Source organism: Epinephelus fuscoguttatus, linkage group LG18 (genome assembly GCF_011397635.1).
Source record: "Epinephelus fuscoguttatus linkage group LG18, E.fuscoguttatus.final_Chr_v1".
Classification (NCBI taxonomy): domain Eukaryota; kingdom Metazoa; phylum Chordata; class Actinopteri; order Perciformes; family Serranidae; genus Epinephelus; species Epinephelus fuscoguttatus.
Window position 1 is genome coordinate 12,830,675 of NC_064769.1, and position 122,718 is coordinate 12,953,392.

General features: G+C 41.7%; 4 protein-coding genes across 13 annotated transcripts; 2 read left to right on the forward strand and 2 right to left on the reverse strand.

Annotated features, from left to right (window-relative positions):
* The first annotated feature begins 305 nt into the window (after nucleotides 1-305).
* Nucleotides 306-7,128, forward strand: psmd5 (proteasome 26S subunit, non-ATPase 5). Its single transcript, XM_049603410.1, has 10 exons — nucleotides 306-507; nucleotides 3,628-3,772; nucleotides 3,859-3,972; nucleotides 4,059-4,187; nucleotides 4,439-4,548; nucleotides 4,711-4,853; nucleotides 4,985-5,176; nucleotides 5,294-5,403; nucleotides 5,490-5,630; nucleotides 5,773-7,128. Exons 1-10 carry the CDS (start codon nucleotides 335-337, stop codon nucleotides 6,028-6,030), a joined length of 1,515 nt encoding a protein of 504 aa, XP_049459367.1. The 5' UTR covers nucleotides 306-334; the 3' UTR covers nucleotides 6,031-7,128.
* A 6,319-nt stretch (nucleotides 7,129-13,447) lies between these two features.
* On the forward strand, nucleotides 13,448-55,543 carry kcnt1a (potassium sodium-activated channel subfamily T member 1a). Of its 4 annotated transcripts, none has more exons than XM_049603406.1 (31): nucleotides 13,448-13,966; nucleotides 16,782-16,949; nucleotides 24,851-24,930; nucleotides 25,196-25,349; nucleotides 25,560-25,607; nucleotides 26,562-26,610; nucleotides 26,817-26,876; nucleotides 27,210-27,284; nucleotides 28,940-29,023; nucleotides 29,498-29,592; nucleotides 31,106-31,286; nucleotides 31,384-31,548; nucleotides 31,754-31,890; nucleotides 34,561-34,624; nucleotides 34,787-34,895; nucleotides 39,555-39,663; nucleotides 40,779-40,928; nucleotides 42,329-42,558; nucleotides 42,682-42,898; nucleotides 44,333-44,438; nucleotides 44,574-44,746; nucleotides 47,426-47,497; nucleotides 47,689-47,823; nucleotides 48,055-48,166; nucleotides 48,356-48,457; nucleotides 48,692-48,775; nucleotides 48,880-49,008; nucleotides 51,402-51,696; nucleotides 51,798-51,860; nucleotides 51,968-52,052; nucleotides 54,019-55,542. In XM_049603406.1, exons 1-31 carry the CDS (start codon nucleotides 13,800-13,802, stop codon nucleotides 54,134-54,136), a joined length of 3,816 nt encoding a protein of 1,271 aa, XP_049459363.1. In that variant the 5' UTR covers nucleotides 13,448-13,799; the 3' UTR covers nucleotides 54,137-55,542. The 4 variants fall into 4 exon arrangements, with proteins under 4 accessions (XP_049459363.1, XP_049459364.1, XP_049459366.1 ...); XM_049603407.1 differs by having other exon boundaries at nucleotides 13,936-13,999; XM_049603409.1 differs by lacking the exon at nucleotides 13,448-13,966 and adding an exon at nucleotides 15,870-16,036.
* A 1,620-nt stretch (nucleotides 55,544-57,163) lies between these two features.
* LOC125905473 (calmodulin-regulated spectrin-associated protein 1-B-like) lies at nucleotides 57,164-80,720 on the reverse strand. Of its 7 annotated transcripts, none has more exons than XM_049603398.1 (20): nucleotides 80,364-80,720; nucleotides 79,628-79,809; nucleotides 71,798-72,060; nucleotides 69,576-69,737; nucleotides 69,412-69,492; nucleotides 67,654-67,713; nucleotides 67,089-67,230; nucleotides 66,461-66,600; nucleotides 66,267-66,363; nucleotides 66,021-66,147; nucleotides 64,676-64,761; nucleotides 64,209-64,290; nucleotides 61,744-64,066; nucleotides 61,513-61,649; nucleotides 61,210-61,418; nucleotides 60,971-61,033; nucleotides 60,596-60,683; nucleotides 60,374-60,495; nucleotides 58,861-58,979; nucleotides 57,164-58,706 (listed from the first exon to the last, which is right to left on the reverse strand). In XM_049603398.1, exons 2-20 carry the CDS (start codon nucleotides 79,806-79,808, stop codon nucleotides 58,416-58,418), a joined length of 4,773 nt encoding a protein of 1,590 aa, XP_049459355.1. In that variant the 5' UTR covers nucleotide 79,809; nucleotides 80,364-80,720; the 3' UTR covers nucleotides 57,164-58,415. The 7 variants fall into 7 exon arrangements, with proteins under 7 accessions (XP_049459355.1, XP_049459357.1, XP_049459356.1 ...); XM_049603400.1 differs by lacking the exon at nucleotides 67,654-67,713 and adding an exon at nucleotides 68,139-68,171; XM_049603399.1 differs by lacking the exon at nucleotides 67,654-67,713 and adding an exon at nucleotides 68,112-68,171.
* A 2,139-nt stretch (nucleotides 80,721-82,859) lies between these two features.
* Nucleotides 82,860-107,918, reverse strand: notch1a (notch receptor 1a). The gene is made up of 34 exons (XM_049604329.1): nucleotides 107,669-107,918; nucleotides 106,386-106,467; nucleotides 98,318-98,580; nucleotides 97,892-98,230; nucleotides 96,735-96,857; nucleotides 95,759-95,992; nucleotides 95,498-95,653; nucleotides 95,216-95,401; nucleotides 94,965-95,078; nucleotides 94,234-94,347; nucleotides 93,866-94,099; nucleotides 93,664-93,774; nucleotides 92,257-92,449; nucleotides 91,935-92,080; nucleotides 91,699-91,812; nucleotides 91,003-91,122; nucleotides 90,723-90,875; nucleotides 90,400-90,628; nucleotides 90,102-90,303; nucleotides 89,834-89,987; nucleotides 89,527-89,711; nucleotides 89,261-89,393; nucleotides 88,889-89,146; nucleotides 88,666-88,778; nucleotides 87,992-88,563; nucleotides 87,443-87,883; nucleotides 87,196-87,341; nucleotides 86,882-87,095; nucleotides 86,656-86,740; nucleotides 86,384-86,546; nucleotides 85,957-86,255; nucleotides 85,690-85,837; nucleotides 85,489-85,586; nucleotides 82,860-85,398 (listed from the first exon to the last, which is right to left on the reverse strand). The coding sequence occupies exons 1-34, from the start codon at nucleotides 107,724-107,726 to the stop codon at nucleotides 84,145-84,147; spliced, it is 7,434 nt and encodes a 2,477-aa protein (XP_049460286.1). The 5' UTR covers nucleotides 107,727-107,918; the 3' UTR covers nucleotides 82,860-84,144.
* Between the last annotated feature and the right edge of the window lie 14,800 nt (nucleotides 107,919-122,718).

A 122,718-nucleotide genomic window follows, 5' to 3' on the forward strand; every position in this document is an offset into this window, starting at 1 on the left:
ATTAGGCCACTCCAATGTAAACAGCACACTCAGCAAAACAGGAAAACACTCAACCGGTTTACGTGAACACTGTCACTCAGACGATGCACCCAGGAAAAACAGCTTATAAAGGAAGAGTTGAGACAGATTGGAGTACATGAAATCAATTATTAAAACTTAAATGAATCTGCTAAGTGGTCTGAGTGTTTTTTGTTTTATTTATTAGACGGACTGGATTATACAATAGAATTTAGTGATCCACACTCCGGAGCAGAAGGTGGCGGTAATGCACCTAACACGCTGGTTGCCACCCGCCATAAAACGTAAGCGAAGAAGAAGGAGGATAAGTTCAGTCATGGCGGCATCTATTGAGAGTTTGTTGGCAGGACTCTCTGGTATTGATGATCCAATTGAAGAGCTTCAGAGTTTGAAAACAGCTTTATTGGCGATACCCGTCAACGCTTTGAGAGACTCAGTGAGCGGACAGCGCTTCAATGTGATTTTCACCCTGCTGAACTCAAATGACAGGTTGGTTTGACATGATGCATCTTGCTCACAGTTTAGCAAGGTGGTGGGTGTGAACCTTATTTACACAGTTTGTGGTGTAAACTGCTGAGTCAGTCCGCTGTCCGTTGTTATTATCAGTATCGTCAGCAGTTATTTAAAAAAAATAAGTGGATTTTCAGGTAGTGTAAGTTAGATAGGTTAGCTAAAAGGCTGCATTTTACCTCTGCTAGTTGTGTTAGCAAGCTAACTGGCTAGCCTACAATGCTAACAACAATATGTAGCGCAGACGTGGACAGTGTCACATTTTTTGTCGTGTAGCCCTGTGGAAACTGGGTCTAAAATGAAAATTACAGTACTGACTTTCACGTTTAGGGGGTTTTGAAGATGTCCATGAGGCAAAGATTGTTGCTCTTTTTAGGCACAGTCCCCCAAACTCATTTTTGGATGGTACACCTGCAGTCAGTCAGCAGGCTCGTTAGAAATGAACTGCCTGGAAAGTGGACGAGATCAGGCTGCATTATCTGCATATTTGCATTGGTGCATTATCCTGCTGGGGGGCCACTGCCATTGGGGAGTACTGGAGCCATGAGGAGGGGTACTTGGTCTGCAACAGTGTTTGAATGGGTGGAACATGTCAGGTGGTATCCACATGATTGCCAGAATCAAAGGTTTCCCAGCTGATCAATGCATTGGAACAAAATAATCAAAGTTATCCACTTCACCTGTCAGTGGTTTTAATGTTTTGGCTGATTGGTGTATATATCCATTTGTTCTGTTACAGCCTGGGTCAAGGGAAGGACAGTGCAGTGGACTAAGCTTGTGATCAGCTTCACTGTCTTTTCATGAACATTCCTTCTTTCAATGCCAGACTTTTTACAATAATTACTAATACTGTCATTTTTCACAGTCTGTATCTTGCTGAAGAAAAGCTGAATCCAAACTGGAACGAGCCCTGTCAGCTATAGCTCCTGGACCACAGACACCCTGTTAATGACCACCAAAGATGCATTTTTGTGCCAATACATATTCATCTGCAGGGACAGCAGCATTATTTGGAGTTGTTGCCTTAGGATCATTGATGTATGAGGCAATATAGCTGGGTATGGAGTGCTTGAATTGTTCCAGAACAATCAGGTTGCACAGTTCTTCAAATGAACCAACACTGGATGCAGAACACCAGCGACTGGACTGCATAACCAAATCCCTAGCAAATTCCACGTGTTCTGGGTCTTTGTCATTGAATTTTGGTAGCAGCTTTAAATAACTGGCAATATCAAATCGAGCAGCAGATGTACTAGCAGCTGAAGACTGATCAGTCAACTCACTGACTGACATTTTACCTTTCTTTATCGAGTTTACGTTGCTCTATCTTCAATTTTTCTCAGTTTTTTTATTTCATCACTTCCTGCTCTGTTTGTTGTTTCACTCCTTCAGCTTCTAATTCACTCTGCTGTATACATTTTTCATGCTGCATCTGCATCATCAGTAGCTCTTTTTGCTGCTCAAATGTTAGGTTTGTTGTGGAAGACATAGACACACTGGGCAGTTGCTTAGGTTTTTCACTCACCAAACGATTAGTCGACTAATCAATGACTAATTGGCTATTACAATAATCGGTGAGTAGTCGACTAATCGGTTTGAGTCATTTTTCATAGTAAAGTACTATAAAAGTACCCCAAAATACTCTTACTGCAGCTTGTTACGTTCAAATATTGGCAGCTTTACACACTCTCCCATGACAGTGAACTAAAACCCTTCGGCGTGAGTACAAAACAAGACATTAGATGACATAATTTTGATGTATGGGAGAGACAGACCAACATTTTTCAACATTTCAACACATTTTTCGATAAAATGATTAGTCGACTAATCAAAGAACTAATCGACAGATTAGTCGACAATGAAAATAATCGTTAGTTGCAGCCCTAATTTCAATGTTATAATGGTCAGCAGTCTTTAACAATTGTTCTTATGTACACTGTTACAACAATGCTTGTGAAGGCTCCTGAATGAAACACTCCACAATAGACGTAATGATACCCTACCTTAGTTCAGAGTTCACCAACTTTAGATATACAACACACTGGAGTCTGTCCTCCCTAAAGTAACTAATATACTGTACCTATCTAACTGACGAAGGACACTCATCCCTCGTCTTCGTGCAGTTACAGGTGAGGGGTATTTATTCACTGTAAACCAGCGGGACTGGAAAGCACCTGCTATGCAGCCACTTCCAGAAACCCATGGATGTGATCCGAGCATATAGCTCTACTCACATTCACCGCCACATTAAACCCACAAAACTGCAGCAAGCTCTCTAGTAGAACTTATTGCTAAGCCTATCAGACTTAGCACCTACTGAAGAAACAATCCATCCAATAACCCCAGTGTGTCAACAAAAGGACTAGACCAAAGCTCTCTACAAGTTAACATGTGTGCCACTCTCCAACAATCTTTTATTTTGTACCAATTAACCGAGTAAGTAAACACCATACAGCCTATTAAAATGCTTTACAGGTGATTAGCAATGTATATTCATGGTTCAACCTAGATTTTGCACAAATTCTTTTTAGTACTTCAATAATTAAAACAGTCCAATGTTAATATACAGTAGACTATGTATAGTTTATGATGAATGTATTTAGTCTCTCTGTCTACCAAATGTCACCTCAGTCACACAACATGTTTTCTGTAAACAGAATAAACCTTCAAATCAGACAAATAACATCTAAATCTCTCTCTAAAAAAAAAAAATAGCCAGGCGTTTCCCATCATGCCCTGGGTCTTGCAGTCAGTGGAGAGCAACTGCAGTGCCTGGCTCCAAAAACTGCAGCCACCTCGATCTTGCAAGATTATCGCTGTCCACTTTTGTATTTCGTCAGAGTAAGTCAGGATGATGTTGGACACAAATCTAACTGGCATGCACTGTGCAGCGATCAGCGGTGATTCAGTCTGTGCAGGTCTGGCTCACCTCTAACAAGTCTAATGTTGGCTGCTACAGTGTTTAGTCCTATTGTGAAAGAGCTGAAAATAACTGTGGCATTTAAACAACACAGTCGTTGTATAACATTTTATATATTTTACAGACCAAAAGATTAATTAGATTTGCAGCCATGTTACTAATGTGAGCTGTGTTCACAGGGAGCAGGTTGAGCTGTGTGTGGACATCCTTGAACACATCTTAATGGCCCTCAGCCCTGTATCCCTGGCTCAGAACTACAGAGTGGAGCTGCAGGGGGGTCTGACTCATCCTAATGAAGCGGTTAAGATCCTGGCTTTGACACAGGTAGGCTGCTCGCACACAGCACGCCCACACACAGACGCACAAATGCCTTGAAACCACTGACCTTGTTTTATGTTTTTCTCTGTCAGATTGGCAGAATGGTGGAGCACCCCGACGCTACCACTGAAATCCTCAACAACCACGACATTCTTGAGACGGTGATCCGCTGCATTGGAGAAGAGAAGTTGGCTGTGGCCAAGCAGGTGATGACTGAAGCACTGGAATATCCTGCGTGAGAGATAATGAATCTACAGTTGGTGCAGCTGCAGTAATTGTTGTGTTTTTTTAGGCCATCCAGTCCTTGTCTAAACTGAGTCACTCCAAGCCTGGGTTAGACAAATTGTTCCACACCGACCTGCTGACTGTTATGAAGGATGTGATGGCCAAAAGTGACACTATCAGATACAGAATATATGAGGTACGTTCACTGTGTGCTACTTTGGGTTACTTTGTTGCTGATAATGCAAAAGTGGCAACTGTTTTTTTTGTATGTTCGACATAGGATTCTTTTTAATGCACATTTATTTTTGATGGAATCAGTGGAAAACATGACTCATCAGAACAAATCATGCCAGAGTGAGGGCAGATATATCAGTTTGTAATGCATTTTCATATACGCACATAAAACTCATTTTGATACCTAATAAAGTCTTTTCTTGCTTCTTGCAGCTGGTGGTGGAAATCTCGTCTGTGTCTCCCATTTCCCTCGGTTACTGTGCCAACAGCAGCTTAATTTCTCAGCTGCTCGGAGAACTGACAGGAGATGATGTACTGATCAGGTAAAAACATAAGTCATATAAATACAGAGTCAGCAAGTGAGAAATTATGTGAAAAATAAAATGTAAGAGTTGCTATATTGTAATGCAAGTTTGCCTGACTGCTTGTGTTTTTAGTTTTGTATAATGCTGTGAATTTGCATTTGTTGTTGTCTTTTTCTCCAGAGCCACAGCCATTGAGATGGTGACCACTCTAGCCCACAGTCAGCACGGCCGGCAGTATTTGGCCCAGCAGGGTATAATGGACAAGATCTCCAACATGATCAGGGGAGCGGAGACTGACCCTCTCTCCTCCCTCTACATTCCCGGTGAGCCTCTTTAGAAAACTGCTCTAAGAAAACACAGAAGTATTACATTTAGGTGGCGTATTTCTTTATTTAATACAACAGTTCAGTGCTGCATTATTCAGTCCTTTACAGTGTGATTATTACTCCTGTAGGTTTGGTGAAGTTCTTTGGAAACCTGGCCATTATGGACAGCCCACAGCAGGTTTGTGAAACCTATCCGATCTTCCAGAACAAGGTGTTTGAGATGGCTTTGGACCCGGACCCTGCGATGATCGGCGTGGCTCTGGACACCCTGGGGTTAGTCGGATCGACTGTGGAGGGAAAGCAGGTCTTTCAGAAAACAGGTTAGCTTGTTCTATGTTTTATTTGATAAAAGCCAAAGGTGCTAAGGGAGCCATGGCCCCTCTCAGAATGTTAATGTCTCTTGTAATTATTGCTGATGTTTTTGGATCTGTCTTCAGGAGAAAAGTTCAAGGCTGTGTTGACAAGAATGAGCCAGCTTGCCAGCTCTGGAGCTACAGAGCTCAGAGTGCGCAGTTTGGACGCCATATCCCAGCTTCTCACTCTACAGGTATGTGTGTGCACACATTAGGAATATGCATTGTCATTGTCTTTTTAATGAATGTCAGCTCATGAATCTGTTACGTTTTATTGCAGCCAGAGCAGCAGACAGAAGACCTCTTGGCCCTGACAGAGTCCTGGTTCCACCTTTTGTCTAAGCAGCCCATGGACATGATCAGCAACATCAGCACTCAGCCGTTCCCAGAGCTGCACTGTGGGGCTCTGCGGATATTCTCTGTGAGTGCTCAGCTGTGTCTAACTTCCATCAAACCCTCTCTGTGTTACTGACCTTGTGATAACCTGTAAAAGAGATCAGCATCGCCCCAGTAGTGTTTGTATCTTCATCACTGGATATCTGTGTGTGTGGTATTTTTTCCAGGCCATTGCCTCTCAGCCGTGGGGTCAGAAGTTAATGATCAACACACCCAGTTTCATGGAGTTCATTCTGGATCGTTCAACGGGTCAGACGAAGGAGGCCAAAGATGCAAAGTTTGAACTGGTGGGGACACTTGTGTGTTCATCCACAGCAGCAGAGATACTGGGCAGCCAGCATTACATCCGTCTGAAGACGTATCTCAGAGAGGGACCTTACTATGTGTCAGCTGTGTCCATAGTCAGCACAGAGGGAGCTGAGTGAATCAAATAAACTCCGATACACTTGATGAGTTTCTGGTTAATGCTTAAGTAATGGGTAAGTGCCTGAATAATCTAACTGTGGGTTAACATACTCTGCTATAATAAACTCATTCTCTGATGAACACACAAACGGATTTAACAAATCGGTACATGGTGCTCAGTTGATTTAAACTTCCTGAATCTTTCAACATAAATTGGCACAATGCTTATGGATGTTTCACACTTTGAAACCTCACATCTGCATCAGGAAACATCAACTGGTAAAGGATGGTTTAAGTATTTTGCTTCTGTCCGACTCCCTTTTGAGTAGCTTTATAAACATATGGCTTATTCATTTGGGCAGACTTTGTTTTTGGTCATATTAAGTCACTACAGCTATAAATATACATACAGTAGGGTGGCAAGTAAAGTATCGAAATATAAGAGTAAAGACACAAAATCCATGTACCTTAAAGGGGCACTCCATTGGTTTATACATCAAGTTCAGATTATTTATTTATTTATTTATTAGAGATAAGGATTACTACTCAGCCTGTGAAAAATTTTCTAATGTCATCTGGGTTATCTCAGTTTCAGCCAAAAGGCGATCTCTGGGACTAAAAAGATGAAACCATCAGGAAAGTGCCAAAAACTGCAGTTCCTCTAATGGCCACTTGAGGCTGGCTCCAAAAGGGAGTCAATCTTGATAGACCCTTATTATAACATGCCCAACTCAACAGCAAAAAAAAAAAAAAAACATCTTTACATCTTGGTACAATAAACAGTTTTGATCTCTATAGCTGATTTCCCCCTCCATGACAGCTGCACAGGGGGTGAATTCTTAAATAACGCACCCATTTACTTAATGTTAAAAGATTCAGGAAGTTTTAATCACCCCTCGCTCCTCCAAATATGGTCACTTCTGGCTCCAAAAAATGATCTGAAAGCCTGTGTTACAAACTGGTTGTTTGGAGTTTGACAGACTTGGTTCTAATGGAAGATGCTGTTGAGTTGCATTATGGGAAATGAAGGATCCAGTGTGTTTGAAGTTTGGTCCATGTTAGGGACTAGAAATCAGCTACTTTGATTTTCTCGTGGTTTTTTTTTTTTTTTTTTTTTTGCACTAAAGCATCATAATGCTATAACTGCACATGCAGAGCCACCATTATAAGATAATAGATCACATTATCTCCACATCATATGACAAGAAGTCAGGACGATCCCCATGATATGTTAACACATGTTTAGCCACTGAGTCTTTACCGGCTACTTAAGCAATAATTAGAGAGGCTTAAAAGATTTAAGAATATACAGTCAAATGTTGGCTTATGCACTATAATACACATCATTTACAAAATCTTTCAAATCTCATTAATCACAAACCCAAATCCCTCAGACATTGATTAAAGTTTTCCATTTCAAAAATGTTTATGTTTGCTAAATGGGTTTTGTTTTTTGTAATAAAGAAGATTCATTCTGACAACAGATTTTTGTTTGTTTCATACTGTGCACAAGAGGCACTAGATTAAATCAACTATGTTATGATGTGGGAGATTAAATACAGAAATCTATTTTTGAACACCACTAAAACTCTATTCTCACCAGTGTCGGATAACTTAAATATCTTGTGACAATATTTAATTAAACCTGAGTGGTTATTTTGAAGCTACAGTGTCCTGTGAGGACAAAAAATATCAAAGAACATTTTCATCAGCATGAATCTGTTCTGATCTTATCAATGCGAATAAATGTTTTCACAGAGGGTTTTTTTTTTTTACTCAAACCATGGGTAATAAACCCACATATTTAGTATGTTTTACTTTAATCATATAAGACATGAAAGGATTCTTCTTGTCAGTGACCTTTTGTTATCTTCAGATGTTACTCCAACATGTGAGGTGATTTTTAATTGATGCACTCATGGCATATAAACTGTGTGAAGTCAGTGATACAAAGAGTATATAATTAGCAGATACAGTTAGCCATCTTTGGGTCTGACTGAATTTCAGATTCAACTGGTGTTCTTTGTCATCTCCACTAGAGGGCAACAGTGCAGCTATCAGACAGACAGTCTATCACAGGGGTGTCGAACTCATTTAAGTTCAGGGGCCACATACAGCCCAAATTGATCTCAAGTGGGCCGGACCATATTTTTCACAGTGTTTTATATCTTTAAATATGACCACACTAAGTATTGTTATTTCAGAGAGCTGTATTCTGGTCAGGGTGAAAAGCCTCTGAGGCAGCATTTTACATGAAGTATCTACTCATTGTTTAAATTGCTCCTGAAACCTCTCAGCCTTCACAAGTGCATCAATATTAGGTGTGCTAAGTCATCTAGAGGGCCGGTCGGACCCTTTGGGGTATGTTTGATACCTCTGGTCTATCAGGTGTCAGACCATGTCTCACAATCCAGTTTCAGATTATTAATACTTATTTGAAGTACTCACATAATTTAAGTATAAGTAATAATAACACACTGACATCACTTTAAGTTAAATGATGCTCAAAATTCTATTTAAAAGGTACAGAAGTGCCATTATCACAGAGTGCCACACTGGGTTCAATTTGATTGGGCTTTAATGTGCTGTAATTACTTTGTTTTTAATGTTGTGTAGCATGCAGTGCATTTAGAATGTAGGTTTCCACCTCACCAATAGAAACTCAATACCCCATAATAACAAGGCAAAAGCAGACTTTTTTTTGTGCAAATTTATTAAAATAGAAAAAAGACTTATCACATTGACCTGTGTATTTAGATCTTTAACTCAAGCACCTTTGGCAGTGATTACAGCCTCAGATCTTGGGTATGAAGAGACCTGGATTTGGGGATTTGCTGCCGATCCTCCAGGCTCTGGTTGGGTTACCCAAGGACATTCTTAGAATTCTCCCTGAGCTACTCCTGCTTTGTTTGGGTTGTATGCTCAGGGTCATTGTCCAGTTTGAAGATGAACCTTTAGCCCAGTCTGAGGTCCTGAGCACTATGGACCACGTTTCCTGTAAGGACATCTCTAGACCTTGCTCCTTTCAGCTTTTCCTCAACCCTGACCAGACCTCCAGCCCCTGCTGCTGACAAACACCCCCAAAACATGACGCTCACCATACTTCACCATCGGCATGGTATTGGGCAGGTAATAAGGGGTGCCTGGTTTCTTCCAGACATGATGCTTAGAACTGAGGCCAGACAGTTCAATCTCTGTTTCATCAAACCACAATCTGAGAGTCCTGTAGGTGCTTTGTTTGTCTGCAAACTCCAGCAGGCTTTTATGTGTCTTTCTCTGAAGAGAGGCTTCTGTTTGGCCACTCTGCCATAAAGCCCATATAGGTAGACAATTGTCCTTCTGCAAGATTTTCCCATCTCCACACATGATCTCTGAGGCTCAGCCAGAGTGACCCTTTTCCTGCAATTGCTCAGTTTGCCCAGGGAGACAGCTCTTGGGAGAGTGCTGGGCTGGTTTTTCCAAACCTCTCCCATTTAAGAACTGTGCTCTCTGGAACCTTCAGATATTTTTTGTTGCCTTTCCCAGATCTGTGCCTCTCAGAAATCCTGTCTCTAAAGCTTTGCAGGCCAGTCCTTCAACCTCTTAGCTTGTTTTTTTGCTCTGATATGCACTGTCAGCTGTAGGACCTTACATTGACAGGTGTGTGCCTTTTTTAAATCATCCAATCAGTTGAATTTGCCACAGGTGGACTCCAAGCAAGGTGTAGAAACATCTTAAAGATGATGAAAAGAAATGGGATGCACCTGAGCTGAACTTCAAGTGTCATAACAAAGGGGGTGAATACATTTAATCTTTCATTTTTTTCCTTTTCAATGCATTTGCACAACTTTCTTAAACTCTGTTTTCATTTCACCATTAAGGGAAAGTGGATTGATGAGGGGTAAAATTATTTAAATAATTTTAGCACATGGCTGAAATATAACAAAATGTGAAAAAGTGAAGGGGTACGTTTTTATTGCACTACATTTCAACTATTTTTCTGTGAATTTTCCACAGGCATCATCTGTAATTAGCAATCACTGAAGGATCTTTTTTATTTATATAGTGATATTAATACATTAATTAAACATATTTTTAAGTGTATTTGGATGCTAATACATTTGTATTTACTTAGTTTTACATTACAGAGGCATGGCTTAAATGTGGCATTGATCTATATGAACATAGTCATATTTATTCCTTTAATCTGCTTACAAAAGCCAATGCCTTCACAGCACAACCACCCCGGTTGGGATAATCCCAAAGCTGTGGCTTCTCTCCTCTCCAGCAGTAGCAAAAAAGACTTCCCACTCCAGTCACAGCGACTGACTCAATCCCAAACATCCATCATAATCTGAAAACTCTTAAACAACCTCATGTCACCATCACCCCAGTGAATCATATCACCTCTCCCACGTCTCCTCCGTACTTGCTCCAGTTTGCGTCATCAAATAAACAAATAAATAAATAAACATCCAGTCAGTCAGTCAATCTTTTTTTCTTTACATCTTCATTTCTTCCTCTGGCACTTCTTGAAGTGTAGTGGCTTCTCCTCTTTCTCACATCTTTTATGATTGTCATCACTGATGTTCAGTGTTAGTGGCCGTCTCCTGGAGGATAAAATTACAACGCAGACACTGAAAGCCATCTCATGTTGCAAAACATTATTTAAACCCAGTTTGTCTGAAAATTCCAGCTGTTAAGAGATCCTTCTCAGTGCAGCTCTAATATTTACCAAACTCAGTCTGTGCTGTAGTCATCCTTTTTGGTATTATACTAACATATGCTCCCTAAGCATCACCTCTTATCCCAAGAGTGGCCTGTTCACCCTGGTGACGCTGCTGGCCTCTGCTGTCTGTCAGAGAGCACGAGACTCCTCCTGGGTTTCCTCTGGGTGAGAGGGGGGATTATCTGCTGCTTGAGTTCAGCTCCCCTGAGAGACACGACAGGAGGCTCACAGTGGAAGGACGTGGGATTTTCAGATATTACTTTAACTATGAATCATCATCAAGTCATTGTGTTTCTGATGCTGTCCTAATACACACATAACGGATTCCTGTGACATCTGGGATCAGTTTGTTTACCTGATTAAAGAATCCTGATGTATTTTGGCAGTCTGAGGGTAAAATATTATGAAGAGATTTTTGTTTTTAAAAGATTTATAAAAATGCAAAAGTACATTTACTGAAGTACTTACGACTTACAACAATTCAGAGGGGAATAATGTACTTTCATCACTACATTTCTTTGTGAGCTTTCTGGTTCATTATTTATTTAAATCTGGTTATTCAGATGTTATGTCAAATGCACAGATAAAGGTTAAACCAGAGGTTAGCAACCTTTTTTGTTTTGCTTGTGATCCCTCACAGAAAAGCAATGTGTAGTTGGGGACCCTGTCACCCATCAGATGTCCATGAATGTCTTAACTAGTCAGATGTTTTTATTTTTTAAGAGGTAAAATTACCCATTTTTTTCTGAAAAAACATTAGCAAAATGTCAAGAAAAATATAAACAAATGTGTGTTCCAAAACGCTTTTTCTTCATCTCTACTTCATGAATCATCTCACGACTCCTCAGATTTATGTAGCGATGCTTTGAAGGAGAACCAATCTGTAGGTTGAGAACCACTAGAATAAACTACTGAAGTGTTGCCTGTAAAATAGTTCAAACTAGCTCCAGCCCCACCGGCTACAACATTAGAATGCTACTTATGGTATCAGGTATATTTCTACATCAGAATTACCAACCTAATGATGTCATGTATGATGATATATCAGTCACAGGGGCCATTTTTCTGCAAAACTAGGCCAGTACTTTTGACACTTTAAGTATTATAAGGATTTGGAATGCAAGACTTTTACTTGGTAAATTGGAAAACAACACTACAGTATAACCTTGTGATAAATAATAACTCCTTGTAGCTCAAAGTGTTGACTCAGCTGTATGGTTATTTTTGTGTGTACACATTACGTGATTTGCATTTTTTTTTGCATGCCTCTGGTGAACGAAAAATCCAAAAATTGAGACAATTCTTCATGAATAGAAGTCTCATTTATCTAGATATATGCTCAGTACTTCCCAAACAGACAACCCTTTTCTGACAGCGAACTGAACTAAAAGCTAAATTTATATATGCTTGTCAATGCCAATCTACATTGAAAAAAAACAACAACGTAATTTTACCTTGCTGAACATGAGAGCTACTGTTCTACCTGCTTCAACCAAACTAACCCAATCACTCAGTAATACAAACTAACAACAGATCAAGGCAGCAGTAGCTCTGTCCTTAGCTGGGTAAAATTACTGTTTTGTCAAGACAGGGTGCGTTCCAAATTGCATACGTTTTACTTTTAGTAGGGTACAGCAGCTGCCCTTACAAAGTGCATACTGTTGCATGCAGTATGCGCACAATCAGGACATACTGCCTCTTTATAAAATTATGCCCTGAACTTTGACCCTTGGACCTCGGAGATGAAACAAAACACCATTCACTGAGCTCTGCTGTTGTTATCGTTCTAAGCTAGAGCTCCATACACGGTAGATTATAACATACTGTATTAAATTCACATTACATAGGCTATGTATTACTCTGTCATTGTTATTAATACCTATGCCCTTTTTGTTGGTTATATTGACAGCTATTTTGTTCAATTAAGCAATCAATATTCCTATTATTACTATTCGACTGGTCACTTTAATGCGCTGTCATCCATAATTGACAGTTCTTCTGAGAGATTTCAACGAGCTGCCAATCAGCTGTCAACGAGCTGTCATCTGTCTACAGTTCAGCCAATGTGACAAATCTTCCACTGCGCAGAGTATTGTGGGTCAGAGTAGCCAGAAAAGCATACTGGCTTGCATACAACGAAATCTGACCGGGTGTAGTAGAACATCCTGGTATTTTTGGCATACTACATTTGTCATACTATATATTGGGACATAGTAAATCTTTCTGGCATACTGTATAGTGTGGTAATATGGGTATCGGAATGCACAGAGTCTGGCTTTGAAGAGAGCATTATATGTATCACTTTAGTTGAGTTCCTCTCGGAAAGGGCTGTCCATTTGGGATATAGCGTATTGAGTGTATGGCTGGATAAATGAGGCTTCAAGTATGAGTTGTGTGATAATTTGTAAATGGATGTTTTGATATAGTTCTGCTGTTGTTTAATGTGGACCCCTATGACTTCAGTTCATCAAGAAATGTCTCTGTTTTTGGATTCTGCTTCACCAGCATGTAAGGAAAACTATTTTTTCTTCCTGAATTCAGTGTAACAAGGGGTGAGCAATTGATATACAAATGGTCATTTGGGGGCTGAAGCATTCCTTTAAACTTCATATTTTCAATCCAGAGAGCTGAAGGGACCCGGACCCTCCAACAGATGGTGCTGATCTCTCTCTTCTCATCAAGAGTTGGGTGATAATTCAACAGTTATGTCATTAGGTGTACCGCTACCTCAGGAAGGAAAGCTGTCATCACCGTTATGTCCACTGCTGCAGACCTGTCCTCTGCAGCTCTCACAGTATCTCCCCATCACACCCTGTTAGTCTGATTTTTTCTTTTCTTTTTGAGAAGTGCTTTCACCCACATCTTTCAGTTCATGTATTTCAATAGTTCACTGGCCAGTTGTCACTTTGCTCGCAGCCTCTTATCTGCGTAGGCTGACAAAAAAACACCCATCCATACCTCCAAGATGCACCTGAATAGGTGAGGGGGGGCAACCGACACACAGGGAGACATCACCCGAGCTTCCAAAAGAGCGCGTCTTTCTCTCCGGGTGTCCACTCCTTCTCGGCAGATCACCCTCCGATGCAATTAACCCAGAAAGACGACTTTGTCAAGGGGGACCCAACGCCGACCAACGCAGCTCTCCAATCCGACGGCAGCGCCGGATCTCCGGCCAAAATGTGCAGTGAATGTTACGTGAATCAGACATTTGTGCACGATGATGGGACCGTGAACGACCACAAGCCACGGTAAGAGAGACCAGCAGCAACACACAGGAACAAGTAAGGAGGCAAACTTTATGTAACATATAGTGATGGATAACTTAGTGCTTTTATTATCACTCCTCACATTTGTTGGTTAAAAACTGAAAAGTGCCAAATATTTTTGTATTTTATGGCATGTGTTTATTCAGTTAGTTGTGGTGTGGTGCGTAAAAATGCTGATTTTAGTTTGTGTTTTTCCAGAGCTCCATCCATACACTGTGTGCTCATGTACTCCTGTCACCACTGCTGTGTGTTCAGCTGTTCACTGGCTTGCTCCCTGTCTGTCATTCAGTGTTGCAGCCTGAATATTATCTCCTGCAAATATGGTTGCATGACTTAAACTAGTTGCAAACAGACATTGAATATTATTGTATTGTATTGGACTCTGCATCTTTGTGTCTTCCTTGGAACATTTGTGTTTCTTCTGGACAAAAAAAAAAACATGTTAAAATTGAAAGTCCCAAAGAAGACAAACAGATGGGTTGTTAAATGACACAGGAGCTCAAACCATAAAATCTCTCACTCAACATGTTTCTCTGTTCTGTTCACTCGGATGCCTGAGATGACCTGTAAGCTCCATAGTGTTATGAGTGTTTTATGAGACTGCTGCACTTTGCCTTTGGGCTTTGTTTGGTTTAGTTTGATGAATGGATTTTACCAAACCACATGGGAAATATATCCTTCATCTTTTATGCAGTAAGTTTGACAAGCCTAATGGATGATAGCAAACAGACAGACATGGTGAAGGAGAGATGGAAAAGACGGGGCTTTGCTACGCTCCCTCTATGTACATCGTGTAAGTTTATCTGCCTCTTTAGTGATCTGTTTAGGAGAGACTGAAAAACAGCACCTGTCGTCATCCAAGACGATTTCACACCAAAGCACTTACACTTTATTTGAATCATAAAATACATCTGCTACATCTCCATCTCCGACTGTGATGAGTAACCAAGGAGGTAATGTGCAAAAACTTCCAGCAACTGAAGCTTGAAATGTCTCAAAAATACCCATCCATGCAGCACACTCTGATATCAATAGAGTGGAAAATATTAAATTTATCCATTCACTCCACTCTTGGGTTTCTAATTCATCTCATTCCTTTGACTGACCAACATCAGTTCACCTTCACACACAAAGGTAACATCCCACTACACTGTCCTCCACCTGTGCATGTTACTGGGGCTCTCTGGCTGTGGTTGAATAAGAACTGGAGGAGATGACTCAACATCTGCAGTCATTAACGTAACTGTAGAAACTGTGTTCATCATCTGGCTAATCAGTTTCTGTTTCTTCACTTTTTATGATTTTGCATCAAAATTGATCTGAAAATACTATTTAAAGGGACAGTTCACCCCAAAATCAGAAATACATATTTGTCCTCTTACCTGTAGTGCTGTTTATCAGTCTAGATTGTTTTGGTGTGAGTTGCTGAGTGTTGGAAATAACAGCTGTAGAGATGTCTGCCTGTTCTCCAGTATTATGGAACTAGATGGCACTCAGCTTGTGGTGCTCAAAGCACCAAAAAATACGTTAGATAAACTCAACAGTCATGTCTCTTTCCAGATACCATGACCCAGTTACTCAGTATAATCTACAAACCTTGTTTTGAGCAGTTCCATGTAGGAACTATTTTCTTTCTACTGAACTACACCCACCAACCATATCACTGCGCAGGAAGAAGTGTACATCTAATCATAGACAAGATGTAAACATTAATGTTGTCCCTCTCGGCTGAGCTGTAAGGTCAGTGGTGCTAGGTGAGCTAGCAGAAGATGCATGCATCTTTCTCTGCAGTGATGCAGTTAGTTCCTGCATGAAACTGCTCACAACAAGGTCTGTGGATTATCTTGAGTAACCGGGTCATGATTTTCTGGAAAGGGACGTTGCTTTGAGTTTTTCAAATGTATTTATTTATCTTTTGGCGCTTTCTGCACCACAAGCCGAATGCCATCGGGTTCCATTATATTCAAGAGAACGCAGACATCTCTACGGCCCCTATCTCCAACACTCGACAACTCATACCAAAACAATCTATATTGATGAACAGGACTACAGGTAAGAGGAAAAATATGAATTTTTTTTTTTTTTTTTGGATGAACTGTCCCTTTAAATAGAGTGTCTCTTTCCATATCAGAGAAATACTGTATACATACAGAATTAGTCTAAACAAACAAAATGCATGTTTCTGTTAATAAAAGTCGTAGACTGTACGTAATTGTAAGACTCTGTTCACTCTACTTTCATCTAACTGTACCTGAGCATATCTTACCTTTACTAGAATTCATGTAATCATCTGTGCAAATGTATGCTTACAGCAGTACAGCGTAGCTGCATCTTATACCTGCGTCTGCAGGGTAGTAAAGCAGATAGCAGTTGCATGTTACTTTAGATGAACATATGACGGATCCTTCTGCTTTTTATTGTCTGTGTGACTTCAGGATGCTGTTTGAGCAGCTCATATTACAAAACAAGCTGCAAACAGATGGGTAAAGCCTAAAGCCTCAGGCTAATTATATGGGTAGTCACCAGAGCTCAGTGTGAAGGCTTTTATCAGTTTGTGACAGTATCTCTTTTCTTTCCTATTTTCTCTAACCCTTACTTTTCTGCATTCCCGAATCAGTCCACCACCTGATCTTTTCCATCCCATCCTTCCTCTCCGTGATTCCTCTCCTTCTCCCTGTGCTCCCTTTTCCTTTTCAGCATTGCCTGTCCCTCCAGCTCCTGTCGCTTTGGCACTTCTTCTCCTTTTCTCCCTTCATTTCCCTTCTGCTTCTTTACTTTTCTCCTCTCCCTCCTCCAGCTCCTCTCCAGCACCACTCAAGACTAACAGCAACAGCAGCGGGGTTATCTTAGACATCTCCACTCTTAAGATGGAGCAGCTGGAGAGTGAGGAGGTGCCTCCGCTGCCGCCCCGCTTCCGCTTCAGAGACCTGCTGCTCGGGGACCAGGGCTTCCAGAATGATGACAGGTAGGCAGCGGCGCAGATGGGAAGAAAAATGGTAACTCTCAGAAAGCAGGTTGAGAAGTGTTGTTTGACAGAATCAGAGGCAAAACCTCTGATTAATTCATTTCTTTTTTTTTTTGGTGATGGTGAAAAGTGGAAAAAGTGACTATTTCAGCTACTTAGTTATTACTTTTTGTTAAATGTTACTTAATGGCTGAAATATGATGGAGTGCAAAAAACAGCAGTCCATTGAATGACCATTTGAGGCAGGCTCCAGAAGCAAGTTAATCCCTATCAGTGCCTGGATATAAAGATGAAAAACACGTCTCCACTTCCTCCCACTGTATGAAGATGAAGCCAAAATATCCCCAATATGGCTGCTGCCATTTTGCATTGGTGACGTCATTTGGAGCCAGTAGCTGTGATCTTGAGTTCCCGCCCACACAACTGTCCAACCAATCACGCGCAGTGCCAGCACACCGATGGGCACACATAACTGTCAATAATTAAAACCCTTTTTATAGCATCAAATAACTAATTAATTAATTAGTCATCAGAAAAACAAACGGTTGAGAATACCTCACTGTGATAAGAGTATACCTGAAATGATGGACACCATCTTTTTTTAATGTATGCTTTGATTTTTTTTTAGTTTGGCCCATGTCCCATTCTCTAACATGGTGGAGGCAAAGTCTATGACCTATACTGCAGCCAGCCACCAGGGGGTGATTGAGATGTTTTGGCTTCACTTTTGGGGAGCTGTTATATCGTCCATCTCTATATACAGTCTGATCCCCATAGAATCCCATGTTAAAGGTCTAGTGTGTGGGATTTGGTGGCATCTAGTGGTGAGGTTGCAGATTGCAACCAACTGAAACTTCTCCCATATGTCAAGCGTGTATGAGAATATGGTAGTCTGTGCGAAAACGCAAATGACCCTATCTGGAGCTAATATTTGTTTTGTCCATTCTTGGCTACTGTAGAATTTTATAGCGCTCCTCCATTAAAATATGGTCAATTTTGGCTCCAAAAACCAAGATGCTGATAGCTAAAATGCCAAACTCAAGACTGCAAAATGGAAGTCCACAAACCAATGGGTGACGTCACGGTGGTTGCGTCCATTATTCTTTATACAACCTATGGTTTTCATGCACTCTCAACATGTGGTGTTCAGGTGTTAAAGCTTGCCCAGTCAGTGGATGTTATTTTTATTGAAATTTTAATTTAACTTCAAAATAGGAGAGCTACTTACAACCTTTCCACGTACCCTCAAGCAATTGCAGAACTACCCCCTGGGGTGCAGGTACCCCAAGTTGGTGATCACTGGTCAGTTGACAGTTAAAGAATTGGCAGCTACTTTAATAATCACTTCTTTGTTTAAGTAATTTCTAAAACAAAAAAAGCAGATAGACTACACTTCTAAACTGGTTTTCTTGACCTTTTATGATAGTGAATGGAATAATTTGGGAAGTTTGGACTGTTGGTTGATCGAAACAAGACATTTAAAGACATCACCTCAGTATGTAGGGAATTGTGATGATGATTGATGATTAATCAAGGCAAATAATTAATTTTTTACTAATAATAATGGTTGTTGGTTGCAGTTCTAAACCACATGATGAAAAAGGATTTGTAACTTTAAAATGACTGAATTGCAAATACGGCTGCGAAAAAGCAACATGTTAGGCTGTAAGCTGATTAGTCTTGAAGTATTTGTCAAACAAATCTCTCTATCGTCAATTTGTCCATCATATTCATCGCTCTTCACTTCAAGTAGCAGCTGCTGTTCCTCTTCTGTGTTACTTTTTGTCCTCATTACTTCTGGCATATTAAAAAAAAAACCAACCTTTTTTGACAGGTGGCAGAGACTATTTGACGTCATCACCGTTCTGTTAGTCATCTTGTGTTTCTCTAACCTATCAGAAGTTCTGACTGCCGACCTCCTTTCCTTTTTTTTTTACAGCTGACAAATACTTGAATTAGCATTCAACCCCACTTGACCCACCTTTGTGGCTGTGTTTGGACTCGTTACATCAGAGTCATTGTGCACGGAGTGTTTACCTTGTCTACCCCCTGCAGTCTTAGCATACACAACAACATACACAAGTGCAGTTTGGAGTGCTCTCTCACCCTGTAATATGGCATAAGTGGTGTTTGTGGTTTTGGTTGTGTCAGGTTTGACAAAGGAAGTGAAGCCAGAAACAGGGAAGAGTATGGGGTGCTGTCCGTGGTGCTGAAAAGGAAGACACTTCTGTGGTTTTTGAGATGGGAAGTAGGCTAGGTGTGTGCATGTGTTTGAGACATTCCCCCAAGAATTTATTTGAAACTTGAAGAGAAAAAAAGTTTGCCTGGAAACATGTTTTTGCGACCTAATTCACAATAAGAATTCAAAATGAGTTCTCACCACCAGTAGCTCTGTTATCTACCTGTCCTCATCCATACTCTCGCCTCTTTTACCCTCAGCTCTGTACTTTGCTGCGGCATCTGAGCTCGACGACAAGATCAGTAGCAGTCTTCTGTTTTTCTGAGTACCACCTCATTTGTTTTTGTCCTGAGACTCAAAACTGTGCTACGGCAAATATTTAGATCACTTCTTGTCTCTTTGTGTAAAACAAAGAAAGTCAAAAAATAGCTTCAAAAGGAAAAACATCTTCCTCTACTCTGTTATTACAGTGTTTTTAAAGAGTGCTGGATTTGTTTAACAATCTCAAGCAGTTAGTTATATGTTCATATTTGCGTTTCCTTAAGATATTTACCCAGCATGTAAGCTCAGGATCTGCCAGATGGACCTCAGGAGAGTGATGATCAAATGTAATTTTAGATGTGATTACAGCAGCAGCAAACCTTTGAGCCTGCAGTGCTGTTTGTAATATTTGACACGTCTATTTGATGAGGAAAAACAAGAAGCTCTGCCAAAGCTTTCAGTCAAGGGTGATCTTTCCCCAGCTGTCCTTGCAACAACCACTGTTTTCTCCTCGATACATTTTCAGATCCTATTTAGACAGTTATCATTTTTCCGCTCGTACCCCGCAAATGAACCCATCTCCTGTCCCGGGTGTTGCTGGAGGTGACCGATTTTCAGTGGTCAGCCTGCGGGCTTGTGTATCCGTGAACTCCCAAATGTCACTGGACACATCTTTCCAGGGGATCATCCATCGCTCAGAGGTTCCTTTCTAAAAAGCAGGCATGCATGAGAAGAAAGACACAAAAGCATGTGCACAATATTGTCAAGCTAACAGCCTTGTTTGAAGTGCTGTAGTCTTTCTCTCAGGCCCACTCCTTCATTTGTACATTCTCCTTTCATCTGTGCTTCTGCCTTCTGTCGCCTTCTGTCCAATTTACTTTGTTTATCACATTTCTTCCCATTTTAAATGTCCTCATTATTCACACCTAAGTGAGGTATTTCCGAGCTAAACTTAGCGATATATTAATGCATAAATGTAAATGTCACATATTTCACAGACAGGAGTTATGGCATGAGGGTCTCGACATGCAACTTGGAAAGCTGCACTGAGTGGCGCCACCAGCGTGGGCGAAAGGGTGGGGGGGTTCAAGTGGAGTGGCCTCTTCCGGTATTTTCAAAAAGCACTGACTCACGGTGGAGGTCATCTATAAATTATTACTTCAGACTCTTCAAATTAAGAGAAGACAGAAAAGGTGGGAGGGATGGAAGGGATGCAGAGGAGAGAGGGAGACAGAGAGAGAACATTGTTCTTCATTTTCTTTTTGTCTGAATTTCTGCTCCAATCCAAATAAACATCTATCTTTCTGTTGCTGCATGTCACTTATGATGCCAAAAAACCTCCTCATCAGTTGAGCATAGAGAGGGCTCTCCGCCTCCTGTTGCTTTCACTTGACAGATGAGCAAAACAGAAAAACAGAAAGACAGACAGTGCATGGCTTTGGGCTTTTTAAGTCATGAAGGCTTCAGATGACAAATCTGAAACTTTTCTATGTCGCTGTAAAACTGACATGCTGCAGCTGATGATGCCTGGTGCCATCTGTAAGAAGGAAAAAGAAAGGAAACAAATCAGTGTTTATCTGCAGCACATCAGAACATTCCTCCAGTATGTCACAGTGAATGTTTACAGCTTCATCAGGAGCTGCAGTGCTGCTGGGGAGGACCATGCTGCAACACATCATTTTAGGGTTATTCCTGTCATGGAAACGTTGCTGTGGCAACAGGCCCGCGCGCGAGAGAGAGAGAAAGGAGAGAGAGAGATTGTATACACTTCTAAAAATATTCCAATAAGCACTTCAGTCCTCAAAATAAATCAATAATCAAACAAAGCTTTGTCTTTGAATTCTTATTTTTTAAGCTCCCTGTTATCTGCGTGTTTGGATTTTTTTCCCTCTCTAAAAATAATTCATCCTCCGACAAACACAGTTAGTGCTGAGTTGTTTCAGAGCTGCGGGGAGGCGCGTTGGTCAAGGAGCTTACAGTGTAGGAATTAAGACTGACTGCACGACGCAGCCACAGGTGTCCTGCACGATGGATCCGAGGATCGTCATCCCCACCTGGGTCAATCCGTCCGTGGGCAGCTGGAGATCGGACCCTTTTGGTAGTGATGCGGGGCAGAGGTAGGGCCACATGGAGCCTCAGAGGTGTGCATGGTGTCCTGGTGTCAGTGGAGTCGTGCTGAATGCGGTGAGGGTGTGAGAAGTTTGTGTTGTTGCCAGTTCTTATTTTACAACTAAGAGAAATTGCAATCGTGCGATGCATTTGAAGATGGACGAAACAAACAACGTGCGCTCGCTCTGCCAATTTGATATGCGCGCCCAAAAACTGCTGAGATCCACAGAAATGCCTGCGTGTTTACTCATCCGTCCTTACCTGACAGAAAGTCATATTCAATCATGGTCACAACTGCTGTAATATAAAGTAACGATTGTTATAATCGGGTCATTAATGTTCTAATCTTTTGGTTATTTAAGTGTCAGAATATTGAAAAATGCTCATCACGATTTCCACGTAGGCTTATTGAACATATTTGTTTTGTGCACCAACATTTCAAAGCCTAAAGATCTGTAATGTATTATCATATAACACTCAGAAAGGCAGGAAATATTCACACCTGAGAAGACAACAAATGATTCTTTGGATTTTTTTTTTGCAGAAGAAATGACTTATTTTTTTTTTTGATAGTTGTGACATCTGTTCAATTAATCGACTAGCCTAATTGTTTCAACTCTAGCGTTTGAGATTTGGGCTGCAATTAACAAATTTTTTCATTGTCAGTTTGTCTGCATTTATTTAGTTAATTGATTAATAGTTTAGTCTATAAAATGTCTGATAGATGTTTATCACAGTTACTTAAATCCTAATGTGTCTCTTCCTATTGCTTATTTGACCAACCAGTAATCCATAACCTACAGGTGTAGAATTCAGGGGGGACCCAGGGGACATGTCCACCACAATAAAAACATAAAAATAGGAAAGGACTTTTATTTTGACACAATTAAAGACATTTACACCATACACTTTAATTCACCAGAGTGCAGGAAATTAAGTGTTTGATGCTTGAAGTTTTCTGGCGGAGGACCACCAAACCCCCTGTTTCATACGTGTCCTCAGTTAAGGCATAGAAAAACTGAAATTATTCCTATTTTAGAAGCTGCGCCCAGTGACTTTTCAGCATTTTTGCTTTAGAAATTTCATTACAAAGTGCTTTTGTGTCCATCATCAAATCAATTAAAACCATTTCAGCTCCAATGTAAGCATTTGATATTAGGGCTGCAACTAACAATTATTAGGCTAATTGCTTGTTTTGTCCGACCAGCAGTCCAAAGACAAATATTATCACCCTCGTGTTCGGCAAAGAAAAGCAGCAAATCCTCACAACTGAGAAGCTGAATTGAGGTAAAGAAGGACATTTATTTTAAATCAATTAACTTTCGGTTGCTCTACTTATTGATCTAATTGCTTCAGCTAAATTTGATAAAATGGAAAAACATATTTTCACTATCATAGTTAGACTCTGGTTTTTATTGAACTTTTCATATTCAGAGCAACAGGTCTCTCTGGTGTTGATGAACACCTTGAGGTGAGCTGATCTGATAAATGCAGGCCCGTTCCAGGGCTGCAAGATGATGGCACTTGCACAACTTTTGCAGAATTAGTCATTTTAAAAGAGCTAATCACTCCCAGAGCGCCTTATTGCCTGAAACTCTGATGTGACATTGCTGTATGACTAATGCCAGACCTCTTCTGTTAGTAATTGTGTGCTCAACAGGAGCTGATTGGGGGTCATTAATTGTACCATTATGTGCCTGTGTATGTGTGTGTGTGGGGGGTCAGACACAGACACAGACAGAGAGCAGTCTGTAGGGCCCTCGTATGTGACAGTCAGCTCCCAGTTGAAGTGCCGTTACCTCCAGAGCCCATCTCTGCCCTGCTGCTGGCCAGATGTGACAGCTGTTCTCAGATCTCATCACAGAGGACTTCTCTTTCTGTGTTATCAGTTTCATCTCTGCAGGGTTTTCTCCACTCTTTGGTGTAGTTTAGTCGTCGTGCAGACCTGAAATAGCTGTAGCGGGGTACACCGGAGGATGTCCAACAACCCACACTGCCTTTTTCTTCCTACTGTGAACCTTTCAGCCTCAAACTGAAACTTGGGATTACTGCGGTAGCAGGATCACAGCCTCGCAAGCTTTCAACCTTCCTCAAATTCTTATAATCTCTTATGCTTGCACTATGGCTTTTCATGTTCATCTGTCTGCACTCTCCTCTGCAGGCAGTACTGTGAAGATTATAATGGTGTAAAGATTTTCAGTGTGTTGCCAAGATACCTACTGAGTTAGGCTTATTCTCTCTGACTGGATCTCCTTCTGTGCTTTGCTCTGTTTTACAGATTAACATCCAACATGCTCTATTGTTTTGCAGTGGCACATTGCAAAAAGAAATTTTTCTTCACAAGAATGGCTCACGTAAAACCTGCCAAAAAGAATTTGAATGAAAACCTCATTTTACTTTTTTTTTATTTTATCCCAACAGGGACGTTTGTGTCCATCTGTTTCACAGTTTATTCTAAAGTTGTATGAAAGCAAAAAGGCTAAATTCTATTTTGCAATGTTTTTTTTGTCTGTAACTTCTCACAATTGCACAAATAGTGATGGAGCATTGACAGGCTGTGATGTCATAGTTGGCCCTTTCATGCGGAGGATAATGTTGAAAATTAAAATTCAAGGGAAACAGAAATTCAAAGAGAAAAGGGCAAAGAAAGTATTATAATATTTTAGTACTCCAACAATTTTTCAATGTTAAAAGAGAAAGGGACAGACACAAAAGGAATTAGACTGGAAACTGAAAAGTAGTTTGAAAGTTTGAAAGAAGAAATTATTAAAATATAAAATGATCACGTTGTTTTTGTCATTTTCATCCCTTCCTTTTTGCATTTGCCCTTTTTCGTTTTCCATTTATTACTTTTAGTTTATCTCTTCAGGCTGTATGTAAACATGGAGGTGTGGTCTGAAGTTGAACAGTTGTTATTTCACAATATCAACTTGTCATTTCAATATTAATGTTACTTTTTTCTGTTTTAATAATTAATTAATTATGGCCTGATTATTATTATTACTCTCATAATAATACATGTATACCCATTTCCTCATCTGATTTCCCATGTTTCCTTTTAATTATTATTTCTGGTGAAATTATCCTCCATGTACTGTAACAGCTGCTCTTTGGCTCCTTTGGTTAAACTGCATGACCTGGAGTAACCCACTCTAGCAATTGGGAAACAAAATTAGAGACAGATAATTACCAAACTCGCCTTGGGCAGATAATTAGAAAAACAACATGATGAATATTCATGCTGTGCAAAATGTCATACTTTAAAAACTGTTTGGAAAAACATCTGCGTAGCTCTTTCTGCTTGTGCTGCTGATCTTCATGTGACAGTCCCTCTCCTTCTGTTCTCCGTTAGGGTGCAGGTGGAGTTTTACGTAAATGAAAACACCTTCAAGGAGCGTCTGAAGTTGTTCTTCATCAAAAACCAAAGATCAAGTAAGTAACTGGCTGTTGCATAATTAAAAGGGTGCATTAAAACACCACACAATGAAAGCAATACCGACAAATGTGTGACTAATGAGACCGCGATGCATATAGAAAAACGAGTTTCTTTCATAGCAACCCCAACAGATTTAAAGAAAATTACCACTGTGCCACTGGAAATACAGCAATGTTGCTTATGAGTCACAGTAAATACCTTATTTCTGCACTGTTTGGAGCCAGTATTTGCTTGGAAAATGGGTCCCTTTCTCCCCTTTAGGCCTTCGGATTCGTGTGTTTAACTTCTCCCTGAAGCTGCTCACCTGTCTGCTGTACATCATCCGAGTTGTGACAGACAACCCGGGTCAGGGCGCCAGCGCCAGCGCCAGTCACAGCGTAGGACAGCAAAACGCTCCCAGCGGCAACAACAAATGGTTTGTCCATTGTCTACAGAAGCATTGACGTACAGTAGAAATAATAGATTATCAAAAGAGATAAAACATTGAAACAATGGCAATAAAATGCCAACAAAGAGCAAAAATTCAGTTTTTAGCTTTAGACTGGCGAAGTAAAAATAGTAAAAATAACTTCACTGCCCACATTCATTAACTTTTCATTCTTTTTTGTTCATCATTATTCTGCAGTGTCGACTGCCTGTCAAGCGGCTCATTTCAGGACAGAGAAATTAACTGGTGAGCAGCAGAAGGTGTGATTTCTGTTAATGGGGTCAGCTTAGTAGAAATGTATCATGTGGCTTCATATAAGAGCAACAGTCTGTGTGTGTGCTTTCAATGTTGGACATGTTAATTGGACAGACTGTCATATCCTACTTGTTTTTCCTCTTACCTGTAGTGCTATTTATCAGTCAAGATTATTTTGGCGTGATTGCTTAGTACTGGAGATACCAGCCGTAGAGATGTCTGCTTTCTCTCGAACATAATGGAACTAGATGACACTCGGCCTCTGGTGCTCAAAGCACCAAAGAAATTCATTTAGAAAACTCAGAAGCAATGTTACTGTCCAGAAATCATGACCTGGTTACTCAAAACAATCCGCAGACCTTGTTGTGATCAGTTTCACGTAAGCACTATTTTTTTTTTACCTAATTACACTTATTAACAATATCACTGTGCAGAAGGAAGCATGGATCTACTCATGGATGAGAGGCTTGTGCACGGGATGACGCGAGATGTAAACATAAATGATGTCCTCCTCGTTAGAGCTGTAATGTTAGCTAGCTCAGTGGGGCTAGGTGAGCTAGCAGTAGATGCACGCTTCCCTCTGTGCAGTGATACAGTTGGTGGGTGTAGTTTGGTAGAAAGAAAACAGTTCCTACATGAATCTGCTCACAACAAGATCTGTGGATTATCTTGAGTAACCAGGTCATGATTTCTGGAAAGAGACATTGCTGTTGAGTTTTTTAAGCGTATTTGACTGATAAACAGCACTACAGATAAGAGGAAAAATATGTATTTTTGATTTTGTTGAGAACTATCCCTTTAAAACCCATCTAAAAATATAATACCTGACAGCATGTACAAGTCTTACTTTGACTATATTTCGCTCTCACTGATGGTATTTAAACAGATAATAATGCTTTGAGGACTGTTAATAAAAGAGTTGCCATTGCATGCTCTGTCTGACAGGGAGCTGATCTTCTGGGTGGATAGAAAAGTTCCTGTCTGGGCCATTCAAGTGAGTCACAATAGAACATGTACAGAGAAAAATTATGTTTAAGTTAAACAAGCAAATCTTTGTATATGAACACGGATGCCTAATCTAAACCACAGATGCTTGATCATCTAAATGAATATGAAATGCAGCATTACTTCTGAAATGGTCATTATGCTGTAAATAATTTATGATCTTGTGTTCATTATTTCCTCTTTTGGTTTGTTCAGGTGATTGTGGCCATCATTAGTTTCCTGGAGACTATGTTACTGATGTATCTGAGCTACAAGGTAACACAGACACACACACACAGACACACACACACACGCACACATACAATAAATATACAGACACGTCAAGCACATCAGTAATACAGTCTGTGCAATTAGTCACTTACAGTCTGTGAGATTGACAATCCATAAGTGGTGTAATTAGCCCAAGTCATTTGTCACGGCTACATTAAGGATAGACGGTAATTACAGGATCTGGTTGAGGTGAAGGATTAAGTGGTCGTGGAAAGTGACAGACTAAAATTAAGATCCGCATCTCTGCAGTGACTCACTGTCTGTTGTGTGCTTACAGGTAAAACTGTACAAAATAAAATAAGTTTGCGTGTTTTTCAGGGGAACATTTGGGAGCAGATATTCCAGGTGTCCTTTCTTCTGGAGATGATCAACACAGTTCCCTTCATCATTACGGTAAAGCTTTTACCCGAAGTACTCATTATCTTTCCTATCTCCCACCTCTAAACCACATGCTTTTAACTTTAAGTCTATTTTGTCCTTTAATGCATAGTATTTTACAATGTTAGCCTTCAGAATAGAGGAAATAAGAATTATTGTGAGTCAGATTCAGATATACACTGAAAAATGAAGTATGAACATTTAGATAGCTAAAAACTAGAAACTGTAACTCTGCATCTCAGCTGTTACGTGTGTTAAGTTTTATAATGCTAATAGACTCATTTCCCATTAGTGTGGAGTTTTTAGCCATGTTAAGTGCTAATTAACTTAAAAGAACAACATGCTAACACGCTAAAGTAAGGTGGTAGACATGGTGAATTTTACCTGCTAATCATCAGCATGTAGCATCGCCACTGTCAGCATGTTACGTTAGCATGCTGGCATTAGCATTTAGCTTGAAGTAGCACAAAGAGTTGCTAGCTTAGCTGTACTGACTGGTTTTTATGTTCGTACTGTACAGTGTTAGCCTTTGAGAATTACAGCTAACAAAGCAGGCCTACTGCAGACTACACAACATTTTGGGTGTTAAAATGTTAAATATTAGGAACAGGTTGTCAATGACAGGTGACGCATTTAAAGGTCCAGTGTGTAGGATTTAGGGGGATATATTGGCAGAAATGGAATATTATATAATATTTATGTTTTGTTTAGTGTATAATCACCTGAAAATAAAAATCATTGTCTTTTTGTTATCTTAGAGTGAGCTGTGTATATCTACATAGGGAGTGGTTCTTGTCCATGGTGGCTGCCATGTTTCTACAGTAGCCCAGAATGGACAAACCAATCACCGGCTCGAGATAGGGCCATTCACATTTTTGTGTAGGCCACCATAGTTAGCAGCCCCTCAGCAACCAGAGTGTCGGAAAAACATTGATTTTGTTTGCGAAGCTGCTTTATTAAGTGTTTTTACCATTTTAATCATCAGGTCTGTTTGTTTTAGAGCGAAAGAGACGTCTGTGGATAATTCAGCTCCCGGTAAAAACCCCTTCAATGTCGGGATCTTAAGTTACCAGAGGAAAAAAATTGTGCTTGTGGCCCATCTCCAACAATAAGAAACACTGATTTGTAATGTGAAACAACGTTATTCACTGTTTTTACTGTTTTAAATCACCGGTTCCATTTGTTTTGCATGATTTGGCTCCCGGTAAAAACCTCCAGAACGTCTAGATCACAGATAAGGTGAGCACACATTAAGTTAATCGAGGAAAATGTTGCGCAAGCATTAGCAGGTTCAAGGAGCTGCCCGTCTCTGCTGATCAGTGTAGGAGAAACGCTAATCTGTAACCTGAAACTACTTTATTCAGAATTTTAACAAGTTTTAATCCATTTGTTTTGGAGAGGAGGAGACATTTGCAGATAATTCAGCTCCTGGTAAAAACCTCTTGATCAATGAACACTGAAAGAATTCTAGCCGGGGGAAGTTTCAGCTGGTTGCGATCTGCAATCCTCACTGCTAGATGCCTCTCAGTCCCCCTTACTGTTACTCACTGAACCTTTCAGCCACAATGCCAAACTGATGACCAGTTTTTTATGTGTGATTGACACGCTTGAAGAAACGCTAAAATGAAACTGTTTTATCTATCAGTGAAAGTTGAAATGTCTCACTTCAGATCTTCTGGCCATCTATAAGAAACATCTTCATTCCCGTGTTTCTCAACTGCTGGCTGGCCAAGTGTGCTTTGGAGAACATGATTGTGAGTGAAAAGCATTAACGTAATTGTTTCTGTTAATGACTCGTTTATAATCAACATTTTAATGGCTTTGTTAAGTCATTAAGTCATTAAAATGTTAGTTCACTTTGTTTCTTCATGCTCACAGTCGTACTGCGGCTGCTGTTGACAACAACGAATCCCTCTCCTCATTTGGTTCTGCTCTGATTGTGCGCACCCTGCAGGTTTTTTCCCGCTTGGGATGGGGTTTTTTTGCATTCTCTAGATTTTATAATGTTGTCCTGCATTTCATGCTGCTCAGCTGTATTGCTGAAGCAGGAAGCATCCAAGAGCAGAACCATAATGTCATCTCTATTTGCAATAAATTTCAAAACTAATTGTGTGAGTGATTCCAGACAGAACCAGCATCAGTGAGATGCCAGTGGATGTCTGTCTTTTATATAAGCAGGGTTGAGTTTCTAGCTTCAAATGTTAAAGTATGCTGTTGTTATTGTGTAGAATGATGTCCACAGAGCAATCCAGAGGACCAACTCAGCCATGTTCAACCAGGTCCTCATTCTCATCTGCACCCTGCTCTGCCTGGTCTTCACTGGGTGAGACTTCAATACAATTTATTTATTCATTTCATCTCTGTGGTGGTGGTCCTCTTGTATATAAATGTTATATCTGTATTAACACCTTTAACAAGAAATGTTTATTAAGAAATATTTTAAGCCTTTGTATTATGTTGCATAACACTGGGGATAATTTTACGATGGTGTACATATATGTGATAGTGTATAACTTGCCATCAGATAGTGACTAGCTAGTCGCAGCATCATGAAAGTAGGGGTGGTGGAAAAAATTGATACAGCATAGTACCGCAATATTTTGCATGGCAAAATTGTGTCAATACACAGACACCAACATTTTGTTTTATATCATAAATTATTAATATTGCAAATCCAAATGTAACTTTTGGTAGCCTACTAGAACAACATACTGTTGCTGTTTCAGTCCACTATACATTTTGTTGCAATTAAAATGACTGAAGTGAGATGACCAGACTGAAAACTTTATAAAAAACAGATAAAACAGATTATTCCTTTGAGGACATAATGCACGATAGGAAAGGTAACAAATCACAATATATAATAATATAGTTTATTGAAATTTTCAGTATATCACAATTTTTTACAAATTGCGATATTATCATATCGTAGAGTATTGCATCGTACCGTACCGTACTGTACCGTACCATACCGTATCGTATCGTATCATATCGTATCGTATCGTATCAGAGCCTTGGCTGATTCGTGTCCCTACATGAAAGCAACAAGAAAAATTGGTAATGAAATAAGGAAATGTTGGTGACACTTCAATTTTCAGGTCCATAAATTCCTAATAATTCCAATGAAGTTTCTTTGAAAGAAAGAATTGCCTAATTTGGTGCTAATTAAATAGAAAACAGAGACAGTGCACTTCCAATTTTAAAGGCTAAGCCAGCGTATGCTTGAGATTTACGTTTAGTTCACTGGAGGTTAGCTGGACATGAAAAAATGCTAAACAGTTTCCTCAGGCAAATTTATTTTTTTATTTTATTTTATTTTATTTATTTTGGTTTAAAAGGAAGGGCTCTTTAAAGGAAATTCCTCTAAAAAAATCAATGATAAACCCAACACAACAAAATGAACGTACTCATATGACAATCTCAGAAAATTGTCTTTAATTTCCCTGCATAAATTACATAGTTCTTTTTAGGAAACTTTTGAGAATTTATCAGTAGAATAAAAGGAAATTTAGAGGAATTTAAAGGGAATAAGTGCAATCCAAAAACAGGAAAATTAGAGCTGAGAATAAAATAAACTAGCAAAAGATACAAATAACAAAAAGGAACCAAGATTTAATTTACTTTTTCAAGTAATCATTTCATTTTTTACCAACTGACTGGAAGTTAAGTATAAATTGTTTAATTTAATTATAAACAATTAAATTATTGAAATATTCCATTTTACTTTTGACTCATGAGATAGCCTGTTACTGCTTTATGTGAGTGGTTCATGATTGTCATAAATGCTGGCAGTGTGTTTGTTTGCATACATGGTTTATCTCATCTGCACTACACAGCACATGTGGAATCCAGCACCTAGAACGAGCAGGCAAAAACCTCTCCCTCTTCAATTCCTTCTACTTCTGCATCGTCACGTTCTCCACCGTGGGCTTTGGAGACGTCACTCCCCGCATATGGCCCTCACAGCTACTGGTGGTCATCATGATCTGTGTGGCTCTGGTTGTGCTGCCTCTGCAGGTAGGAAGCTGCTGAAATAATCTCTGCTAACTTTCGAATGTTGTGAGTTGTAGTTGGAATCAGTGTGTGTGTGTGTGTGTGTGTGTGTGTGTGTCAGTTTGAGGAGCTGATGTACCTGTGGATGGAGAGACAGAAGTCTGGAGGGAATTACAGTCGACACAGAGCACAGACAGAGAAACATGTAGTGCTGTGCGTCAGCTCACTAAAGATAGATCTGCTCATGGATTTTCTCAATGAATTCTACGCCCATCCCAGACTGCAGGTACAACACAACACAAAGTAATGCATTTTTATTCGACAGTACTCAAACAATTTGTGATAATGGTCTGCATGGTGTGTTTCTAAGGATGTTTACAAGGAAAATACTTGTGATTCAAATAAGACAGTAACTGCTACATTAACATCATCTACATGGTTCCTCATGCATTCCACAGTAGATGCTAAAGTGGTTGTTGTGTAATCCCAAGGACTATTACGTGGTGATCCTGTGCCCGACTGAAATGGACCTTCAGGTGCGAAGAGTGCTGCAGATCCCTCTGTGGTCTCAGAGGGTCATCTATTTGCAAGGATCTGTTCTCAAAGACCAGGATCTGCTTAGAGCCAAGTAAGTGATACACCAGCAGGTCAAAGGTTACACTTGACCAGCTTCAGTCAGGAACACTCTAGTTTTAGATGTAAACATTTATTGAAACAAATGGAAACACAGTTATGCTTGGGGCTGATGGCTCCCCAGATTAGACAAGAAGCATGCTAACAGGGAGTGCAATGCGAAAACCCCCTTGGGTATACAGGAGAGGGCCCAGTGTAAGACATTAAATACCATTTTGACCTTTGAACCATGTTAGGACTCTAAATTAAAAAGGCAAAGGCTTGGGTGGTGGAGACAAAGCTTTGCCAGCAGCAGCAGTGGTGAGGGTGCCAGCACTGGTGTAGCAGGGATCAGTGAGTAGGTGGTCATAATTAAATGTTGTGAGGATGGCCTGTGACTGGTGTGTGACTTATTAGAAAGAGTGAGTCAATCAGCGAGCTGTCAGCTGATTACAGCTGGGGTTGGGGTGTATGACTTCTGTCCTGCACAATGCTTCATTAAAAATATCTCAATATCTTCTGGACAAATATTGTGTATAGACATTTAATGTTTCCAGAAAATGTACCCTCCCCTTTTTGAAGCCAGGAGTGTATCTATATATATATGCATCACTATACATCGATCTGCATACACATGCATGTACATGTACATATACAGATACAACCCTGGCAAGAAAATTATGAATAAAAAAATAACAGAAAGAAATAGAAATGAAGGAAAAAAAGAGAACAGTGAATATCTACGAAATTTGACAGTGAAAAATGAAAAGTGGGGAAAAAATCAAATTCAAAGGATACTGGGTTATTTCCAAGAACATTTTACTCTTCATGTAACTTCACACCAAAGTGAGAGCTTTTTCGGGAGCCACATGTGATCAAATTAGGAGCTCTTTCTTTCAGGTAATACTTTTCTAACGTCATAAAACCCAATACATCCTGAATCTAGCTAGTGTGAGAGGTGGGCGGGATATTCCACTGAAGCAATATCACACATTTTGCAGTAAAGGTTCAGGCAAGAAATAAGATCTAATTTGTATCTAGGTGCAGTAGTTGCCTCAAGGAGGATCCCAACGAGAGCAGTGATTGATTATATATAGATTGGAAATCTCACCACCTCGACAACTGATTCAAAAACAGATATCTAATACAGAGTTATGGAAGGGCAGGATCACAACATATGGTAAAGGTCCGCCTGGCCATGATGGCATCAGTTATATATAGGGTCAACTTGTGTACCAGTGTGCCCTGTGTGCTAGTTTGCATTGCATCATTGATTCACTGAAGCTCAAAGCACCGCTGTGCCTCGATTTATTCTTGTTGCTGATATGCTTATCTGATCACACAGATCTGTCTAAATGCTATAATTGCTCTAATTAAAGGTGAAAGGAATCATCTAATTTTGATATCTCCATCACAAACAGGCCTACTGGAGGGCTGATGAATGAACAGTGTCTGTATAATTTGTGGGGAGGAGGATCGGGTGTAAGATGTTTACTGAAGTGCATTATTGATTGGTATTCCTGATACTTCGGGAAAATAAATTCATTGATTCCTTTGGTATTCAATCTGCAGCCTTGCAGCATGCACCTACAGTCGCTGCTAAGCTTTGTGTCAGATCAAACTGTCTATAGTGGATGCAGACCTTTTATATTTTACATTTTAGGTTAGGTAAAAATAATTGCTGCAAACCATCAGTAAGATGTGAACCTCTATTGTCCTTCCTTTCCTTAATGCTGCCCAAATATTCTCTCATTTCTCTCTCAGTAAATAGACTTGTCAGAGCTATTGTGTTGCCTCTAACTGAGACAACATTGTAATTATTCATTCAAGCTATACCCATTTCTTTTGAGACTCGGCTCTTAAATGGACCACTTTCTCTGTGGAGAGCAATCATGATCCGTCTCACATTCTTCAGATAATTTTGAGTCATGAAAGTGAAAATTTTAACGCTGATGAAAGGACTGAAAGACCTGCTGTCAATCTGTACGTCAAGTCTATTTTCGTAGCTTTAATTACATGCATGTCTCAAAGTACTTAACAGAGATACAGCCAAGCTTAAAGGGAAAATCCAAGTGATTTTACTCACTGAGGTCAGTTTACTCATCACAGTTCGTATTGTCTGTGGCTTCGGAGGAAGTTTCTCGAGTCTAAGAGAATACCCCTGTCACAAACACACAATGGTCCTGCGCTGCATTTGTACCATAATGTATGGAACCCCTAACACCAAACACTAAAGTATTGCTTTGATGGAATTGGTTATGTAACTTCACTGTAAACATTCGGCAGGGTTGTGATAGAGCAATTAGAAGTAGAGGACTGGGTGTGTGTGTCGCGCTTACATCCTGCATCTGGCACCGTTTCAAATCCTCCCACACTTGTTTTGCATTCTGCACTCTCCTGGTTGTGTTAATCATATGCAAAAACAGCTCCACACTTACAGCACATATACAGTGCAGAGCATTTCAGGTTGCTCTTTGCGTGTTTGTCTATATGCCGGTGACATTAAATTAAATATTAAATCATAGGATGTTGCTGTTGTTGTCTTCTGACTGGTCAAAGGTCATTTCATTGGCTGGCTCTTTTGTTTACGATTCTTTCCTGCTGTTTTGTATTTGAGTGATTTGTCTTTGTGTTTCATGCATTATGAGTTTGTTTTGTCGTTTGTCAACTTGTCTCGTCGCTGCAGAATGGACGACGCAGAGGCTTGTTTCATTCTAAGCAGTCGTAACGAGGTGGATCGTATGGCTGCGGTAAGCAGAACAACAGTTAATGAACTCTCTGTGATAAGTCTTTACCTATTATGAGTTGTTTACAAAACTCAAGTCATTAATGCTGTCAGTCATGAAGAGAATTACCAATTAATAAAAGGAGATTACTTTGAAAATGCATTATCTTTGACTGTTTTCCCTCAGGACCATCAGACCATCCTGAGAGCCTGGGCGGTAAAGGACTTTGCTCCAAATTGTCCCCTTTATGTCCAGATACTCAAACCGGAAAATAAGTTCCATGTGAAGTTTGCAGGTGAGAGTTTCCAAACTGGCAGTGAAACGCTTATTCGCTTTCTGAGAGGAGAGGTAGATGAGAAAATCAATCCCACTCTTATGTCTGTCCGTTAAAGCAACCAGCAGTTCCCCTCAGCTGTATAGTCTTATGGCGTCTTTCAGTTTTCTATTTTGTTCTATGCACTTTTCTATTCACTCTCATTGCTCTCATGGCGGCACTTTCGGCTGAATGACAAAGTTGCCGACTAGCTGGTGAACACAGCGGAGCACTTAGCAGGTGAAGAGCCAGATACTTCCCTCAGGAGCTGGTGGAGACACTTAAAAGGAGAGTGAATGTTGGACTTACATTCATCAGGTGGCCGAAAACACGACTTCAAATAAGTACCAATTTTGCTTTGTTTTTGCTGGATGTGTAAAAAGAGAGCTGTTTGCTAAGAAGTTGCCGTATTAACTTTTTTGTTGTTGCTTTTAAAGATTATTTTTTGTGCATTTCACTATTTTATTTGATAGTCAGGAAAGGCAGGGGAGAGAGAGGGGATGGCATGCACCAAACTGGATTTGAACCCAAGCTGCTGCAGTAAGGACTCAGTAGTGTACTCACTGAACTATTTGAATACACTATGTGAATTTAAAAGCTGATAATATATTAGTGTTGTGTTTATAGCTTGTTCTGCTGCCCTTAAGTTATCGAAAAGTTAGAAGGATTGAATATGATGCGACAGAGCTGGGAGTTAATTAGCTAATTAGTTAATTAGGGGAGACAGCTAACCTGGCTCGGTTCAAACTTTTTTTGTTGTTTTTTTAATCAATTTTAAAAAACAAATGTTTGAACAACAAGTTGTGGTTTTCAGAAAATCCTTAAAAACACATAGTAGCCCGTACCCAGTGTTGGGCAGTAATACTTTTTACAGTAACGAGTAGTGTAAGTAATTACTAATGAAATTTCAGTGATAATAATACTGCAGTTACTCCAAAACCAAACAACTCGTCACAACGTTACTTTTGTTATCACATCATAACTGACTTAAAACATCAGTGGACTCATTTTAGAAACCCTCATGCTGTGCACGCACATCACAAAGCAGCAAGCTAGTTGGAAACTCTTACCTTAGCGGCAAAACCTGTGGTCTGAAACACCTCAGCTACTGCGACTGACAGCACAACAACGTGAAGCTCCAGGAAATACACCCCACCAAAGGTTAGTCCTCCTTGGCCACAGAGGTCAGTTGTAGCTCTTCACTGGCTAAAAAAATAAAATTGAATTTTTCTGGTGGACAGCTGCAAGCTAAAAGAAAGTGATGAAGCTTGTGACTGGATGTGTGATGGATGAAATGTTGCTCCATGAGTGACACCATCTTTCGGGCAGAGCCATGGGAAAATACTGGTCACATGCAATTGAACCTTAGCTACACTTAATGGTGATTACTCTGACATTCACACAGAGGCACACATCTTAATTTTGGGGAGATCAAAGGTCAAAAGGTCAAATTTATTTATATAGCGCATATAAAACAACCGAGGTTTGCCAAAGTGCTGTACAATCTAGAAAGCACTAAAGTATTAAAATACAACTATAGAAATAGAAAAATACAGTATTAGAGCACACAAGAGTAACAATAGAAAACAAAATAAAGTGCACAATAGGCACAAAATTCAATAAAAACAGTCCATACATCGGCAATGTTCGGCTCAACATGCGTCAAATGCTAACGAGAAAAGATGGGTCTTCAGCAACGACTTAAATATCTCAAGAGTCTGGACAGATCTAATATACAGTGGTAAGCTGTTCCACAATTTTGGGGCAGCCACCGCGAAGGCTCGGTCGCCTTTAGTTTTGAGCCTAGATATTGGGACATCTAGAAGCAACTCATTTGATGACCTCAGAGCTCTAGCTGGTGTGTGAACATGGATGAGTTCAACTAAGTACTGGGGGGCCAGACCATTCAATATCTTAAAAACAAACATCAAAATCTTAAAATCAATCCTGCAGCGGACAGGAAGCCAATGCAAAGAGGCCAGATATAATCACGTTTTTTCGTGCTGGTCAAAAGGCGAGCAGCAGCATTTTGCACTAGCTGCAGACGCCGCAAAGAATGTTTATCTAAGCCCACATACAGAGAGTTGCAGTAATCAAGCCTAGACGTAATGAAGGCATGGATAACTCTCTCCAAGTCTTTGGGTGAGAGATGGGCTTTACTTTGGCGAGCAGGCGAAGCTGAAAGAAAGCACCTTTGACCACAGAACCAATTTGCCTATCAAACTTAAAAGCACTATCAAAAGTGACACCAAGGCTTTTAATAAAAGAACAGTTTTTGGAAGCCAAGGGGCCCAGAGCACCAACAGAGTCATTTACACATTCTGGATATCCAAATACAATAACCTCAGTCTTATTATCATTTAGATTCAGGAAATTTAGGCCCATCCAAGTTTTTATGTCATTAAGACAAGCTAACAGAGGTACACTTGGACATCATCTGCAAAGCAATGAAAAGAAACATTATGCTTACGGAGAATGGAACCTAGGGGCAGCATATATAAAGAAAACAATAAAGGGCCCAAAATGGAGCCTTGGGGGACCCCACAGGTAAGAGGGGCCACATTTGAGGAGAATTCACCCAGATGGACAGAGAAACTCCTGTCGGTTAGGTACGACTGTAGCAACTTGAGGGCAGCACCTTTAATGCCTACACAGTGATCTAGGCGTGATAAGAGGGTCCTATGATCAACAGTATCAAAGGCAGCCGTCAAATCTAAGGTCACCAGGATAGCGGCACATCCTGAGTCCACAGTTAAGACAAGATCATTAAACACTCTTAAAAGAGCAGTTTCAGTACTGTGACCAGACCTAAAACCAGATTGAAACTTCTCATAGATATCATTTTGTACTAAAAATAATTGCAACTGTACAGCAATTACTTTCTCTAACACTTTGGACAGGAAGGGTAATTTGGAGATGGGCCTGAAGTTGGAGAGAACAGAGGGGTCCAGGCTAGGCTTTTTAATGAGTGGCTGCACTATAGCATGTTTAAAAGGGGCAGGAAAACACCCTGAACTAAAACAGTTATGAATCAGAACAAGAATAAAAGATCCAACTGAATCAAAATCCTCTTTAAAAAGGTGCGAGGGAATACTGTCTGAGAGGCGCAATAACACATTTTATGGGGTATAACACAAATGTAATATATATAACGACTAATGCAACGAATTACAGTTGACAGGGAGTAATAAGTAATGCAATATTATTACTATTGAAAAGAATAACAAGCAATGATTTTAGAGTGACAAGCCCAACACTGCCTGTAACTCCACACAACTTTAAAATGTAGATCTTTTGTCAAATTAAACAAGCAAGATATAACGTGTTATTTAATGAGGTTTAGAGGTGTTGGGTGTATTTTAAATTTCAGAGAGAGACAATCTAGTTTAAGATAAGAGTCTAAGCCGAGTCAGGCAACCAGACACGGCCCGACTTATTTCTTCCAGCATGCCAAATTTGGGCCAATGCTGGTCCTGGTCGTTTCTGATAATCGTGCAGTGACGGCAGTGTTGGCTGCTGGATTTGGACCTGTTTATTTGGCTTGATTCTGGGGCTTTATTCATGGCAACCCTCAACCAAGTCAGGCAACTAGATGTGGCTTGACTTATTTCTTCTGGTGTGCTGGGTTTGGGCTGATGCTGCTTTAGGTCAGTTTTGACAATGGCCCAATTATGGCAGTGTTGGCAGCTGGAGTAGGGCCATCGGACATGGCCCAACTAATTTCTTCCAGCGTGCAGAGTTTTGGTCTATGCTGAGCCAGATCATTTTGGCTACCTGTGATAGCTCTAGCTCCAGCTTTGTATCATGTCAGTGTGGGTAGTATGCATAAATGAACTGTGGTCAGCTTCCCTCTGTCAACCTGTTCCCAGACCTCCCTCCCCATCTCTCAGTCCAAGTCTGATGTTTGCTGGCTTTATATAGCTGTTGCTTGAACTACATCTTGTGCTTCTGCATTTTAGTATGCCCGCCACTACAGACACAAAGAGTATAGAAGTGGATTGAGAGAGAGACCTGCCCCTCTCTGGCTTTCTCTCTCAAACACAGACCAAAACTGAGCTCAAACTGTAGAACAAGGTAGTGCTTAGCTCATGTGAATCAAGATTCTGCATTACCTATTTCTCACCTCAGATGTTTTCAGAAACATATTTCAGCTTACTGTTCAACTGTATTTCAGGATTTTTGTTACCAGCTGGCTGCCTTGTTGTTTTCCTTTGGCCAAGTTTGCATTACGTCACCCACCACTGGGAGTGTTTATTGGTCTGGTGAAACACAGTGCATTCTGGTTGTTGTAGGTTTCCTATCTTTTGTGCAAAAGTGAATGCCACAGCCTTTTTCCTCTTTTTTCTCTGGTCATGTCACACCAATTTCAAAGATATTTGTGTTTTTCTCCTGCATAGACGGCCTAGTTTTATGAAAAGACCATCTTTCCGTTTGTGAAATACTTCTTTAACGGACAGATAAGAGAGAGGTATTGATCTCTTCGTCTATTGACCAGAAAGCAAACAAACATATTTTCCAAAATGTCAAACTATTCCTGTAAAATTTGCTCTCCACTTCTAAAGCACCTTTTCTGTGTAACAAATGAGATAGAACTTCTACTCTTTGGACAGCCCTTCTGATATGCTTTTTTTTTCTTTTCAGATCATGTTGTGTGTGAGGAGGAGTTCAAGTATGCCATGTTGGCTCTCAACTGTGTGTGTCCTGCCACCTCCACCTTGGTCACGCTTCTTGTACACACCTCCCGCGGACGGTCGGTCATCTTGCATAACCAGGGTCCTCCACAGGCCTTTTCAATTTCTGCTTAGCGTGATCGCAAAGTTCAAATTACTTCACATGTTCATGTCTGCTGATGTATACATTGTTTCAATGGAACTGGTGCAGAGAGGTGAAAGACAAAAGTCTCAGCTCATTGTGGAAAACCGCAGGAAGTAAAGAGAGTGCATTAAAGCAAAAAAAAAAAAAAAAAGAGAGAGAGAGAGAACAGTCAAATAGGCTAAATGGATTTTTTAGGATGTTTTCTCTGTAAAACAGTGTGAAAAGCTCTCCGGTGGAAAATGATTTTTCACAGCATGCAAAGGGATCACTTCTAAAAGCAGATGCCAATAGCAGAGAGAAACTGCATTAAAGGGGAATCAGTGGGCTACAGCACTTACAGTGTTCCTGACAACTCTTTAGAAAGTGAAGCTTTGTGTTTTTTTTATTATACAAAGGCAAACAGGCTTTGAACTTGCAAACATTAATACAAAAAATGTGCATGAATGTGTATTATAGTTGTCTGACTGTGTATGCTGCAGTATATCTATACAAATGTGTGTTTTATGTGTATGTTTGCATTGCATGTGTGGGCGGCCTGGAGTGCACAAGATGATTTTAGAGGCATGCAGCTCATCAAGGACATTAAGTGGAAATAGGAGATATTGATAATAATGAGGGTGCTGTTTTATTTTTTACATTGAGTTAGGAAACCAGGGAGTGTGAAATACAATCTATAATCTCCTTATGTAAATATTAATAAGTACTAAGAAGCATGTATGCAACTGCTACCTCAGGGTTGTTGTGAGCTTTTCTCACAGCCCGTTGCTTGAGCAATTACTGTAATTACCGGAAGTCATTACAAAGGGCATATTAGAGACAAGCTGAGTGACTGACACATGAGTCAAGCTGTCATCAGAAAACCCAGGAGACTCAGGGTGAGGACAGGAGACCCCTGAGATTTGAAGGGATGTGGGTGGAGAGTTTTGCAAATGACAATAATGATTGATCCTGACTGAATGTATATTAGCATATATGGTAATATTTTAACACTTTAAAAGTATCAGCTTTACTGATTAGTGGTATGTTTGTATTTTCCTTGAATTAATTCAGAGAAGGACAACAGTCTCCGGAGCAGTGGCAGAGGATGTACGGGTGTTGCTCCGGCAACGAGGTCTACCACATCCGAGTGTGTGACAGCAAGTTCTTCGGAGAGTATAATGGCAAAAGCTTTACATACGCCTCCTTTCATGCTCACAAGAAGTGAGTTGACATGTAAGCTAAAGCATCTTCTTCAGATGCTGACAAGTTGAAAATATACCAAGACATTTAAAGGGGTTGTTAGTCACTGTTCATTTGTCTGGTTTGATCTTGTCTCATCCGCAGTGCACGACTACTTTTTTGTTTCATTCTAGTTTAATACGATATTTTTAACACATAAATGCAAAAAGAACAAGTAAGTAGCTTTTGGATTGTACTGTAGGTGCTTTTTTGGTCCAGCTAAAAAGTGATGTCAAATATGTCGCACATAACAAACAAGTAAACAAAAAAAATCATCTCATTGCTACAAATTTTAAATACAATTCTTGTTTGTCCAGATAACACTTAAGGTGTTTGGTTAGCTTAGCTTGCTTTAGCCAGAAAGACTGGAGAGGAGAAACAGCGAGCTGGCTCTATCGGAAATGAGCAATATCCAACTAACAGCTCCTCTCAAGTTTAATTAACTCAATATATTGTGTTTTTTTAATTCCTACAAAAAAATTGTGGTTTTGTGGTGGGTTACATACCAGACAATGTTTGGCTAGACACAGTGACTCCCTAGAGTCTTGTCGTAATTGTGAGGTTGCCAGCATGGATGTATAAAGAGAACTGGACATAGCGTTTGAGGCAGGGCCCTGTTCATTCCTATGAAAGTTGCTCAGCAGTGCATGAAGCCAAAATGGTTCAAGTGCTGCGTATAAAATTACCCAGATGATCGGCACTGCCTCTGTACTGTACGGCCCATAACGCCAACAACTTTCAGTTTAGCGCCCCGTTAACTTGAATGGGGATAAAATATTTCAATCTTGTGACTCTTGTAGACTTTCCAAATGTTATCAGACTGAATGGATTAAATCATTTCGGGGGGGGGCTGTGATGCTCAAAAAAATGTATCCACTGATTTACAGATGTCTCTTTCGCCATGTAAGTCAATGAGAAGGAGTCTCTTTGGACTGCAGGGCATCACTTGAAGGTGTAATTACACTGTTTGGCCACTTCAAAGCCAATCGCACTTCCTGGGGGCTTGATTTCAATGGCATGAAATTACCTGGATCTACCGCATCGAGCAAGTGCACTAGAGATTTCAGACGGCTGTGCAGCAAACTTTCATATAACATGTTGACTGATAACAGTAAATAACTTAAACCTTGGTGAACCTTAGGGGTGGTTGTAGCTGACACAGCCGGGCTAGCTGTTTCCCCGTCTCCAGTCTTAATGCTAAGCTAAACTAAGCTAACTCTACCGGCAAGTATATTTCCTAAAATGTTCCAATTCCTTTCAGCCTTAAGTATCAATTCTTAGCTATGAAGTGTCATATTTTTATGGCTTTAGATGCAATGATCAGATCATGGTGTCAGATATTTTCTTCAAGTATATGCTAACAGCAGGTATGTGACGCACAGGTATGGCGTGTGTCTGATCGGTATAAAGAGGGAAGAAAACAAGAGCATCCTGCTGAACCCTGGCCCGCGCCACATCATGGCTGCCTCAGACACCTGCTACTACATCAACATCACCAAGGAGGAGAACTCTGCCTTCATCTTCAACCAGGAGGAGAGGAAGGGCCGACCTGCCGGGGGACTCTATGACGGACCCTCACAGCTTCCCGTGCACAGCATCATTGCTAGCATGGGTGAGACTAGACAGTGTGATCAACTTCTCTTGTTAATGAAAGAGGTCTCCATGAATTTGGATTGATTGTGGCGACTCTAGTCCTTTATGTGTGATTTAACGCTCAGGTGATTATAATTTACAGGCACTGTTGCCATAGACCTTCAGAATTCAAGTCCGCCTGACGTCTCAGGTGGTAAACTGGTGCCGCCCACAGTAAACGGAACAGGGGGCCGCCGGCCGAGCATCGCTCCAGTTCAGGAGATCGCCGACTCCTCCTCAATCCTGCCATGTGACCTCCTCAGTGACCAATCAGAAGATGACTCTGTCTTCACAGATGAGAAAGGCCATTCATCCACTGAGTAAGGTTTCTGTTTTTCTACACAAATACCCATACTTTAAAAACCTAACCACAAGGAGGCAGTGCAAATAAATACATATTTACTACTCAAGAAGAAGTACCAAACAGATGTTAAATATTACTCAGGCAGAAGTTTGATTTCTTGTGTCTGAAAACTTTAAATATAGTTTGTTCACATAACTTCGAGCAACTTCTTAGTCTATGAAATGTTGGTTGTCTAAAGTGCTGCACCCAACCTATTCAGCATCCTAGGCAGGCAAGCCCCCATGACCAGTAACTAAGTACAAATTTGATGTGCTTTTACTTTGCTTGAGTGCAGGGTCCGGCATTAACACCCACCAAACCCAAATGTGGGTAGATATTCCATTAGGCAAGTAAATCTCAAAAGGTTATCTGCTACACTGGCGTGTAAATGTTTCTGCCAAAATATGAGAGTAATAAAAAACTTTGCTTAAAGCCTCTACCATTTTTTTTTTTGGTGTCATTAAGGGACACACTGCTCTGCTGCTTCTAAGCTGCGCCTGTGCTGTCTTTGTCACACCCACACGTGCGAGTCTTAACAGTACAACGAATCTGACCTTCCTGATCGGTTCTAGTTCTGTGGCACTGTTTACTGCACAGAACATCAGTTGATCCACTAAGCTATCAATTGCCACTGGTCAGCTGCTGTCAGCAAACTTTTATTTATTATTTATTGCCTCCCACATTGTCAGCGGCAGCGCATGAGCTGCACTTCTTCCATTCTTACCTTTCACAATAAAAGCCCTAGATATATACACTGCATCACTGCTTACCAGAGGGAACTTATTCACATAATGTTACTGAGACTGTGGTGATGAGCTGTTCAACATATTAAAGTAATTTTGCTTAAACTAATTAGTTTATTTTGGCTGCAAAAGAATATGCTTGGCTGGTGGATATTTTCATCTACCAGCCACCTTACCCAGTAAATCAAAAAGTTAATTTCAAGACACTGCTTGAGTGTTACTCTATATTTCACTTCACTACAGTTCAGTGGAAAATACAGTTTTTTTACTCACCTTAACACATTAACTAAGCAGCTGTAGTTAATTTGTGGTGTAAGATTTTTGTTACTTTTTGTTTACTTTTTGTCCTTGTATTATACTAGTCAAACTGGATTTTAGATCTACAGACAGTTTAATAAATAAAAGCTGTTGCATTTCTGATTTAGCTTAAAATACTTGGAACCACTTAAAGTCACTTAATGAATGCTAAACCTGCAAGATGCAAATTAAGCAAAAAATAATCAAAGTGAGTTTCATTTCTTTACCAACAGATGAACATATTTTCCTCACTTGTGTCATTCTGTGAATTTTTGTTAGAATAAGAAATGACAAGAAAGCCTAACCATTTTTTCTTAACGCTTTTTGCTTCTGTGAAATGTGTCATTCATGCTTTTTGGATTTCTTGGCAGGTACGTGAAAGGTTATCCCCCTAACTCTCCGTACATTGGGAGCTCGCCCACCTTGTGCCATCTGTTGGCTGAAAAAGCCCCGTTTTGCTGCCTACGACTGGACCAGGTGGGCAGTCGCTGTTCCAACTTAGTCACTCAATTACTTGCTGCCTCCATCTTTCCTTCCAGTCCTTCCCTCCTCTCTCTGTCCTTCGCATCACAAAAGCAAACCTAAAATACCTGTTTTTTGTTCCTCATGCAGGGTTGCAGGCACAACAGCTTTGAGGATGCAAAGGCTTATGGTTTTAAAAACAAGCTCATCATTGTGTCTGCTGAGACTGCAGGGAACGGTCTTTATAACTTCATAGTGCCTCTCAGAGCTTATTACAGACCCAGGAAAGAACTCAACCCTATTGTCTTGCTGCTGGATAACCCGTGAGTTCTCATTAACACACAATCACACACGTAACACACACATTGTCCTTTTTCTTTCAACCGTCACTCTGTCTTTCACCGTTTCATGCTGAGAAACATTATGTATGCTAAAAGCTCACGTCAGCCCAGCACTTAGGACAAGGCTGTGGAGGTGGAACTCCATTGTCAGCCCTGATGTTAGGTTAGTGGTGCTGCTCACAGTGACGGTGTGTTTTGAGCGACAAAGAAAATAAAAATGCTGTGCTCTGTAGCTCCAGACAGTTACCATAGCAACTTGCTTTGCCTTGAACCGGAATGATATATATTGCTACAAGGGGGAGAAAAAGATGAAGAAAATGATTTCTTTGGAGAACACCAAGCAGGCTTTCATCGACAGCCCTGATGTGTCCCTTTTCAGCCCCCACATGCGAGCTCTCAGGACTCTCATAGAAACACACACATAACAATAAACTCTCCCCCTCCATGCAGCTCACGCTCCCTCCCCTCCTATCGCTGTCGCACACGCACAAATACAAACACCCACACACTTGGATACGCAATTCAAGCACTTACGACAGCCTTGGGTCTCTAGTCAGCAGGACTGGGCAGATGCATAAAGTAATGTTCTGTCAGGGGCGGTGGTGGCGGTGGCGGACTGGCAGTAATGAAGCAACTAAATCTCTGTGAGTGTGTTCAGCACCAAACAGACTCAGCTTGAAGACACACCAAGGCTCCAGAGACCCCTGTGCTCACTGTTGTATATCATCACATAGTAAACACTCACATCCCTAAAGAAAATACAAAGTTGTTTTCAGTGTATTTAATATGCATTAAGGGAAACGTCAGCCCCCAAATGACCATTTATAGATCAGATACTCACCTCTTGAATATGTGGAGAAAACAGTTTTTCCTTCATACCTTCACAGTGAATGAATAATCCAAAAAAAGATGAAACTCTTAATGAATTGAAGTCATAGGGGTCTGCATTTAACGACAGCAATACTGTGTTGAAACATCCATTTACCAGAGGCGTGGGGAACAAAATCGATACAGCGTAGTATTGCGATATTTTGTGTGGCAATATTTTATCCATACACAGAAGCCAAGTATCGTTTTTTTTTATCAAATAAATTATTAATATCACAAATATAAATAAAACCTTTGGTAGCCTACAAGAACACTAAAATAAATTGTTGTTTCAATTCACTAGATACAGTTTGCTGCATTAAAAATGATTCACATGGGATGAACTTTATCAAAACAAATGCCAATAAAGATTATCCTTGGGGACATAATTTGTAGTTGAAAAAAGGTAATTAATCAAAAATATTTGGCAATATATGTTAAAGCAATACTCAGCATATTGCAAAACATTAAAAATCCCAATAATATTGTATCATGACTTAAAGGGATAGTGCACCCAAAAATGAAAATTCACCCATTATCTACCAGCGAAAGCACGTGAACACACGTGAGCGTGGTGCCCAAAGAGGCAGTTAGAGCTACAGACTACAATGAGGCTAAAAACAGAGTTCAAATGACGTTTTTCCAAACAACTTTTTATGTCGGGGCTTCAGGACACTTGGATCACTATGGACGAGCAGTATGGAGATATTTTGTGGTTTCAATTATGTGTTTTTGGACGTTTGAATCTGGGGCACCATAAGCCTCCATTAGGTGGAGTTGTGTTGCCACCCCCTCTCCCCTTGGATCTCCCCAAGGGATGTGAGGACTCTAAAACTTCACCTGAGCCTCCATCGGCATATGGGTGAGCAGATAATGGGTGAATTTTCATTTTTGGGTGCACTGTCCCTTCAAGTATTGTGATAATAATGTATCATGAGTGGCGTTGGTAGCATAGTGGATAGTGCTGGCGCCCCATGTATAGAGGTGATGCCTTGCTGCAGCGTTCGCGAGTTCAACTCCGGCTTGCAACCCTTTGCTGCATGTCGTCCCCCCCACTCTCTTTGTCTCCCCATTTCACACTGTCCTGTATAATAAAGGCAAAAAGCCCAAAAAAATAATCTTTCAAACAAAATAATGTAATAATAATAATAATGTAATGTAATTGCCACCCCTACTATTTACAAACTCTCACACAACTTGTGCAGTATAATCTGAGTCTCATTTATCCAATAGAATACTTAGTACTTCCCAAATAGACAGCGCTCTCTGAAGGGGAACTGAACTAAAAGTAAAACTTCTCTAAGCCAGACTCCATTGACAAAAACACTAATTTTGCCTCGCTGAACACAGGAGCTGCTGGAGACATGGATCATACTAAATGAGTTGTGAGTTTTACAGTGGATGTTTTGTATAGTTTTGCTGTTATTAATCATGGACCCCATGACTTCAATTCATCAAGAATCTTCTTTGTTTGTTTGTTGGATTCTTTGTTCACTGTGGAGGCATGTGAGTAAAATGTTTTTTCCACAATATGAACATAACACGGGTTGAGTAATTGATTAGTTTTCCTGTCTTGCCAAATATTTGTCAGTTTTTGGTCAAACAACAAAAATGAAAGAACTCATCATTCAGTTACATGTATACAAAACCAATAGGAAAACATCAATCTGAATAAAAGTTACAGTCTTTTGCATCATCGTACCAAGGAATGTATTGTGTGATTTGGAATCAAAAGGACAGTAGAAAGCCAAATGAAACTCACTTTCTCTATCATATATCAAATGTTTCCTGCAGGCCAGATAATCACTTTCTGGAGGCCATCTGCTGTTTTCCTATGGTCTACTACATGGCTGGGACTATAGACAAGTAAGACTGTCAAATAAACTCCTGCTTTCCATTCTAATTGTATTGTATATTTCATTTATCTTTTCATTAAAATATATCATAGAGGAGTTTGTCTCTGAGATTTAATCGAATGTGCAGCATGTTCCAGACAAATTGGTGTCTGCTTTTGTTCTGCTCATTGTTGTTTTTGTGTCTACGTGTGTGTTTTTCAGTCTGGACAGCCTGCTGCAGTGTGGCATTATCTACGCAGATAATTTGGTTGTTGTGGATAAAGAGAGTACAATGAGTGCAGAGGAGGACTACATGGCTGATGCCAAGACTATTGTAAACGTACAGACGATGTTCAGGTAACTGATGAGCTTTTACCGTAATATTTATCTAATGTGATTCATGTCATGGTCTTTGATTTATAACATCACTGCGTGTATCAGAACCAGCGTTGGAAATCATGTTTGGGTGACAGCGGTGTTGTTGATATGATTTTAAAAGTTTGGTAATAAATCGTGATGTTTAGTCTTATCCTGTGACTCTGTTTTTTTTTGTTTTTTTTTTGATAACACGCTTTTCTCTCATTCCAGGTTGTTTCCCAGTCTCAGCATCATCACAGAGCTTACTCATCCATCCAACATGAGATTCATGCAGTTTAGAGCAAAGGACTGCTATTCACTGGCCCTCTCCAAGCTGGAGAAGGTAACCTGTAACAAGAGGGCTCACATTGAATTTTGTAGTATGAATTATGAACATGAATTGTTGCAGAAGACAGGATTTTTTTCTGTAGCCAGTCCTCACACTGTTATTTCCTACACTATCAGAAGAGTGACAGATCTTTAATGTTGATCATTGCTGTGTTTTGTTGCGTTTCTTGGCTCTCCCCCACAGAAAGAGCGTGATAAAGGTTCCAACTTGGCCTTCATGTTTCGCCTACCCTTCGCTGCGGGGAGAGTGTTCAGTATCAGCATGCTGGACACCCTGCTGTATCAGGTTGGTACACACCTACAGCTAAGCACCTCAAATAATTCTTTTCAATGCCAGGTGAAAGAAATGAATGTGTCTTACAGCAGCAGCAAAAACAGTGTCACCTGAGGAACAGAGCAGCATCACCAGCATAAAGCAAAAGTGCCCTCTTGTGTTCACTCTTTGATAGAAAACTGACCTAAGTTTCTTTGTGACTGTTGTTTCGTTATAAAGTTATAAAGCTGTTTTTCTGTGATTCAGTCTTTTGTGAAGGATTACATGATCCTAATTGCGAGGCTGCTGCTGGGGCTGGACACCACTCCAGGATCAGGGTACCTCTGTGCTGTGAGTTAGATCGGAAAAAAAATCTATAAGTAAAGAAAAATCCAATACAGTGCCATACTCCAATTTATATAGCTAATAGTATAACTATTTATCTCTTATTCCAGATGAAAGTAACAGAGGAAGATCTGTGGATTAGTACTTATGGCAGACTGTTCCAGAAACTCTGCTCCTCCAGTGCCGAAATTCCTATCGGGATCTATCGGACAGAATCCCACATATTTTCGACTTCTGAGGTGAACACTCTGCAATGAATCTATAAATTGCATCATCAATCCTGAATTGCAGGAACATGTTTATTACAAATAACTTGACTTGTGGAAAAGGTCAGAGATCACTAAGGTCATTAAGATTAATCCTCTGGGAGGCATGAATCTCTGTGTCAATGTTTGTGCCAAACCATTTAGGTCATTCCAATACAAAGCTCCATCTGACTGGAATAATCTTCCTCTTTTCTTTAGATCTCTTACCTCTTTCTGCTGCTTCAGGACTTCCTTATCTTCATATCTCAAAACAACCTGTTCATGTTTTTAAAATGTCATACTGAAAACTGCTATGTAACTATTAGTGGTCATGGTATCCAATTCTAATTTTCTTGTGCAACAGCTGAGGGCAGGGGGTGTGGGTGGGAGATGGTGAGCAAGATGTCTGTATCTGTGCATTTGTAGTGTATGTTTGTTATGTAATGCCGTTTTGTCTGTATGTTTTCGTTGTGTATTTGTGTCTGAGGACCCCCTTGAAAATGAGATGCTACTTCTCAAGGGACTATCCTCTCAATAAATTCAAATTTAGTAGTTGCTGAAATGATTTACAGATTAATTGAAAACTTTGATCTGCTGGTGGCGCTAGATAAAATGTCAGGGGGTGTCCGAAGTCAGCAGGCATTAGCCCCTGGGGACCATTCATTCAAACCTTTACATAAGACTCGGGGGATTAATTGAGGGAGACCCTCATTTTCAATGATGGTGAGCATGGACAAAGACATAAAAAAGTAAGCAAATCTAAAATAAGTTGAAATAAACAGACAATAAGCAACCAGTTAAAATGAAAATACAATCATACAAAACAACAAACAATAAGAACAATAATGGTGAAAACCTTAAACACAGGATACGGAGTAGATATGTGGTTAATAGCATATACAATCACTTAAAACAAGATCTGAAATTAGGCATTTGAACAGTCATAGTGGCAGCAGAGAGTCAAAATTTAAGGTCTTTTGCAGATTCTTCCATATATAAAGTGCACTGTAAGAAAATTACATTTTTCCAGGTTCAGTTTTGATTAACGGAAGATGGAGCAACAACCTATTCTGTGAGCAAGTACCAAGATCATGTGAGAACAGAGTTGAAAGGGATGAAAAATACGGTGGAAGCATCTGTAGTTTTATAAATAAACAAAAACCAGTGCTGGTCCACCTTATAGCCAAATGTGGCTAGTCAACCTTTTAATAGAAAAGATGGCAGTGGGAGGCGCTGTAAGGATCAGCAGTTATGAACCTTAGAGTTAAGTGGTAGATAGCATCCAGTGATTCTAACGTAAAGGTGGCGGCTTTCCAGTATTTATAACATCCCGATAATGCAAATAGATAACAATGTTGATTCTACAATTGTTTTTCTACGGTGAATAAGGAAGCAATTTTTCTATCTATACAGAAAACCAAGAGTTGTTCTCAACTTATTAATCAGAGTGTTCATATGATGCTTAAAGTTAAAATTATTATCCAACCAGATACTAAGGTATTTATACTGTGCCACTCTCTCTATAGATATGCTGTTTGCCGAGTGAATGTCAAAAGATTCAGTATGAGTAGCCTTGGTGACCAGCATCCATTTAGTTTTGTTTGAGTTTAGTACTCTTATGGTTATATTGTTGGAGTTGGACGTTCAATGGCTGATTGATGTTGCAGAAAAATATAAAACTGTGTCATCTGCATAAAGATGAAATTTACCAGATTCAGAAGAGAGGACAGTTTCATTTATGTAAATGAAGAATAATATTGGACCCAACACTAAACCTTGCGGAACACCTTTTAGTAATATTTTTAAATTCAGAATGGACATCACCCATATTTACACATTGTAATCATTTAAAGATGTACTATCAAACCACAGGTAACTGACAGAATCAAAACCAAGACAGAAGAGTTGCCTTAAAAGTGCTGTATGGTCAACAGTATAGATGCTTTAGACAGGTCCATAAACAGATCAGCATAAGACATTATGTAATCCGGGGCAGGTGTAGATATGGAGAACAGAAAACAAAGAGGGATATGACCTGAGCTGATTATCGAGCAAGGATTCAAATATTTTAGTCAACACAATTTGGAGATAGAGCAATAATTATTTACATTGTGTTTGTCACCACCTGTATGTAAGGGAAGGACACGCTGTTTTCCAGTCGAGTGAAGACAGTCAGTTTGGAATGACTGTAAACCATAAATATCCACCCAAAATTCTCAGCAATCTATTCAATGGTTGATAAATATTTCAGCCTGGACCAAAGTGATGACTGACCGACACCGTCATCCCTAGAACTACTCCACCAGTGTGGCTAAAAAATGTCATTTATCAGGACTTATATTCAAGCATCCTTTCCATAAAGGTAACTTCCTGTCCTCCCACCCCAGTCGCAGGTGTCAGTCAGTGTTGACGACTGCGAGGACACCAAGGACAAAGAGGGCGAGTCTCGCAGCAATGACCAATCAGACCACCCCTTGCTGAGGAAGAAGAGCATGCAGTGGGCAAGGCGTCTGAGTAAGAAAAGCGTGAGGTGGCAGGGAGTGAACCGGGACTCGAGCAAGGACCACGCTCAGCGTATCGCTCAGCAGCGCCTCAACCTCTACCGACGCTCTGAGAGGGAAGAGCTGTCTGAGCTGGTCCGCAACCGCATGAGGCATCTGGGCCTCCCTACCTCCGGATATGGTGAGGAAGTTCTCAAGCCAGACTGCTCAGAGCTTTCCCAAACTTTCATGTCATCTGCTATTTAAAACTTTGTCTGTTTCCTGTCTAACTGTTGTGTGTAGAAGACCTCACTAACCTGACAGCCAGCGACGTCATGAACAGAGTCAATCTGGGATATCTACAAGGTGAATATTTTAATCACAATCCTATTGCAGGTAGAAATTAGATCGTAACACTGTTGTGCAGATGCAATTTTTCCAGTCTGCCGATTGAGATGATGTTTTGGTTTCAGATGAGCAGAATGATCACCAGAACACCCTGTCGTACGTCCTGATTAACCCTTCTCCTGACACCAGGCTGGAGCTCAATGACGTTGTGTAAGCAATACTCCTTTATGTGCACACCTTGTGCGTGTGGGTTTGTGTGTTTGGTACAAATGGTAATCTGGTGAAATTTGAGTCACCACTGCTATTGTTTATTTCTCAGCTTTGTCAAAGCTGTCTAATTTGTGGGTGTTTTGTATTGTTGTGTCCATTTTTCTCAGAAATTAATCCAGGTGATAATGAAAGCAAAACAGTTTGCTTTCACAGTTTTTTTCACAGACAGATACAATAAACATTGCATTTTCAATTTTCACTATTCCTTTTACCCGTTATCTTGTAGTACTTTACTTAAGATATACTATGCAGGACTTTCCTTAAACGAACAATGTATAGACTTATACACAGGTAATCCTTCTCAGTCATTGCTTATGACCCACAAGAAGTGCAAGTTTTTGCAGAGACTCTGCCATATGTCAGTATTTCCTTATTTTCTTCTTACATTCTGTAAGATGTTTATCGGCATGTACCCCCATGGCGCTCAGGTGAGGTCAAGGCTTTACAAAAAGGTAGCGACCAGGTGCCAGACAATAAGCGGCAATCATTCATGGGACACAGCGCTGAAAAACACAAATATAGTGAGGAGAAATAAGAGTGAATCTAGGGTTTGCTTTAACTATCACTTTAGCTAGCGAGTGTGTTTACAAACTGATAATCCCGCATAGTATACTTTTAAAGCTGCAGTCATCAGTATTTCTGTATTATCAATAGATGAAATCACTTTTTGAATGGAATTGCATGTCGTGACAAACTATATACTGTAAAAACATTATGGATATAGCCATTTAGACGTCACCCATTCCCGTCTTGGATTTTTGGAGCCAGACACGGCCATATTTGGGTGAGAGGGTGGCACTGTGGAGGAGCGATAGAGGGCCCTGACTCACAGACTGGTTACGCCTCGCAGACAGCCTGTCAATCAAAGCGCCCTTGCCCTTAATTACACGTAACTTTAAGCCTTAATAAAATTTAAACGGGTGAGTTATTTAAAAATTCACCCTCTATACAGTTGTCATGAAAGGAGGGATTAGCCCCGTTTTTTTGTACCAGGCAGTAAGAATGTTTATTTGTGCTGTAAAGTTATTTCTATGAGGACTGACTCGCTTTTGAAGCCAGCCTCAAGTGGCCATTCAAGAAATTGCAGTTTTTGGCACTTAGTGTTGGCTTTATTTTGCCACTGAAAATCCCACAGTGAATTATCACCTGACTCTTTTGGTTTTCCAGGCTGCAATTTTGCTGTTTTGCTTTACACCTGAACCTTTTATCGGGCAGCAACAGGCGCATGTTTTAACCAAAAAAAAACGCTGTACACTACCTGCCAAGCACCAAAGAGCAGACAGCTAAAAAGTTAGCAACTAGCTGTTGAACATTGTGAAGCATTTAGTTGCTAAAGAGCCACATATTTCCCTCAGGAGTTGGTAGAGACCAAAACAGAGCCAAAACCAGAGTGAACATACATGTATCAAGTGTTAGTAATGTTGCTCCGTGTCTTCTGGATGTGTAAGTAAGCAGTCATTTGAAACACATTCAGCATGAGAACTTAAGGTGATATTTGTCAGTGTTTACAGCTTGGTCTGCTAAATCACTTACTGTAATACTGCTTCACAAAAGAACAAATGCTGCTGGGTTTGTAGCATATCATTTTGGAAATAATATACAATTATAGGGAAACATGAATTTTTAACACAACAGCTGAGCAAGCAAGGCACCTAGCAGTATCCATAGCAACAGCTGTTTCCTGTTCATGACAGAGAGCAGAGAGTGCATCACACAGTTTACTTGTTTATTGAACTCCTGTTCTTTCTTCATGGCTGAGAGTGTGACTCCTGTACTGAAGGGTTAGTGGGTATGGATTGGTTTAGGAAAGCGCCCCGAATGCTGAGCTCCCATGGGGCATCTCTTTGTGACTGACGCACATGCTTATCTCATTTCATAATCTGCCCTCTTGCCCTCTCTTTGTCAGGTACTTGATTCGTCCGGACCCTCTGGCTCACGTCCCAGAGGAGCCTCCTGTCCACAGAAGCAGCCTGAGAGAGAGACACGAGTCCAGCATAGACACCAGAGAGGACACCCAGCTCTGATACCATGCTGACCTTCACCTACACTTCTTGATAATCACCCCCTTCAGCTTTCACGGGGGTCTGGTTGCGTCCACGCAAGTCCAGTCTGAAAGAGGACAATTTGTGCTACAATGTTCCAGCACTGCAGTCTACTACTGTATTATATGAGTGCCTACTGTTTGGCAGGTGACATTTGATGTCATCTATGACATTTCCATCCTCCTGCCACAGACATTTTGTTTGTAAGAATAGTGCGTTCATTTTGCTGTAAAAGCTCTCTCAAGATGAGCAGTCAGGGACAAGCTTGTAAACAAACGATGTCAGCGGACTGAAAGGATTTGGCTCAGGTCCAACACACCTGCAGCTTTGCCCTTGATTAGACTGAGTTAGAGAGATTCATCAAACAAAAGGACTTTGATCACAGGACGAGCATTAATGATTTCCACAGTCATTGAAACATCCTGAGTTTCAGAGTGGATTGTATATTTTGTTTCTGCTCTTTTGGGTTGTGGCAAATTGAACAGTGACAGAGATTTTGGGATGCAGAGGTTGGCAACTTAGTCTTTTCTTGACTTTATAACATTAATAGAAACCAGATGAACATATTCCAATCACATAAAATCAAACATAACCTTCAACACTATGTGACTTAAAATATGTGCATTAAAGCTTTCCTTTAAAGCTTATTTTTTGTAGCTGAACCATAGAAGTAGTTATTCAGTGATGTAGAGGTCTTAATTAGTAAGTTATGTACAAACAGTGACGGTTATTTATATGTTTTGCTGCAGTACATTTCTTAGGTTGGATGAGGTTTTTGCACTAGAGGTTCTTAGTTTAACCCTTTAAACGGGCCGTGCCATATATTCAGTATTGTGCCATAAAGGATTTATTTAATTTGTACTATATTAGTAATGAGAAAACCTCATTTTACTTTCAGCACTGCTCAGTGAAAGAGTTTGCTTATGAATTTACTTAATTTGTGGCTGTTTTGACAAGGTATGCATTTCTAAAATGCTACATAAACAAGAAATTTTGACTTCAACTGTATTTAAATGTGGAAAATATTTGTACTTAAGTTTCATTTGATTTTAATTTGCACATTAAAGTGCTATATTCCGAAAAACGAATATTGGAACTGTTGTGTTGCTGTTGAATTTATTTGCAACATGTCTTTAACGTAGAAATGGCAAATTAAAGGAATCGTTTGGGGAATTTGCCAGGATTTGGATGAGAAGATCCATATCACTTTAGTGACTGTGCACTGAATATGAAGCGACAGCCAAAAGACCGTTAGCGTAGCCAAAAATTAAGACTGTAAACAGCTACTGGACAAGACAACAGTCTGAACTTGATGCAGATTTGTCAGTTAACAGCCGTAATTGAAAGCAGGAGACCACTTGAAGTGTACAGCTGAGGCCTTTGTGAAACACAGTTCTGTACTTTGTGACAAAATAACAAAATAAAAGCATAACTAATTGGTGAAAGAAAAGGAGACGTTAATGGAAAGCAGGAGGGAGAGGCAAAGAGCGAAGGGTTAAAGGAGTTGAAGAAAGGAGGAGGGAGCTGTGTGACTAACAGGTGAGTCACATCACTGGCAATCAAGAGCAGAGCTGAGGCCTAATCAGGCAACTCAAGTGAAAACACCTGTGTGGTTGTGCGGTGAGTGTGGGGGCTCGATATATTGTACATGGAGGAATCAACAGCAACAGAGAGAGTAGGTGAGGCACAGTACACTTTTTAACTTGAATGTGACATGTATGCTCTGTATAGTGCACAGCTACAACTACAATGCACTACATTCTGCTAACAAGTACAGGGGCACTTTAATGGAGCAGAGCAAAGGTTAAAGCTGCCCAAAAAGAGAGTGAATATTGGAGTCATCGCTAAAAACACAACTCAAGATAGATGATACTGTTGCTCCTTAACTGTGCCAGGAGCCGATGTATGCAAACACGGTTGCCATATCTACTTAAAAGGTGAAGTGTGACTGCAGGTTTTAAAGTTGGAGCGTGGAACTTTTGCTTCCCTCTTCTGGCAGTGAGAGTAATTACATAAACACTGATGACACATGCTTATGAGGTATGGCTGCAGGTTGGCTGAGGAGCACTCTTTTCAAGTCTTTTTTTTTGACTTAAATCCTTCCTCTGAACGCAGCATCTTTTGTATCTGAAGCATCCACTCCAGAGACCTTTCCTGGATGCTTATTGGGATTTTTTGCTGTAGCTTCCGCAGTACTCCTAGCTAAAGCTTCGTAGCTATGGTCTCCCTCTCTTTATTTTAAACCATCGATGTACACAGTAAGAAATCATCAGAGTTAAGCACAACTCACATACACAGAGAAAATAATACAAAAATCTGTGCCAAATGAAAAAGACAATAAAAAGAAATAAATCTGACATAAAATAAACATATTCCCCCTTTCGCTCTGGACCTTTTTCATGGTTGGCATTTTGACATGCCTTAGTGGAAGAACTCAGGTGTATTTAATAACATTGATGACAGCTGTATTCCACTTAGGAAGGGTCCGAGAATTGTGCATGCTGGCTCACTGGAAAAGCTTCCCCCTTATATTTAATGCCACCGAGCCATCACTCGTTATCAGCTTCACCTGTGCTTTTCCAAACATGACAAGTGAAAATGTCTGCCGTGGAAAAGGTCTACTCACATGAACGCATCACTTCCGATACTCCTGCTCAACTGTGTAGTAGAAATGAATTACAGGTGAAAGAGATGACTGTGTATTATAGTGTTTAGTAATTTATGCGTGAGAGTATAGTAAGCATGACATAAACATCCCTACAAACCTTTCAAAAAGTTTTCCTTCACCACATGAGGGTGAGACAGACAGAGAAATATAGTGAGACAGATGTGATGAAAATGAGGAGTGAAACAGGAAAGCAGCTGGTTAAAGAAAGAAAAATGGAGCTGTAAGAAACAGATGCACAAATAAAAATGTGCATAGTCCACGGCAATTTAAAGAAGCACACACTTCATCAGAAAACATACCTAGTTGCATTTTATTATATCTCTTCAAAATAAATAAACATACAATATAACACAATGAAATAAGACTCATAACATCTCTGAAAGCCTGTAACGGAATAAACCTCAAAATAGTGCCTGCTTTTTAGTAAACATAACTTGTACGTAATGTACAAAAAATACTACTCAAAAATGTACAAAATGCAGCAAACAAATATCAAGTATTGTGCAGTTCCCCCCCACCTCCCTCCCACATTACACCAGCTGCTGACAGTCAGTCATTACAGGGAAATTACTAGTGTTGAGCGCCAGAAGCTACATTAAAATCGTACGTCTCACCAGAATCCAGTGAGTGGTTAATGAGCAGCAAACAGCTCAGTGGTGTAGCTCGGTTCATTTTGGTTCAGCAGTATGAGCCAGTCGGAGATCTCATGTGGCTCATATGCTTGTTTGAATATAAGTATGAAGTTAATACAATATAATGCAGTACTGAAAAGGTATAATGCACTGAGTCTGATAAGCGTTTCCTGTTTGGAATACTAGTATAATTTCCCCCTCTGTTTCTGTAACAGCAACACACAGCTCCCAAACTAAAAAGAAAATGGTTTGTTGCTTTGCTCCATAGTTCTGTTGCAGTTTTAAAGCATAATAAAGAGAGAACACATTCAGAGCTGGACGCACAAGAGCTGCATCCAGCTCTCCCCTTCCCTATCACAAAGACTCACACACTTCCCCAAACACACTAAATAGAAAACAAGACTGGACATTACCACTCACTAACATCCATTCCATACTTACATTAAAAAAAGAGTTCAAATCATCCTCTTCATAAAAGCACTGACCAGTAGGAGTTACTGGTGAATGACTGGGGCTCTGTATGTGGAGCCTGGATTAATCACAGCAGTTGGGTATATTTTTTTTGCCAAGCTGAAATAGCATCATCAAGTGAATGTCCACCACTTCCTGTGTGTGGTTGCACTTGGTATCAGTAGTATGCTCGCTAGAGTAAGTAGATTCAGTGGCGTTCGACTCTCATCTTTACTGCTACATAGGATTCAGTCCATAATCAGTAGTGCCCCAATTAATGTAAGACGTACCCACAAATTAAAGGTGTGACATGCAGAATAAAAAGCTAACGAGACAAAAAGAAAAGAAAACATTCAGTGGCAGGTGTTTTGTGATCTCGCGCTGCCACAGACTGACATCTACCTCCCTTGTCTAATGACACATTAGTCACATGATCATATAGTTTCATAGATTATTGGGTCCTGCCCAACAGTCGTAGATAGATCAGAAATTATAACGAGTGTCATGGTTTTCACTTCCTCCGTGCGCTCCCCGGTCTCTTGACCTGCCAGAGGTGATTGTGGATGGTGAGGGCGTCCACGCTGACCGACACCGACTTGGCAGGGATGACGTTGAACTGCTTGCGGTCCGAGCTGTATTTGTAGAGCTTGTCGATCATCTTCCGGCCGATGGTGCGCGGTCCCGTGCCCGTGAACTTGACAATCTCCTCAGTGTCTGGTGAGTACGAGTAAATGGCACGGAACTGGCACCCACCGTCACGGAAGAGAATGATCAGGTGATTGGACTCACACTTTTCCAGCTCCTACAATCAGTGAAACAGACAGAAATATAATTTATGAATGTGGCAAAACAGGAGTGATAAATTTAACTGTGAAAGCAACAGATAAGAAATAAACCTACTTTACATATTCACACTAATCACCATCAATAAATTATTTTCAAGTGATCACACTGACCTCCAGAATAACATTCTTCTGGGTCTCATTAACCTTTCCAGCCAGACAGCAGTGAGCAATGGCATTGATGATGATTGGCTTGTTGGACTTGGAGCTCGGCTCCTTGAAGAGTTTAGGGCCTTTAACAGAAAAAACATTACAAGAGGATTAATAAGATAAATGTGCAGTGTTTAAAGAACAGTTTTGGGGAAAAAAATGCACACTTCCAACTAGTCTCCACTAGTTGCTTGGCAAACTCTTGGTAAAGAGTCTAGGAAGTCATGGCGTGAACAAAGAAATTCACTGAACAAAAATACAAATGCAGCACTTTTTTCCTCTCATTTTCATGGGTTTAAATAAAAGATCTAAGGCTTTTTATGCACACAAAATATTTTAAAATTTTGGTTGTAAATTTGTGAAAATCCCTGTCCGTGAGCTTTTATCCCAAGATAATCCATCCATCTGACAGGTGTGACATATGAAGATGCTGACTAAACACCATGATTACTACACAGGTGTGCCATGGGATGGTCACACCAAAAGGCCACTTTAAAACGTGCAGTTTTATCTTGAAAAAAGACATTTTTGGGATTTCACATGACCAGCAGAAATGCATGGTCACAGACACCCCAAATAATCAGTCAGTATCTCGTGTGACCACCATTCGACTCATACAGTGTGACACATCTCCTTCTCAAAGAGTTGATCCAACGTGTTCTCATCCCAACTCGTCAAATATCGCTGCTTGGGTCAGTGGACTTTTATGTGTACATGTGATGTGCTAGGTATCCTCCTGCATCTGTTGTGGATGTTCTGGGACACTGTGTAAAATACTCTTCTTACATGCATTGGCTCTTTTCAAAATACACTTCCGTTTTCACAGGAAATGTACTCTTTCTGCTCATTAGATGCATACAGTCTTTCTCAAAATAAGTTTACAATGGTGGTGTCTTGTTTTTATGTTTATTTCCTTGTGCAACAAATGCATGTGGTTAGGGTAGAAAAAAAAACAATGATTGTTTGGCTTAAAACTCACACGGGAAGCTAACATTGGGCTCCCAGGTGAAAGTCCAGGGTTTGTTGGACCAATCCACCACCCCTCCTGCCCATCCTTGAGGGGTTCTCTAGCTCCTTATATCACGTTGTTACCAGTGTTTTAAACTGACTCCATCTGGCGGCATTTCACACAACTTTGCAACCAAAATTTGAGAGAAACAAGCATTTGAGTGCATAAAAAAGTCTTAGATATTTAATATCAACTTGTGAAAAATGGGAGCAAAAAAACAAAAGAAGTGTTGCATTTATATTTTGGTTCAAGGACAAATCCCCTCAAACAACCACATATTTATTTTTATAAATTAAACAAACTTAGATAACTTGCTGCTGGCCCTGGCTTCATATTTGCCGAACAGATATGAAAGTGGTAGCAAACTTTTCATCTAACATTCTACAACAATGTAAGGGCATTTCCCAAAAGTTCAAACAATTTCTTTACTGCAGTGGACAAAATCAGAAATATTGTATCTCTGCTCACCACTGTACTCAGTTGAAGTGATGGAAGAGGCTATAGAACCGTTCTCCCAGTCCCTCTCCATGTTCCTGCTGGACGCCCTGCTCAGCATGGGGAATGACTCCATAGAGCACACCGATCCAGCCCTGGAAGACACACTTTCAAGTCAGTCAAATAACTACATGGATAAACAAGATGGAAAAAAGATGATCTCTCTGTTTTTACACAAAGCACAGGAAGTCTCACCTCTGTGACTCTGCCCCTCCAGAGATGACGCTGTCTGCCTCAGTTGCCAAAGAGAGCGTTGATCCTCGATGACTGCAGCTCAGATCAGCTGAAAATGACAGGAGAATTTAGAGCCAGTTGCTTAACTAAATAAAAACACCTGTTTTACTGTGTAGAACAGTTAACAACCCTGTGATTCAAATGAGGGACAGAGGCTGCATAATAGGCAAGACAACAAAATGACAAATGGATCAGAATCAGCTTCTCTAAACAGACTGATGGATCCTCCTCGTATGAAATCCATAGCTGACTCCTCAGGGGTTTGTCACAAACTATTTTTACAGGCTGTGTATGTATATTGATATCACATCATGCAGAGCAGGTTAGAAGGTTCACCTCCCCTGCAGTCTGCTGCTGAGCCCTGGGCTTTGATCAACAAGGACTTCTTCAGAGAATTACCTGCGTTACACACATGAGGACGACACGAATATACACAAGTGAACTAAACCGAAAATGCAAGTGCACATGAAGCCCATCAGCATGTAGACAAAGACACCGCTCTAGGCTGCTGAACAGTATCAAGACAACATGAAGCACAAGACAAAAATATACACTGTTTAAAAAGGTCGTCTTACGTGTAGTGGATCCTTTGGAGAGGCTGTTGGACTCTTCTCGGTGCAGTGATTTAGGCCTGTTCCTGCGAGATTTAGTGCGTGGGCGAGGCTTGACCAGACCTTGCTCTTCCATCAACGCTTGCTGCTTCCTCCGCAGGTACTCCTGCTTAATTAGCTCTCGTCGCGCCTTCTCCTCCTCCTTACGAATGCGGTCTTCTTCTGCCTTACGCCTTGAAGTTAAGAGAGGCAGAATTTAACTGCACGACAGAGAGGCAAATACTCCTACTTAGAATGAATTTGTGAGCTGGTGAAATGAAAACGTACCTGATCTCATCACGTTTGAGCTCGCTCTCCAGTTCTTGCTGCTGTTTGCGTATTCTCGCCTCTTGAGCTTTGCGTTGCTGTTTGAGCAGAAAGGCAGCACGACGTTTCGCCATTTCATCCTCTGCTTTTTCATCATCCTGGAAAATAAAGAGATCATTGAAATAGTAAATAGGCTTCCCAGATGGTACTCTTGATATTCCAAAGCATAAAAAGATTAAGGTAAGAGTTTACCTTAAAGAAGAAACCTAGCACATTCTTTTGCTCGCCCTCTGCCATGCAGTCTATGACGTCTGCGCTACCGTCCTCCTGTGGATCTTTAAGCTCTGATAGGTCCACCTCGATCAGTTGACTCTTGACCCTGGAACTGTCATCCCCACTTGCAGCCTCTCTCCGTGAGTCTGCAACTTTGTTCTCCTCTTGTTCTGAAGCCTGTGAAGGAGACGTTGGTGTAATGTCCAAGGGGCACCCAGTTCCCTCTCCACTGCCGCGTTGGTTGGAATCATCACGGACTCTAAAGGTGGTGTTTCTCTGAATGCTTCTCTCTGGCCTGGAGCACTCAACACTACCGCTCTCCTGGAATCCACCAGAATTTTCTCTGCTCTCCATGGACTGTGCATTAGACTTGGCAGAAGCCGTCTTGCTGTTGTCTTTACTTTGTTTTCGCTCCGAGGTTTTGCTGCGTTGGCTGGAGCTAAGCTTAGGAGGACGGCGAGCGGGGGTTGTGTTGCTGCCACCGATGTCTACAAAGTGAACTGCAAAAGATCTGGAGTCTGAGGTAGAGGATGTTGATTGTGTTGCTGTAGTGGGGGTTGTGCTAGGACTTGATTCTACCCGCTCTGGAGGTGAGACCACACTCTTCATCAGCAGGTCTTGCTGTAAAGACAACTGCATCATCTGCTGCTGAATGGAGCTAATAGCTACGTTGAGTAGATCTATGGAGTGGGAACACTCATTTATGTCAGGTTCTGCACCGTTATCCTGGGGCAGGGTGTTCAACCTGTTGTTTCTGTTCATCTGTCCTCCCTCTGTTTGATTTGCCTGCATCTTCAGAGCATCAAGACAGGAGTCATCCTTGCACGACTGGCTCTTCACATTACTCCTGTCAGCTGGTTCTGAGGACTCCTGGGAGTATTTCAGGGGCAGAGGAAGCGTGTCACTCCTACCCCCGCCCTTCTTAACGATGTTCAAGAATGCAGCTTTCCCTAGCTTTAGTCGCTGCCGCGCGGACATGGTCTCCATCTTCTTCTTCTGATACTCAATAGCCCGTCTTTGCTCTTCTAGCTGCATGTGAAGTTGCAGCAGCTCTGAAGGCACTCCTGAGGGACTCACCGCCATATTCTTCCCTAGCACAGAACTGGGCTCCTTCCCTGGCCAGCTCGAGCTGCAGTCACCCCTCAGCTGCCATGGTGGGCAGGGGGCCACTTCAGAGCCATCTGGCGTGGTCTTCTGAGAGCTGCTGGTACTTGAGAATCCATCCCGGAGACCGAGTTTAAGGAGCTTTCTCTCCGCAAAGCTGGTCATCTTGACACTGGTGCTTCCCGAAGCGCTGCAGCTGCTCGCCCAGGATATTGTGCTGAGGCAAGGGCTCGAGCGTCCGCTGCCGCCTTCCTTATCGTCCCGCTCACTTACCTTTGAGTCTTCTCTCAGTTTGTCTGACTCGCCCTCTCCCTCTCCAAACTCACACACCTCTCCCTCCTCTAAGTATTTCCCTTTTCCTCTCCTCACCATCTCCCTAGTCAGCTCCATCTGATCGTCCTCCTCGTCATCTTCCTCCAGGTCTGCGATGTCAGAGTCAGAGTCTTGCCCTACCTCAAGCGTAGTGGAGAAAGGACTGTGTTGGTCTGGCTCTCCTGACAAATGAAGGAAAAAGCCTGAGGACTGTTTCTTCTCAGGCTGAGAGATGCCTGCAGACCCCTCTGTGGGTGGCCTGAGAGAGCTCGGGACTGATTCTGCCACAGGTATCCGCATAAAGCCACTTCTGTTTGACTCAGGGGCTTTCCTCTGTGAGGTCAGTGGGACAATAATGGCTGCTTTCCTAGCAGCTGCTGCTCTACAGCGACTCTCGCCACTCTCCTCCTCCTTATTCAGGCTGATGCTCTTCTCTTTGGCTGGCTTAGGGATGGCTGGCATCAAAGGCTCCAGATAGTAGCTGTCTGCCGGGTGGTCGGGTGTAAAGGGACCCATGTCAAGGCGGGGAGAGCGACGGGTATTAGTCCCCCTTGAGGTGGAGGGTGCACTCGGGATTTCCAGCTCATCCTGCTCCATGTCACTCCCAAGCCGACGTCGAGAAAATGCAGAAGGGTGGATGACAGCAACCAGTTCCTCCTCTTCTATTTCCTCCTCTTCATCCTCTATGCGCATGTGACTAAGCAGGCTTTGACCACTGAGTCTGTGCTGAGGCAGTGGAGGGCCTGACCCCAGCATGTGTTTGGGGGTAAAGCTCATAATATTTGAGGCCAGGCTGTCTTTGCTGATGGAGCGAGCGAGGCTGATACTGTCTGCATCTTCCTCCATGGGACAGTGCAGGGCGTAGGGCACCGGCTGGGATAAAGGCCTGGACAGGAAGAGAGGGAGGAATATGATTAACATGAGCCAATATAATGAATCACAGATAACAATTGAATGTTGTATCTGTACTAGTTGATACACTGACTAGTCAGTACAGTCATTGTGAAGGTTGTAATCACGCTGCTCACCTCGGTCTCCTCTCTGGCCAGGCCAGTATTGAGCCCTGATGCTGACCATCACGTGAGAGAGAGTTGGACCTATTTCTCAGCTCTGTACAAAGAAAATATGACTCATTAAACATGCATATTAATTGTGGATGATTCTAATAATCTGCATATGGGGAATTCATTCTCTAGACAGAATATAAAACTGACTGAGAGATCTGATACAAAAGTGTACAACTTTGAAATTTTACAACACTAAACACTGCAGTGAGTTGTTATTTAACAACTCAACAAGTAACTTTTTTTTGGTAGAAGTGGACATTCATTAGGGACACATACAAGAACACAACTGAGGTACATTCCACCTTAAAAGAACAATCAGGCTGTTCTTCCTGCTCTCTCCTTTTCCTATTTCTCTGTTTGAACAACTCTGTTTGTGACCTGAGGCAGCAATCTGCACCGCAGCCTGAGTAAATATTGTTTCATATTACCTGAAGTGCTCTCCTCAGCCACTTTCTGTTGTCTCTGTCTCAGGGGCAGTAAAGAGTGAGACGGGCTTAATGAGCTTGGTTTAGCGCTGTAAGGGAAAGACAGAGAAGTTTGGTTTTTACAGTTGAATCTGAAATGTCTAAATGATGTTGCTTCTCTGTAATGTGTTTCTCTGATAGTGTGGATCCAAAATAACACTAATGTAGTGTTACTTCACAATTTAAATATTTAAGGAGATGCTACACTGTGCAAAATGCAGAGGCATTTATAACATCACAGTTACAAGTGCTGCGGTAATGTAATGAAGGAATGGCCAGAAGAAAGTGGATCTAAAATTACTTGAATACTTCTTCAGATTTAAATGTTTGTCACACATAAAGGTTGTTTATATTTATGACTTTTACCATATTAATTAGTGTATGAGTAGTAAAATGTATTATGTAAGTCCCTTAAATGAGTACTTAGTGAACGCCTTTAACAACAGCAAAACTATATTAAAAACATTCATTTACAAACTCTCGCTGATGTCGTGCAGTATAATCCCAGTCTCATTTACCCAGTCTGAGGCTCAGTACTTCCCAAACAGACAGACCTTTTTAACAGTAAATTGAACAAAAAAATGAAACTTACCTATGCTCTCTCCAAAACTAGACTCCACTGACAAAAGTAGTAATTTTACCTCACTGAACACCAGAGCTGCTGGTCTACTGTTGCCTTGATAGGTTAGTTTGTTAGTGATATTATGTGAATTCGCTGAATCCAAATTAACCCTTTAATGTCACACAATAACACAAACAAACTAACTGATCGAGGCAGTGATAGACCAGCAGCTCCCATCTTCAGTGAGGTGTAATTGCTGTTTTTGTCAATGGAGTCTGGCTTTGAACGGAGCAGAGATAAGTTTCACTTTAAGTTTAGTTCTCCGCCGAAAAGGTCTATCTATTTTAGAGGTAGTGAGCATACAACTGGATAAATGAGACTTGGGTTATACTGCACAAGCTGTGTGAGAGTTTGTAAACAGATGTTTTTATTCTTCATTCACCAGAGGCATGTGAGAAAAACAAAGTCTTTTTTTTTCCACAAAAAAAAAGCAACTGATATGCAAATGGTCATTTGGGTGTGAGGTATTCCTTTAAGTTTCCTGTGTTCTGAGTTTTACATTACAAGCATACAAATGTGCAAATAGACAAAGTCAATAAAAAGAATAAAACGAGGTGTAAGGCTTGAGGCCGTTCTCAGAACTGATATGAAGGGGAAGAAAAAGTACAGTACATGAATCAGTAAACCTGTGCCTTGTAAGTAAAGCTCACTGTGTGTGGTGTTACAAATGTAGTTCCTGGAAAATACCTGAGGTCGGGGCTTGGGGGCATGGCCAACACATCGGCTGAGTTTGATGATGCCAGTAAACCACGTTTACTGACATTGGAGATGGAAATATGGGATCGTGAACTCTTAGGCTGCAGCAGCAATCTCACTACAAAGGGGATATAAAGTATTAGAAGAAATCCTATAACATAGTATGCTATTACAAGAGCCAATGGCGCCTTCATAAATAACAAGCAAATATATTGAAATATATAGAGAGTGTTATACCATCTCTGATTTCATGAAGGTCCCTCGGCTGTACAAAATCTGGCTTCACAGTCTCAAACCACCAGAAGAGCTCAGCGATGAAGACCATCACGTTTTTCTGGAAGGCACAATGGTCAAGTTCAAGGTCAACAGGAAGACATGACAATATTGTTGAAGAAAAGTATCTTCTGGTTATGAAGTGCTTTAGAGCTCACCTTAAGTACTGGTGGAGAATACAACAAGTCCTCTGGCTTCAGATAGAAGCATTTGTTCAGGTATTCATTAGAGAACTCCTGTAGTAGCTGAATGTTGTACACACTGTCAGCTATGGAGGGGACCTCCTTTAGACAGATATCTGCACAGAACAGGACAACAAATGGTCAACACTCTCAGGCTAAGGCCTAGTCCACACGGACACAGGTATATTTGGAAACAGGTATTTTCTGTTCTTCATTATAAAAACCAATTAAAGCACTGTCAAGAGCATGTCAAACCAAGGGGCGCCGATATAACCGCAACCCTAAAGCCACGCAAAGAAGAATAAGAAGATGTTGGCCAATCAAAAGCCTGAAAAACAGCTACTGAAAGGCTACTTAAAGCAGTGACCTCCGTAGCGCACTCTGACGCCTGTTTCTCAATATAGTGATCGAATAATTGCAAATGTATGTATATTTACGTGGTATTGATCTCTAACCCTCTGCAAGTCTGCAAATAATTTCCAAAAATGTCAAACTATTCTTTAACGATCATATAGCCTAAGGCAAAGGAGCAGTAGACCATGGCTCAGACGTATCTTATAAATATCTTCAGTGTATCTAGCAGTCCAGCGTTACTGCATCTTACCTTCCAGTCTAATGAGTTCTGGGCAGTAGAAGTGGAGAACAGCCAGCAGAGCCGTGCCATCACACACATCCTTTAACAGGTCCTCCAACAAAGGGAAGTGCTGAAGTGTCCGACCTGACAGGTGATCTCTTCTGTAACGAACCTACACGACAAGAGAGGGCACAGGTTGAAGTACATACATATATCTAATCAGAACATGCTCACTTGTCACACACAAACACATTTCTCATTCTGTAAATTATTCTTTGGCGCCCTTGAAGACATAAACTGCAGAGTGGGTGTCTGTTACTAGCATCCACCATTTGGTGACCTTTAAATCTGGTATTAGATTAGGTCAAGTGAAGCTTTGCAAAATCTTTTACGGGAGCACCTTTCATCAAACCTTCAATGTTGTACAATAATGTGTGCCTGCCTCCACTCAAACAAACTGGCAACTTTTAGGTATAATAATGTGACTAAGACTAAGGTGGGTATAGCAGTTGGTGCATGTGATGAATGTTAAAAAAGGGAAAAACAATAAAGTTAAGGATGAACTAAAGAAAAGGGTGAATGGTGGGTACATTACCACGCGAGAGAACTCCACAGGCTCCAATAAGCAGCTGGTCAGAGCATGCAATAAATCAGGCTGGTGGGGGAAGAAAGAAATGATTGGGAGGAAGTTAATGAAATTAAACATGCCATGACTGGATGAGTGCACTCCAGACAGGTTCACTTCATCTTTGCTGGATGAAAACAAAATACAACAAGCAGAAAGAACCAGTGGTGTGAGGATGTTTTGGGGTAAGGAAGGTGATGACTGTGAAAGCTCAGCTGAAGGGATTGCTAACGGATTACATGCAAAGTAAAAGCAAATGAGCAGGGAAAAGGAGTGCTAAGATTGCAGTTTCTTCCTTTGCCACCAAGGGGCACTGTGGCATCTTTTTTCCTGTGTATTTCATTAACTATTAATTGTTGGTTCTGCTTATTCCTGTAATGTAAGATCCCACACTGATTCACACATATCTCATACATACGTACACTCACACAGGAGACGCTTGCAGTTGCACTTACAGGTACAAGCTTCCAGTACCACTTGGAGGGAGACTAGTATCCAAGAGGCAGGAAGGGAGGAAGGAAAGTTTGGGGAGACACAAACAGGAAGAGCAGCAGACAAGTCAAGGGTCATATACAGTGACAAGAAATCAGATTATCCCGTTACCACGGAGACAGATCTGATCTTAAAGACATCTGGAAAGGGTTAGGCAGAAATTAGGAAAATGACTAGAGGTCTTTGCGTATAATTAAAAGTTCAATGACAAGGCTACCATTACATGTTGTCCCATTATTTCTCACTAATGCAACCCTATTACAGAAGCAGCCCAACAAGACACTGTGCTGACACTTGTCTTTTAATGATACGCCTTTTCTGACAGATTGATAGGAACCGAGGCGAGTCAACAAACTGCAGGGGTTCTCAAACTGTGAAGCGTGTCCCCCCCCAGAGAGGCGTGGGAGAATTAAAGGGAAGGCGCAGAGTCAGTCAAATATGAACACACAGACATGACAATTAGCTTGACTAACACTTCCCAGGGATATCATTATCTCCAATCTCCATCACAAATAAACATCCAGAAATCCGCCTTAGAAATTATAGACAAAAGACGCTCCCTGTGGCTCCAGAACTTGCCTGAGAATCATATTTATAAGTTTTCTTCAGTATCAAAGTAATCCAGTGATAGTTATCTGTACATCTGTGGGTACACTGCAAGCAGGAACTGCTAATAGCTAATTAAACTTCACTAATTCTGAAATTTTACTTCCTGTTTACATCCCCAGAGCCCAGAAATTATGGGAACTGCAGTTCCAAAACAACAGTTTAGTACAGAGAAACTGCATTAATATCAACTTTTTTATGTTGCATCATCAATATATTTCTTCCACTCTCCTCTACCCAGAACAATACTTGCCCCTGTAATGAAATCCTGTGGATATTAAGCCTGGGGTGGTGTTCTTGGAGGGTTATCTCAATTTTGTCTGTGGGTTAGGGAGTGGGGTTCTTTTGAAGCAGTGATCAGAAGGTGAAATGAGGTGGTCATCAGATCACAATGCAAGCAAGATCCAATGACTAAACCTTACCACCTGACAGTTATTGCATCCAGTGAGGAAAGGATGTGTGTGTGAAATCCCAGCCAGACAGACAATTAACAAAGGCAACAAAATCACTAAAGAACGACACTACAGAGAGGAAGCTTTTTTTTCTAAAGCAGTGAGAGGGAGTGACAAAGTGGCAGACAAAGCGAGTGTGAGACAAGGGAGTAAAACAAAGAGACACACAAGCTGTTACCTTCTGGTGACTGGGAGACTCCAGAAAGTGTTGCTTCATTTTCAGCTCTTTTTCCATGATCTCCCTCATCTTTGCGTTCACCTGTCGTGACAAAGACACCGTAGGTCAACACAGATAGAAGAACGCACACATGTCAAACATTACCACTCATGTCTGGTTCTTACCTTGTTGATCCAAAAGACCATGGCGTCTTCCAGGTCAAAAGGCAGCTCCTTGGAGGCACTGAAGTTGGAAAAGCGCTTGACACTTGACACCACCTTCTCTATGCTGATCATCTCCAGTATGTAGGCCATCATCAGGGCATCAATGAGGTGGATGTGGGAGCTCTGGGAAAACACAGACTTTGCTGATAATATTGCACACAGTTATTGTACTGCATTATTAATGCTAGTGCATGTGTGTGCTTTTCTGTTGAAGCTGATTTCATAATCCCAAAAGGTAAGAGATGCTCCATCACTGAGTTGCCATGGAAACAAGGCAGAATTTCCTGACTGAAACATACAGAGTTCTAGAGGCAAAATCCTTCTCAGCCTACATGTGAGGCGACCACAACTGTATGTCATTATTTCATGACTCACTTTTTTATTGGTACATGAAGGACAGGGTTGAGCTAAAGCTGTACTAAATGAAAAAGTGTGTGTGTTGTTGGAAGCCTGGCACATGGATTTCTTTTTACCTTAAAAGGTAGTTTTATTCCACATTTCAGCTTGGGGCTGGGTGATGTGGAGAACATCAAATATCACGATATTCCTTAATCAAATACATCAATATCAATATCACAATCAGATTGATTATGTGGAGACTAGGGCTGTAACGATTCATGCATTTGTGCCACACTGTCACAGTACAGTACAGCTGCATGCAGAATACATGGTATGCAAACTGATGCCAAACCAGTTTATAAGCAAGTTTTGCCTGGATAACTTCAGTTGTACACCATTAGCAGTAAATTCCTGTTCCGCCACAACAGCGACAGAGAGAGAGAGCTGTGTTCAAGGCGAGGAAGGTTTGTGTGCGCTGCTTCACTGTTGTAGAGAATGCGAACAGAAACACACCCAACATCCTGACGCAGATTCAAAGGCATTAACCAGATGTGCAAATCACCTGGATGACACATGTTTGGGTGTTTTGGTGTTTAAATGTAGCCAAGCCCCTTCCTACATGTCTGAACTCATATCATATCTACACACCCTCCCATAATCTTAGATCCTCTTCTGCAATCCACCTCACATCACCATCTGCCCGCTTGACTACTATGGGTTCTAGAGCCTTCAGCCGTTCTGCCCCCGCCTCTGGATCTCTCTCCCTCATGACACTCTCAATGTGGACTCCCTTTCCACCTTCAAATACTTTCTGAAAACACACCTTTTCAAGCTGGCATATTTGGTCTGATTTAACGGTGACACACATACTAAGACTTGCATGATGACTTTATAGTGATGATTTTATACCTAGTATTTGTAATTACAATTTTTGTCTAGTCATTTCTTAACTTTTATTGTATATTACGGAATTGTTTGATTTTATGATCTATGGATACATTACTGCTTGTTTTTTTAAGTGTGTCTCATATCACCATCCGTACAGTATCAGTATGATGCCTGGCCCTATTTAACTCACTCTCAAACAAAAAACCTATTACATGTAATGATGGTCTCACAGTCTCATGAGTGTCTCCACTCCCATGTAGCCAAGAGCAAAGATTACTTTCATATACTGACACATTAGCTGCTGTTTCTCAGTGAGCTTGTTGTCTTTAGTGTTTTCTCACCTGTGGGATATGTCTAAAACCTGGGACAGATGAGTCCATATTAAATGAAAAATGCTGAACATTTGGTATATTTTACTTCATGAATATTTTAGTTACACACCCTAAAACCTGCAAAACACTCACATCCACTTGTGCATTATTTATTCCAATACTCTTGGCTCATATTCGGCTCTGGAAAGCAAAGTCACATTAGCTTGTTGCCAGATGGCAAGTGTGGGTTGCCAGTTCACAAGGTTATACTACTGCAGAGAATGTACTGTACCCTCATTTCCATAAAAGTGAACATTGTCTGGTGTACTAAATGTCTAACAATTCTTAGAGCAGTATTAATTTATTGCATTTGGCCACTTCGGGGCAGTGGACTGAACTCTATACCCAACATCGACATATTATCACATCAAGCAAATGTATTATTACACGCCCACCCTAAACACTAGCATCCATTTGTGTGTGTGATCACTTGGTTTCTTTACTCTTTGGAGAAATATCTGGCTCTTTAGCTGCTACAGGCTCCTCTGTGTTCACCAGCTACTTGCTAACTGCTAACTCCTGATTTTCTTGTGTGAACAAACATTAACGATGGTCTATAACCAGATGTAATGTTAAGCTACCCACCATCTTGATGGGAGTGGAGCTGAGGTCCAGATCAGATACAGGTGTATTGTCTGTCTCCAGGACATAGATGCCTTTCCTAGACAGGGCCTGGATGACAGACTGGTGGCTTTGGAGGGAGGCAGCCTGCTCAGCGTGCAGGATGAGCCCACACACTCGGCAGTAGAGCTCTCCAGAAAGCAGCAGGTGGATGATGGGGGGCTTGATGTGTTCCTGCTCATACTGGTCGGTATAGAAAGGGTCCCGCAGGTCTGCAGGGATGTGATCTGGAAAGAATGACAAGCATACATGTATTACTGAATGGATGTCATTCAGGGTCAGCCAGTGTGTTATTTATACCTATTAAAGTTGTATTAAGTGACAAATCCCAGCATGCATCCACACTTAAACTATTTTTGTTCACACACGCACATGTGTTCACCAATGCCTCACCATGTTACGTAACCTCTCCTAGGACACAGTCTTTCAAGGTATTAGACTGTCTAAGAAGAACCCAGCACAAGAGCAGAGCACTGAGACAAAGTCAATGGTTATACACGATGCCAGGTAGCAATGTTGAGAACCCATAGGTGGACCAGAGGCTTTAAGCCAATGAGCTAACAGGACTTAGTGGCGATACTTAAGCTGATGGTGTTGTCCCAGCCATGAGGGTGTTTTCCTGCTCGTGGACACAGACGTGGGGCAGCTATTTTTATATGCCTTGGACATGTTAATCCAGAGTTAAGGCCCGAAGCACTCACAAAATTTAGCTTCTGGCCCTTTCTGGGTAGATTTAGGCAGACATAGAGAGGGAGACTGGTGTCTGATAGAGTCAGCAACTTGTATGGTAATGCATGTAATGAGGACAAAAGAAAAAAATTAACTGGGATACTGGAATTCAAATGGGGCTTAGGAATATTTCCTAAATTAATAAGTACTATTACTAAATTATCTGCGGAAAGACATCCCATTTAAAGGAAGATTTGGCTTATTTTTTAGTAGTTTTGTAAATCACATCAGTCAGTATTGATTACATTTACCATCTGGATAAATTGTAAAGAGGGACATGCCCACTCTAGTCAACATAGCTTAGAGGAATGGTTTAACATTTTGGGAAATATGCTTATTCTCTTTCTTATGAAGAGGTGAAAAAATGAAAGGTGAAGCTACAGTCAGCAGCTGGTTAGTGTACAAGAAATAGTCACAAATCATCATTTTACATTTTATAGTTTAAAAAATAACAAAAATAGTGTAAAATAACCAAGACATATAAAATAGTCAAAGGTGCTGTATGTAAATCTGGAGAATGGTAACTGATTGTTGAGTCTCATTCACCCCAGTATATTGCTGAACTTCTCTGCCCCTACTCCAACTCCCAACCTCTTAGATCCTCAGAACAATGTCTTTTAACTGTCCTACAATGGCCGGTTGGGTAAGGGAGATCATGCCTTTGCAGTATCTAGTCCAAAGCTTTGGGATAGCCTTCCGTTCTCAATCAAATGCTCCCCCTCCATTGTCACTTTTAAGACAAATTAAAACATACATGTTTTCAATGGCCTTTGGTTATAGATAGTGGTTCAATATTTCGGTATTTTATAATCTTTTTTACATACGTAACTGTTCTTACCGCTGTTATTCTGTTTTATATTTGTGTACATTTTACACTGCTATATATTTGTGAGTCATTCTTTTATTTTGTTCAGCACTTTGGTCAACTGCGGTCATTTTTAAATGTGCTATATAAAAAAGCTTTATTTGATTTGATTTGATTCCCTGGTTGTTGAAGGAAGGAGGACGTGCAACTCCAATATTTCCAATCGTTATGGGTGCAAGTTGCAGAGGGATTCCAAAGAAACTAGTAGGCAACAGCACTCACTAAAGACTAGAGTCAAAATCTATGTTTTAATAGGGCAACAGACGGCCAAACAAAACAACAGACGCCTTTTGGCCTAAGCCTTCTTCAGTGTATCAAACCTCCCTGGTTGTTACAAACAGCAGCTTTAAATGTTGAGCTTTAGAGGTGCTGTTAGGTTCATGTTTTTTAACTTCTGGACAGAGCCAGGCTAGCTGTTTTCCCCTGCTTTCTGCCTTTATGCTAAGCTAGGCTAACGGCCTGCTGGATCTAGCTTCATAATTAATGCATGAAAGTGGTATCAAGCTTCTCAATACAAAGGCACAAAGGCAACAAAGCCTGTATACAATCATGAGATTGTGCTGAGCTGAGCTTCCTTCTTGTTCAACTTTGACCTACCATAAAAACTATAGCTGTGCACACAAATATTTTTATAATGCATAATAGTCTCTGCGTATACTATTACCATTGATTTTACAACAAAAGAAGTGCTTTAGAAAAGCTAGGCTCACTGGTGACCTGTTTAAACATCTGATTGTCTGCTGCTAGTGTCACTGTAACACTGTGTCCGTTGAAAGTCTCAAGATCTGAGCAATGACACTCAAAAATGAAATTGTATCTTAAATGATAAGAATCAAGACCAAAATAAAGAAAGATGAAGGCTTAGTATTACCCACATTTAAAAAGAGGATAAATGATGATACTTGAATCAACATTCGGCCACTTAACATCTCTTTCCATTTAGCTTCTCATTAGATGCCAGCTGACTGAGATGAACAGACAAAATAAGACATCCATCAGTGGAAACGGAAACACACACACAGCACACTGTGAAAACCTCAGCTACGTCTTTCACAACAGACTGCTTGCTTGGCACAGTCCACCTACAGTATCCATCTCACTCTGTGCTGCTGTAGTGCTGCCATATGGACACAAGAATCCCAGATCATGTCAAAAAATGCTCATTATACGTCCCTGCGGGTCTGTCTTCAACTGTCTCATTTCTTGTTTCTCTCAACAAAAGCTAATTGTGCACATCTTCCCCTCGCAGATTTCCAAACACGTCTCTCTTCATCCTGCTACTTCCTCAGCCTCAGCTGTCCCAGAATGCCCCCTTGTCCTCCATGGTTGCCGTGGAGATAGTGATGGGGAATGCCAACATGGCTGATGGTGGGGGCTGGGTTGCTGTTTCATCCTTTCACCCAGGCCTGTGCATTGAGTCGTTTTATGGTCCCTGACATGGGGGTGTGTATGTCTGAGTGAGTGGCATGGAGAACTAGAGGGGGGAGAAAGGAGCTCGTCTCTTAATCCTACTTGCTAATACTCTTTAGATATTTATCATCCACCTGATCCAAGCCCACCCTGGTGCGCATATGTGTGTGTGGGGTGGAATCAAGAGGAGGGGGTGCAGGGAAAGCCTTTGTTCCTATTCTTTCAGACACAAGGTCAGACTGATGAGCAGAGATCTTGCTGACAGTCAGGGCAGGGCTGTCAGATGATGGGCTCTGCAGAGGAAAGCCACAACTATTCTCTCCAATAAGAAGGCTTAATGGAGAATCCTCCTGGAGACAGTGTTGGGGAAACACAGCCTTTAAGCTGATACACCCTGTAGACACACTAAGTCTGACGCTGCAGAAAAAAGTTAAAAACTGGTATACATGGTCAATCTGTCAAGTTATTTCATTAAACAGAGCTCATGCATTTGATGTATTCCTCTTGAACAAGCGCTCTTGAACAAAATTAAGCTTGTAAACAGGAAACTAGGAGTCATGTAGTGACAAAAACATATGTCAAATTTCATCTAAACATGACACATACAGTGTTTTACATATATTTCATTCTCTAGAATATGTACTGTATTTTAAGTCTTCATTATTAATATTCAAGCTAATGGTGTGGTAAGTATTTCACACTGAACATTAATTCTAAAACAAAACCAAAGCTAATTTCCCTGGTTTCTAGTAATAACATTTAGAAAAGATTTCAAGCTTTCTCCAAAGGCCATTAATAAAACTGTCATGAGTCTAAACAAACAGGCTGTGTTGGACAAAGACGCAAGCCTTCAGGTCCAATCTCATTAAACACTTAAACATGTGACTGGCTGTGCTGACTTTCACGCCAGCACTCACACACACACAACACACTCCTCCCAACACCGCTGTGTTGGTCGGTTTGTTCTCTAATCTAATAAGACTGTTTTGGCTCCTCTGACCTCCACGCTGACTATCAATGACCAGGGATTGTATCACAGACAACAAACACAGAACGAAGACATTGTACATCAACATGATATATTGTTTCAGAACAGGGACACGCTGAGCACTACTGGGTTAGGGTTGTTTATTGTAGATATCATACCAGTGATGGGAATATAGCCTCCTAAAAGACTTTTAAGTGGTGATAAAATTCAGTTATGGTCTCAGTCTCAGTGGGCAATTTGCCCAAATGCTACCGTAATTCACCAATATGTTGCCAGGAGCTATAATATATTCATAAGCTCCAGTGAGTTAGCGGTCTTACAGTATCACAGCCCGTTAACAAGAGCAATTAATTCCTGCTAAAACCTAAATTCCATATGAGCTCTGGCTTTGCATCATTGTGACGGTAACATGACGCAAGCATTTATTAGACAGTAAAATGTGAGAGAGCAAAACTGCAAAAGAAAAAGTTGAGCGGCATCTCAAAGGTACCAGGATGCACCAGTCCAACACACCTGATCAGTTCTGGAATCTGCAGTAGTAGAATATATCAGAAGATGTAATTTCTTTGTTAATGTCTTTATAAAAATGAGTGTTTCTGCTATAAGTTACATTTATTCAATCATAAATGTTCAAGACTACATGTACAGTACTATCTCTACTATATGAGCTTGTTTAAACTATGATAACTGTCAAACCACACTGATGCTAGTACTGTCCATTTTGTGTGGAAAGAGTTAAGATCATTTAGTTAGTGCAAGAAATCAGTCTCTTGCTGAGAAGGGCTCCTAAGTGTCCCTGGCACACTGTGACATCAGGAAGAGCCAATCAGATTAAGGGAAGCAGGAAGCTTGACGGGGGAGAAGGTAATGGTTTGGTGTTTATTATGGGCATCTGATCTCTGCCCAGTTGGGTAACAGAGAGGTAAAGCTTTAACCAGCAAGAAAGAGCATGAGGTCTTTGCAACACTGGCACGAAGCATAAAAATGCTCCAGCTATTGGAAGATTTATGTGATACCTGAAATGGTTTGATACTGTTTGTGGATTTTTAAATGTGGGACAGTTATATATTCACTTTGAAAAATAGGGTGTGTCTGATTATTTATATTTTAAGGGAATACTTCACCCTTCCAAATGACCTTTTTATATCAATTACTCACCCCGTGTTAGGTTGAAAACACTTAGTAAATGTTTTTCTTGCATCCCTTCAGTGAACGAATAATCCAAAAACAAAAAGAAAATTCTTGATGAATTTAAGTCACTGGAGTCTGCATTTAACAACAGCAAAACAATATCAAAACATCTGCTTAAAAACAACTTGTGCAGTATAATCCAGGTCTAATTTATCCAGTCATATGCTCAGTACTTTTCCAACAAGGAACTAAACTAAAAGTGGAACTTATTAATGCTCTCTTCAAAGCCAGATTCCATTGACAAAAACAGTAATTTTACCTCTCTTAACACGGGAGCTGCTGGTCTACCACTGCCTCGATTGGTAGTTTGTGTTATTGTGGGACTATGGTCTTTTTAAGTGTTAGTTCGGATTCACTATAGTCACAAAGAAAGACAAACTAACTAACTGATCGAGGCAGTGGTAGACCAGCAGCTCCTGTGTTTTGTGAGGTAAAATTACTGTTTTTTGTCAATGGAATTTGTCTTAAACAAAGAAAAGTTTAAGTTTCACTATCTTTTAAGTTCCCTGTCAGAAAGAGCTGTCTGTCTGGGAGAGGTACAGAGCATACAACTGGATAAATAAGACTTGGATCATACTGCATGAGTTGTGTGAGAGTTTGTTAACAGATATTTTGATACAATTTTGCTTTTGTGAAGCACAAACCCCTATGACTTCAACTTATCTAGAATTTTCTATATTTTTGGATTCTTTATTCACCAGAGGCTTCCAAGAAAAACACAGTTTTCTTCAAGAAGTCAAAGTAACTATAGCTGACATACAAATGGTCATTAGGGGGGTGAAGCACCCATTTAATGCCATCCTCCCTGATCAGCTGCTGTTTACCTCACCACACATTACAAGCTTTACATTTTAGGGATTTGTTCCCCTCTAAGAGTCAATTTACTGAGTCATCCACTGCAAAACAGGAGACAGCACTGCGAGGCAGGAAACACTTAAACTACAGTACGTCTGGCTCATAAAATGGATATGATGACGAAGAGTTTTCTTTTATACAATGACTGTCTCTGTGTCTCCTTCCAAATGCCTCATTGTCATACCAGTAACAAAATCATGAAGACTACGCTTGCAGGAACAACACTCCTGACCTCCTGCTCACACTCCCCGGAGAGCAATCAGTAAGTGACACAAAAACCCACATTCAAGGAGTAATTTCCAGACATTTGCTTACAGCCCGGCCATGCAGAGCAATCATTTTTAATGTTTTAGTAGACCTCGTCAGAGCTGGCAAGGCCAGTGACCCGTGTATAAAAGACTTTGGCTGATAGAGATGTCGGCCTGGGTCTTCACTCACTAACACGAAGGTCTGGGCTGTTGCTATACTGCTATCTTTGTCTCGGGACTTCTGTTTACATTTTGACGGTCAAAAGATCCAAACAACAAAGCCAGTGAAAATGTGAATGATGCGCAATAACTTTGTTACAGCTTATAAATCTATCACTGTAACTAGGAAGGCTGATGACAAAGTAGGAGCTAGAGATATAGATAAAATGTATTCATATTATGTTGGACCACATACTGAAATGAACCATACATTAGCAACACTATTTCTGAATCCCTTTATGCATAGTCACAGTTTATGCATCTGACGTAATAATCCATGGAGTTTATTAAATTGATTCCTGCAGTGTTTATTGTGGAGGTGGGTCTCTTTTACAAGAGAAGAGCAGATGCGAATGCAAAGCAAACGGTGTACATTTAATGAGTTTGACTACAATGAGAGAAGTCATCTATTAACTAAATGAATCTCCAGACGCAATGCATAAAGTGATGGGGTGCTTACAGCCTCAAATAAACAACTTCCTGGGTTAAACTCTGGGAAGTCCTTTAGTATATCAGCTAGAAATAAAGTACTCTGATGGAAGTTTGGTTTAATGATTATTTTCGTATCACAAACGACCTGCTGATAACCTTCTCGATTCATTGATGTTGACATGATTTTGGTCTATACAATGTCAGAGAACAAAAAGCCAGCACTCTTGCTTTGTCCAACAAACAGTCCACATTTCAAATACAGTCAGTATACTATTACATACTATATCTAAAAACAGCAAATCTCAACATTTAAGAAACTAAAAGATAACACTATTTTAAAATCCTCTCGTACACTGTTACAGTCAATGCATGACTGCATAATGGACTTTAATTTTTACTGATACCAGCTAATACTACAAGGGCTGCAATGAAATAGCCAGGCTCTCTGACAAAGACATAATAGTATGTTGTTGAATATGCTGTGGTTATTTTGTCCTTGGCTTGTAAAGGTGTGTTGTTTTTGTTGCTCTCCAAGACAGCTACTAGAAAAGGAGCTGATGCAATTGTTCGGGCTCAATTAACAGGATTTGCATCCAGCAAACTGTTCATGCAACTACAGTAGAGTCTATATTACACAGATATTTCATAAGTTATAATATGTGCAGCTGCCATTTTTCATCAGTAAACATACAGGAAGTCTAGCCAGACTAGACAAATTGCCTGAGTTCAGCCCATGCACAGTAGATGTTTGCTCTAATAAATAAATAAATAAATAAATAAATAAATAACCACAGCATAATGTGATGACAGTGATTCAAAGTCTCAGAAGTGAGAGGTAGACAGAGAGAAAGCCTTACCTATACCATAAGCTTTGGCAAACAGCCAGCGGAGATTTGCGTCTATTTTGGCTCTTGCAGAGTCATAGAGCTCCAGCGGCACGACCTGAGCCTCCATGCCTCCTTCACCTGCATCATCTGCTGCTGCTGCTGCTGCTCTCCTCCAGGTGCTGTCCCTGCCAGCACTCACCTCCACATCCATCCTGCACGGAGGAGAAGCAGAAACATTATTGCCAGTCGCAGCTTATTGCATTACATCATCGATATGAAGAACAACAAGCAGGGCCTTGCCTCACTGACAGCACCTGCTCTGATGATGATGATGATGATGATGATGTTACTACACATAGACTCACCTTGTTTAACCTGCTGGTAATGAAGGTGTTAATAACTGTCAGTCACTATGATTTGTACGTCACGACCATTTGCATTGAACACTTTCTATCGACATATTGTTCCAGCTGATAATGTGTTAGGTTGGTATAAAGAAAAAACAGCACTATTGGACATGATTGACAGCCGTTTTATATTGATTAGGTTCCAAATATTAAAAAATAATCATATTGGCATCTCTGACGGCTGCTGTCAGTTATGTTTTTAGCCAGGTCCAGTCGAGGCTGGAGGAGGGTGACCAATAAATGACCCAACACCGACCTAGCTACACAGAGTTCACTGTATTAACGTTAGCAGGGCCAGCTAGCTAAACTGCGCACACACAGGCAGAGAATATAAGCTGACAAACATGACAAAGGCTCACCTCTAAGACTGCATTGGTTCCCCTCCACAGCTTTATGTCTGAGACGTGTTGTTAAAACGCCAACATGCTGGCCTGGCCTCAGCTAGCGGTGAAATAACAGGAGGACTCCTCCCTGCCCACAGACACAAATCTCCGGCCTCTCAGGATAAAGCTGCGGCTGGCGGCTGATGGTCGTTAATCCAATAATAAAAAATCTGTTTGGCAACCATCCGGAAGGCTGTTTTCGAGGAAATTATTCATATCCAAAAGCCGGCTGGTTCATATCGAGGCTGTCATCGCCTCTGAGAGAGGACTAGCTGGTGTAACGGTGTCCGGGCAGCCCTGTTGTAGGAGCCTGTCTCTATGGGGACGACTGTTATCTTCTGTCAGCTCGGCTGCAGCTCACCTGCTCACCTGCTGGGGGCGCTGTGGGCCCGTACAGCCACACAGAGGAGAACACTGGTGTTGATCTGACCATCTGTATGTGATATTGCGTAAGGAGGTACTGACAGGTAATGGATGCCTTGTGTTTCAGCTGCAAACCAAATCTACCTACGGACCTGAGTATTGTACTTTCATAAAGTTGAGGGATATACAGCACCAAAGTGTTAAATATTATATGAATAAAGAAGACATTAAAAAATAAATAATCAGACAAATAGAGAGATTCAAGATTGAAGAACCAGTTCATCTTAAATACTTACCTATTTGATATTTTTAATTACTGAAGTACTTTATCTTCTTTTTTTCTCCAAATGAAAATTTTTTCTTCCACCACACACTTCAACATTTAAATACCAAATTACAGACACTGTATTTTTATGAGAAGCTACAGCAACCTATTAGAAAAATCAAGAAACAGATTCATAAAATAATGAAAAATATATAGCGAACAATACAGTATATGACAAAAAAGACAAACGGAGAAAATATGGGGGGTTCACACAGTATCTATTACTATGAAATTGCTCATAGTCATGTTATAATTTTATACTTACATTTTCTTTTATATATTTCATACAGTTTTATTCCTGTTAATGTTAATTTCATAAAGTATTATTTATTATTATCATTTATGCAATACTGGACAATTTGGGGCTGTATAAAGACAGTTTATAAAGACAGTTGTCACAATTGTTCGGGTCAAGCTGCACATTTCAACCTATGGCATATGTTTTGTCCGTGATGGAAAGTGCTTTACTAAAATAAAAGTAGCCATATTTTGGTGGAAAAAAATATGCATTCAAAGTCCCTCATTAAAAATATAGTTAAGGTGTGGAACGATTATCAGCAAGTGTTCTGGAAATTATACCAGTCATTATGTAGGGAGACTGGCCCCTGTCAGTGCTATTATATATTATAACATTGGTATATTATTAGATTATTATTATTATTTTAATTATAAAGTGCAAAAGCTGCCTCTGGCATTTTGATGTTGAAGTGGCTAAAAATGGAAGTACTCTACATAAGTGCAAGTTACTCAAAATTGAACTGTGCTGTAGTAATGTAGTCTGTTATGTTCCACCTTGTTAGACACTCCCAGCTTGAAGAACATCTATGTTTTCTGGTCAGCACTCTGGACAATGGGTCCACTGATACACAGCCTGCAGCTTTAATGCTGACCAATCAATAACTAATAGGTTTTTACGAATAAAGAAAATGCTATAGAATATAAAAAATGAGGCTGTATTATCCATATTAAAAGGATATTGAAGTCCTCCAGAAAAGTATTGAATGAGATTTCACTGATCATTAGTCCCATTATTTCTTCCAACTAAACATGACACGTGATTCAGAGGCCTGCTGTGCAAGTGCTCACAGCAAGAGGTTTATACAGACAGAGGTCTGGTGGCTCAAATGTCATCTGTCAGGGAAAGAGACGACACAGTAACCTTTCACAGTGTGACAGAAGAGCTGCTCTGAACTGAGGAGAATCAAGACTCAAATTGAGTTTCAGCTACGCACAAATAGATTTTCCACACTCAAGATTCCACATAGTCCATGGCTTTATCCATAGATAACAATACAGCGACAGACAGATCAAAAATGCATGTATACTAGCTATTCCAGATGACCTAAACAATGCCATTAAGTGTGGAGAGATGAGCATGCATGTATATGAAGCATGTCTCTTTCTTTTCCAGATCACTCTAAACAAGTTACTTCTGTCTTCTTGTAAGCATCCAGCATGCACCTTTATAACCACTGAATATCTATTCTAACATGCAGATTGTGTGGGAAAAGGATAACATATAAATGGTGGCATCCACAAATTTACTCAAGTCTAAAATCTCAGCTGAAATAAACTAGCATCAGCATCAGCAGTGATGTTGTCCTCACCGTGGCACTACCAGGCTGTCACCACCAGAGGGCGACAGACACCAGCAGCTGTGGTGATAGAGTGACTTCACTTGTCGTAATTGTGTTGCTTTCAGTTTGAGGAACCACAGATGAGGAGGCTAGCTGTCAGCCACATAGCATTTCAGAAAAATAATGGAAACAAGACAGGAAGCCATCTCTTAAAGCTTAACATCAGCTTTTTATTGAATCAAGACAATTTTTACAAAACATTTTTTAATCAGGAAATACTTCTTTGCAAACTACAACTTTGCATGAACATTGATTTTTGAATTACATCTTTTCTTAAAAACATCTCTCATGTCTGAATTAGTTTATAAAACATGACATTTAGACACCTTAAACCACACTCGCTTAGAAAGTGCAGGTGATGTCGTTAAACACACAAACAAAGGTCCCCATTTCTTTGACAAACAATGTCTCCACCTTGAAGACATTTTTATTTTAACATGAAATCTCACAAATACCTTGCTTTTCTTAGGAAAAACAAAAATCACGCTGGCACTATTTTAAACCATGTCGAATGTAACATTTCAACTTTTCTACAACAGGTCTGCAATTTAACACTTAACAGGTTAAACATGGTAACCATAATCACTGATTTGGGATATAATATGAAATAAAGAAACAATCCTTGCATCATAAATGATCACAAATCAATTACTCAGCACCAGCCAAGACCATTATTCAATACAAAATAGGCTCAGGTTGATTTAGATGCATTTTCCACTCATTTTAAAAAGCATCTCTCAACTGATAAGGGATATTTGTTCTGTGCTTTAAGGTCTCTGTTACCTCCGCTCAGTTACTCTTCATCATTTTCCCACGAAAGGACAGTGTAGCAAAGCAACATCATGAAAGGCGACACTTGATATATATATATATATATTTGATCATCATCTAACAGACTCAGTGATAAGACTTAGTGAAACGTAGTTCAGTAACAAAACCTGTGTCATTTAAAAAGACAAAGGAGGTTAAAATATAATTAATTAATACTGAAAATTTTAAAATAATCTATAAAAGTTTAAAAAAAACTGTACAAACATAAAGCAACGCAAATCCCAAAAATAAAAATTTGTGAAGACCGAAAGATTAAAATAAATCCAGTGAACATAGCAACACAAGACACAAATAAATAGCCAGTGTACACATCTAGGAGTCTTCTTTTTGATATACACTCCTCCTTTCTAATCTTCCCATACATAACAGAACAAAAAAATACAAAAGCATAAATATAAAAGCATCTTCTTTATATTTCAGGTCAAAAAAAAAAGCACATAAATAAATACAAAATTACTAAAACTGTTCTTATCGTTAGTATAAAAACTGATAATAAAAAAGGAGCATCTTCAGTCTCGAGACAGGTTCGTCACACTTTCCTGTAGGAACTTTGTATATATATTTTTTAAAACTAAAAGAGTTCTGTCCATTTTACAAGTCTTTATTTAAACTGGTCTGGGATCAGATTCATCTGCGAATGGATACTCGTAGGCGGGCTTGAGATGCCTTCCGACCAATCGGACATGTTGGAATGTGGAGACGAGCTGGACCATTGGTCAGGGGAGCCAGGGGAGGGAGTTAGAAACGGGTGGTCAGGCACCTGTAGCTGGTGGTTGGGCGTGTTGTCCATGGGGCCAGAGTAGCTGTGCTGGGAGGGTGGGGTGAGAAATTGGGTGCCGAGGATCTGTGTCTCCTGGGGCATCACGGTGTGGATGGGCATGGAGCGGCTGTTATTTTGTGGCATGTCAGAGCCGTTCAGCTCGACATTCGGGAAGCTCTGGTTGAGAGGTTGGCCGGCTGTGGCGGAGTTGGAGTTCTGGTGCTGGAGCTGCCGCGAGTGAGCCTGCTGCATCATGTGTGAGGACGAGCCCAGGTGGCTGGTCTGCAGATTCTGGTAGCCCATGATCTGAGACAAGGTGGCAGTGCTGACGCCATGCAGGGAACCCATCATGTTGTGGGACAAGGGTGGCGCCTGGGTGAAGCCTCCTTGCTGGCCTACACCTGGGTGCATTCTGGAGATCCAGTCACACTGGCCTCCTCGGCTGCCACCTATGGATGTTGTGCCCTGACTGCTGGGACTGGACACTGGCATGTGGGAGAGACGGGGCATGTTAGGGTCAAAAGGCATACAGCCCATATCCTTACCCATGCTCATCTGGCCCATATGGTCCCCATTGCCTTGTAGGTGATTTAGAGACATAGGGGGGGACTGCTGGAAGGGTGACGTCATGGGAGGAGAGGCCACATCAGACAGGTAGCCATGCGGTGACTCGAGGGAATCAACCGGGGAGAGGACAGCTGACGTGTCTAGCAAGTTCCCCTTCCCATCTAGCGACTTTTTCTTCTTCATTCTGTTATCTTTGCCTCCATCCTTTCCTCCTTTCCCACCGGCGCTAAGTTTGCGAACCTTCTTGGCGGACAGGGTGGGCTTGAGGTTGCTAAGGTAGTCATTGGGGGAGCAAAGAGGAGGGGAGAGGCTGGAGGTGCTTAGGGGGGCACTGTGAAGCCCAGGACTCCGAACCATGTTGTATTCATCCAGAAGGCGGACGATGTCGTGGTGCATGCGCTCCTGGGCGATATCTCTAGGCAGCTGGTCAAGATGGTCGGTGATCTCGCGATTGGCAAAGTGCTCCAGGAGAACCTTGGCTGTCTCGAAGCTGCCTTCACGGGCTGCAAGGAAGAGCGGCGTCTCTTCCTACAAAGCAAACCAAAAAAAATCAATACATACAGTACAATACTGTGAATATAACGGTGTCAAGTAGCTCCATCTCATCATTTCACATACCTTGTTGTCTTGCATGTCTTTGTTGGCCCCATTTTTCAGCAGCACCATAGCCGCCTCCACATTGTTTACAGCCGCAGCCCAGTGAAGAGCAGATTTACCTGCAGGAAGAGTTAAAAAAGGTGGGGTTTGATTATCATAACAGCACACTGGGGGGGATCTTTATGGACTGTGGAGATGATAGGTTGATAAAATGTTAGCTACCAGAATCATCGGTGGCATTAGCGTCAGCGTGGCAGTTGATAAGCTCCTCCACCATGCCCTCAACCGCCAATCGGGCTGCCAGAATCAGTGGTGTTGTTCCGTCATGCATGCGGGCATCAAGATCAGTGGCGCGGTTTCGGATTAAGATCTGCAAGGACAAAGACTTGTTTAGTTAAGATGCTGGATTTATCAGAAATCATAGCCAGGAGATTTATCAGAAATCAAAGCCAGGAGAAATATTAAGACTCCTGTGAAAGAAGACGTTACCTGGAACACTCCTTGTGCGTCTGCAGCCACAGCAGCGTGAAGCGGAGTGCGGCCCATGTTGTCCTGAACGTTGGCGTCTGCGCTGGACTCCAGGAGGCGTTTAGCAGCATCTGAGCGGGCATAGCGAGCAGCCAGGTGGAGGGCAGTCTCACCCGTGCGGTCGGTTTGGTTGTGGAGGTTGGCGCCTTGGTAAATAAAGTCAGAGATGATTTCTGCTGAGGGATCTTCTTCCTCTTCGCTGTTACCAGTCTCCAGTCCTCCGCCGCTGCAGGAGGCGATCATCAGGGGAGTGAAACCATCTGAAAGAGGAAGGGAGAGGATTGTAATGAGTTCCCAGTCATGTGTTTACCATTGTTAACAGATTATAAAATCTTTCATGATACACAAAATATTCTGTAAATCATCAAATAATAACAAATGTACACACCTGGTCCTCTGACATTCACATCCATGCAGTCATTCTCTATCTCTCCCTGTGGAGGGGTCGGAGCAATGGATGCAATTCGTAGGTCGGCTGCATCCAGATGCTGCTGTGTCCATTTTCTGTGGTCAGTATGGTCTCTCAAATCCAACATGGCCTGCTCCTCAAACTGAAAGACACACCAATTATCGTAATGTCAGCATCGGTAGCACACATGAAAACACTTTTCACAGTTTATTTAGACAAGAGGAGATTCATGTCAAAGTTTTTTTTCTTACCCTGAAGCGCCTACAGTCTGGATCCTCATCATCCCATTCATTTTGATTGTCATCCATAAGATTAATATCAGAGTTTTTCATAGGCCTGTTGAGAAGAGGAGGTGTGTTAAGTTACATGACATCAAATACAAATGACACATGACACAGTAGCCTGCTGCCAGTTGAGGCTAAGAGAACACCCAGCTGTAGGTAGACTTTAAAGCATAACTGCCTTCTTTCTATTTACCTCAATCCAACAGAGTCCTCCCCCAACGGCTCTCTGCGTTTCTTTTTGCTGGGCTCAGACGCTTTAAATCCTTCAGGAAACCAAAGCTGGCCGTGCTCTCGCCGCCTCTTGCGAGACACCAGAACACCAAGGCAGATAAAACCTAAAGCAGCCAAGCCCAGGAAGACTACGTACATAGGGTAAAGCTCTTGACTGGTGGGAGTCGGTCTCACACCTGGAAAAATGGTCAAAGTCAGTGTTACTTAGTTTTTGACTTGGTGACCTTTTTGAATATATATATATATATACAAAGGGGTTGGAGACAAGTTACTTACTGGTGACAGCTTCAATATAGGGAACATTGAGGTTCCCACTGGTGGCCAGTGCTCCAAGGAACGCAGCTACATCTGTGGCGCTCTGGAAGCATTCACTAGACTGCTGGTAACACTGACGATTGTCAATCTCCAGGTAGACCACAGACCTACAAGCAGAAACAGGTTGATATTACGTAATCCAAATACAAATCATCATGGATACCTTCTGCCGATGAAAATACACATGAAAATTGCTTGTGGTCCTTACCCTTTGACTTGCACAGGATCCAGCTCTCTGCGTTTCCTCGGGCTGACCATGGCAGACACACTTTCCTTCACTTGACCCAAAACATTGGCTGGCATGGAAGCCCACTCGGGCCAACCATCAGCGGAGCGCTTCAGCACATTATGTTTGACGAGGTCCTGCTCGTTGCCATAGTAGGGGAAGATCATCGGCTCTCCTTTGGCATCTCGGCGGAACACCACATTGGTGTGAAGAACGCTGCTGAGCTCTCGGAGGAAGGCTGAAGAACGATTTTTAAGCTGCTCCGGGGGAATATGGACCACCAGGACTAAGTGCCCGTCTGCCAGCTTCTCTGGCATGTTGTTGGCACAGTCCAGGCCGTCCCATTCACATTCGGCATTGTTGCAGCCCTGGTCACAGTGACCGTCAGCATAGTGGTCTTTACAGTACTGGTCATACAGCGGGCTGGAGGAAAAGCAGGAGAATGGGTAAGCATTCTAACATACAAAATATAAGACAAATCCCAAAATATTTTTATGATACACAAGCACTGTTATTGTTTTCTAGACTTACTTGCATTGTCCTTCCTGTCCCTGACAATCAAAGCCATCATAGAGACACCCAGGGCTGTTGCACTGGCCATCACACTTCCCATCGTTAAAGTAGCGCCAGCACTGCAATGCCGCAGAGCAGTTCTGCCAAGGGTCATCAAAATTAAGCGAGCAGTCTCCTCCATCCCAGCCACAGGCGTGGTTGTTGCACAGCGAGTCACAGATGTGGTTCCCGGCCCACTCGTCACACTGAGGAATCTCGCAGCTCACCTCCACTTCCGGAGGCGGAGTGATGTCGCGGCCAAACCCCCCAACAAAGGAATAGTCTAGGATGTGGCACAGCAGGCCGTTGAAGTTGCTAGGACAGCTGCACTGGAAGAAAGGCACGTCTGTGGTGATCTGGCACGTGCCACCATTGTAGCAGGGGTTGGAGATGCAGAGGCTGTCAGTGGGGGTCTGGCACTCGGGCCCAGTGAAGGTTGGTGGACACAGGCAGCGTGGGCCAAGGTGTCCTGACACACAAGTACCTCCGTTCCTGCAATTCAGACTCCCGCAGGAGCGAGAATCATACTCGCAAGAGGAGCCGGTGAAGCCCTGGAGAGACAGAAGATGACAGAGGTTATAATCATTATACTGCACTTGGAAAAAAAGAGAGTAAAAGTTAAAGAGGGAAGTGTATCACACAGCTGTACTCACAGGTGGACATTTGCAGATGAAACCATGAGGTGTGTTACTGGCAACAGCGCATGACCCTCCGTTTTTGCAGGGTCTTCCTTTACAGCCGTCAAACACTTTGTCACAACGCTGGCCTGGAGGACAAAAGCAAAATGTATCACCATTTGCACACCATGTAGACACCGTGCACAGACATATTGCAGTCATGCTATGTTGGTATGTGCTGCTGGATGCACATCAGTACCTGTATATCCAGTGTGGCACTCGCAGCGGTAGCTGTTAGTGAGCTGAATGCAGTTGTAGGACCCTATGGGGTCACAGGGGCCTGACAAACACTCGTTGACGTCACCTTCACAGCGCTCGCCTACATAGCCTGCCGGGCACACACACTGGTAACCTCCAATGCGGTCCACACACTTGCCGTTGTTAAAGCACTTGGGCTCATTGGTTAGTGGGTCGCTGGAGGGCGTGCAGTCATCCAAATTAATCTCACAGTGGACACCTACGGGAAACAGAAACCTTGGTTAGACCACGTCCTCATTTTTGTGGATTTATTTGTTAGTGAAATTATTTTTTTGCCGATGTATGACTTTGAATGTGCTCTGCAGGTATATACCTTGTGTTCCTCTTGGACAGGAGCATTTGTATGTGTTGATGAGGTCAATGCATGTGCCTCCATTCTGACACGGCTGTGACTGACATTCATTGATCTCTTTGGAGCAGTTCACGCCGTGGTAGCCGGGGACACACTGTGAGAGAGAGAAAAAAATCATTATAGGAATTACTTATCTTTGTTTTTTTGTTTTTTATTATTACACTTTCTACAATAACTTTCAACTGTCCAATAAAGTACTTTTTAAAGTTAAATTTAAATCAACCTACCTCACAGCTGTAGCCTCCCAGATAATCAGTACAGGAGGCTCCATTCTGGCAAGGATTGGGTGAGCACTCGTCCACTTGTTCCTGGCAGTAGCTCCCAGTGTAGCCAGCCTGGCAGCGGCAGTAATGTGTGCTTCCAGCATCCAGACACTGGCCTGAGTTCCTGCACAGGTGAGCCACCTCCACCCCTGGAATCAATGAGAAAGGAGTTACAGAAAGGTCAAATCACACACAGGACTTGCAGATTTAAAAAGTTTTATATAAAAGTTATATCACATGGTAGAAAATAACTTTCAGCAGGTTGATGTACCTTGCTGTTTGGCTGCAACCTCACAAGACACACTGGGGATGTCACAATAGAGACCAGTCCATCCAGTCTGACACTGGCAGGTGTAGGAGGCTCCCTGCTGCCAGCATGAACCTCCATTTTTACAGGGGGATGAATCACACCAGCGCACAAGATTCTAACAGGGACACAAAGAGAGAAAATACTTAATAGTCTATATGAATGGAGGCAATGCATGAAGCCCTACAGAGCCTACACAAATAGCCTTGATGATTAAAAAATGTCCCCCTACCTGACAATTGACTCCCATGTAGCCATGAGGACATGTGCACTTGTACGTCCCATAACTGTCGAGACAAGAGCCTCCGTTGAGGCACGGTTTGGAGTCGCACTCATTGATATCATACTGGCAGTAGCTCCCAGTGAATCCAGGTAGACACAGGCAGGTGAAGGCATTAATTCCATCCACGCAGGTGCCACCATTGAAGCAAGAGCTGAAGAAACACAAGATAAAAACATTATTAGATATTGCTAGACTTGCTTTGTGCAGGTTAAATAAGTACAGACAACATTTGAACAGGGTCAGCTACCTGTCAGTGCAGTCGTTGGTGTTGATCTCACAGTTGATGCCGCTGAAGCCAGGAGGGCAGGTGCAGGTGTAGCTGTTGACACAGTCGGTGCAGTTGGCGCCATTCCTGCAGGGGTTGCTCTCACACTCATTTATGTCCTGCTCACATCGGCCGCCTCGAAACCCGGGCAGACAGGTACACGTAAAAGTGTTGATGCCATCGCGGCACAGACCGCCGTTACTGCAGGGATCTGAAACACAGAAAAGAGGAAATTATATAACCATTTTCTTGTTTTGAATCGTAGAGAACATGAGAACTTGCAACGGCGCTGATCTGTTCCTTACTTGGTTTGCAGTCATCAGTGTCGGTCTCACACTTCTGGCCCGTGTAACCTGGCTGACATTTGCACTGGTAGCCGCCCATGGTGTTATGGCAGATGGCACCATTGCGGCATGGGCTCTTCACACATTCGTTGATATCAATCTCACATGTTTGACCTTGAGGAGAAGAGAAAGATAGTTTAAGAACAGTTAATCACAATGTCCAGTGGGTGTGTGGGTTAAAGCTGTAGTTGATAACTATATAACAAACAGGTGGGACAGAAACGGATGGGTGGATAGATACCTTGCCATCCTTCAGGGCAGATGCAGGAGAAGCTCTGGTAGTCTTCAGCCTCCTTACATACTCCACCGTTCTTACAGGGCCTGGGGCTGCAGGGTGCCAGCAGGGTCTCACAGTTTTCACCTGGAGGCAGAGAAAAGAAAACATCAGTGTTTGCATTGCACTGATAAAATGGAGCCACTGCCTCAAACTCAAATAAATACCAAGTCACAATATTAATGAATCAAAGTTTCTCTATAAAAGAGTTCATTTTGAAGAGTGACATCAATTTCTAAATCCCACTTTCTATCCCGCTTCCTTATCCATTTCCATGACGACTTAGCCAAACAGGAAGGGCCTTCCTGTTTCCTGCTATTGTGCAATCACAGACAGGAAACAGGACGTGGCGGAAGTGGGAATAGGGCTTGGAGCAGGCTTCAGCTCTCCAGCTTATATTAGCCACTGCGGCATGTTATTCCAAAACACACACACATACTGTTATCCCCGCAAAGCAGACAAGCAGATCTTTCCACACAGAGATGCCAAAAACAGACATCCCTGTTTGTGGCCATTGGGAGATGTTTTCTAAAACAACACAAGATAGGAGTCTCCTGTGTGGAAAGCGGAAGATTGTCTTTTCATTTTCAGACCTGTGCAAACAGCTAACTAAATCAAACAGCCTAGTTAGCAGTGTGAAAAATAAGCAGCTATGTGTCATACCAGTGTAGGGCAGCAAACAGTTGCACTTGTATCCGGCCACATCATCGATGCACGTGCCCTGGTTCAGGCAAGGGTTGGAGGCACACTCGTTGATGTTAGTTTGGCAGTTAGGTCCTACAGTGGCAGGATTTGAGAGCACACTGGGGTTAGATGTGGACTCACAGGGCACACACTCACTCTCAGTGAGCAAAGGAAAAGACAGGGAGTGACAAGACGTCATGAGAGTTAGAACTGACCAGTGAAGCCGGCTCTGCATGTGCAGTGGTATCCGCTGGTCATGTCCTTGCAGGTTCCCCCGTTCATGCATGGGTTGGACTCACACTCGTTATTGTTGATGTCACAGTTGGGGCCACTCCAGCCAGAGTCACAGGTACATTTGTAGCTTCAGCACAAAACAAAATGTCAGGTCAGTGGTTGTCTTTTATTATTTAATGAGTTATGTTTATGCCACTTTTTTCCTGCTGAAACTGGGGCTGAACTACTCTGAAAAAAATATTGAATTAATTAACTAATTGGTCAGCCTTAGCTCATTCATGTTAAAGTTGGATATGTGCTCACCCATTGATGAGGTCCTGGCATCGGCCGTGGATGCAGGGGTTGCTGCCACACTCGTCCACCTGAGACAAACAGGTGGCGTCATTGTAGCCCTCTGGGCACAGGCAGGTAAAGCTGTTGATGCCATCGACGCATGTGCCTCCATTGTGACAGGGGTTGATGGCACACTCATCGATGTTGATGTTACACATTGATCCTGTAAGACAATGAGATTTTAGGACAATGCAGCACATATTCCCTTTGAAAGATTACATTGATGAATATCTTCACTGGCCATTAGGAACGCCCCACAGCTGGACATTTTGCTCTCTGGTATGGGATTCTTTGAGGCCTTATAAGCTGCTAGCCAGAGGTGCGCTGTGTGGCATTTGGACAATAGAGAGAACTAACACCAAAGACCCCCTAAACATTCAACAGGCAGAAGCTGTAGCAGCTCCAATGTGTGCCTAGCCTGGCGGCCCCTGGAGGCCCTTTTGCCTCTCTGCCATTGATTGAATGGGGGCCCTGTTGAATAGGCAGAAGGAGGGTTTCAGCTGGATCTGAGCGGGGGAGGTGCTGCCAGGAGGTGGAGGGGGGGCTGCAGTACTCTCCCTATTCACACACACACAGTGCCCCCCCCCCCCATCCAGGGAGAACTAACCTCACCCAGAGCTGTTTACAGGGACAGAAGGCCAGACCCATTTCACACACGGCCGAGTAACAATTAAACCCCCCTCTGATCCCCTACCCGGCTCCCTCCTCCTCTACTCTTCATCAATCAGGAGGGGAGGGCCCAACTGCCTGATCTTCAGTTACAATAGTCCTCTGTCCCTCTGTGTCTCAGTCCCGCCGTGCCCTCCACACTCACCCCGTCAGCACAAAAAGATTGAGGGGAGGAAGAGGAGGAGGGATGCACAGAAGCCTTCTAGCATAATCACGCAGCCACTACCAGTCAGAACCGGCTCTGCTGGGCCATGAAAGGGAGGAAGAGTGGTCCACTTGTTGGGATTAGACTGTCACCAAAGTTTTAGACACTGGTGCATTACAGGTGGGCATGTGCCAGTGATGTATGCAAGGGGGAAAACACTGGGACATATTTATGGGATTTGTCACGCAGTTACTAAACATCAGACATGTGATTAAAGGCCAGCCTCCTTTCCTTTTAAAGTATCACCTTACAGACTCTTTCCAGGCTCAACGTCACAAGCTTTTCAAATGGCAAACAAAGTTAGCGCTTTGTGTGTGTGTGTGCTTTGTGTGTATCAGGTTGGGGACTGTGTTCCTTTCTCTATCCTCCCCAGCTCCATCCCACACAGGCAATCTGACACCATTGTTCCGCAGGAGTGGACCCGCCAGCCACCTGTCCTACCTGCCCCTCCCAAAGCTCAGGGGACCACCCCCATGCACCTGTAAACTCCACCCAGTGCTCACCTGTGTAGCCGGGCTCACATGCACACTCGTAGCCATTGATTTTGTCGATGCACCTCCCGTAGTCGCAGGGTTTGCTCTTACAGTCATCCAGGTTCACCTCACAATTGAAACCTGTCGATTAAAGCATGTGTAAGCAAAGGATATCGGGAACATCTCAAAAATTTAACAGCAAGAATTTGAATGAAGATGTTGAGAGTCTTACCTGCAGTGCCTTTGGGGCAAGCACAGATATATGTGTTCTCCCTGTCCTGGCAGGTGCCACCATTCTTGCAGGGCTGACTTAGACACTCATTGATGTTGGTCTCACATAGGCGGCCAGTGTAGCCAGGGCGGCAGTAGCAGGTGAAGGAGGCTAGGCCATCCTTACAGGTGCCGTAGTGGCAGGGGTCAGAGTAGCACTCATTGATGTCAGTCTCACAGTGCTGCCCTGTGTAACCTGCAAAGGAAAAGAGAATAAGTACTTAATAGAATAATGGCAATGTTCACTGGCAGAGATACTAGGAAAAAATGGAAGAAATTTGCAAAAAAAAAAAATCTTAGTTAGTTAGTTAGTTAGTTATTTAGTTTTACCTTCAGCACATTCGCAGGTGTACTTGTTGGGACCATCAGTACACTTAGCTCCATTCTTGCAGGGGGTGCTGGCACACTCGTCAATGTCCACCTGACACAGACTCCCCGAAAAACCTGCATATGCATCGATCAAATTGCAAAATTAAACTTCAGATTATTGCTTAAATGTTTGAAACATAAAGTTATATTCTGTAAGTCATAACTACTGTGTGCGTAACGCAACAGTGGAGAGGAGAAAAACTAATTTGCATCTGAAGTAGGTCTGCAGGACACTGCAGGTCTTAACGAACCATTCCACAACACTCCATCCACCCCCTCCTCCTCCTCCTGCTCCTCGGCTCTTACTGTGCAGTGAAATCTTTCTTTCAAACCACAACACAATGGCCTCCAGCTCACCGGCCATAAACCAATCCCGCCCTCCCCTAAGTTTGGCGCTAAGCTCTAACACAAACTCTCATGCCCGCCAAATATGCTAATGTTCCTGCAATCTGATCTGCTCTGCCCTGTTCACCCGAAAAACCCTTCAGTGACACTATTAGAGGAAGTAAATCATTTACATTCAACCTGTGAACCATATATGGCGTGCTATACTCATTGCTAGCTAAGTTAATGATCCACTCTTTATAGCCTCTTCTCTGCCCTCATTGTCTGACTAAAAAAAGGGATGCCAGAACCTGTTTCTTTTACTCCATTAACTCTATCATCTTACACATTCCCTGACATTTTCTCACCTTTGGGGCACTCGCAGTGGAAGGAGTTGATCTTGTCGATGCACTTGCCATTGTTGAGACAAGGCTGGCTGGCACACTCATCTGTGTTGATGTGGCAGAAGACACCCTCGTATCCTGAAGACCCACGGACACATAAGGAGAGTTATCAGTCAAATCATGTTTTCTTTTCTTACCCTTTGTTCCAGGGTTTAATAATGGTTCAAAATGACTAAAATTCATGCATTTCCCGCCTTTCTCTCCAATGCTCTTACCTGGCATGCAGATGCAGTGGAACCCTCCAATCTGATCCAGGCAGGTGGCATCATTGTGGCAAGGATTAGACATGCATTCGTTGACGTCCATTTCACAACGAGGTCCTTCATACCCCTGAAGACACTTGCACTGGAAAGAGCCTTTGGTGTTGAGGCAGCGACCGCCGTGTTCACAAGGGTTGGCACCTACAATATTTAACATACAAGTTGTCATACATCTGATATTTTAAGCATAATAATGTCTAAACTATACCAGAAAAGACAGTTGACTTTATAACTTACCAAGGGAGCACTCGTCAATATCCAGGTTGCAGGCTGACCCGGTATAACCTGGGGGACAGGTGCAGATCGCTTTGCCGTTGACTGGATTAGTGTCACAGTTGGAGCCCTTTTGACATGGATTGCTGATGCAGGCGTCATCAAGGTGGCACAGCAAACCTGTGAGCACCACAAGAACATATTCTCATTAAACTGTATCATTATGCTAAATTATTTCATCAGGATTAAAATCTGTGTGTCTGGATTAGCCATGGATAGTCGTACCTGTGCGCCCATGAGGACACTCGCAGAAGAAGGAGGCCACGCGGTCATGGCAGGTAGCGCCATGGTAACAAGCAGCGCTGGCACAGTCGTCGATGTTTTCGCTGCAGTCGTCACCTGTCCACCCATTGACGCAGACGCAGTGGTAGCTGCCGTGAGTGTCATGGCACGTCCCTCCATTCTGGCATGCGTTGGGCATCAGCTCACATTCGTCCACATTTTCTGTGCAATATTGACCTGAAACACATATTTTAAAAAAGACAGTGTGAGAGGAAGTTTGTAAATGTTTTTTTCTGAACTTTTGTGATTTAAAAGACCATTTGTATATCAATTACTCACCTCGTTACATTGAGTTTGTAAAGAAAACATTGTTTTTCTCGCATGCCTCTGGTAAATGAAGAATTCAAAAACTGATGATTTTTTTATGAACTGAAATAATAGGAGTCCATGTTTAACAACAGCAAAACTATATCAAAACATCTGTTTGCAAACTGTCACGCAACTCATACAGTATAATCCAAGTCTCATTTATCCAGTCATGTGCTCAATACTTAACCAAAAAACAGCTCTTTCTGATGGGGAACTGAACTAAAAGTGAAACTTGTCTATGCTCTCCTCAAAGCCAGACTCCACTGACAAAAACAGTAATTTTAGCTCACTGAACACAGGAGCTGCTGGACTACTGCTGCCTCCATCTGTAGTATGTTTGTGTGAATTTGGTTAATATATACTATACTAAAAGTATATATACTAATATATACTTTTACTGTTCATAAACACGGACCCGTTTTACTCCAATCAATTAGGAATTTTTCTTTCTTTTTTATATTTTCTTTCTTTACCAGAGGCATGCAAGAAAAACAACATTTTCTTTAGGAATTCAATGTAATACAGGATAAGTAATTGATATACAAATCATCTCTTTGGTGGTGAAGTATTATTTAGAACAAAAAAAAACAAACTTAAAGCAAAAGGTCACCTGTGTAATGAGGTGGGCACTGGCAGTTATAGGTATTCACACCATCCACACACACACCACCATTCTGGCAGCCGTGGCCTGGACAATCATCGATGTTATGCTCACAGTGCTGACCGGTGAAGCCTAACAGGGAGAGAACAAGGAAGGTGTTAAAAAAAAGTGGAGAGTAACAAATACTTAGAAATAGATCTCGCAACATTTGCTCTTGGTTAGACACTTTCTTCCTCTTGTTATCAGTGTGCACTCAAGAGAAAGATAAGCTCTCTATATCCTCGTGGCAGATTGTTTTAATGCCCTGCAGATGATAGAGCGACTTGTATCCTCCTCAAACATCAAAGGATTGAGTGGGTGTTTTACAGCAACGATACTCTGATTAACTATCAACTCGCAGCTCTGCAGGTGCCCGTGCAGCTTCGCTATCTCGCCGCATTCCAGCACGGACACCCACGAGAGACACACAGCATGGGTTAAACTTTAACACACAACCCCACAATATCCCTCATTCATCTGCATATCTAAACAACTTGCTCCGTGCTGGTCATGAGCACTCAGTCAGTCAATAACACAGGCGGCTAAAAGCTTACATGATGACCACATAATGAACCTTTCAGAGAAATAGAAATGCGCTTAGTACGATGGGTTTTGGAGAGGATAAATTCTTCACAGCTGCAGTCCTGCCTCTAGCAGCAGTAACCACATATGCTCAAAATTAACCAAAGTTTTACACAACTCTGCAACAGCTTTGGGTGCCAACACAATGAAGACGCCAAACAGACCGGCTGTATTTAACAGAAAAACAAGAGGGATTTTTTTGTGTGTGTGTGTGACCTCATGAATAGGTTGTGTATATCTATACGTTGTATGTGTGTACGCCTGGTGTTGTGGGGGCTTGCTGGTGATTATCAGAAGGAAACGTCTGTGTGACTGCATCCTGCCAGTGGAGGCTGGCAGGGAGAGATGTGAGGAGGGGAACCAGAGACTACCCATTCCACTCAATCAGATATTACTACAACAACAGGCTGGTTTTTAAGTCAACTGATGTAATAGGAAAACAGAAGTGTGGGTTTTGTTGCAGCACTACCCATATGCAATTCCATATGTCACCATAAAAAATGTTTTTCTGCTCATTTATGTGTAGATATATGTTTGTGTGTTACCTGGCAGGCAGCTACAGTCGTAGGTGGTGTCTCCCTTCTGGACACAGGTGCCTCCATTCTGGCATGGTGAGGGGCTGCATGGCAAGTAGGGGGTCTCACAGTGTTGGCCAGTGTACTCTTGAGGACAGCGGCAGTTGTATGAGCCCACCTCGTTCACACACACACCACCATTGAGACAGGGAGAGGGAGTCTGGGCGCACTCGTTGACGTCTTGCTTGCAGGTTTGACCATGGAAGGCAGGTGGGCAGGTGCAGATGTAGGTGGAATCGAAGGCCGAGCACTGACCACCATTTGCGCAGGGATTGGAAGCGCATGGGTTGGCGAGCTGGCAGGTTTTACCTTTAAAATAAAATTTTAATCATTATGGTTCATTGTGAAAGGAGAGGCCCAAATATAAAAGTATGTAACAACCTTTTATCTACATACCTGACCAGCCAGGTGGGCAGCGGCAGCGGAAAGCAGAAAGGGTAATGAGATCACATGTTCCTCCATTGCGACAGGGGGAGCTCATGCAGGCATGGTTGGTGGGGGTCAGGCAGAGCCGGTCAGTGAAACCCAGGCGGCACACGCAGCGGAAATCAAATGTGTTGCCATGGGAAACAGCCCGGCACTCGCCACCATTGCGGCAGGGTGATGGGCTGCAGGGGCTTGGATACTGGCACCGATTGCCTACATAGTCACTGGGACACCTGGGAGGAGACAGTGAAGTGGGAAACAGTGATTATTAGAAAACAGGATCTTTTTTTTTTAATTCGTGGTAGCAATTATCTGAACAAAAGGGGAAATAAGGGTGCAGTGGGAGGAGGGAGTAGTGAAGTTTCCCGCCCAGGAAAGTCCCACTGCAGCCGGACAGGGACAGCATGTTGTTCTAGTGTGTCTCTCTGGATTAGACTCCCTCAGAACCTTGAAAACACATTCTGCCGGGACAACAGACACCACTAAATAGTCAGGCCACAGCAGCCTGTTCCCATCTACCTTTGGCCCCCATGCTGTCCACACTCATCCTGAATGACTGTAGAGATCAAGGGGACTGAGCCGGCTCTGGGTGTCCTATATGAAGCACTGCATTCAGTCCCTAAGCCCCTGGGTTCCCTCCCAACCATCCAGACTGAGGATGCATGCTGCTACAGTCACATAACTTAAACTGACTAAAGAGAAGATGTAGTGTCGGGGTAGTAATGCGGCCTCCTTCCTAAAAAAAACCTACAAGGAATTCACCAATATTAATCTCCAGATTTTGGGTCGGATGCAGGGGTCACAGCCCTCTCAATATTAAGAACGTGTACATTTGTCCCAACCAATAAAAACATGGAAATAGCAGAGGACTTTTATTTTGATAAAATTAAAACACTCTACCATAAATTGATGCTGAATTCACCAAAGCAGGAAATTACTTGTTTTAACGCTCAAAACTTCCTGGGTTACAACCCCCAGTCTTGAAACAAAACTTACACCCCTGCTGCTCAGCCATCATCTGATATGCAGCATGTACCTACCAGCAAAGTCCTGTCTGTCACGTGCAGGAGCATTTAAAGTCAGCAAAAAAAAAAGTGTTTATGTTTGAATTGGGGCTTGTGTGGGAGTGTGTAGTTGTGCATATGAGCGTGTGAATGTTTATGTGTAAGGGAGGGCATCTGTTGGCCTCCGAGTATCTCCACAGGGAGCAGGTGCGCATGTTAATGAAGGCAGCTGTTGGACAGGGCTCCTCCTCCTCCCCCCCTGCTTATCCCTCCTCCCTCCCTCCCCTCTGTCCCCTTGTCAGATGGGGGGTGCTGACAAGCCAACCTCTTCTCCAGGGACATAAAGAACCCATGTGAAGTCAGCTGTTGCAACTTCTGTCTCTTCGCCCCCACCTTCTCAACCACCGCACTCATTCTTAATTCCTCTCTTCCTTACCTGTTCCTCTTTTGATTTCCTTGTTTTTCTACCCTGATACTGAACCCTCTATCCCTCCAGTCTCCAGCATGTGTCTGTTTCAGCTCATATTTTCATTGCTTTGTTTTCTCGTTTCTCTCCTGTGTGGATTTTTTTTTTTACAGCTCCCAGCAGTTTGCTTTTTACAGCGTTCCCCTTATGTCACATGGGACTGTTGAAAACTCCCTTGTTGACTTAGTTAGGTGAGACCAATCAGGGGAGTTTTTAACAGTGCCATGAGCCCCACAGGGAGCCCAGACAGTTGCAATTGGCAGAAGATTGTAAAAGCATTTGTGGCAGCTTTGAAGTTTCCCTGCTTCCCACTGCACTTTGTCTTAAAAAAAACACTGAATAATCACTGAGCGATTCACTGTTTCCATATAAAATCCTCAGTTTCGGTAAAGACTGATAAAACAGATGTTATTATTAATGGTGTGTGTGCACTCGTGTGTGTCATCCTACGCTAACTAACTGTAATAGATCCCCTTTGTCTCAAAGTCAGCCCAGTCACAGATAAAGATCCACCCACACGCTGAAAAGCTAAAGCAGCACACACCACGGCAACAGGTCTCTCCCGGCGATGCAATGTCCCCTCAGGCCAGAGCAGATGCTTCCCCGACCTCTGACCCCAAACACTTTTGTGACTGTGGGACGGCCTCTTTGCCTTCTCTCCCCTCTCTCTTCACTCCCGCTGGGCCTGATCTACCATCTGCCACTCTGGGGGTGACTTTATCCTCCGTCAAAAAACCAGCCCCACCGTGAGCTGGAAATGCCACCGCTGTGGAAAATCTTATGTAAATGACTGAGGGTGGCATACAGTAATTATGTGTGTGAGCAAGTTCCACACTCTTGGTTTTACTTTATGATGTGATTGAAAGTACAAGATCGTCATCTTTCTCTTCTTTAACACTCACTCCTCTCTTTTTTCTTTTTGAATGGCCATTTGTTTCTGCCCTCTCCTCCTCATTAATTTTGTCTGATGTTCTCATGGATGTGTCTAATCATTAGCCAAGATCTGACCCCTGCGGCCCACATCTGTTCGGAAGACCAAGAACAGAGCAGTGGAGCTCTGCTAAAGGAAATGAGAAATGTAGCGACCTAGAGAGCTCTGAAGTGCCACCACAAAGGCTGATGTGCACTTTGCAAGGATCAGTGGTTTTAATACTGCAGAGGCAGATGAACACTGTAAATAAACACATGCACAGTGGCTGCATACATGTGAATTGTTCAAGCAAGTGAGCAAATTCTTAAGAAAAGTTCTGTCTTTCAAGGTGTACTTTCATAACAGTATAAAGTTAAACAGTACAGAAAAAGTATGAATTTCAAATATTGTGTTTTCTTAGTGGAATTCAAAATTAAAAAAAAGCTCTACACGTAATAAGAGTTCAAAGAAAGAAAGCTCATAAAGAGATAATTTTGTAATTGATTAAGTCATTTCCTGTCTCATTCTCTAAAAGGACTGAAGAGGGGAGATTTATGAGGGTCAGCCACAGTGACAAGAACTGAGCACCTGCTTCACTAATGACCACAAGATCACTTTCACACACAAAATACCAGTTAACAAACACCCAGGTCATAACTTCAGCGGCGTCTCTGTGGGAGTGAGTGATAGATTTTGCTCTACTGATGGCAGACTCACAGAGACATCCCACCTCACGGCCAAACAAGGAAAAGCACCTGCCTGCCACTGCACTGCATATGATGGTTATCAGTGACAACACATCTGCTTAAGTACCTCCAGTCTCCAGAGGCCAGTACTCAGGTTACCACTAATCAGGTCGGTACATAACATGTAACCGCAGCATCCTCAGTTCTTCCCAGTCTTTTTTGTCTCTCGTAATTTGTAACATGGTGACATTAATGTGGAACACCACCTGAATTAGGAATTCCAACATGTTATTTCCATGGCCTAGGAAAGTTCAATCAGTGTTTGTGATCATGAGCTACTTTCTCTCCCAAAGCCAGAAACCAGAGATGTAGGCCTCAAACTTGTGATGTCTTATATAAAGGTATAAAGTTTGCTCCACTGACAATGAATGAGAGCCTGATTTTGTTTGTTTCCTTTTTTAATAACCAAACAAGCTTCATTCTATTGTAGTGCTCTCAGCTCTGAACCAGAAAAAGTACTTGGGTATTCAGGACATCCCCCTCGGTGCTCTCAGTGTCAGCTATAACACCTTTGCCAAATCATTGTCTATTGAGCAGTTCAACACTTTATATCCTATGACGTCAAAAATTAGAATTTTAGCACTCCAGCTTTAGGATTTGTGAGAGTTTACTGATATTTTAGACCATCTTAGACCAAAGGAATACATGTATGAATTTTGGAAATGGGCATAGTTCTCCTTTGAATATAATAAGCAGTAAATACTTGATAACATTTCCAATTAAGTAATTGTCTACTTATATAATGACAATATAATAGCATACTAATGCAGGTACACCCTGTCAAAGAGCAATAAACCTTTAATTTGACCAGAAATGACAGCAAAACTTGTCTCAGCATAGTTTCTTTCTGTTCATTCAACTAAGCTGCTGTGGAAAAAAAAAACTGCTGGGGCCCTGCTTCTGTGTCTTATAATGGTCAGGAAACCCCTGCTGTTAGCTGCTAAAATGGTGGTTACACTGTCATGTAAACAAACACATATGAATACAGGGGCATTATTGTACGATATATGGACAAGACCTTAATCGTTTTTGCTGATCTTGATAAGTACATAATGGAATTTTCGTGACTGCCTACATACACATAAGCATCTAAAACATGTCCTGTGGTGCAACACTGACCTGCCAGAAGTCTCGGTGTTTCTACATTTGACAGCCTATGTTGGTGCATGTGAACTGTCAGCACCCACTACAGCCAAATAGTGTCTTATCTCTGTGCTGTGACAGCACAGCTTTGATGGCCCCGCTCTGAGGATCTCCAGACTCACAGGATCCTCATCACTGCCCTGTCTACTCAGGGGCCCCGGCTGCTAATGCTAAATGAGGAGGAAATATGTGTCTATGTATCGAAGGTTTTCTCCACAGTAGCTTTTTGTTCTTTAACTCAAAATCAACGTTAAGTTAAAACACTGCATCCCTCCAACAGCATTCACTGCTGTATCGGGGGGCCCTGGCATCTAGGGAATGGGCCCAACCAGGGGAGTGGCAGCCTTAGTGCTTAAACCCCAATAAAAGCCCCACACCAACAGGCACACTTGACCCAGCCATGCACCTGATTCTCTTAAGCCCTCATGGAGCTGAGCCTTAACAGAGACCTGCTCAGTAATCCTATAGGAGGACAAATGAAGAGCGACATTCCTTCTTGAGGGAGAGTGGGACGTCTTTTAGCAGAGCTGGGCTGCTCGCTCTAGACAGTCTCTACGGGTGAGACATTTTATCGTCAATATGCAATACCAGACAGCTCTGTGCAAGGTCACAGAGGTCTGACTGCACTGACCACTAAAGACTTTCAATTTTCTGATGCTATTTCTGTCAGACGTCTTGTAGTATTTGAGACATGCAGCGAGACAGTTGAGATGTTTTCAGGGTTTATTATTAACACTCACCTCAGACCAAAAACAGTGTCTATTTCAGCAAAGCAGCATCGACACTCAAGTCAGCCATGCAAAGGCAAGGTTAGGAGCGACAACCTTTTAACCTCGCTGTGCCCTTGTCACTGTCTCACAGATGGAAACTAAATTTGACTCACACGACGCTGTGCCCTTGCATGTTTTTAAGCAGCCTACATAACGTGATGACTACAGCTGCATGGGAAACAGGAAGCCCCAGACCTTAAGATAACCTTTTGGTTCACAGAATCATGACCGAGTGCTTCCCCATTACAGTGTCTCGTTGTTTCCGTGTGTCTAGTATCACCACAAACTGAAGTGAGTCTAGACCTGATTCTGATTTTCCTCAAACTGAGAACTTTTTATTATGATGAATTAATCTGTGGAGCAAATGTGATTTTCACAATCGAAGCATGGCAACCTTAAAAAGAAGTATAACGTTGCACATAAGGAGAAACAAGAAAAGAAGATAATTGTTGATGTCTTCAATCAAACAAACAAAATTTCTATTCCACATCTAAGTTCTACGGATTAAAAAAGACGCCATGATGTTTGTCCAAAGGCAGAATGGAGGTCTCATCTATGATTTTTGTTGTGGGTGTATGATAATGAGCTACATAATTCATGGGAGATTATAACTTAGCTTTGTTTCACAATCTAAAACCTCTTTTTAATGAAATCCCCACATGTCTATTGTTTCTACTCTCTGCCTTTCTGGGATGCTTACAGGTTAGTCCCCTCAACCTCAAGGAGATAAATACGCATCCATGTAATAAACAGGACACAAGCAAGTTCCTGTTTTGGGGGGGATCTGCATTGGAAAGATTTAAATTAAGGACGACTCTTTTTAGAATCAGGAAGGACAGAAAACATCCTTTCTGCAGGACGGGGCGGTGGGATTCCAGTTTTGTCTCGACACGACCATAATCCCACTAAACCCATCCATAAGACATCTGATTACAACAGTTTACACCAAGCCTAACCTTGTTCTCTATGCCAGCATGTGATTTCACTCTCTGTTCTCACACGCTTGGGAACTGTGCTGAAAGAGGATTTAAATCAACCATACCACTTAAAATCTGTGTCACCACATGCTTTGATACACTGCTGCAGCAAAACCTCAGTGTGCAGCATGACTAATCGGTAACTTCATGATCTGCATATGTGGGTTTAAAAGCATTTTTAGCATTTCACCTTCCATTTAACATTGCGTGACGAGAACTTAACCTCATGAAACTCAACCCGAGTCTGAATTTGGGGCACTGTGTCATCACACTGCCATCTTATACTTCTTTTCAACCGGTGAGCAAAACATCAGTTTCCTCAGCTGGACTTTCCACTTATGTCAGCACACAACTCCTAAGTAAACCTGCCAGTTAACGTGGCACAGAATCCAAACAATGACGGTAAAAAGTATAAAAGTATTGGAAGCCCTCTTGGTAATAGATGCTACACTCTGACCCCTGAGCACTGACTGAATCCTCAGTGCACCCCGTGACTGATGGCTGCTCAGCTTGGCAGGGATGAATGATTAATGGGAGGAAAAGCAAGGAGGAAGAGCGGGCGAGGGTGGGTGAAGTGATGCTCTTATCCTGTCTGTTTTTAATTGGGCCGAGCAGAGATGGAGACCACAATAACAGCTTTGTGGAGGAGGAGGGTGGAGGGAGTTTCTGTGTGCACACGTGCGGTGGTCTGTGTGTGTGTGTGTGTGTGTGTGTGTGTGTGTGTGTGTGGAGTGTGCAGGTTGTGAATTGGTGGCCCTGGGCTAGCAGCGTGGGTTCTTCAATAGTTCCCCCTTGTCCCTGCAGAGCTGAGAAGCGCCTGCCATGACCACATGCCCTGAGGGTAAACCAGGCCACCCCTGAGCGTCTTCAGAGTTAAATATGAAGCCACAACTGGAAATCACCATAAACATTTTAACACAGTAAAAAAAAAAAAAGCTTTTGTCTCCTCAGAGAGTAAAACCTAAAAACTATAAAAACTAAGATCCTCTTTTGTCTTCTTGCACAAGATCATTCTAGGTGAATCAGGAAGCTCACAGACTTACATGTAGGTCAGCTGAAGGGAATGTTGGCATATCAAATGTCTCAACCACAAACTATTAACACCGATCCATAGCCTAAACAAATAGCACGCAATCTGCCTCTCTGTCTGTTCCCACTTGTTTGCCTTCAAATTTCTGCACTTTATTCCAATTAATCTCACTCTCTTGACATCCAATCCAATTACATTTCACAGCCATCTGGCTTTCTAATGGAGATCACAAGCGGGTAAGGTTGGGGGGTGGAGATGGAGATGGAGGGGTCCATTCAGAAAGCAGGAGACAAGCCTTTTGGAGAGGGGGGTGGGGGTTGTGGCAGGGGTTTTGGTGTGTGTTGTGGTGTTTGGGGTGGCTGTGGCATGATGGGAAGCCCCACTCAGATTAGTCACACAGCATTATTCTGACTGCAGGACAATGGGTGACGGGCGGCGGGCGAGCCCCAGCTGTCGCCCATGAAAGGGCAGAAAAACAAGATTTAGGACTGGACGCGTCCTCTCACTTTGCTGCTGAAGGGGTCTTGCATTCATTAACGGGCCTACTGATTGAGGAGGGGTGGGGGTGGGCTTTTGTCCAGCTACCCCTTCTCTCACCTCTCGGGAACTGCGCTCTCTTTTTTTTTTTATTCCTTCACTTCTTAAAACTCTTTTCTCTTTCGGGAATGTGTGCGGCCCTCACAGAGCAATGCAGCTCCCGGAGCGGTACAGGAGCACACCAGCCCAGAAGAAACTCGAGGGCCTCTGGTTGCTGGGCACGGGGCCCGCTCAAAGGCTGGAATGAAAGGGGGGAATATGTGGCCCCTTTTTTTCTTTCCAACCAAAAAGCACTTTCAAGTACCAAAAATTACACCACACTGCACTTCTAAGGCTGCACCAAATCCACTCACATAGCACAAAAAGATAACAGGAAATGCTATTATTCTGAGGTGGTCTGCAGTGAAAACATCTGTTGCATCAAGCTGCTGCTGCTTTTTAGTCTCTTTACTTACTTGCATTCTCCATTTCCATTAGAGGTGGCTTCACATCTTCCTCCATTCAGGCATGATTCAGTGGGCAGAGAGCATTTTAGACCTGTTGAGCGCATAAAAAAATATTAAAACACATCATGAGCTGAGGAGGCAAACAGCATGTGTAAAACCTGCACCGTTAAACTAGCTGTTAGGATTAACAAGGATTAGGCAGAGTTGGAATTATAAGTGGGAAATTATTCATCAGTGAATTCTTTAATACATCTTTATTCACTGCATTTTTTTTAATGTACACATGCGCGTGCACATCCTAATCTTTGAATCGATTTGTTACACAGTTGTCCGTGGGGGATATTGGGAAGCCCTTGTTGTGGACACCGGTGAGGCCAGAGCGCGTGGTGCGTGGCTTGTGGGGAGGGGTGCTGGGGAGGGGGGAGTGTGTGTGTGTGTGTGTGTGTGTGTGTGTGTGTGTGTGTGTGTGTATGTGTGGGGGGGGCGCACGCTTTTGCGGGGAAAGCGCAGCAGCTGCGGGGCTCAGCATGCGCAACAAAAGAAATCAGAGTCCAGCACGAGCCATAAAACACTCTCCTCGGGCATTGTTTACCGGCAGACGGGAATAACAGCACCTCCTCCACCCCCCATCACTCACAACACTCTCCCACACATGCAGACAAAAGGTGCCCCCCTCCCACCGCGTCCCCCGGCCCAACACACGCACCCGCTTCCATTATCTCGCATGTTATTTAAAACCGGTTCTCAGAACAATTTAAGACCTGCAACCAAATATTTTTAAATAAAACTATATAGGTAAATAAAGTGACAAGACTGGAAATTTAAAAGAGAAATTTAACCGTTTTGGTCAACTTAATAAGTCTTTTAATTACAACTAATTGTTGTACTTAAAGTGCCAAACAGTATGACTGCCTGTGCAGACAAACCAAACAGTTAACTTGTGTAAAATAACTTTCACATGCGTACACACACAGGGGAAGTCAGCAGTCAAGCGCACCGCACATTTGGCTCCTGCACTTGTAGTGAATTCATTCCCACGACCGAGAAAGGCTTTTAAAGTAACTCAATAAAGGTTTCTGAGGGATTTATTAGATTTCATCAGTTTCCAGTCGTCAGCTTAAACTCCTACAGCAGTTAAAAAACCCCACAGAGCCGATCAGATGACTACAACCATTAATTTACTAACTTCATCAAAGTCTAATTTCAATTCTTCGAGGTTTCCTTCCTGACTGACTGTGTCATGCTCTGCAGCCCGACTCTCTGCAACACAAATCATTTTAGAGGCGTTTTACCTTGTGAGATGACGATTGCAGGAATCAGAAATGTTAGTTTCACAAAGAAACGATACATTCCTCCTGTTCAACTTCACAAATGTCGTTGACTCCCACGTAGGGTTGGCATAGATCCGCAGTTTGGGTTACACTCCAGATGTTGGCTTGAAATAAATATCCTCGTGGGAAAAAAAAGATAAATCCAACAGTGAGAGGAAAGAGAGAAAAAGTCTTCAAGAGGACTCAGCTCATAGATGTTAACCTGGTGCTTTCCGAGTTCTCAATGAAATCTGCAGGCAACTCTACAAGTTCCTCCCCTTGTCCTCCTCCCCCCTCTCCTCCTCCTCAGGCCAAATAAAAGCTGCCTCTCTCTCTACTCACGCAGGAGGAACACTTAGTCATTCCCCCTCACTGTCCAATTGTGAAGTTATTATCATCAGACAGTGGTGGAAAATAACTAAATACATTTACTTGAGTACTTTATCCTTCTGTTTAGTACAAATTAGAGGTAGGCCTACTTCATTATTTCAATTCTCTGCTCTTATCTCTGTATTCTTCAACATTTCAGAGGGGAATATTGCACGTTTGCCCCACCACACTTCTTTCTCTGACAGCTATAAATACACTACTTTACAAATCAGTAAGTAATCATATGAAATATGAAGCATTGTTTAAGATTCATTAGCATATTGAGTGCTTAAAACTAGCTCCATATTGAACAAATAAGGCAAAATGTTAATTTAACATTAATTTATTAGTACTAAAACACCTAATAATATGCAATAACACTCATGAGCCAATTTCCTGGATGGTGCAATTTTACTTTTGATACATATAGTCATTTTTGCTGTCAATACTGTACATTTAAGCAATATTTTCAATGTAGGACATGAAACAAAGTATTTTTAGATTGTAGTGTTGCTATTTTTACTATCTTATTAAGTTTGTTATCTGAACACTTTTTACACCAAAGGAATACCCCACAATAAAAAATGATGTCAGTTATTTATGCTATGTTACCTTGAGTTCCCAAAGAAAACTTTTTTATTGCACACCTCTGGTCAATGAAGAATCCAAAAACAGGGCTAAAAGTGAAAGCACAGGTAAGTTTCACTTTTAAGGCCCTGACACACCAAGCCAACGGTCGGCTGTCGACCAAAGTCGAGCCGTCGGTGAGCGTCTGTCGGCCTAGTTTTTGCAGTGTGTCCCGCACCATCGGCACTTCGGCATCTGCGTCGGCGACTTTTCGGCCGATTGAGCGTGTTGAATCAGCGGCGGAGCTTGTCGGTGAGAGAGATCACTCTGATTGGCTGTTCAGGTTTTATTTCCTCACCCCAGTAGGAAGTGAATCTGCCTGTGGTGAAACCTGTGTAAGAGACTGTAAAAACAGATGTTGTTATATAGTTTTACTGCTGGTAGACGTGGACCCCATTTACTTCAGTTTATTAAAAGTATTTACCGTTTTTGGATTCTTCGTCCATCAGAGGCATTCAAGACAAAGTTTTTCTCCACAGTCCAGGGTAACATGACATGAATAACTGATATATAAATGATCATTTTGTGGGTGAAGTATTCCTTTAAAGTACATTTACTCAAGCACTGTGCTTGAGCACAATCTAGATGTACTCTACTTACTTTAATAGATAATTTCCATTTTAGTCTACTTTAGTTCTATTCTACAACATTTCAGAGAGTGTCGTCTTACTCCTACACATTAATTTGACAGCTTAGGTATCTCAAAAATATATGATCAAATTATAAATTATGCCCCTTCAGATTCAACTACCCATCAGTATATGAGGTAGGCTAGTTAAATGAGCTCAATTACAACTACATACAACATTAAAAATGTTCTTGCTCAGTTACAGCATTAGTATTGATACGTCAGGTAAATTTTGCTGATAATACATTTGTAATTTTACTTGAATTAAAATGCAGGGCCTTTACTAGTATGCAGTATTTTAACATTGTTGTATTGCCACTTTTGCTTGAGTAATACATCTGAATAGTTCTTCCACTGCTGACATGTGAGAAACACAAAATATTATTCAATGTAAAACCTGATAAAGGTATGACTGAGGAAGCCAGCTTGAATTTTGGTATTGGACTCAAAACCACAAAGTCTTAATCTACTAAAAAATAAGGATGTAGGAGTTTCGTTCTCACACAATAGCTTCCTGCATGGATCCTTGTTCCGCAGAAACTTCAACTCACATTAAATTTTGTAATCTTTCTTGTAAAGTATTTCCACAAGCATAACATGGTGTTACTTAGCATTTCAGTTACGACATACAGTATTTGACAGACACACTGAACGCATGTCTGTGCCAGGTTTTTTTCTCTCTCTCAGGGCAAGTGAAACTGTCAGGGAGTAGCTGCAGAGTTTCAGCACCCCAGGGCAAAGATTATTTTATTATGAAGCCCACGCACATGCTGGTCCTTCTGTTGGTGAGACTGCCAAATGGATTGACGCCAAAAGGGGCTAGGTCTCATGAGGTGCATGTAGTGTGGGAAACACCGGGAAGAAAAGAGGGAGTGGGAGCAATCAGCTACAAATTTATGGCATAACCAAAAAGTAAATGTGAAGTGTTGGATGTATGACTAAAAGAGATGTGTATGGGCATGTAGGGTGATAGGAGGGAAACACCTGACCCACCGTGAGAAACGTCAAATCTGTCAGGCACACACTCAGCTCAAGCCATGCCTGCTGTTACCACATGCCCTCCTGCATCCTCAATGCTTGTGGAAAGGTGTGGTTTGGTCTTTTAAATCAGAAAGTGCTGATTTGTCAGAAGTGCTGGCAGAGCATGATGATCCTAGTTATCTGTCATGAAATCAGAGCTTGTGTTTTTGCTTGTGAAACTCTCTCTGACTTGAGATACTTATTTGTTTTGGGGGGAAAAATTTAAGGCCATGAGAAAATGCTCTGTGATGGATTCACAAGGTTGGAGAGGGGAAGACCCAAAGCTCAGAAAACAAACTCTATCAAAGCCGAATATAGAAACATACCCGGAGAGGTTGACGCAAAGTGCAAGACAACACAGTAATTTCTTTGAGATTAAATATAAATACGACTGCCCTCTGCAGTTTGAACCCCGGCTGCTCAGACCTGGAGCACATTGTAGTTCCTTTAACTCAGGCTCCCTTCCTTCCTCCTCTGGGTGAGGAATGGAGTGAGGCCAGAGGTTGAGATAAAAAGTAGCTCCCCTTGACAAGGATTACATGATGTCATCCCACCATCAGACCTCAAAGACTGACTGGAGCTGGAGATATTATTCTTGGTTCACACCCAAAAGTCTCAAAAAAGCACCATGAGACAGAGCGCATAGCTGGACAAAGCAGTCATTGAACACTGTTATTTAGTGTCCAGAAAATATTGTTTAAGGTGAGATACCCAAGTGAAAATGAAGTTGTTTCATGCATTGGTCAGTTTTAAGATTTAAGGTTATTATTATTTTTTATTACTAGTGGAAAGAAAGCATCCAAAAAACACAGTTAGGTGTTTATGTTACTTGTGTTCTGGAAAAATATCCAAAAAATCCCATATTTAATTAGATAATGCCTTACTTACATGTTTAAACATACAATTTAAAATTTATATAAAATACTGCATTGTCTTATATTTGTCTAAAAATGTACGGAATTTAACATCACATTTCTTTAAATGTCATTTTTCTCATACTCTGAGCCAAAAATATCAACGGCAATAGCACTTACACACCAGACTTTCTAGTTGTATTCCTCTCTGCATTCTGAAGGTTTTTACAGAGGGGTTTATTCATAGGTTATACATATCCTGATTTATATTACATTTTATTCCTTTAAAAAGAAATGTTTTATGCTTTTTATGGCTGTTGACAGTGTTTTCAGATTCATGGGGTGATTAAAAAAAGGTATCTAAATTCCCTCTTTGACTCTAATAGGTCTATGACAAAAAAAAGAAACAATAATTTTGAACCTGGCTTTATGTTGAGATTTCTGTACTATAAATGTATGCAAATCAATACATTTTTAATTTGATAATGCATCATTTGCATATTTAAATATACAATTTCAGGACACTTGTCACAGAAAAAATAATTGCCTTAATGTAAGTAATCAACTGGGGAAGTTTTATGGTGATATCTACCTGTTAAAAATGTTACCTTACTGATGATAATTCTATCTGCAGCAATGTTTAAATAAGGCTTTCAATAAAATGATCAATTAAACATAATTTTCTTCAACTGAATATTTAATCAAAACAAAATTTTAAAAAAAATCCTTTTTTTTTTAATTTCAGGAGGGACACAGTTGACACATCCCCCTCAATATTTAGAACATATGCATTTGCATTCAAAATATTTTTGATACTTTGACTATTGTTTTTTCAGATTTTTGTATTAATCTAGAAATTTTAACATCAAGTCTAATGCATCAAACTTTCTAATTTATACCAGAAATCTTTGACAACACAAATCTGACTTGGTTTGATATGTGAGTGTGGCAACATTTTGATGTTATTACAATAGTATGTTGTTTATTTGTGTTTACTGGGGTTTACCAAGTTAACTGAAAGGTTGATGCACTTTAATTATAGGGATACAAATACTGAGATATGACATAGGGGAAATAGCAAAGGAGCTTTATCATTACAACCATTTACATATTTAATTTTGCCAAAAATGCGATATCATATGAGAACCGTCCATGGCATTACGCTATAATACTCTTATGCTATATTCCTCTAAACAGCATTGTTAAAACCAGTTAATCATACATAAACACATTCAACATATGTTGGACTCTGTAGATTTACAGAAATGAAGACGACACAATAAAATCATTTATTTTTTAAGATAAATTTCCCTTTGCATCCAGGATGTTATCAGTATGCTTGCATAATGTACTGGTACCTTAAATTTTCATTAGGTGTGCGATTTATGTGACTTTACTCCTCTGAAAAACACAAATTTTGTGTCCGTCCCGCTTTTGAATGATAGTGTTCAAGTGTTGCTTTGGTTGCAGAAGTTGCAGGTTTTCTAACAGCGACTGATTTTCCAAATTAAAGGTCTTACAATTCACTAATAATTTAAAAACCCATTAAAACAATTTGCAACCAAAACACAATGCCTCTTCTACAGCATTGCTCAGATAAAAGAAGGGCTTTGTGCCTAATCTGCTGCTACTTCTCACCTTTGTCTCTGCCAATCTGATAATATTTACTAAAGAGCTTGGACTGAATTGGCTGCTGTTTGTTGGAAAACAACCCCTCTGTTGGTTATTTGAAGATAAGTGATTGGAGAAGCACATCAGTTTATCAAGAGGAACATTGACCCCCCCCCCCCCCCCCCCCGCTGTGGTGGCAGAGCCTCTGTTTGTTCTCTCTCTCTTGAGTATACGGCCCTGGATCAGAGAACTGAGGTCCTCAGGTGTCCCAATTATCACCTTCCTCCAATGGTCGTCACATTCAGTTTTTAGACGCGCCTCACATACGTATGTATGTAAGTCACGCTAATGTCAAACATGCCCAGACACTGTTGATAATAATGAGAAAAGAGTATCACAGATTGAGCACTTTGCCACATGTGCTTTTCAACTAATCCCTGATGGCAGGTCAGCACATGAAGACAGAGTTTATCTTCAAGGTGACAGTATGAGAATACAGCAGGACCCCATTTTTCACTGATGAATGTTGGTAACATTTAAAATGTTATATCTGCAAACAGAATAATAATAAAAGATGTTTTAATGATGAGAGCTTGATCTTTTATGTTGTTATATGCTATAATATCATTTTAACTATTAGTAACATGAACGTGCTTGCTTGTGCATGTATCTGTGTTTGTCGAAGGAACAATGGAACGCAGGAAGGGCCTGGCTCCGTGCTGTCCTAGACAAGGCATACACCTACACACACACACACACACACACACACACACACACACACACACACGACAAAGGCGTTTTTTTTTTGTTGTTGTTGTTGTTTTTTGGGGGTGTCCCTCCTCCACCTATATAGCTCAGAGTGAGAACAGTGCAGGAAATGGGTTCTCATTCACAACCTTGTGAGAGAAAGGACAACTGCAGAAACACCATCGCAAGTGGTGGAAGAAGTATTGAGATGTTTTACTTAAACTATTGTAACAGTACCACACAAAATATCTCACTCAAAGGAAAAGTTCTGCATTCAAAACTCGACTTTAGTCAAAGTATTATCAGCAAAGTGTGCTTAAAGAATCAAAAGTGAAGATAATTCACGATGCAAACAAAAGGTCCCTACAATGTTTTACTAGTATATATGATGTTTCTGGATTAATATAAGTGGTGCATTGGCGTGTATGTTGCATTTTACGTAGGCATGTGTTTAACGTTGGCTCGCTTAATCTACAGCAATGCATCATGCGTCTCTGTGAACGATGTCTGTAAAGAATAAAGTTTTCATGAGCTTAGAGCAACAGCTGTTTTTACTTTTGTGATGATGCATTTTTCAGCTAATTCAAGGGGATTTTTAAGTGGTTTATTGAGCTTAAAGATCCAGATGTGTAGGATTTAGGGGGATATGTTGGCAGAAATTAAGATAATATTCATAATTATGTTTTCATTAGTGTATAATCATCTGAACATTGTGTTTTCATTACTTAACAATGAGTCATTTATATCTAAATACAGAGTGGATGCTCTTCAACAGAATGTGCCCTGTTGTTCTTCAGTGACCCAGAATGGGCAACCGAAACGCTGGCTCCAGATAAGGTCATCTGTGTCTTTGCATTTTTGCCACAGCCACCATGTTCTTCTACATGCTTTGCACAAGGGAGAAGTTTCTGTTGGTTGCTGCAACCTCACTGCTTGCTGCCTCTAAATCCTACGCAAGACAATAAAGAGGTAGGTAGGAGAATTCTCTCAACCCACTGAGGAACACTTCATCCCTGAGTTTATCAGAAAAAGTTAAATTCAGAATTTGCAGATACATGGACAGGAAGGACTGGAGAAGTTGTGATTTGTACAGTTACAGCTGTCAGACAAATGTAGTGAAGCTGAAAGTACAATATTTGCCTCTGAGACGTAGTTATAGTGCATAATATGGAAATACTCAAGTTGAGTACAAATGTACTTAGTTATTTTCCACCACCGACAATCGCACACACCCCAAACACAGAAATGAACTGTATGAGCAAATCACCAAAAAAGAACATAAATTAGATTTGCTGCCCCACTAAGCAGACGTTGAAAGCCTTCAGACAGGAACATTGGCTGGTTTTGGCTGAAGACTGGAGCAGTGCAGCAGGCCACACAGTTGGCCTTTACAGGCCCACTGATCCGATCCATAATAGCTGCACGAACGGGTCAGGGTTGCACAGTCGGAGGCCCACAGCCATCCCTGTCTGTCTGTCCACCCAGCCTTTCATATCCACCTCCCCATCCTGCCTCAAGGTCTCTCTCTGGCCAGCGTGTCGGTGTGTGTCTCTCCTGCCAGCCAAATGCTGCAACACTGGAACAAAGATATTCGTTATCCCGCTGAACCCACAGGGCCCCCGCAACCCATCACACAAAACCCTGATCCCCGCTAGTGCAGCCAGCCTGTAACTGGGTCTGACTTGTGTCCTTCACGTAAGACAAATAAGGAGAAGGAGGGAGTGAGAGACAGACGAGTGAAACAAAAGAGAAAATAAAAGAGGGAGGTGAGAATGTGACCTCCACGCTCATTTCCTGCTGACGTGCTGCCAGTCCGCAGCAGAGAGAGGAGGTAAACCAAAAGTCTCAATCTAGCAAAGGGATCAAAGACAAGACACAGCTAGGAAAACTAACAGTGTGTCTGGAAGCTGTGTGTGCGTGTGTGTCTGTGTGTGTGTGTGTGTGAACACAAAGAGTGAGAATATTCACTATGAGAGGAGATATTTGTTCAGCCGGGGAACTTTCTGATGAGATTAGGCGCTGGAGCTCTGGTTAGGGGCTTTGGGGGGGTGGAATGTAAACAGGAGGCAAGCAGAGAGAAAGACTTTAGATTCAACCCCCCCCCACCCCCCACCCCCGCTCCACCACCACCACCATTATTCTTCCTCTGCCTGTGGCTCCAACAACATGTGGGGTTCAGGGACCAGCACCTGTAGCTTGTGTTAACATTATTAAGTGTGTTTTCAGCAAACATGTAATTGTGAATTTATGAATAAATACATGCACAAGTGAGACTAGAGAGCAGGAAATACAGAACAGCTGGACTGTGTGTTAGCGTTCTGTCATAACTAACGGGATGGTGGTGTTCTTCCGGCACTTTAAAGAAAAATGACAGTGAATAATGATGTCCCTCTTGCACATCCTCGTCCACGTCCCTCGCGTACATCACCCATGTTGGAGCTAATGGACACTAATGGATGCCAGTGGGCTTTCTCCCTCTCTCTTTGAGAGCAGGCCAAATTTTGGGGGGTACAAAGGAAGGTTTCATGCTGTGTCGGCCCACAGAGGATTGTAAATGCCATCACTAAAGGATAATTCTGGGTTATTACAATGTGACTTGGTGTTTTTGGCAATCATTTCTGTTAGTTAAGATAACTTTGTACTCACCGGAGTCAATGATTAGATCTCAGAACACAGTGACAGAGCAAATAACAGTGTTTAAGAGGGCAAGAAATGATCAGACAGACTGTGAACAAGACAACAGTTTAGCCAGATTTGTACTTTATTGTATTGTATTGTAAGTACAATAAGTACTTTATTTAAGGTAAAACTGAAAGTGAATGTATCTTAAACATCATTATTGTCCCTTATTGCACGGGAACTGCCCATTGGTTCGACAGCCCATTGGTCCGACAGCCCATTGTTCCGACCATATTAAACTCATTGTTCCTAAGTCCGTTCCAAAATCATCATGATGCCCTGTGGTTAAGGTCTGGTTAAGTTTAGGCACAAAAACCACTTGGTTAGGGTCAGAAAAAGATCCTGGTGTGGGTTAAAATGAAAAAGAAAGTGATAAACACATAAGCCGTGAGCCTGCTCCGCCTCAAGCCGGTCGTAGCGCACCATACGCCCGCCGTGAGCCGTTCAGCACCGCGGACAGTCGGACTAATGGGATGTCGAACCAATGGGCTGTCGAACCAATGACATGGACCCTATTGCACAGGGAAACTGTGTATGCACACACTTATGGCAAGTGCAGTGGGCCAAAGTTGAACCAGTACATCCTGGGTGGAATTTAGCATGTTAGCATGCTGACATTTGTGAATTTGCACCAAAGACAGAGCACAGATGAGGCTGATGATTATTTCTGCAGGTATTTGGTCATAAACCAAAGTACTGGACACATTTTGACCTGATGAGGAGATGAAACATTGAGGATCACCATGGTTAACCATGGTTGTTTATCCTCACTTCAATGACTGTACTGAATTTCATGCCAATCCACCCACTTGTAGTTGAGACATTTCCCATAAAACCAATATGATTAAGCTCATAGTGGCATCAAAGAATCACTCAAGTCATCAGGATACACTGCCTGGGAACCATGAATGCCTGAAAAAAATGTGCCAACCCCATAGATATGAAGATTCATTCTCTGGGCACAGTCAATATTTGTATCGTACTGTCAAGACATTTTAGTCAGTAACACTGTCGAACTCAAGATGGACAATTTATGAAAAAGCATCAGATTGGATGCAGCAGAACAACAGATATCATCTTCTTGATTCATTGCATTCCTCTTTTTTGTCGAAACCTGGCGCCTACATGACCCACAAAACAACTCTATCACTATCAGTTTGGTTAGAGATTGGGTGTGTCATGCTAGTAGTGGTTAATGTATCTTCAAGTGGCTAATGTCAGGCAGAGATGAGGAAATGGCAACAGAGGTCTAATCAGAAGGGGTGGAGTCAGATGTTGAGAACATTTGGATCTCTGTCCAAACTTAAGGGGTTTAGGAACATGCTCCCTCAGTGAGATTTTTTCCCCATTTACAGCAGCTATATGCACTATTTTTTATGCCATTTGACATGATAGAATGCCTAAAAATCTGAACATCATTTTGGAAAAACATGATAGTTGCCAAAAAAAACCCTAATTATTCCCCTACTATCTTCATCATTGTGATACCATGTGCAAATCAAGCACATCAACTCGTAGGCTCTTTCCTCAACCAACACTGACATCACTAGAGGATATTTATATGACTTTGCGTATGTTCCTCTGGAGACACAAAAGGCTTTAGACAACTTTTTGACATATGCAGTAGTACTCCCTAAGACCTGTAAGCAGAGGGATGTCTAACAAAGGTGGAGTTCCCCTTTAAACAGAAAGATCAACCTCTCGGTGTCAGCAGACGAAAAGTCAACCAGTAATATTGGTTTCCTTTTGTGTTCAGTTCTTCAAAGTGATGAAAATGAAATATGTGATTTTGTTTATAACAAAGGGAACATCCTCTTCAGGGAAACGGTATTCACACTGTACACTACATATTATGTAGCATCCCCCATTATCACTGCTGCACCATCCATCCCCTTTATACCTCCTTGAATTCGCACGCTGGCGCTGAGGGCATGTGTGGAACTTGTTTAGTCCCATTTAGAGATTGAATATCTGGTGTCCAGAGAGCCTCATCCCATTTCCCCTGCTGTTTATTTTAGGGACCTCCTAATATGCAGCCTGACTGTGGTGAAGGAGGAAAACATTCACTCAGGGACTCACGATCCGGGGCCCCAGGAGTGCATGGGTGCGGCGGGATGTATGCAGGAGGGTGACGGGCCTTTCCACAGTGAGTGTGATTGAAAGAGTTATGGGTACCGCATGACTCTGTGGTTACAAAACAACCTCAAGAATCTGCTCCGTGGCCTCGAGATGTTGACTGTAATTTGGTGTATGTGTGTGACGGAGAGCAGGGGGAGCGGTAAGGAGACACAGATGCTGAGATTTCCATTTACCCCCCAGTTCCACGTTCATTACAAATCCAGCCAGAGCAAAGTGAATGTTAAGACGCTCCAAATTAACCCTGAGAGTGACAGAAGCTGCCTCAGCTGTCTGTGGTATCACTTTCCATCCAAATGGTATGGATAGGGCTCTGACAACTGTCACCCTGACCTTGCTTCTCTACAGCTCTCTCCCAAGACTCACTAGACTCTCTGGGGCGGGGTAGATGAGATTACCAACATTCACAATTTCTCCTGTCTCTCAAAAACACAGCCATCTGCCAATCACAGTGATATAGTAATGATGGGCTGGTTCCAGGAGTATGAAGACGCAAACATGTTAGGATCTCAGGGTATGTCTTTAAGTGGGTTTATATTTAAGAGAACTGTTTGTGTGCCTCTCTTGGATGTCACCTTGAATAGCGGTAGAAGGCGACAACTAGTCCGACAGAAATTGCTGACTGGTTTATTGGCTGCTTAGCGAGCCACCTCTGATTCGCAGAACTAAATGCCAGAGAGATAAGTCACATAGTTTCCTCCTTCCACTCTACATCTTCACAAAGCGGCTTATTACCTCACTCTCTCCACTCATCTTGCCTGTACCTTCATTCTCATCTTATCATCAGCCCACATTTTGTGCTTAAATTTTCACAGTTCTTTCATTCCCCTGTCGTTATCTGGATCTTATCCTGTCTCTCTCTTATTCCTAAACAAGTCGACAGACATGTTCTGCTTTGTTGTACTTTCACACAGTGGTGCTTGGAGCTTAATGGTAGCACATCTTAGTTTAGCGTGTTAGAATGTTAATATTTGCTGAGTTGTTCAGGGCACTACAGGAAAAGTCAGGGGGTCACCTATGTCATTAGGACACTAGCTGTGGAGACTCGTCACTAAAAACAAAAAATGTCAGCCTGCCAGTGGCACTAGAAGAATACTCAGGGGATCGCCAAAATCTGTATTTCTAAACCACGGGGACAGGGACCCCAAGGTGTCCTTGAGAGTGTTTCAGGGGCTCCACAGAAGATGAGAAATAGTTTATTTTTACTATTAAATTCACTACAGAAGTGAATCCAATGACAATAAGAGTCATTAGTGGCTATTCTGATCATAGATTTCACTTCCTCCATGGTTATCTCCTCAGTTTACAACTACAGAGTTTTGGTCTTATTCATATCTAAAAACCAACATCTTTTCAGATGGAGGTCCCTTAAGTAAAAACTTATTAAATAGGAGTCTTTGACCTATGGTGTATCGATTTAGGTGTTCTTGACTTTAGAAAGGTTAGGAACCACTGACCCAAAGTACAGATTAATCCTCTGGGGACCATGAATGTTTGTACAAATGTCATGGCAATCTATCTAACAGTTGTTAAGATATTTTAGTCTGGACCAAAGAGACGGACTGATGGACAGACCTACATTGCTATTCATAGAACCATGCTACTATCATGGCTAAAACCAGGCTTCAAGGAACAGTGCCAATCTTCGAAGCCAATTTGATATAGTGGCCAAACTGTGGAATTACAACTTCTGGGTGCATTACGTGATGCTATGTGGCCCAGAAAGACTTTCTCCTATAGACTTACATTATGAAAGAGATGTCTGTAAATATGTGGATTCTTTTTTTTTTTTTTTGAGCGTCACAGCTCCCGTCTTCAAGAAACGCAATCTTCACCGACAACTCCCGTGAAATCATTCATTTCACTATTGGGTTTTGATCCATCTGGTCCGATAACATTTCAAAAGTCCTGAAGAGCTGCAACAATAAATCATTTTATCCCCATTCAAGTTAGCAGAAGGCCGAACTGGAACATAGCCTCTCAGCCAGTGGACGTCTCTAGTGTGCCTGCCCTATGGGCCCAAAAATGCGGAAGCAGAGCAGAAGATCTGGGTAATTTCACACACAGAAGTCAGACTTTTTTGGTTTCATTCAAAATTGAGCAACTTTAAAAGTAAGGAATAGGGCCCTGCTATCCTATATCCAGTTCTTTTTATACATACATGCTAAAAAACAGAGGTCAACGTATGCAATCTGGAGCTGAAGCTTCACATTGGATATCTCTATGAGCCCTGGTGGTCGTTACAGTTGTCAGGCCATTCAGTGAGAGAGGTGACATGGAAAATGCCGCGACAGGAGCTGTTAATCCTGCTTATGACAGACATGATATGAGCTGTCGTGCTAGAATGAATAAAGTCTGTACATGTCAGATGTATATACAGAAAGTGGAGGCTCCTTGCTGACACTGATTTTATTCTTTCAAGCTCAAGCTACGTTGGCTGCAGACTGAGTACCAACCAGGAGCCATTAATTAACGGCCAAACTGTGTCTTCACATTAAACTGGTATATGATATCCAATTGAGGCTACTGGTTTCAACCAAGGCCAAGCTAGGGGCGAGAGGAAGGAGGGGAGAGTCCTCAGGGGGATGCTGGAGGGTGTGTGAAGCAGTGGCCTGCGTGCCGTCGGCCAGCCGCCCGCGGGGGAGGCACATGGTGCCAACAGCTGCCATGGTGAAACGCTAACCCCTCTAAATGCTCCTTCCAGTAAACAACGCTGGGCTGAACACATGCCAATGGGGGAGCCTGGGTAAGGAAGGGGTGAAGAGGGTGAATGGGGCGACCCAGCTGACGCCGTGGAGAAAGGAGAATTGACCCCTGTGAAATGGCTTATTAAAGTGCGCTGGCCACCATTCTGGGGGGCCGACGAAGGATAAGACAGTGAGGGAAACTCAAAACCCCCTTTGGCAAACTGAGCACTGTGCACGCCACAAGCCGCAGACAGGAAGCCCCAGATTCAAGGGATACTTTTATTGCATGTATTGACACAGACAGAACACATCGCATGCATGACATACTGATGACAGATGCTTTTATTTTCATTGCCATACCCAAAGACTAATCATGCAGTGTTTATTTTATCTCTCAACTGGATGATGGGTGGAACTCTGCTTACTATCCATCCTTCCCCCATCCTCAAATACACTGCATTCAGAGCCATGTATGGCTTCTTGATCCATTTAAATTGATAAATGAAGTCCACTCTGTGAAGCCTGTTGCAGCCTTTGGAGCTGCTGAAGGTTCCCATGCTCTCAGGCCCGCTGGGGAGTGGCAGGAACAGATGTGACGTCTGCACAGCCTCGCTTGTAAAACAACCCATCCTCCACTTGTAAAAACATTACTTTCCACCTCCATCGTCTCCTCCCATAACTCTCCCTTTAATCAACATGAAAACAAAATTAGACATAATTTTATAATGTGATAATTGCATCCAGCCCTTACTGATGGTTAAATGTGATACGGAACCGTTAGAGTAATCTAATAAGTGTCTTTCAATCTGTCATTTCATTTCACTTCACTCTCACTACCTCTTTTTCTGAACATATGCACCCAGTAAAGCACATACACACACACAAAAAAACAGGAACTTACTGGATCAACAAATGAACAATTAATTTGATTAACAAACTTCTTACCAATCTTGAACTCCTCTCTCTTAGAATTTTAAAATTAATTAGGTCATCTTCAAAGGCAAAACTAATTCTGAATCACCACTTTCAACATGTCACATTTTATTCCAGTATTTCTCATGTGTCATGTCAGCTGAATTCACCATTGTGTTATGATAAATCACCTGAGCAATGACGCCACCATCTGGCTGTGTTTTCAAGAGCTTGGAGACAACACAGCCTGCTCACTGCTGTCTGACCATTTCCTTTGGTTCACTGACAGATTAGCATCCTTTATGTGGAACAGTGTATTAAATCGCCTTGATAATGACTGTATTTGATCCAGGTGAGCCAGCCCTGTGTTGTACATGTTGGGTAAATGGTTTCCTTAAATGTTACTGGTGACAGCTTTTGCTGCTGCTTCAGTCAAAATGTAAAGTGGGAAAAAAGTCAGTGTTTCTGACACATTACCATTTGTTTCCACTTGACATTAATCAATGTGAAACTTTAATTTAAAGAATATAATTTACAAGAAAAGCCCCAAGCCATTAAGTTAATCGATTTTCTTACACCCCTCATCACCCAAAATCGATGGTGCGCCAGAATTTAAAGTTTTACTTTGGTGAATTTGGTGAATTCGGCACCCGCTCTCTAGACCGTAACCAGAATCCAGACAAAATTCAGAGAGAATAGAAACCACGACCAATAGAGGTGACGCGAGAAACCACGACCAATAGAGACGCAAGAAACCATGAC

What these genes read in the sequence shown, in the direction of transcription:
- notch1a (XM_049604329.1), bottom strand. Translation starts at nt 107,726, where the DNA reads ATGTATCGTTTCTTTGTGAAACTAACATTTCTGATTCCTGCAATCGTC. An exon ending in TGCAATCGTCATCTCACAAG is followed by an intron (nt 106,468 to 107,668) that starts GTAAAACGCCTC and finishes TGCGCTCAACAG; the next exon opens with GTCTAAAATGCTCTCTGCCC. An exon ending in TGCCAGGACCTCATCAATGG is followed by an intron (nt 92,081 to 92,256) that starts GTGAGCACATAT and finishes TTTGTGCTGAAG; the next exon opens with CTACAAATGTACCTGTGACT.
- kcnt1a (XM_049603406.1), top strand. Translation starts at nt 13,800, where the DNA reads ATGCAATTAACCCAGAAAGACGACTTTGTCAAGGGGGACCCAACGCCG. An exon ending in TCCTTTCATGCTCACAAGAA is followed by an intron (nt 40,929 to 42,328) that starts GTGAGTTGACAT and finishes TGTGACGCACAG; the next exon opens with GTATGGCGTGTGTCTGATCG. An exon ending in GCTGCCTACGACTGGACCAG is followed by an intron (nt 44,439 to 44,573) that starts GTGGGCAGTCGC and finishes TTCCTCATGCAG; the next exon opens with GGTTGCAGGCACAACAGCTT.
- psmd5 (XM_049603410.1), top strand. Translation starts at nt 335, where the DNA reads ATGGCGGCATCTATTGAGAGTTTGTTGGCAGGACTCTCTGGTATTGAT. An exon ending in CTCCTCCCTCTACATTCCCG is followed by an intron (nt 4,854 to 4,984) that starts GTGAGCCTCTTT and finishes TTACTCCTGTAG; the next exon opens with GTTTGGTGAAGTTCTTTGGA. An exon ending in CCCAGCTTCTCACTCTACAG is followed by an intron (nt 5,404 to 5,489) that starts GTATGTGTGTGC and finishes GTTTTATTGCAG; the next exon opens with CCAGAGCAGCAGACAGAAGA.
- LOC125905473 (XM_049603398.1), bottom strand. Translation starts at nt 79,808, where the DNA reads ATGGATGTGGAGGTGAGTGCTGGCAGGGACAGCACCTGGAGGAGAGCA. An exon ending in GGCTGAGGAGAGCACTTCAG is followed by an intron (nt 64,291 to 64,675) that starts GTAATATGAAAC and finishes TTCTTTGTACAG; the next exon opens with AGCTGAGAAATAGGTCCAAC. An exon ending in GGAGGGGCAGAGTCACAGAG is followed by an intron (nt 60,496 to 60,595) that starts GTGAGACTTCCT and finishes TGTGTCTTCCAG; the next exon opens with GGCTGGATCGGTGTGCTCTA.